The sequence below is a fragment of the Cannabis sativa genome, chromosome X (genome assembly GCF_029168945.1).
Source record: "Cannabis sativa cultivar Pink pepper isolate KNU-18-1 chromosome X, ASM2916894v1, whole genome shotgun sequence".
Lineage (NCBI taxonomy): Eukaryota > Viridiplantae > Streptophyta > Magnoliopsida > Rosales > Cannabaceae > Cannabis > Cannabis sativa.
This window is the reverse complement of record NC_083610.1, coordinates 81,326,689-81,437,675: the sequence shown is the minus strand read 5'-3', so window position 1 is coordinate 81,437,675 and position 110,987 is coordinate 81,326,689. Positions and strand designations below refer to the sequence as shown.

The 110,987-nt window shown below is 35.1% G+C and overlaps 6 protein-coding genes and 1 non-coding gene across 24 annotated transcripts; 4 read left to right on the top strand and 3 right to left on the bottom strand.

Annotated features, from left to right (window-relative positions):
- The first annotated feature begins 3,828 nt into the window (after positions 1-3,828).
- LOC133032634 (glutamyl-tRNA reductase 1, chloroplastic-like) lies at positions 3,829-6,794 on the top strand. The gene is made up of 3 exons (XM_061106697.1): positions 3,829-4,370; positions 4,885-5,126; positions 5,295-6,794. Exons 1-3 carry the CDS (start codon positions 4,100-4,102, stop codon positions 6,423-6,425), a joined length of 1,644 nt encoding a protein of 547 aa, XP_060962680.1. The 5' UTR covers positions 3,829-4,099; the 3' UTR covers positions 6,426-6,794.
- Positions 6,795-12,416: 5,622 nt separating this feature from the next.
- LOC133032633 (chlorophyllide a oxygenase, chloroplastic) lies at positions 12,417-15,598 on the top strand. The gene is made up of 9 exons (XM_061106696.1): positions 12,417-12,850; positions 13,052-13,285; positions 13,373-13,477; positions 13,575-13,853; positions 13,962-14,109; positions 14,214-14,398; positions 14,487-14,599; positions 14,690-14,984; positions 15,067-15,598. Exons 1-9 carry the CDS (start codon positions 12,773-12,775, stop codon positions 15,235-15,237), a joined length of 1,608 nt encoding a protein of 535 aa, XP_060962679.1. The 5' UTR covers positions 12,417-12,772; the 3' UTR covers positions 15,238-15,598.
- A 16,613-nt stretch (positions 15,599-32,211) lies between these two features.
- LOC115700031 (RING-H2 finger protein ATL52) lies at positions 32,212-33,839 on the bottom strand. The gene has a single exon (XM_030627586.2). The coding sequence runs from the start codon at positions 33,631-33,633 to the stop codon at positions 32,464-32,466; it is 1,170 nt and encodes a 389-aa protein (XP_030483446.1). The 5' UTR covers positions 33,634-33,839; the 3' UTR covers positions 32,212-32,463.
- A 6,995-nt stretch (positions 33,840-40,834) lies between these two features.
- LOC115700000 (uncharacterized) lies at positions 40,835-55,827 on the bottom strand. 15 transcript variants are annotated; one of them, XM_061106998.1, is made up of 20 exons: positions 55,352-55,827; positions 54,928-55,190; positions 54,254-54,341; positions 54,104-54,181; positions 53,952-54,011; positions 53,692-53,796; positions 53,252-53,362; positions 52,711-52,752; positions 45,498-45,611; positions 45,293-45,393; positions 44,865-45,001; positions 44,678-44,781; positions 44,502-44,544; positions 44,283-44,374; positions 44,123-44,171; positions 42,574-42,644; positions 42,081-42,200; positions 41,413-41,498; positions 41,288-41,332; positions 40,835-41,097 (listed from the first exon to the last, which is right to left on the bottom strand). In XM_061106998.1, the coding sequence occupies exons 2-20, from the start codon at positions 55,089-55,091 to the stop codon at positions 41,043-41,045; spliced, it is 1,665 nt and encodes a 554-aa protein (XP_060962981.1). In that variant the 5' UTR covers positions 55,092-55,190; positions 55,352-55,827; the 3' UTR covers positions 40,835-41,042. The 15 variants fall into 15 exon arrangements, with proteins under 15 accessions (XP_060962981.1, XP_030483432.1, XP_060962978.1 ...); XM_030627572.2 differs by having other exon boundaries at positions 55,346-55,826; XM_061106995.1 differs by having other exon boundaries at positions 54,928-55,184; positions 55,346-55,816.
- Positions 55,828-58,177: 2,350 nt separating this feature from the next.
- LOC133032882 (small nucleolar RNA R71) lies at positions 58,178-58,284 on the bottom strand. Its single transcript, XR_009685467.1, has one exon. It is a non-coding gene; the product is annotated as a small nucleolar RNA R71 (small nucleolar RNA).
- An 11,636-nt stretch (positions 58,285-69,920) lies between these two features.
- Positions 69,921-95,849, top strand: LOC115699992 (uncharacterized). Of its 3 annotated transcripts, XM_030627537.2 has the most exons (27): positions 69,921-70,363; positions 70,662-70,821; positions 71,306-71,398; positions 71,682-71,784; positions 71,955-72,117; positions 77,641-77,815; positions 78,071-78,199; positions 78,298-78,894; positions 79,010-79,612; positions 80,294-80,362; positions 80,475-80,588; positions 80,718-80,963; positions 81,187-81,234; positions 81,394-81,540; positions 82,079-82,243; positions 82,327-82,389; positions 86,089-86,199; positions 86,296-86,379; positions 86,479-86,526; positions 89,781-89,855; positions 93,326-93,421; positions 93,637-93,717; positions 93,811-93,882; positions 94,535-94,579; positions 94,699-94,782; positions 94,873-94,976; positions 95,196-95,849. In XM_030627537.2, exons 1-27 carry the CDS (start codon positions 70,161-70,163, stop codon positions 95,311-95,313), a joined length of 3,996 nt encoding a protein of 1,331 aa, XP_030483397.1. In that variant the 5' UTR covers positions 69,921-70,160; the 3' UTR covers positions 95,314-95,849. The 3 variants fall into 3 exon arrangements, with proteins under 3 accessions (XP_030483397.1, XP_030483405.1, XP_060962678.1); XM_030627545.2 differs by lacking the exons at positions 78,071-78,199; positions 78,298-78,894; positions 79,010-79,612; ... (16 more) ...; positions 94,873-94,976; positions 95,196-95,849 and adding an exon at positions 77,982-78,014 and having other exon boundaries at positions 69,971-70,363; XM_061106695.1 differs by lacking the exons at positions 77,641-77,815; positions 78,071-78,199; positions 78,298-78,894; ... (17 more) ...; positions 94,873-94,976; positions 95,196-95,849 and adding an exon at positions 73,104-73,470 and having other exon boundaries at positions 69,971-70,363.
- A 2,660-nt stretch (positions 95,850-98,509) lies between these two features.
- Positions 98,510-106,614, top strand: LOC115699982 (O-fucosyltransferase 9). 2 transcript variants are annotated; one of them, XM_030627529.2, is made up of 10 exons: positions 98,510-99,383; positions 99,882-99,954; positions 100,208-100,275; positions 100,647-100,735; positions 100,986-101,183; positions 105,264-105,468; positions 105,529-105,696; positions 105,765-105,932; positions 106,050-106,240; positions 106,340-106,614. In XM_030627529.2, exons 1-10 carry the CDS (start codon positions 99,015-99,017, stop codon positions 106,500-106,502), a joined length of 1,692 nt encoding a protein of 563 aa, XP_030483389.1. In that variant the 5' UTR covers positions 98,510-99,014; the 3' UTR covers positions 106,503-106,614. The 2 variants fall into 2 exon arrangements, with proteins under 2 accessions (XP_030483389.1, XP_030483394.1); XM_030627534.2 differs by lacking the exon at positions 98,510-99,383 and adding an exon at positions 99,605-99,750.
- The last annotated feature ends 4,373 nt before the right edge of the window (positions 106,615-110,987 follow it).

The window sequence follows — 110,987 nt, the reverse complement described above, 5'->3', positions numbered from 1 at the left end:
TATATTTTTAAATAAAATATATTAAGTATATAAAATTATAAATGTATTTTAAAAATATATAAATATAATTGGATGATCATTGGATGATAATTAGATCAGTTTGGTCAGTTATCCATTGTATCAGATGTCCGATCCAACAACCGATCTGATCTCATTAGATTTTCAAAATTTACATCCAATTCGATCCATTTATGATTGGATATCCGATTCTATTGGATCGGTTGGGATTGGATCAGTCGGTTGTAATTGGATTGGATGATTTTTAGCTCACCCCTACATAAAAGTCATAACTAAATCCTAAAAATATATTTTGGACCTCGAACCCGGTTCGACCTAAAATACCCGATTATGACTATACTATGTCGACTTGTCAAAAATCACCTGTAAAAAGACAGAATGAACATACTATATAATAAAATAGTCTATAAACACAATATACCGTAAAATTTTGATTTTAACCCTTCTCGGGTCAAAATTACGAAAATACCCCCGACACACAAATGGGGTCTCAAAATGCAATAAATCACAATAATTCCACATATTAAATCATATAACAATATAATTTCTCATTTATACTTAATTAACTTAGTTAGGGTTGCTAAACTGGTTACTAAATTTTAGGGTATTACATATTTGGAGGATTTTGACCTCCCCGACTGCCCCCGATCTCGACCATGTTACCATGACTTCTTGTGTTTTGTTGGGCATCCATGTTATAGGACTTAGCCTGCAAATCTATAAGTCAGGTATGTCAAACAACGATCATATATGTTTTAAGTACTGCACTTATGAATTTTAAGGCAATGCATTTAAATAAATAACATATGGCTATCATGCTTCCTAGCATGCTTTTTAATCACATAACTTACTAAACAAGTAAAGGTTTACTGAACAGTGAGTCAAGCATATTCCTGACAATGATTGTACATGTCTGTAAGCGCCTGCTGTTCAAATCCACCAGGATGTTTGTGTCACTCTAGCCAGCTGTAGTGGCCAGATTTAGAGTACCTGTCATGGTAACAAGATTGACCACATCTATAGTGTTAATGGAAATTCCAGTCGTGGCTAGAACATGAACATCAAGATCTGCAGACTGTGGGTCTTAAGGAAGGCTCAAAGATGCAGATGGTGCAACCGGAGTTCTTCTCATGTTAACCATGGCGTTTGATCAGGTATTATATCAACTCGCTCTCAATGAAAGCACCAAACTTTTGACCTCAAAAATTGGCCAACCGACAGCAGGGTCATATTAATTCAATGTTTGCCACGTGTTACACAATTAAAATTCAAGAGTAAAGAACACGAGAATTTTTATAGAGGTTCGACCCCCTTAGTTATCGGGTAATGACCTACTCCCTTTTTAGTTGTATTGATACTGAGAGATAATCTTATTCAGATCACTATAGGAGAGATTTGACATATCTCTCTTTAAGGTTACACAGTATGAATCAGTAAGCAAATCTCTAATGAGGGAGGGTGAAGCCTTGGAGGCATCCCACGTACTTGGGAATAAGAGCTTGCAACTTATTGATTCACATATTGGTACATGAAGAAAATAACTACATTCATCCATCTCGCCCTTTACGCAACGAAGTAACTACCTTGTTAATATCATTATAATATGAAGAACACTGCGAAGAGAAGTATATTCATACTTAGCGTTTTTTCCTATAAAGACGGCGAAGAAGGACAACTCATATTTAGCGAGAAACAACCTTCTTAGTCTGCACAACCGTTTAAGGATAAAGACAAAGAGTGGTTGGATAGTTATTAAGTATTATCCCATGTTTATAAAAATAAAACGTAAGTAATGTTCACGTTTCATGAATGGTTGTAAATGAATAGATCCCAATAAAAATAACTGACATCCTATACACCTATAAATAGGGGCATAAATCAGGAAAAAAGAGGACGACAAAGTTGAGAGAAAAAACTACTTTTTACATTTATTGAGAGAATTGTATTCTGTATCTAAAGAAATATTTCTAATAAGGACTCGTGGAGTATGTAGATTTTAACGATAAAACTACATAAAATATCTTGTGTTCATTTATTTTTATTTTAATTTCTGTAGTATATTTATTACGTAAAAGACTTATATATTTATTTAACGAATCTATGTTAACAATATTAAAATAATAGTTTTAAGATAATTTAATAATTAAATTTTACAATAGTTTTTGAAGTATATATGATTGTATTATTATATGTTTAAAGTATACGTGAGACCACACAAGTTTTTACATTATTTTTTGATGGTTTTAATACCTTTACGGTTTATGTGCCTTTTATGGCGTTTGTGCCATTTATTATGGCTTGTTCTTATTTGTTTAGGGTAATTTTATGCTATGGTCAATAGGCAAGAGAAGTGATCCATTTTGTGCTCATTATTTATACTTCAACGACTTTTTACTTATAACAGATAAGTATTTCAAAATTTTTTAAGTCCTTATATTTAAGATGGATTGGTTTATCACCGTTCTTTCACATTGCATTTTTTCTTTATATTGTGTAGTAATTGAGTTTTATTTTTGTTATTTTGTAAGTTGTTTTGTGAAGGACCTACACTTAGGGGTGGCAATTCGTGTTCGCGGGTCGTGTTCGTGTCGTGTCGAGACCCATGTATAATTGGTACATGCTCGACCCGAACACAACCCGTTTAACAATCGTGTCAAAAAAATAAAACCTAAACACGACCCGTTTATAAACGGGTTGAAACGACACGACCCGTGTAACCCGTTTATAAGTATATTTTGTTTAAACATGTTAATTAATAACACGTTTATGAAGTATTCACCACGTTTGTAACCCATTTATGACACGTTAAAGTACTAAAATAACTTTAAGTAGGTCATTAACGGGTCAATTTCGTGTTAGCCGTGTCAACCCGAACACGACCCGTTTATTAAACGGGTTAGACGAGTCAACCCGAACACGACCCGAACCCATTTAAGGCAAACCCAAACCTGCTAATTCTCGTGCGGGTTTCGAGTCGTGTTATCGTGTCTAACCCGTTTTGCCAGCCCTATCTACACTTAAAGAGAATTTACCGATAAATTTAATTTTAAATATAATCTGTTTGATATTAATTTTTAGCAGTTTTAAATTAGAGTGCTAGTATGTTGTTACTAGCCAAAGGGTAATACCTTTGGCTAGTTATACTTAGAAATTTTGTTTGTTTTTTAGTTTTTTGTAATGTTAAACTAGTGATATGGGTTGTGTGTTAATTCTAATTTTATTTTTTAATTTTTATTTTGAAGATTGTTATTCTAATATAACTGTGTTTTTTAGTTTGGTGTTGCGATATTTTTTCAATTTTTTTAGCTCTAGCGACAACTTTTAATAATGGGATGGTGTTTGCTACTTGAAGACGTTATAGTTTTATTGTTTAAATTTTTAGGGGCAGTTTTATCCCATGTGGCTCGCAATTTGAATTCTGCAGCTCATGGTTTGGCAAAACATGTCCTTCGGTCAGACGATAAGTTATCCTGGTTCGAAGAGATTCCACCGATGATTATAGTTTGCTGCTTTATTAATTATGTGTGATTCTATTCACAAAGTAAAAATAAAATAATTAAAATTTACAACTTTTACAAGTTCAATATATATTTTTTTCCATTATTTTGGTTGGTTGTGTTGATTCACAAATTATAAATAGATTTAAGGTTCATTAATGTTATAATACATAATTTGTAAACCCAAAAATAATTTCAATTTATTTTATTTTATTTACTTAAAAAAAATTAAATAATTTGCATGGTAGGTAAATAACCAACAAAACATTTTTTAAAGACAAAAAGAAATCTTTGTTGATTTAGAAATATAATGTGGTGCCAAGAAAAGATGGGAGAGAGAGAGAATGAGAGTGTGGATAAAACGTGCAATGGATTGGCCAATCAGAAGACGCTGAAATCAGCAAAGTCCATCAACTCCATCTCTTCCAAACATCTTTAAGCCCAACACAAACCCATACCCATTGCCTGCCTTTCATTGCCTATTGAAAAAAAAAATCTTATTTTATTTGGATTCTTCACCAACTCCTGAGTTCCCAAATTCTGAAAATTCAGGTTTAGGTTCTCATCTCCGTTTTCAACCAACAATGGCTGTCTCTACAAGTTTCGCCGGTGCAAAGTTGGAGGCTTTACTGTTCAAGTCCTCTTCGGCTAATACGACGACGTCCACCTCCAGGGTTGCTCCCTCTTCTTCTCCACTTTCATCTTTTTGCAAACCAATTCGTGCCAGAAGAGCCCTGATTCAGAGAGGGGTCGTTAGGTGCGATGTCTCTGCTTCTGAGACTTCGGTTCAGACTAATGAGCCGGGTGGTTCTAATATCTCCGCGCTTGAACAGCTCAAGACCTCTGCTGCTGATAGTATGTTTCTCATAATTGTTTTGGGATTGTATTCGATTTGAAAATTCATAGTTAATAAATTAAACTGTGCTTACTGTGTTTGTGCAAATGTTGTTTGAATATTGTTACTTGTTGCTGAGTCTTTTGTCCTTTAAAACATGGGCCTGTGAATGCTTTGTTATTAATATATGATCTCCTCACATTTCAATTCGATGTTTATTGTGATAATTGTCTTAAATTACATAATGTAATGACATATATTTGTAGATAGGAGACAAGCCCTGTTCACTAATATGCAATTTGGGATTTGATTCTATGTTTAGCTGCATATGATTTTCTTTAAACATCCTAATTCTATCATTCATATCCATATCTATTTGACTGAACTATTTGTTATGTAATGATTCTTGCCGAGAGAGCTTTTCTGAAATGTCATGTTAGGGGTTATTGTACAACTTCTGCTCACGAGATTTTATTGTACCCTTTTTTTTTTGTGGTTAACTGTTGGTGTGAAACTACTGTATGTTTTTATCAGGGTATACTAAGGAGAGGAGCAGTATTGTGGTGATTGGACTCAGTGTTCACACTACACCTGTTGAAATCCGAGAAAAGCTTGCAATTCCAGAAGCAGAATGGCCTCGAGCCATAGGGGAGCTTTGTGGGTTAAATCATATAGAAGAAGCTGCTGTTCTTAGTACCTGCAACAGAATGGAGATATATGTGGTAGCTCTATCTCAGCATCGTGGTGTAAAAGAAGTGACAGAGTGGATGTCAAAGGTGCCCTCAAAAGCTATATTTGTTTTTTTTTCTTCATTGCCATTATATGTTTAATGTAGCTGTAGGAATTTATTACTGATAGGCTGGAGAATAAAAGCATTTTATAGTTAAATGACAGGACAATTCTTTGAATTTTATCTAACCAATATTTTCTCTTTATGTTGGTAGACAAGTGGTATCCCTGCTTCGGAGATTTGCAAGCATCGGTTTTTACTGTATAACAAAGATGCAACACAGCATCTCTTTGAAGTATCAGCAGGTCTCGACTCTCTTGTCCTTGGAGAAGGACAAATCCTTGCACAGGTTAAACAAGTTGTCAAAGTTGGGCAAGGAATTGTTGGCTTTGGTAGGAACATTAGTGGACTGTTTAAGCATGCAATCACTGTGGGAAAGCGGGTTAGAACTGAGACCAACATTGCTGCAGGTGCAGTTTCTGTGAGCTCTGCTGCTGTTGAACTTGCCTTAATGAAGCTTCCTGAATCATCTCACACTACTGCTCGTATGTTGGTGATTGGAGCTGGAAAGATGGGAAAGCTTGTGATCAAACACTTGGTTGCAAAAGGTTGTACAAAAATGATGGTTGTGAATAGATCCGAAGAAAGAGTTGCGGCCATCCGTGAGGAGATTAACGGTGTAGAGATCATCTACAAACCCCTTACTGAGATGCTAACTTGTGCTGCTGAAGCAGATGTTGTGTTTACTAGCACGGCATCAGAGACTCCATTATTTTTGAAAGAGCATGTGAAGGATCTTCCTGCTGTTGATCAAGAAACTGGGGGTTATAGGCTCTTCGTTGATATTTCTGTCCCTCGGAATGTTGGTTCATGTGTTGGGGAGGTTGAGACTGCAAGGATTTACAATGTTGATGATCTGAAAGAGGTTGTAGCTGCTAATAAAGAAGATCGTCTCCGCAAAGCAATGGAGGCTCAGGCAATTATTGCTGATGAATCAAAACAATTTGAAGCATGGAGGGACTCACTGGAGACTGTTCCGACCATCAAGAAACTGAGAGCTTATGCTGAAAGAATAAGGGCTGCTGAGCTAGAAAAATGCTTATCAAAGATGGGAGACGACATCTCCAAGAAAACAAGAAAAGCTGTGGATGATCTTAGCCGAGGTATCATGAACAAGCTACTACATGGTCCAATGCAACACTTGAGATGTGATGGTAGTGATAGCCGGACTTTGTCAGAAACTCTTGAGAATATGCATGCACTTAATAGAATGTTCAGTCTCGAGACAGAGATATCTGTGTTGGAGCAAAAGATTCGAGCCAAGGTGGAACAAACCCAGAAGTAAGATATTATCGTGAAAAGCTTTCTTTCACTAGACGTCTTTATTACTTTTTGATTCTGAATAAGGGGTAACATCCCCATATTCATATATTCTAGTGTTTGCATGGTTGTAACTTCCATTGCCACGTTCATATGAAGTGACTGTCCTTGTTAGGATTTTCCACTCCATTTGTTGTAAGACACTTGCCTAACTCTCACTTGGAGTTCCTTTTTATGTCCTATAATCGGCCTTGTAGAATGCATTGTGAGGAATTATGTGATCAGTTTTATCCATGTAAGGAGTTGCTTTTTCTAAATCTCGAGTCAGTATCCCATCTTATGTAAACTCTCAAGTCTTGTAATTAAAACTTACTGATTATTTCATACAGTAAAACTATGTTTGTTCTTTTTTTATATTTAAACAACACCAGAATACTCAAGGATTTAAAGTACGTTTGAACATTGAGGGATAAATATGTGAATACTCTCTTCAAATATCGAGCACTCAAAGAAGATAGTGCAAGTATGTACTGATGGATAAAAAATCACAGAAATTATAGTAGTTTGTCTCGAGATTTGAGCCTACATCTGAAGATTACACTTTGATGCATTTGCTGACGACACGCGCGTGTAGGAGGCGCGTTTCTTGGGAGGAGTTGCAATGATGACATAACAATTGAGGTGACCCCTCTTTTAATGCGTACAAGACACGAGACGTGTAATAATGAATATTAAACGTTTAGACTGTGCATTAAATGCGGTCTTTTCAGCTCCCCATCTGTTGGACGGAAAGATGCTTTTTGGGAGGAATAATCTAGGTCGTTTATTTCAAACTCCAAAGATTGAAATTGGAGTATAAATAGGTTCCAAGAATCCATTTTCCCCTTTTCTATCACCTTCAATTTTTTTAAGCCTTCTTACAATTTTTCGAACCAAAGCCTTTAATTTCCAAAGACTCTTGTTTCACCATCGCCATTAACAGTGAATGCAAGAGGCTTTTGACTGTCTCATCTAGTATTTCCTTAACTTCCATTTATTTTATTTTCCAAAAGCCGAACCCATAAATTTAGACTTGCTCCACCCCCAACTAGACAAGAATTTCGATATTCGGGCCGGCTATGACCACTTGATCGACTGGGTTCAACGCTTTTGGGCAGATTTGCACGACAACCTTCCATTCCCCATCCAAACATCAAGTAAGTTCCCTGACGCTATGTTGACTTTACACTATTTCATATCTAGGATATAAGTGCTAAGTTCAAGCTAGGTCTAGAACATACTGTGTGTTTGAATGATCAGATGTTGCTTGTAGAAACATGTTTCCAGGGTTGGGTTGTGTGCAAATTTCTTGCGCCATGAGTGTCCTTGTCGTGTAGTCTGTTAGGGTATAATCACCAATAACCTATAAGTTTTGCATGCCGGTAGGATTTTGGGATTAGAGTTGAACAGTAATTTATGGATTCTTGAATGTACTCCCGAAAAAGTTTATTCTTTTATGCATGTGAGGAGTTTTTAGGACTCTGCAATGGCCTTTGTTTTTTGGGATCGATTGTATCGATGCCGTTTTTGGTTGTTTCTCTAGAGTTCCTGACCGGTCGTTTTGAGTTACTTGTGAAAAACTTGTTCCTAAAAGCGACGGGTCCGGCAGGACCTCTCCAAATAATTTTTAGGGAGACTTTCTTCAATACCCATTTTGTTATTTGGATAGTGGATATTTAATTGCTTGGTGCTTTTCTTTCTTTCGCCAGTGATGGATTTGAATGAAGAGTCACATCTTGATGCAGTGGAGATCGAAGACAACTCTTCCATCGTCCTCGCCGGAGGAACCATCACTGAGGGAACTTAGGAGGGAGTTCCTGCAGGGGAAATTCAACTGGCTACCATCCCGGAGGTCATTTCGAAGGTTACTCTAGGAGAGTTTTCGGAAACCATTCTGGAGGAGGCCCCATCTAGTACCCTCAAAATCTAAGAGTTTCCTCCTTAAATGATTCCATCTCGGAGATGGATCAGAAAGAGAATTTCTTCCGTTCGTATGGGATGCTTGAGTCGTACGCTATTGGAGCTGGACTACTCAAAATTCTGAGATTGATGTGGCACAGGAGGGCCACCCTAGAGGAATCTGCGTCCGTGAGCATGGGGGAATTCAGTGCCTGGAGCTGGTCCCATATTCAAAGTAGTGTACACCTCCCACTAAGAACTTATTTTGCAGAGTTCACCGCATGCGTTGGGATAGCTCCTTTCCAACTAATACTTCCATCTTACAAGCTTCTGGCTTGATGGTATATTTTTTGCAAAGTGAACAAGTTCGAGGTGCCCTTCCCGAAAGAGATTTTGTATTTCTACGCACTGAAGTCTCACCCGATGAGGACTAATTTGCAAGAAGTTGGGGTTTTATAAGCTTGAGAAGTATCCTGATGCTTACTGTCCCACCAGTTTTACCAAAGGCTCCCATGACCTCAGGGAGTATTGGTTTTTCTCCACCAACTTCTTGGTGAGGAGGTTACCTACTCTCTAACTCAGTTTCCAACTCATAGGTAAATATTTTTTGCACTTAGTGTCTTGATTTATTTTCTCCCTTATCTTCTGGTTTGGTTCAAGTGTTGAGTCAATTTCCATACTCTTTTGTTTCTTTTGATAGATCTTATTCCTCGGAGTGCTGAGACTGAGAAATTGATCAAAAAAGCAGCTCAATATAAGGCTTTCACTGAGGACCAACTGAAAGTCGAAGATCTAGTTACAACACCGTTACTCTGGGAGCACAGACTCATCGCGACTTTCCAAAGCATTGACAATGTTAGCAACATGGGCCATAGTCAAGCTCCTAAGGATATTAAGGAGGAATTGTCTCATGACTTTGCCAAACTTATCACAAAAGCTGCTAAAGAGGATCAACTCCTGAAAGCTAGTTGGATGCTCCGTCACCCAAATCTTTTGATCGAAGCTAGGGAGATCTAGGAGAGGTATGGTGCGACCTACCTAGATAAAGGCGCTTTGGGAGCTAACACTTTCGGAAGAGGTAATAGGCCCTTTGGTGTTCTTTGTACCCCAACCTCCATCATTTCTCTCAGATGAATCAAGGGGGATTCGACAATTACTTTTTGAATTTAAATCTCGCTAAATATCCACTGAGCGAGTTCATAGATAGAGTAGACAAAATTGTTAGGAGTCCTAGTAATCCAGGGTTGCCTCAAGACAACATTATAGTTGATCCTTTTGCAACCATGTCCTTCCATTCTTCAGAGATTATGGCAACTTCGTTGGTTGGGAGGACATGAATCTCTTTACCTGTGGGGAGCTTTATAGTTGCTCACTGAATGGTTGCACCCACATGCACACTCTTTTAGGAATATATCGTTTGAATCTTGCTTATGCCTTTGGTTTTGCTGTTTTGGAGTCGGTTTTCTAATCATGTGCTTGTTGTTTTTATAGATACTCCCAAGATGAAAATGTTAAAGGCTTTGAATGACAAATTGGCTAAATCCTTGGCCAAGGTGGGGGGAACTAAGGGAAAAGGAAAGGGCAAGACTAAGGCTTCCTAGTCCTGTAAGCCGAAGCCTCCCTCTATCTCTTCTTCTTTGGATGTTTGGGAGATCCCTCCTCATGGGAAGGCAACCATTGCAGACCCCACCCGTACTGCTTTCGCGGCGCTCGATAAAACTCTTGTCGCGATGGGAGGGGCTTCCAAAGACTTGGTCGCATTCAGGAATGGCGTGAACTAGGGAAGCCATCCCAAATAACACGCCCTAGTGGATGCTCCAATCGTGGAGGGATCCGCTCGAGAAGAACCAGAGAACACCAATGCTTTACAAGATAGTTTAGATGGGCTCGTATTTCCCAAGAAAGGTATTTTTGGGACCTCAAAGCGCAAGACTCCCCCCCAACCGTCCGGTAGGGATCCCAAAAAGCCTAAGTCCAATCCAATTAGGCAACTTTTTCCCGGTGGGGATGGTGATCTCGAGGGATCCACCACTCCAACGGTGCCCAATTCACCATTATCAACACCAAACTAACAACAACAACAACAAGACTAGCTACAAAAACTTCAACAAGGACAACAATAACGACACTAGCAAGAAGGCAAGCAACACCACCACCACCAACAACAACAATAAGAACAACAATAAAAACACAACCAAGAAGGCCAGCAACGCTAGAAAACGATTTACCATTTTGAAAGTTTGGTTTACCGGTTTTAGTAATTTTGGGAGCCTTAGTTTTTGTATTTCCTCAATATTTAGGGTATTTTTATAATATTTATCGATAGGGAAACTTTTAGTTTTGAGTTTAGATTTCCGAAAAGGTTTTAGCAAGTGATTTACCCGTTTTGCGTGATTGTGACATAAGGCCTCAGTTCAGGTTGACCGACACACTTGAATTAGGAAACGAGGTAAGACTAGCATAAGCTATGTATATGTATATGTGTGTGTAAGTAAATTGAATGTTGTATTATGTAACTTGTATACTACCAACACTAGTACGATTGCAGTACTGAGTGTATTGGTACAATATATGATGTTCAAAGGGTACGACACAGTGTTACCAACACTAGTACGCGACGAGTACGTAGTTCATGTGGTACAACACTTACTGGTACTCGGGGTACAATTTAGCCCTACCAACACTAGTACAGGACGAGTACTTAGTGCATGTGGTACAATGGTCGTACTTCTGTTAAGAACGTTTTTGATGCATCTGAAGCCTTATAAATAGTTGTATGAGCGTCTAGATACAAGTCAGTTTTATGTTATTTGTTTTGTGCTTTTCTTACTAAGTCTGTCAACTCACAGTTATTGTTGCATATGTAGGTAAATAAAAGGTGAAGGCTGAGCACTAGTGAGTCCAGAGCTTGAAGATGGTTGTACATATCAATATGGTTAGACTTGGAGAGTTCGATCTTGAGACGACGTGGACCTTTATTTTGTAGTTGCGAAGCGACATGTTTATAAAATGTATTTTGGAATTTTGCTGTAAACTTTTAAGATGGGATTCCAAATTTTATGTACTATGTTTATAAAGATTTAAAGTTTAATTAAAAGTTTTGATTAACACATTTTTTGAGAAAACTTTTGATTAGGGCGTGCACAGTAATTAGTAAATCACTGTAGCGTGCCTAGCAAAGAGGTCGTTACATCAATGCACTTACTCTTTTCTTCCACCGTAAATTGAAATTTGATTATAGAATCATAATAAATTAATAGAGAAAGTTAATAGAATAAATAAGGAAAAATTAGAATAAATATTTGTAATATGTTGTTTACTAAAATTATTTTCAAATTGAATAACAATAATTTTTTTTTTTACTTTATTAAAAAAATATAATTAAAATGCTTAAATTGACTAATTAGCCTGTACGGTTAAAATATAAACTATGATAATTATTTTATAAGATATATTTTAAAAGATAAAATTGTTATTAAATAGGTAATGTTAAAAAATAAAATAAAAATAAATAAAAGTTATTAGTTTTAATGACATTTCTTAAAAAATTAGTTAGAGAATTATTCACTTCTTTAATTCCTTATTCAATTGAGTTCTTCAATTTCTTATTTGAATAATTTACCGCATAAATATTCCAGTTATAAATAAATATCTAAATTTAATTTTTGACGGTAATAATACTTAAGTTATATTTGTGAAACTTTTATGGGTACTTGACTATTAAGTGTTAATTAAATTGTCACGTGTCAATCCATGATTAATCCACATTATTAAATTTTTATTTTTTAAAAAATATTAATTTAAATATACCAATAAAAGTATAACTTAAATATTATTATTGTTAAAAATTAAATTTAAGTATTTATTTTCAACTAAGAATTAAATTTAATTATTTTTACCATAAATTACTTTTCTAAATTTAATAAATTAAAGTAATTTAATGTTCTCATTATTTATTAGAAAATGTGAAAAGTAGAATAAGATTGGAAGAAAAGCATATGCCCTTTAAAAAGCAAAAATATGAGCTAGAATCCTAGAATGAATGAAACGTGAGTGGATAAACAGATGGAGGAGAGTTGTGATTGGTTGACAATACTGAAATTAGTATAGCACCAATCCCATTAGACTAAATCCACACAATTTTTATTTTTTAAAAAAAAATGAAGAAGAAGAAGAAGATAGAGATATATATCTTGACCATGGGAGTTGGCAGGATATAAGGGGCCTACCAAAGTAGGATGTGGAAGTAAGGCATGCCACGTGGGAAGGAAAGGTGTCCACGGTTTTCCACGTGGCAGGCTATGGGAGGCAAACCGAGATCGCGTCCAACACTAACCTCTTATCAACAACATCCAAAGAAATATAACTCTCTCAATTTCCTATGTTTTTCCACTTTCTTTCTCTTTCCACCGGACTCTGTCAGCTTCTAACGCCATGAACGCCATCGCTACAGCTGCAGCTCTCTCTTTGCCAATATCCCTTTGTAGATCATCTAAGCTTAAATACAGGAAGGTATGTAAAGTTTTCATTTTTCTTTTTGGTACTTTAGATTATCTGCGTCATTGCTATGTTTTGTGATATCAGTTGTCAAATGTAGTTTACACTAAAGAACGCTCAAGTCTAGCCCTTTAGTTGGGTTTTAGTGTGGTTATGATTGATCACTGTGATTATATTTACATGGGGTTACTTGTTGTCAATGTTATGGTATTTCAGGGTGTAAAAGCAAGGTTTAGGGTGTTTGCTGTACTGGAGGAGGAAGCATGGGTGGAGAAGAAGAGTGGTTGGGGTCCTCTTTTCGATGTGGAGGATCCAAGAGCCAAGTTTCCTCAGAGCAAAGGCAAGTTCTTAGATGTAAATCAGGCACTTGAAGTGGCTAGATTTGATATTCAGTACTGTGATTGGCGAGCTCGGCAAGATGTTCTGACAATCATGCTTCTTCATGAGAAGGTTTGGAATGAACAAACTTCATTCATTAATGTTATTCAATTTTGAAGTTGTGTTTTATTGTTATTAAATGTAGTTTAACCTGTGTAGGTCGTGGAAGTTTTGAATCCTTTAGCTCGTGATTACAAGTCTATTGGTACCATGAAGAAGGAGCTAGCTGAATTGCAAGATGAACTATCACAAGCTCATACACAGGTGATGCTCATACACATGTAAATAGTAATTAAGTTTAACTTTTTTCACTAACTTGGAACCATGTTAAAAAGTCTTTCATGTGAACAATTAACAACAGGTACATATATCTGAAGCAAGGGTTGCCACTGCTTTTGATAAACTAGCTTACATGGAAGAGTTGGTGAATGATAAGCTATTACAAGATGGGAAAACAACCACTAAGATACCTGAGCCAACAACCCATTCACCAAGTTCTTACTCAGAGTCTTCAGTTGATGTGAAGAGAAGTCCTAGAAAAAGCTTGAATGTTTCAGGTCCTGTTCAACCTTACCATTCTAACATGAAGAACTTCTGGTACCCAGTTGCCTTTTCCACTGACCTTAAGGATGACACGATGGTATGCTCCCAGAAAGAACACATGTATTTCATTTGGTAGAAGAATGTGAAACACAATATATGGTTGGCTTGCTTCCCTTACAAAATCCTGATTTCCTTTCTATTTCAGATTCCCATTGACTGTTTTGAAGAACCATGGGTAGTCTTTCGCGGAGAAGATGGAAAACTCGGATGTGTCCAGAACACCTGCGCACACAGAGCGTGCCCTCTTCACCTTGGTTCTGTAAATGAGGGTCGTATCCAATGTCCATACCATGGTGAGTAAATATTTGGTGGTACATATAGATAGATGGAAAGTAGTAGTAATAATTCTTATTGGATTCACTAACAATTCTAGCATTTTCTTATCCAAAAAAATCAGGTTGGGAGTACTCAACAGATGGTGAGTGCAAGAAAATGCCATCTACAAGATTACTAAAAGTGAAAATCAAGTCTTTGCCTTGTTTTGAGAAAGAAGGGATGATCTGGGTTTGGCCAGGCAGTGATCCTCCCTCTCCCAATCTCCCTTCCTTAAAACCTCCTCCAGGATTTCAAGTCCATGCAGAGGTATACCTCAAAGACATTTCTGTGCTTTGAGATGCAACAATCTTCTCTAACATATTTCTTTTGTTGTAATGTATTTCCCTCAAAACAGATAGTCATGGAACTTCCGGTTGAACATGGGCTACTTTTAGATAACCTTTTGGATCTTGCTCATGCTCCTTTCACTCACACATCCACCTTTGCAAAAGGATGGACTGTCCCCAGGTTTGTTTTATCTATGCAGTTCATCATGGTAACATGACAAGTTAGATGAATCTAAACTTTCTTCGTTTGCTATTGTTCTAAAATCCTCAGCTTGGTGAAATTCTTGACACCTGCATCTGGCTTGCAAGGATACTGGGATCCGTATCCAATAGATATGGAGTTTAGACCTCCTTGTATGGTACTCTCAACTATTGGAATCTCTAAGCCTGGCAAGCTAGAAGGACAGAATACACAACAATGCGCCACACACCTTCACCAACTTCATGTCTGCTTACCTTCATCAAGAGAGAAGACAAGACTGCTATACCGAATGTCGCTAGATTTTGCACCATTGCTTAAACATGTTCCTTTTATCGACCGTCTATGGAAGCATTTCGCTGAACAGGTAAACATACTCATCCATCATCAATCACATCACAGCTGACACAACAAGGCAAATGTTTACTTTTTGTTGTATAACTTGACAGGTTTTGAATGAGGATCTGAGGCTTGTACTTGGACAACAAGAGAGAATGATCAATGGAGCAAATGTATGGAATTGGCCAGTTTCATATGACAAACTAGGAGTTAGATATAGGGTATGGAGAGATGCAGTGGAAAGAGGAGCCAAGCAGATACCTTTCAGTGAATCCATGTAAAAAATAAAAAAAAAAAAGAAAGTTAAAATGAAACTCTCAACTTACATAGATCAAATAACTTCTTATGTTTTCTCCTGATGACCATTCTGTGCATGAATAACTTTTCAACGTCTCTTCCACCAGAACCTTGCATACATAAGAAGAAGATCGACCGAGACGATGTCATGCAGTTTGGAACTCATCGAATGAATCCCACTTCCCAGTTTAACTCGGCGGAACTGTGAATTAAATCTGAGGCACAAAATCATATTGTCTCAATAATCAAATGTCCTATGTAAGCATTATAGAAACTGTGCACTAATATTTGATCCCGTGTACAGTACCATACAGTACAGTGTTAATTCCAATTGTTTTTTCTCCATTCTTCTTTCACGTTTCCATGTTACAATGAAGAATATTTTCCAGTTTCACAGACGCAGATTGATCACCCCCTTCTTGTAAAATGGAAAAGCTTGATTTACAACATATATGAGTAAAGTAATAGTAAAGGGTGAGAATGCCTCTCTTTTATGTCACTCTCAAAATAATTTGAGCATTGTTATTGGGCACTATTGGTGCCCAATACTTTCTATAAGTAGTGTTTTACGATGATATTCTCATAGAATTATACCGAGGAGGGTGCTAAACAACAGTGGTACCTTTTAGCGTTTCTTAAATAGTTTAGGCTAATGGATTTTGTGAGCGAATTTACACTTATATATGTGTTTATATATTAATATTAAATGTTTTTTTTATACTTCAAAATAGTTTTTTTTTTGCATTTTTATAGAAATCTACATAGAAACCCTTATTGTAATTAGCGATGCAACTTAAATTGTAACAAAAAATCGTATAGAAACCCCTATTGCAACTAGCGCTGCAACCATCTTAAAAATTCAAACCGTAAATTTGGAAAAAAAAAAAAAAGTTAAAAAGACCGTATATGGGATAATTTTCCTAATATTAAAAACAATAAACTTAAATTAATTTTAGAAATTTAACATAATAGTTTTCCATAATATTTTTATTTTAAAAATAACGTGTTGATTTAAATATAAATGTACATTTTTATTCCTTACAAAAAAAATGTATTTTTATTTATTTTTACCTTAATAATATTTATATTTTTGTTTTAATCTTTTCTACATTTATATTTGTTGACAACGAATTTGGCTAAGGCTAGCAATACGAGTCACCAAATGATGACGCCTCAAAAACGACACATAACAAATGATTTTGGGTTGCCGTGTTCGTATTTAAATTTTGAACAAGTTTAATAATCGTGTTGATACGTTTAATAATTATGTCAATACAATATAACACAAATTAATTGCCAAAGGTTTTGTAATTCTTTCTTCTAAAAAAAAAATAAAAAATTCATGTTTATCTTGATAATTGTATTGTCGTGCTATATCGTGTGACCTGCTAATTAAACGTGTCATGTTTGTATTTAAATTTACGACACACATTAACCATTTCGTCTTATAAATGTCTCAACATAAACACGACAATAAGTAGACGTCAATAAGACAATAATAAACAAGAGTTGAACTTAAAAATGTAAATAACACGAAGATTAAAGTGGTTTGACCGTATTACTGGTAATAACCTACTCAATTTGATATTTTTTATTATCTGATGACTTATATCTAAGAACAGATAAATCTCATGAGCTAATTAAGTTTCTCAAATACAAACTTGAGAAGGAGAGGGAATATGATAGCCCTCTATTTGTACATAGTAACATATATAACAAAAAAAAAACATCAATCAATATATAAACAGTTTATACACACTCAAGATCACAGAATTTAATTAATAAATCAGATAATCATGCAAAGTATGTATATGCCCATATACATAAATATACAAATACATACACACCTTAGAGTTTCTATAGTATTTTTTTATAATTATTTGTATAGTATTTTTTTATAATTATTTGTGAAGAGAAGAATAATAAATAAAGAATAAAAGATATGCAGAGAAATTAGGATTTCATTCAATTGTAAGTTAAAAAAAACTGAAAGAATACAACTAATAAGAAAGTCTTGTATAGTCTACTAACATAAAAGACTAAAATAAAAGAAAAGACTAAAATAACCCTAAATAACTATTCAACACCCTCCCTCAAACTCACAATGCAGCTGTAAGAAGCATCGAGAGTTTGCTAAAAGAAAACGAAAACAAGAAATCGTATGCGACTTAGTAAAAAAGTCAGCAAATTGCAGTGAAGAAAGAACAAAAGGCAAAATAATGGTGCCCAACTTCAGATGGTGATGAGTAAAATGACAATTAATCTCAATATGCTCGGTGCGTTCATGAAAAACCGAGTTGTGAGCAATCTGAATTGCACTTTGATTGTCACAATACATAGGCGTAGGAAAAGAGTGAGTAACACCCATATCTGCAAGTAACCATCTCAACTAAACAATCTCTTTAGTAGTAGATGCCATGCCACGATACTCAGCTTCCGTAGAAGATTGAAAAACAACATACTGCTTCTTGCTCTTCCAAGAAATAAGGGAATCTCCCAAAAAGATACAGAAACCAATGATAGATTTTCAGTCTGTAGGATCACGACCATGATCTACATCATAGTAAGCTCGTAACTCCATAGAGGAGGTGGAAGGCAACAGTAGGCTCTGAAAGATGGTACCCCAAAGTTACCGTAGCGTGATCCGAATTTTTGGCAGTGGACACATGGAATTTAAGTTAACATCCAAGGCCCATTAGTTGGTCCCCCAAAGAAGATAAAGTGGGCCAAGCCCATTTGGACAAGTCCTTCCACGAACGTACCCCAGATCCGTAACCATAGAGCCTTTAACCATTGACAACTCAAGCCTAGAAGCAAGTCCAGTACCGTGAGGCCCGAAGGGTGAGACAGCGTGTTTTCAGAAAACTAGTCCAGTTTTTCTTTTTATTCCTGCACGTAATAAGGAAACAATAGCTGCCAGATCTCGATAGAGGACCGCATCATGCTAAATGGAAAAACTTAACCACATATCAAGCAATTAATTTACAGTTAATTGCCCACAATCAAAGTATACGGTGTTAACCAAATCAAATAAAATTCGATCTACCTAGTCAACAAATTCTCTACTTCGTGGGCTGGACTTTACGAAGCAGCCCAAGTGTGTTATTCACTGTAAGCTCCCCAATAGAGAGAAAAGGGAAACTAAATGTAATTCTCAAACTACTATAAGTACCCCTCAAATCCTATGGATTAAGGGTTGAATTCTCTTGCAAAACTTGCTCAGGTAAACTTGAGAACATATACTCATTGTATTCCTAAAGGTTTTTCAAGCCAAAGAACTACTGAATAACACTAACTCGTGGACTAAGGCTATTTAACGCCCCAACCACGTAAAAAAACTGTTTGTCTTTTTTTTACTTTTTCTCTTTTAATTATTTGTTTATTTAGTTCTTATTATTTATAATCAATTTCCGAAAACAATGGTAAATATTTTGGTACTATTATTGAGAGTTGAAGGAAGCAGTGAGACCATTTATAGATTACATTCAAGTAATCATGGCCCTCACCTGCACAAAGTATGGTCTTCGTTTTACTGCAACTAGCACCAAAGCAGGGGACATTAATGATCCACATGAGGCGACTAGTCGTCAGAAGGGCCACCTGGACGAAGATCATAATCGAGACAATCCTATAATCGAAGATGCGAAATCTAGGGAAAGCAGTTCTGATGATGTTGAAGACAACACTCAAGACACACCCAAGGATATGCTTGTAGACGACCCTCAGGACAAAGTCGCTGATAATAATGTTAGAAAGAAGAACCAACTTGGCGAGTCAGAACCTGTGGTCATCATATGGCTAAATAACTTCAACTGGCAGAAAGCGGGTTGACCCGACATGATCAATTCAAGGAGTTGCTGCTCACAAAGATTACAAGAATGGAGGCGGTAATGACTGCCCTGACCAAAAAGGCTCCTAACGTACAAGCTTCTCCAACAACTGATGCCCTTAAAATAGTAGATCCAAAAGATTCTAAAACCTCACGCATTTGCAAAGACAAAGGCAAATGGATAGCCGTCGAAGATCCAAAGAAGACTCATTCCATCAAGCAGCATAAAAAGTTATAACCTTTCTCAACTCTTAATATCAGGCAAAGAGTTTTAAAGGCATCAAAAGTGTCAGATTTTTCTCTTAAGAAATCTACCCAAGTAAAGCGAGAGAAATCATCAACACACACAAAGATATATCGTTTACCATTCAAACTTTCAACTTGGATTGGACCCATAAGATCCATGTGAAGCAATTCCAATACTTTTGAGGTATTGATATCAGACACAGGCTTGTGAGTGATTTTTAATTGCTTCCCAAGTTGACACGGTTCACACTTACCTTCACTTTCCTTACCAAGCTTGGGAAGTCCTCGAACAATACCTGCATTTGACAATTTTTTCAGGTTTTTAAAATTAATATGCCCAAGCTTGGCATGCCACAGATCTGTGTTGTTGTTGATAGCTGAATGACAAGTAAACACAGGGGTTAGAGTGTAACAGTTATCATTGGATCGAAATCCTTGCAAGATACATTCATTGTCATCATTCAGAACATAACAATGATCATTATCAAAAGAAACAGTAAACCCTTGATCACAAATTTGACTGATGCTAAGTAAATTAGCCCTCAATCCTTCAACTAACATCACATTTTTCAGTCTAGGTAACCCTTCAAAATTTAGAGTTCCCATACCAACAACTTTTCCAGATAGGCCATTACCAAAAGTGACTTCTCCACATTGCATAGGTCGAATGTTAGTCAAAAAGTCCTTGTCACCTGTCATATGTCTAGAGCAACCACTGTCAAAATACCACATTTGAGAAGCACCAGTTTTATCAGAAAAACCAGCTAGACAATTCTTTTTCACCCATATTTGTTTCAAACCTTTATGTTTCTTTTGAGATTTTTCCAAATTATCAAAATAATTTGTTTTAAACAGATTTTTCAACGTGAAACATTTAGGTCTGATATGTCCTTTTCTACCACAAAAATGACAAGTGGGAACAAATCTTTTTACCTGAGATCTTACTCTTTTCGATAATCCTGGAGATTTTGCAGCATCAGAAACTGCTCTTGCTGTAACAGGCTGTGAAATTGTTACAGCAGACTTTGTAGCCTCAAAGTGATTCGTTGGAACATTAGATTTTACAAACTTCGTGACTCCAGAACTTTCCATTCCACTTGAACCAAGGCCTGCGAACCCTCTTCGACCTGCATTCTGAGCTTTTTCAAAAATAGAAGATCCAGGGTTAAGCATTTGAACATTTTTCTTGAAATTTTCAAGTTCCTTCTTTAAGAGAGTGATTTTTTCATTTTTATCACAAAAACTTGTCTCATACTCTTTTATTTTCAAATCACACATTTTAATCTGATGAGACAATTTTTTATTCAATTTATTCAACTCTCTATTTTCAGAAGCAACCTGAATCCATTTCTCATACATGACTTTGTATGATTCAGCAAGAGACTCTTCACAGATTTCAAACTCATCTGAATCTGATTCCTCTTGTTCGGTGGTATTATTTAGACATACCAATCTAGCTTTCACCTGTGAATCACACAACACATTAGACATAACAGAGGTTAGGGCAACATTTTCAGAATTATCTTCATCACTTTCGGTTTCATCATCACTCCAAGTGATATTGAAACTTTTCTTATTCTTTTTCAAAGTGTTTGCACACTCAGCTTGAATATGCCCAAAACCTTCACATTCCCTGCACTGAATTCCCTTTTTGTTAGAAACAGATGGTTTAATAAAAGTATTACCTTTTGAACCTTTCGAAATATTCTTTTTATTTCCCATCTTTTTCATATATTTTTGAAAATTCTTAGTTAATAAAGCAATCTCATCATCACATTCACTATCAGAATTTTCATTATCAGCAACTTTCAACGCAATACTTTTACCTTTATCAGCAATGGATTTGGGTTTGTCCTTTTGTTTAATCTGTTGATTTAATTCAAAAGTACGTAAGGAACCCATCAATTCTTCTACCTTCATAGTGCTAAAATCTTTAGCTTCCTCCATTGCCAAAAGTTTAGTATCAAACCTTTCTAGAAGTACTCTAACAATTTTTCTCACAAGAACAGAATCATCAAGCTTTTCTCCAAGAGCAAAATATTCATTAGCAATGTCAGATAATTTTTCATAAAATTCAGTTAAAGTTTCATTATCAGACATTCTAAGCTCATCAAATTTAGTTTGAAGCATGATAAATCTAGATCTTTTCACATCAGAGGTTCCTTCAAACTGAGTTTGAAGGATCTCCCAAGCTTCCTTAGCAGAAACACAAGATGATATAAGTTTAATGTAACCCTCACCTACACCATTAAAGATAGCATGCAAGGCTTTGCTATTGTAGGCAGAAAGTTTATCATCTTCAATAGACCATTCCAGTTCAGATTTTATAGTAGTATTACCTGAAGAATCTGTCTCAACTGGAAGAGACCAACCTGAAAGAGCCATTCTCCAAGCTTTCTCATCTTGAGATTTGATGAAGGCTCTCATTCTAACTTTCCAATAAGGATAGTTAGAGTCATTAAGCAACGGTGGTCTAGAAATAGAACTTCCTTCTGCAAAAAATGACATTTTAACACAAAAACGTTATAGGACCACACTAAGAGTTTAGTGTCCCGCTCTGATACCAATTGAATAACCGTGTTTTTGCAAATGTCAGTTGTATATAAGAAAATATAAAAACTGTAAGCGTTTGCAGCAGCAGAAAGTAATTCTGCTACAAAGAACGAGCGAGAATATAAAATATTTGCAGAAAAATAAATAACTTGACACAAGAGATTTATACGTGGTATCAGTGTTCTCACGAACACTCCTAGTCCACGGGGCCACGCCCAGAGAATGAAATCAATTAATAAAGTATCAAAATTACAAAGACAATTGACTTAAACAAGTTTAGACTCCCTCTAAAGAATTGCCGCAATCCTTTGTAATCCACTTTATGAATCTGACTTCTTGAAACACCTTCAAGCCCGAACTCCCTTCGTCTTTGAAGTGTGAGTGCTTACTTCCTCCCGAAGTAAGGCTTCAACAAGTCTTCTCCCGAAGACCAAGTGCTTACTTCCTCCCGAAGTAAGGCTTTATCAAGTCTTCTCCCGAAGACCAAGTGCTTACTTCCTCCCGAAGTAAGGCTTTATCAAGTCTTCTCTTGAAGACCAATCTCTTGTTCAGTCAAGTAGTTCTTCACAACCTCTAGGATAGAGTAAGAACAGAAATAGAACAACTAGAACCTAGATGAACAACTAGGCTCTCACAAAACAAAGAAAGACTCTCTTCTCTTAAAAGATAAATGCAAAAAATGAATAATGGAAGAGGTAATTCGAATGGTTGCTCTCTAAGCTCTATTTATAGACCATAGAAACCAAAGAGGCAACCACAAGTTCGAATTAGCAGCTATACAAAAACTTTCCAAAAGAAACACGATCTGCTACATCAGATTCGGATGCTGACGCAGCAGATCTGACCAGAGACGGGAAACTTACTAAAATCGGGTCCGATCTTCTATCAATGCTTGATTCCTGCCAAAAACAGATTAGATATTCTGATTGTATCAAGATACAATTGAAATCAATAAGGAAAAGGCAATAATCAAAGTTTCCCTAAAAAAGACAACTTTCCAAAAGAGAATTCCTTCTCTTTTGAGAAGTTTTCAACAAAGGAAAGTTCAGCTGAAAGTGCAACTTTCCAAACAAGGAAAATGGCAACTAAAACACCGAATTTAAAAAGAAGAAATCGAAAATGAATGCATAGCAATCTTACCATAAAATGGAAAAATTATTTTGTCACCTAACTTGCCAAAAAAGGACTTTACAGTTGTTCAAGTTATTAATGAGGAGAGTCATATGCCATCACAATTTGGAATGTTAGTACAAGATTGTCGTATGATGGTATCTCTTCTGAACAATGTGTTAATTTCTTTTGTTAAACGATCTGTAAATAGGGTTGCTTATTGTGTTGCGAGACAGTCTTGTTTTTAGTCAGATTGTATCTTTAGCGAGCTTAATGCTTCTTCTGATTTAATATCTATTGTAATGGATGAACGTTCTCGTAAAATAAAAATCTCCACTTCAAAAAAAAAAAAAATGCTTTGCATATTAATGTTACCTATGGCAAAACTAAAGGATTTTTTAGTAATTTAATTGGTAATAGATAATAGAAAATAACATAATAATTTATAGTAGTTCCTAGTAACTACCTAATCCTAACCTATAATTACAATAAATATTAACACATATTTTAGAAAACATTTTCTATAATAAGCATTTTAAGCTATAAAATGATAAGAAAAGTAAATTTTTTAGTTTGAATTGGTGGAATCTAGTACTTTAGGGGTTAGTATTCTTATTATTCTTATTGAAACTAAGAAATATAAGTCTGTCATCACCAGAATAAATAAAGTATTCTAAAAAAAACTTGCTAGTGAAAAAAGACCTCCTAAAAATAAGAGATAGAGGGCTAAAGAGAGATCAAAAAGGATCATTTGTGTATAACCCAACATAATCTCAAATGTTATCAATTTTGATACGTAGACCAATTGATACATTACAAGCAAAAGTTTCTAAATTCATAGAAATACATAAAACAACATATGTTAGAAAATAATATAAAATAATATAAAGTAAATGAAAAGAAAGAAGAAGAAGATGAAGAGAGAAAGAGAAAGTGAATGAGAATTTCTGAGTTGTTTATTCCAATGGGGTGAACCCCTATTTATACAAATACAAGAGTGAGATATTAAGAAACTAAGAAAAAGGGAAACTAAGGAAAAGAGAAATGTTGATTACAATTCATGGTAATAAATAAAAGATTTGGACATCCACATAATTATTAATATTTATAACACTCCCCCTTGGATGTCCATAATAGCTGTCTTATTAAAAATCTTGCTGAAAACTTGGTCAAAGGAAAAAGAGTATAGTGTAAACTAACTCTCTCCCCCTCATTTAGGCATTTGTGGAGATCTTCTAATCGACGGATTTCGATCTTGTCTGCCATCTTCTCAAATGTTGATGTTGGTAATAACTTTGTGAATAAGTTTGTAAGATTGACACTTGATTGAATATGTTGAACACCAATATGCATTTTCTTGAAGCGTATAAAGAAGAATTTCGTGAAATGTGTTCTAACTCTATCTCCTTCAATGTACCTCCTTTTAGTTGAACGATGCAAGCAATATTATCCATAGAGAATTGCTTGGGTTGATACTTCTTTATTGAGTGCAATCCATATGTTTCCCGAATATGCTATGCCAATGATCTCACTCACACACATTCTCTACTTGCTTCATAAAATGCAAGTATGTTAACATGATTTATAGTTGTCTCGTTAAAAACCTTGCCAGGAAAACCCAGTGGGACAAAATCTGAGTTAGGGAAAAGAGTACAATATATATTTCATATTCATAATTATTTGCAAGTTGCCTCGTTAAAAACCTTGCCAGGAAAACCCATTGGGACAAAACCTGAACTAAGGGAAAAAGAGTGCAACATGAATATGTCTCCCCCTCATGCACATATGATCCATAATTCTTTTGGTGATAATATATCTCATAAGATTATTGTTATCACTTTTAAAATATCACCATATATAATCTTTCATCATATATTTTCTATAACTCTTCCAGAGTATGTATGGACTTCTAAATTATAGATGAGGGGTTCGTGGAACATTAGTCTTTATCCAACTAATTGTATCATTCATGTGTGTACACAACTTTGTTCATACGAAAATTTAACATTTCAAGTAGATATGAACATAACACATTAATGGTACTATAAATTTTCATTTGTGACAATCATGGTACTCCGAGACCATATATTTATTCCATCTTGTTTTATGATCTTAGTTTCCATATCAAATGATCATATATCTATAATTCTTGATACATATGAAGTACTTCAGGACTTCAATACTAATGAACAAACTTTATACATCAATATTTCTCGAAATACAAAAGAAATAAAAGTTTGTTCTTCAATTAATCAAAAACTCTTCAAGAGTCTATCACAACGTATAATTTACGTATTTATATTGCATAGACAACCATAGGTATTTTTCAAATAATAATTTACTTACATGTCTTTATTTCATACAAAGATCTTTGTCATATAGTGCGCGCGACTTTGAATTTATATCACTTAAGACATGTATTAAATTCTTCTAGAATTTTTAGATAAGGCTTATTTCAAATTCTCACTATATTAGGAGCTCCAAATAAATAATCTTTTGTTGCAACATTTATGTGACGCTTATAAATCCTCATAAAATATATTCCAGGCTATAATCAAATCATGATTATATTTTCTCAATATTTAAGCCTTACTTCAATCAATCTCATGTCTATGCAAGCTTTGTACAACAATTCATTATGTACAAATACATATATGCAAATTACTCATTAGAAATATTTATTTGCACACCCTACAGGTCTTACTTCACTTTATGTGAGTAAATTTGCCTGGATTGCGTCATAATATTTTGGCCAAAAATCAAAATGTATGTCGATGATTCTCGACAAATCTAATACCATGATCCTTGCTATCTCATGTTAGTTTATTGCATATGCAAACATTCAATATTTATTGTCGACAAAAATTTCAATAAATGATAATTTCCTCCCATATTGACATAACTTATAGAGATCTCTTTAAATTACATATTTTTCAAATATGTTTATCATTTATAGGTACCTATATAGAATCACTTCAGGGATTCAATTATGATCAAATGTGTTATGTCTAACTTCTCTTGGGAGTCTTTTCGAGTACCGTTTTCATCACGGTTATCATTTTAATACTTTATAACATTAAGGTATCTCCATGAGTACCTCTAGATTTAACAACTTCAGGGCAAATCAAATGAACATTTATTAATAATTTCTACATTGTTCATTTACGCTTCAGGCGTTTTCAACTCATTCTATCTCAACTTTGAATAATATTGATTTGCAGTTGGTATATATCATTTTGAACTATATTGTTCTTATATACTTTGTGCAAGGATCATTTTTCAAAAATTATCATCGATCCCAACTGCTTCTCTCCCCCTGATCGAGAGAATTTTTAAAAATTGTGATATCTAATAATATTAATATACCTGTAGGGATTTCAGTATATCACAATGAATCAATATTTGTTTAAACTCATATATACTATATGACATTGAACTTCAGGTTCAATAACTTCAGTTTCAAGTTCAATACTTATGAACTTAATTCATTTCTAAGAATGAGTCATACGTGTATAATTAGAAATACATAAATTTACACATTTTGTAAATGCATGATCATATAATCTTATCACATCGATAAGAAATTATGCAATAAAAATCTAACAATGGCTCAAGATTGTTAAGAAAATATAATTTAAATATTTTCTATGTGGAAATATATGCACATTCTTCTTTTGAGCCTTATAAATAACAATGAGAAGAATCTTCTCGTTCTTCAACAAAATTTAGTCAAATTCTTTGATAATTTATTGCATATGATTGATCATGTCAAAATAATTCAATTCATGAACTTCAGGTTCACTATAATTTGTATTTCAATGAAACTTTCAAAATGTAATGTAAATTCATTACAACATAATCATTACAAGTTTCATTTTTATATACACGAATAATATAATTATATTATTCTCCAAAACATATACACTCTTCAGGAATCACTATCATCAATTCAATGATGTGTATAATTTAAAAGATACATGACAACTTCATCATGTTATTGTAATGGTCAAATAGATATAACCATAACATATCATTCATTTTTCCTGATATCTTTTTAACAAGTCGTCTAATTTATTAATAGACTATTCATCAGTCTAATTATCATGACTTGATATATTATATATTTAAATGTACAACAAGTACATATAATAAGTTATTTATTATCACTTTCATAACTAGATAAAAGTTACACATCTAGGTACATACAAAGATATTTTACTACTCAAAGTAGCAATTGTATGTAAGACTTCTTCAGGAAGCTTTTCAACTAATCATTTTGTGATTCTTTATCACTTTGATTATATTGGATCACTAACAAATATTAGTAAATTATATATCCACTTTTGGAAATATGCAAACTGAATTATATGGTAACTATATATTTACATATCATGTACCAACAATAGTTTGAAACTATTGATTTCAAGAAATAATAAAATATGTATATATTAATTTGCTTCTGGCATTACCAATATATGTGAAATCTATATTCTTTGAAATAGAATTTCATGCATATTCATTCTCTTTAGGTAATGATATTTAAATATTCTAAATGTACAATAAGTTTGTACAATTCACATTCTATTAAATAATCAAATATACTTTTATCTTGATTATAAGTGTGTCCGTACTACAAGTACGCGACCACTATTATTCAATTCCACACATGATATATAGATTTCATGCACTTTGATTGTGTGTGGTATCTCATCTTTTGGTTGTTTCTACTTTTTTCTGAAAATATTTGAGTAGTAAATAATGTCATTGATTATTTAAAATCATTACATTCACTTCGGGGAATGACGTTGAACAAGTAGAACATTATTATAAATTTCTTAAAAATTTATTACTTGTTCATCCATAAAAATATAAGAAATTATTCAACAATTTCTTTTACGATATTTCAAAGAATATATGAATGCAATTTTTGCATAGTCTCTAAGATGTATGCAAAATTTAATCTTTAATATATGTCAGATTCAATAATTTCTAACATTGCAAGTAATAACAATGTATAATAACATGACTAATACGAGGAATCTTTAGAAGTAATTGACTTCAATTCGTATCATTCTCTGCAGGGAATGATGAACAATAAATACATGCCTCATGTATTTAAATAACATTAGTCATGCTCATTGTTATTCTTATACTTTGATGTTTCAATGCAATTTTCTTAACATTCTTTTTAGGTATTCAAAACCCACTATAAAATTGCATCAATTATAATCATTTTTAATGATTCTTTAGTTGTATTCACATAAATACAACCATTTTTTTTTTGACAAATATAAAACATTTACTTCAGGAAATGTTTGTCAAAATCTATATCGATATTAGATTACTTTTCATTGTCCTCAAAGAATACAAGAACATATATATAAATATGTATTCATCTCTTTCATTATATATCCATCAACTATATAATGAATATTACGTTTGCATAATCTTCAGGATATATGCAAGATTTTATTGAGGACGCATAATCATCAGGATATATGCAATATTTTATCGAGGATGCATAATCTTCGGGATATATACAATTTTTTATCGATGATGCATAATCTTCAGGATATATGCAATATTTTATCGATGATGCATAATCTTCAGGATATATGCAATATTTTATCGACGATGCATAATCTTTAGGATATATGCAATATTTTATCGATGATGCATAATCTTTAGGATATATGCAATATTTTATCGATAATACATAATCTTTTGGATATATGTATAATTTATATAGATTTTCTCTATCATATCATAGGCGCACATATATTGTAAATATTATGAATGATAAGAACATAATATATATATATATGAAATTAATAATAAATATATAAAAACATATACATACATATATAATATATAGATATATAGATAAAAAGAAAAAGGAAACCAAATGATTCTTGAAATTGTTTCAGTCAGATGAGTATATATATAAATATATATTTAGTGTATCGTGACTTTGAAACAATTCAAGAACTTTAACAAAATACTTACATTGGGTCTTAGGCAGAGATTCATGCTTGAAGCTTGAGCAGAGACTCGTGCTGATAACGTGTTATAAAATAATATAAAATAATATAAAGTAAATGAAAAGAAAGAAGAAGAAGATGAAGAGAGAAAGAGAAAGTGAATGAGAATTTCTGAGTTGTTTATTCCAATGGGGTGAACCCCTATTTATACAAATACAAGAGTGAGATATTAAGAAACTAAGAAAAAGGGAAACTAAGGAAAAGAGAAATGTTGATTACAATTCATGGTAATAAATAAAAGATTTGGACATCCACATAATTATTAATAACAACATATAAATTATCATGTTTATATATCCATCATTTAAGTCTCTAAGAATTATTCTTTTAATTACATATCTAATTTATGAACCCATACATAAGCATACATGTATGTTTGTTTGAGTAATAGCAATGCTATTTTCTAATATCATGTTAAGAATTGTTAGAATTTTTAGAAGAATATATCCTTCATTTGATGAGAAATAAAAAAGAAATATTGAAAATTCAAGTGGCTGAAGTTAAAACAGCTACTTTCAAGGTAATAGGGAGAAAAACAGAATAACGGTAGCAGGAGTGTCAAAGTCGAAAAATGTTAGCAAATAGTTTTAAGAATGAACCAAACGTAACAAAAATGGGACATTTGCAAAGATTTTTATAGTGCAATTGTAATTTTTTTAAAAAAAAAAAATAAATAAAAAAATTGAAGTAAAAAGATTTACAGGAGTCTTAGTTGTGAGAAAAAATTTCAATTTATTCATAAATAAATAAATCGTTGGTGGGTAATTGTTAAGCATTATATATCAATAAATATATAAATATATGAGAGCAATTTTAATGAGTATTACCCTTGAATGGATAATATTAGAAAAAATTAAATTTTTATATAATTGTTTTATTTAATTAGAAAAAAAAATCTCATTTTTACATTATATAAGATTGGCTTGTTCTATCGGTTGAAAAAAAAGTTAAGAAAAAAAATTGACAAAAAAAATCAAAAAAATTGAGTTTGACTTAAATATTTTATATGTAAACATATTATATAGTGTAAAAAAAGATATATTTATATATTTATATATTTTTATAATTAAGTAGCTAAATTAAGTATAAAAATTCAAATTTTTTTTATATTATTTGTTATTGGATCAAAATTTAGTTTAATATTTTAAAATCAATATTTATAATTAAATTTATTTAATCACTATCTAATTGAGAAGTGTTATATATATATGGAACACTTCTTAATGGGTATTACTCATTTATGCTTACTAAATAAATTTAACTATAAATATTAATTTTAAAAATATTAAATTATTAGATTTTGATCCAATAACAAATAATAAAACAGAAACTTTAATACTTATGCTTAGTTTAGCTACTTAATTAAAATAATATCAAAAATATCTTTTTTTACACTGTATCAAAAATATATTTAGATACAAAATATTTAAGTCAAACTCAATTTTTTTTAATCTTTTTTTTTTTTTGCTAAAAAACTTTTTTTCTTAATATTTTTTCGAGTTGATGGAACAACCCTAACTTATATAATGTAAAAATGAGAGATTAAACTAATTAGATAAAAAAAAAATTAAGCTTAAATATTTAAATCTATCTATTCATGGATAATATCCGTTAAGATTGTACTCATATAAATATAGGGATATGATTTTGTCCTGTTATTGTACTTTCACGGATTGTAATCCGTGATGTACGGCAGCCGTCAGATGAGGGAGTTATTTGATTTGACGGTTGAGATTGATCTACGGGTAATTAGGATTAAAAAGTAGAAACGTACCCTAACACTCATTTAATGTACCCTGAGACTCATCTAATGTATTACGGAATACATTCCGTGAAAGTACATCACGGGACAAAATCATATTCAAATAAATCATATCCGTGAATAGTAACCCATATATATTGAGGGGTATTGTTAAACGTTGTACAACCTCACTAATCTTTATTCTATGCCAACGTCATTAATAATTTTGATATTATAATAATTGTTATCATTATTACAAGCTGGACTTTTGTAGCCATGGTGTCGAGCAACGCAGAATCTGCACAAAATTCTTCAATGATTACACTCGTTGAGCCATAAAATAATATCTCAAGCTAAACTAAACTAAACCAACTTAATATATTTATTTCAAAAAAAAAAAAAAAAAAAAAAAAAAAACCAACCTAATATATGAAATGATTGATCCTTATTAGCTTAAGAATAGATAATAAAAAAATTATTATATGCATTGGATTCTTGTACGTAGTAAATTAACTAACCTTTTTGAGATTTACACTATATACTCTATACTATAAATTATGAGTGAGTGAGTGAATGTGTATGTGTGTGTGGTTAAATTAAAAGCAGAAAAAAGAATGAGATATCAGTATATAGATAAAATGACATCATATTCCAGCATCCTTGTAATGTACACACAACTTTTTCAAAGCAAAAAGTAGAAAATATTATTTAATACTCAACAAAAGCTTTGTTTTGTGGTGATGAAATGATGATCTTGTTATTTTATATTCAGGAAATGAAAAGTGGGTTTGAACTAAAGTACTGAATTAAAATGCAGAAAATGGGTTGAAAACAACACAAGGAGTTGGGCTGTCATATTCGGTGGTGGTTGAGACTTGAGAGAGAGAGAGAGAGAGAGAGAGAGAGAGAGAGAGAGAGAGAGAGAGAGAGAGAGAGAGAGAGACCCTTAATTGTAATTTTGGCTTCAGTTTTAATTATTCATTGGTTAGTATACAATTAATTGTGTATTGTTTATTCTTTGATTGTTGTATTAGTTAGTCTTTTTCTTTAAGTAATTGATAATTCAGCACCAAATATGGATATCAGGAACCAAAATCTGAATGACCCACCTGACAAAAGCTGAGCTGAGATCTCACGTATGATATGATATTTATATATATATATATAGCTCAAAGTATAAAGTTACAATAACTTAAACTTGAATCAAGGTTGATTGTATAAACTACTATTAACTAAAACTAAAAGCTTTCAAGTCAAGAAAGCCCTTTTTAACTAAGCTGGGTTAATCAAATTTTAAAAGATACATTAATACATTTGAAGCTTAGCTTTAAGAATACTTCATTTATTATTTTTATTATTGTATTATAATATCTTTACTAGGAGTAGAAGCTGGCCTAACTTGTCTGAATTGGCTGGACTAAAATGTAAAGAAGATTCCTCAACAGAACACAATGAATATCATTGAAGCATCATCCATAACGACATCTCCTTTACTCTATACTGTGAAATAATTTAATATGAGCAAGAAGAAGAATACATAGCCAATTAGTCTGAACTCTATATGAAAGGAGAAAGAGGATTTCCCTTTTGGTATTTCTAATATGTTACAGACAATAAACTGAAGAGGGGAGAAAAAAATCTTGCCTTTTTTTTTTTTTTACATTTGGAGAAGAACTTCTAAAAAAAAGTTTCAATTGGGAATGATAGAATCTTTTCCATTGCCATACCTTGTAAACATAAATCTCCCTGTTGAAATAGATCTTCTCATAGCAAGAGGACTCCTTACCATGTTGAGAACTCCACTTCTCTCAATGGGTTTGAAATGTTGTTCTCCTTTTGAGTAATTTGATGAGGTACCAATTCCCCTTGACAACAATTCAAGATCTTTCTCAATCTGAATAATCAAGTCATCATCATCATCATCATCATCATCATCACTAGCTCGCAATATATCAGCAACTGAAAGACGATTATCATTACAAAAATTATGACAATTTAAGGACACTGATCTCCTGAGTGGTTGAATCTGAATCCCTTCATCTCCAAATCCACGATGTGTTGCTTGATCCTGATTAAAGTCCCCAGTTGGGGTCTTTGGTTCTTCTCCTTCCACCTCTTGTACAAAACCCGAATCGGAATCCCGAACAACAATCACAACAGCCTCGTTGCTTCTGCTCTGGTACTCCATAACAGAAGAGACAGTACTCAACTCAAGTTGAGGCATTACACCAGTAACAAAGGGTGCAATATTGGATCGGCAAAGAGGACAACTGGAATGAGATTTCAACCAAGTATCAATACAAGGAACATGGAAAGCATGATTACATTTAGGAAGCAATCTAAGACCCTCGTTTTCTTCGAACTCACTAAGACAAACAGAGCAATCAGAACCTTCAACCAACCCATCCCCTTTCTTGTACTTGTAAACCTTAATTGACTTGATCAAACCCTCTTCCAGTCCAGATGAAGGAGACTGACAAGAAGGGTCAGAAGAAGGAGTGGTCTGGTGAGGATTACTGGTGTTTGCAGTGTCAGTTCCAGCCGAAACGTCGTCGTTTCCACCGCCACGGCAGCGTCGGCAGTACTTTGAGATGATGGTGTAGTAACTCAACAAGATGAAGGCACTAGCCAAGATGCCGATTACAGCTATGATGAGAGGAGAGAAGTCAGTGGAAGAAGAGTCGTGGTCGTGGTCTGAGATATCATATTGGTCGGGAAAGTCGAAAGGAGGTGGCGGTGGGTAGACTATGTAGCACCACTGAGGGCAGTAGACACTGCAGAGGCCTTGGGAGCAATCTCTGTATGTATCGTATGGCGCAAATGGATTTGGGTTGCTGCCACCAACACCAACAGATCCCATCTCCACAAGAAAAGATTATTAGATAGATCTTGTAAAGATTGTAATTTTATTTGCTGGGTATTTGTTGTTGTTGTTGTTCATGATAATATTCTTTCTGAAGAGAGAGAGATGGGAAAGTTGAGGTTGAAGAGGTGGGGCAATGAATGAATGTGTCTTCTACTTATCATCTTTAGTTTTCTTTTCTTTTCTTTTCTTTTCTTTTTGTTATTTATTCTTCTTTTGCTACTTTTTGTTTGTTCATTGGGAATTGTCGTTTAGGGAGGGTGGGATGTGTCTGTTGACTAAAAATAAATTGAAGTAAATTAAATTAGAAAAGGTGTAGAAGTAAAAAAAATTATTTTGGTTAGGTTAATTAGTGGGTGAGAGAGAGTGTATGGTAGAGTAGAGTAGAATAGTGTTGTGCCAAGCTAGTCCTGCCCATATTTATTAGTGTTTAAAAAAAAATGAGTCGTATCATGTTCTGTCACAAAAAAAAAATATGAGTACTGCTAATATTTTTAAAAGGTAAGTCTGTTACGACTTATAGGCTTAGTATTTTTGTGTTGTATTTGAATTTGTGTCGTATTTTACTTGTATGGGCTAGTATTTTTTAAACAAGTCATACTGCTTTATACCATTACTAAAGTATGTGTATATTTTATAACTTTAATTAGATTTATATAATTTTTCAACAATATTTTACAAACAATCATATAAAAAATTATTTGCATCAGTGGAATTTTCATATTTACTTATAAATACTCAAATTTTTATGTCACATTACATACATAAATTAATATATAATATAAGCTTTTCATATTTTAATAGTTTTAATTATAGAATTATAAAATTCTTATATTAAAGTTTTATTATTAATTTAACTTATATATAATTAATAAATTTATATTATTATATAAAGTATAAATTTATCACTTAAGAGCCGTGCGAGATAGAAGTTTCATGCACGGTTTTGAATGAAAGAAAAAAGTGAGGAATCCTCTTTTCAGCTCTGACTCTCCCACTTTAGTTGTTGCTTTTCTTTCTGTTACTTCGAAAGTAGCTGCTTTGTACTTTTCAGGTTTGTTGTGTAATGTGTCTTTTGGATAGTCTATTCGTGCTTATGTATCATATTTTTCGTGTTTCTCATGCCTTATCGATTCGTGCTTAAAAATATATTTTTCGTGTTGTATCATGCTAATTTGTAGTATCATGTTTAAACTCATATTTTTCTGTACCTAATCATGCTCGTGCCTTCTGGACTTATACCAATTTCGTATCGTATCAAAAAATCAAATCCGTATTTACTAGGGCTGTACATCGGTCGGTTTGGGCGGTTTATCCTATATATTTTCTAACTCAATCTAAAGTTCGGGTTGCTAAAATTTAAGTGCGACCCGCCCAATTTTTTTAAAAAAAATCTATAAACTGACCAACGGTTTGGGCGGTTTGGTCGGGTTAACCCGCCCAAACCGGCCAAATTTTTTTTTTTTTTTTAAGTTTTAAAGTCAAAATTAACAAAAATTTTAAAAATAAATTAAAAATATCACATTCCACCAAAGTACAATACCATATATATGACTTTAAAACTAATAATTAAGTATATAAATTTATATTATTATATATTTAATCATTTATGTTATATATAATAAAAACTAAAAAGTTATAAAAAAAGAAAAAATAAAGGTGTAAAATCGGGTTGGTCGGGTTAATTGGGCGGGTTGGACCTATTTTCAACCCGCCCAATTAACAGATTGGGCGGTTTGTAATTTTATCGGGTTATTTCGGTTTGTAATTTTTATCGGTTTTTTCGGTTTGGTTTGGGCGGATTATTCGGTTTAGGCGGTTTACAAATTTTTTTGTACAGTACAGCCCTAGTATTACAACACTAAAGTAGAATACAAAGAAGGGTAAGGAAAGGGAAGGGGTAATTGTGTAAATATGTTAAAGAAAGGATAAAGGATTGGAGGAGCTAAGCTACCATTACCAAAGAGTTGTGAACTAACCAATGAGAGTTTGCCATGTTCACAAAGTGTTACCTAAGTTTAAGCAACAATTGTCACATGCAACAACGGGGGGCTACCCCATTAACAAATAATAACAATAATAAGCCAACCGCCAATGGCGTGGAGCCTTCCACACCACACAAATGCAAAATCCATTGGCTTGGCTTCTTGTACTGTATTAGTAATGAAAACCATAATTGCAGCCTCTCAGTCTCAACTCTTTCAAAACTTATATTTTTACATTTTACTACATTATTAAATTAGAGAAATTTGATGATATATCTCATTGAATTTTCATATGGTGGCAGTGAAAAAGTTTTCATATTGGGGTCTCTTTTTATCTAATAATAAATTGTCACGTTATTAAAGGTTTGTATATCTTGATTAATTTTCATTTTCAAGTAGTGATGCTTTTCAAAACTCTGATCCTTAGACTGGATATTCTTTGGTGCATAACACTAGATCTATAGTACATCATGATGTCAAACCATATAGTATGCCAAAACCCATAAAACAACTAAATAATATAAGAGTAATTTGTGATAAAAATACTATCTAATATAACTCATGGTTACAAATTAATATTTAAATAAAAATTTGGTCAGTAAAAATAATTTCTGTTAGAATTCTAGAACTTTTTAAGTGTTACATCACTATTTTCATTTATTTTTTTATTGGTCCAAATTATTTAATTTTTATTTTTATTTAAAATTAATTTTTTTGAAATAAAATGCTATTATATTGAAGCAAAAAGTTAAAATACAATAGACATTAGAGGCAGAGGCAACCTTTGCTCAATGTCAAAAGCTCATGAATATGTTAACTTAGAGAGTTTTTGAACAACATAATCCATCCCAACCTGCTCAACTATCAATATCTCAATTTTCTGGCAAAATCCTTTCTAATTCTGCATTTTCTTAGATTTTTGATACTGGTACTATTCACCGTGTATGTCACAATCTTGCTCTGTTTCAAAATACTTACTCAGATGCATCCATCTCATATGTCAAACTTCCCAATGGATGTTCTACTAAGATTTCGTGTCTTGGCACCATTGTGCTATCCCCAACTCTTACCCTCAAAGACGTTTTATATGTACTAGAATTTCATCTTAATTTGCTTTATGTTACTTCTTTGCTTGAATCTAGTACTTGCATATTCATTTTCTATTATGTTCATTGTGTTATTCAGGACACTTCGAAAATTCAACTGATTGGGATAGCTAAGAGACATGGAAAACTTTTCCACTTGAAATTGCCTAAACAAAAAATCAGTCCTTTTTTTTTCTTTAGTTTTTGATTCAAGAATTACCAATGATACTATATGGCATTATAGATTGGACCATCCCTCTTGTATCAAACTTCATTCATTGAATAAAATTTTACAATTTCAAAATACTCCTTGTCTTAATTTTCACTGTTCAATTTGTCATTATGCCAAACAAAAAAAAATTACCTTTGTTTCTAATCATAACATTGCTAAAGAATGTTTTGATTTGATTCACATTGACATTTGGGGACCATATAACACTCTTACCATTGGGGACACAAATACTTTATTACTATTGTTGATGATCATTCTAGATACACTTGGGTGCATTTTATTAAAACTAAAGCTGAAGCACAAGTTGTCATTCTAAATTTCATTTAATTAATTAAAACTCAATACCAAAAGACCATCAAAGGTGTTAGGTTAGATAATTCTAAATAATTGCAATTTGTTAATTTATTTAGTTCTCTTAGAATTGTTCACTATCATTCTTGCATTCATAGACCTCAACAAAACTAAGTTGTTGAGAGAAAACATCAACATTTAATGTGGCAAGAGTACTCTTGTTTCAGTCATACATTCTTCTAACCTATTGGAATAAGTGGGTTGCTACTGTTGCATACTTAATCAATAGAACACCTACGCTAAATTTGCAAAATATTATTCCTTTTGAGGTACTAAAATCAAAAGCTCGTGCTTATGATCATTTAAGAGCTTTTGAATGTCATGTATATGCTTCTACTTTATCCATGTCAATAACTAAATTCTCTCCTAGAGCTGCTCCTTGCATCTTTCTAGGATACTCCATTGGCATGAAAACCTACAAATTGTTAGATCTCAACTCTAATAAAAAAAAAAAAAAAATTGCTCTAAAGATGTTCAGTTTCATGAAACCATCCCCTTTCCATAACACTGAAATTTTACCTGGTTCATATCATTATTTTTTCTCCATTTCTGATATTACTTCTATCGATATTACTCATGTTGCTATTACTCCTGTTGATATTACTTCTGTTGATATTCAACAGGATAATAAACCAGTTTCTGACCCTACTTCTCATACCAGACCTGTTAGAATCTCGAATAAGCCATCTTATTTACAAGATTATCATTATTATTGATAACAATTCATCTGAACTTCTTCAGGTTTCTACCAATGTTACTCCTTATCCTATTTCTCAAGTTCTTGATTATAGCAGATTGATACTCCATTTTTGAGTTATTGTTTTGGCCATTTCCAGTCATTTTGAACCAAAATTTTTTAGCCAAGCTAAGGGTATACCAGAATGGGATAATGCTATGGATAATGAAATCGATGCTCTTGAAAAAAATCACACCTAGACAGTGGTTACTTTATCTGATGGATATTATGTTATTGGTTGTAAATGGGTTTATAAGATCAAGTTTAATGCTGATGGTTTTGTGAAAAGGTTTAAGGACAGGCTTGTGGCCAAAGGGTACAATCAGCAAGAGGGAATAGACTACACAGATACTTTTGCTCCTATGATAAATTTGGTTACTGTTAAGCTTGTGTTAGCTCTTGCAACCATAAATGGATGGTATCTTCACCAACTTGATGTCAGTAATACTTTTTTGCATGGAGATTTACATGAAGATGTGTATATGACTCTACCTCAAGGGTATATTTCTAAGGGGGAGATTTCACCTAATGCAATTTGTAAACTCAACAAATCTTTGTATTGCCTAAAGCAAGCCTTAAGACAATGGTTTGAAAAAATTTCTAGTGTCTTGATTGAAGAAGGTTTTCATCACTCAGCCACACATCACTCTGTTTATGAAACATGTTGGGGACAGTTTTATTATTCTTCTCATTTATGTTGATGATATAATACTGGCTAACAACAATTTAAGTGAATTAGAAGCTCTAAAAGTCAAGTTGAATAACAGATTTCAACTTAAAGACCTAGGAAACCTCAAGTATTTTCTAGGATTGGAAGTGGCTAGATCTGCTAAAGGGATTTTCATATCTCAAAAGCCTTATGCATTACAATTGCTTGAAGATCTTGGGCATTTAGGTTGCAAACCAGTCACTACTCCAATGGAAGCTAACCTAAAGTTGGGCCAAGATGAAAAAGATGATAAGTTGGAAGATCCTAAACTATACTGGAGGATAGTTGGTAAGCTTCAATATCTTACCATTACAAGGCCAGATATATCCTTCTTTGTAAAAAAGTTAAGCCAATTTTTGATTGTTCCTAAGTCTAGACATATGAAAGCAACTCAAAGAGTCCTGTAGTGTATCAAACGTTATCCTGGGCAGGGACTGCTTTTTCCTGCAACATCAGAAAGGAAGCTCAAGGCCTATACTGATGTAGGCTGGGCAACTTGTCCAGATACTCGAAGATCAACTACTGGTTTTTATATATTTTTTGGAGACTCATTGTCATTTTTGAAAAGCAAGAAACAACAAACTATTTCTAGGTCATATGTAGAAGCTGAGTATAAGGCAATGGCAAACACGACATGTGACCTTATATGGCTTTTGTTAGTTCTTAAAGAACTAAATATTGAACATAATGGCCCTACCTTACTTCACTGTGACAACAAAGTTGCTCAACGTATAGCATCAAACCCTATTTTTCACAAAATAACTAAACATATCGAGATAGATTGTCATTTAGTTTGAGAGAAAGTTCAACAAGGTGTAATCGAAACCAGCCATGTCTCACAAAAGAGCAGCTAGCAGATGTCTTTACTAAGGCTCTTTTCTTAATCCATTCAATAATTTGAAAGACAAGATGAGATTAATGAGCATTACCTCTCTATCTTGAGGGGGAGTGTTGAGAATAATTAGTTGGTCAGCTGTTAATTGTTAGTTATTGGTTAGTTACAGTTAACTAAATTGTTGTAACTTCCTTTTACTTGTTTTGTGAATTGTTTAAGTGAGCTTGAGCTATATAAAGCTCACTGATTGTATTTTCCTCTTCAGTGATAATAATTCAATATTCTGTTTCATTCTCTCTTCTTTTTCTCTGTTTGTAATATCAAGTTTAAAATTTTTAAGAGCCATTCTGAAAAAAAAAAAAAAAAGAAAGAAAAATTGGGTATTAATGTTGAGTGCAAGGCAAAACTTTTTTTTCCTTCCTTTTTATGCAAAAACTCATCCAATCATGAACACCAAGTACTCTAAAGAGTAAGCCGTATTGAGTAATAATTTACATGATTTGATTTTTATTGTTTTGAGTGGTTATAATAACCAGGGTGAAATTTGAGACCCATTAACTTTTAAGAATGATGATGGGTTTGCTTTCTGCTTTTTTAAACTAGCTAGAACCAACGAACCTAAAACAATGCATGTGGAAAGCATCTAATGTGTGGTCAACATCCATTCCAATACTGCAACCCTACAAGGCTTATTCTTTCTTCTCTTTTATCCCCACAAACAACTCTAAAAACCCCTTCAGGAAGCCATACATGTTAGCACCTTTGCTTCTCTTCTTCACTATAGTAATCCTACTATATCTATCTTAATTTTCCAAAATGCAACAAAACAATCTCTTTCTAGGAATTAATAATTTCGTCAAAATAATGCACGATAGTTTTCCCCCTGAAAAAAAAAATTTCGCCCCATAACAAGCCTTGCTCCATCTCCCATATCATGCATTCTTTTGAGATTCCACTCTGAAATAGGAGGAAAGACTATTCTAATGCAAAATAAGAAAAAATTTATTAATTTTTTTTATCAATCTCTTTTATGCGTATTAAATTTGATTCCATTCCATTTCTATTTCTATTTCCATTCTCATTTTTATTCATGTTTCCAACCAAATGTCATCTACAATACACAAGAAGATTCTGATATATAGATTCTATTGTATCATAAAGTTGCATACAGTCATACTCCAACTTTAAACTTATGATCCCAACCCACAACTTCAATATTGATTGTAGCAAAGTAAAAGCATTCCAAAGTGCCTTCATCAATGTGCTAATACATGAAAATATATTGGGATTTATCATTGCATGCTAATCAGGTATACAACAAGCCTATTTTGTTGCGAATTATGGTCAAAATTATACAATAAAAGTAGTAGACTATAAACACAGCAACACTTATTATAATTAAAAGAAACTAAAGAGATAAATTATTCTTCAATTTATGGTTTTTCTCCTTTCTACTAAGAATGAATATTGGCTTTAAAAATGCTTTGTTGGGGAGCTATGCTCTTCCTTTCTTTTTATCATCATGTGCCTGCCTCAAAAACAGTTGGAAGTCAAAAAGAGAACAAAGAAATGTTTTATTCAAAAGAAAAAGAAAATACAAACTCACTCTTAAGAGGGCCCTCAAAGAAAAGTAGAGAAAATAATAATGTAACTAAAATGTGTATGCTACAAGAATAGCCAAAAATATGATAAAGAAAACAACATCATAAGATGCATACCTTGCTTGGAACATCCTCATGGTTAGCACAAGAGTATCACGCATTCTACAAAAAAAAAAGGCAAAAATAAAACATAGTTTTATAATTTATTTGACTGAAATCTCGAAGATAAAATGAAAGCATACCGAACACTATACGTGCTAAATGGATGAGAAGATCCACTACCGGTCATCAAAACAAATTGTGTTGAAAGTCCACAGGGAACTTTGATCTGCAACAAACACATATGTTACTTCTGCAGAACAAGAAGTAGAGAAAAGTTTTCTATGCAACCATTGATTGTCTCAATTTTCTGTGATTAAGAAGCATATATGAAATCTATCCTTGGCTCCCCGAAAAAGAATAAAAAAATCAAAATCACTGTAAAGATAGTACTTAACAAGACCTAGTGATGACTCGTGAATAAGTTTTCCGAGCACAGAAATCATCTTTAGCAAGTCAGATAGTAGCAGACCATGAAAACATTGCTGGGATCTTATAAAGAAACATAAAACTCTGACAACTTAAAACAAAAGGGAAATGTTTTTTTAGGTAACTGTAAGCACAAAGGAAGAGCCCCGATTCTAATAGGTTCTTGGTTCGACCTTCTGTAGTGAAAGTGTTCCTTGTTTTAAAAGGAGTTAAATGCAAATGTTTCAAACTTTCTCAATACTTCCCAAAAGCTCCCTGGAACTATACTAGACCACAAGAATTAGCTATGCCTATTTGACAAATAAGAAAACTACATTAGAGAGCATCCTATAATACAACACAAAAACTCTAAACTCAATGCACCAAAAGTTAAAGAACATACTGATAGATCCTTGGAGAATTTCTCATTAATCACAACAGCTTCTGAACCATCCATCTCAACTTGGAAGCCAGACCGTCTCAAAAACAACGTTGTCCTCTCCCAGTTCTCAGAAGAATCCACCTACAACAAAAAAACAAGAAAAATGTGCAAACTGAGATAAATTCCTTAAGCTATAAAGTGCAGTATATGATGTTGAAATTAATAGAGAGCAGCATACCCCAGAACAAACCACCCAACATGGAAGAGAACTTTCAAAGATTTTAACAAAATTTAAAAGGTTATTTAAGAAAATAAACAATGTGTTTAACTAATCATGGAAACCACTTTTAATATAATATTCACCCTTGTTGCATTTCACAATGAGGACATATAACTCTCGTGAAACTACAAGCTTTTTAAACTATAGTTGAGAGATCAGAGATCATATTAAACCAAAGATAGAAATTGCAGAAGAATAAAATAATACAACCGTTAGAAGAAAAACCAGGCATACCAGCAAAAGAACACTAAACGAGGCTTCTCCTCTGAACATATGGTTATCAATCTCCATTTGCATATCAGGGTCTACAAAATACCTCGTGAGAGGACATGGCAAACATATAACAATCAGAAGAAGGAAGCAGTTGCAGGGATTGCAAGAAACATAATATAGCACCAATAACCTCGATGTCTTGACGTTCCATGTAAACTATTATTTTAGAAAAATCTAACCATTTATAATGTTCAATAGAAAGCACTTCTTTAACCACTCAACTCTTCATCTTTTTGGTGAAGTAGCCAAAAGTAAACATTTCGCTTTCTAATTCTTGTTAAATTCACAGTTTCAAATTCTAGTTTGATCCAATTTAACCCAATCGTCTGGAAAATAAATGGCAAGAAATTAACTTCTTCACATAATAAATTATAAATTTTTGGAAATAAGTTTGAGTAGCATTTTTTTCTTTCTTTCTTTTTTTTCTTTTTTATGTCATTACTAATTAGACATTGAGTTTCAGATGGTACCTTATCAATGTTTCTTTCAGAATGCATTAAATAATACTGCCAAAAGTCATACAATTGTCCTTGTGAATGGTCAGAAATATAAAACATTTTTCCCTTTTTAGTATTGAAACAGACTTCCCACCTAACACTAAACTATTAGGGCAGAAAATTATAACAATTGCTATGTCAGTATCCAGGAAAGATTTGAATCTCAGATCTTGTAGGAGCGAACCTCATGGCTGACTAATTAATTGAGTAAACCCTTTTTGTATATCATAAACTGACAGAATTCGATTTTGGGAAGATATATGGATTGGAGATTCTTCTCTGATCAGTGCCTTCCCTGACTTAGCAGGGGCTGCCAGTGGCTGGGTAGAGAGCTGGGACTTCAAGTTCAGAAGGAATCTACTGGAGCGTGAGGTTCCAAGTCTTATTTTGTTATTGCAAAAGGTGGAACATGTTAGAGTGTTAAATATTTCCAATGATAGCAGTATTTGGAAGACAGATCGTTCAGGGGTTTTCTCTTGTAAATCAGCCTTTAGCTGGTTTACTTAAAATCTGGGTCTTACTCATTTGTGCTGGATGAGAATCTTATGGAAAAGTTGTGTACCTTCGAACAAAGTTATGGAGAACGGTGATCTTAGCAATAATTTGGGTTGTGTGGTTGGAAAGAAATACTAGAATTTTTGAAGGGGTTACAAACTCAGAAGCGGATGTGTGGGAGAAAGTTAAGTTCTGGACAGCTACCTGGGTATTTAAGACCAGATTTTTTGAGGACTTGTCATTTTTAGATTTATGTAGAGAATGGAAATCACTGTTGTATTAGCAGTATTTTGGCTACCAAGTTTAGTAATTTTTTTGTACTGCAGAGTGTTAACTGTTTTTGGCCTTATTTATTTTTGGTAATTTTGTAACCAAGGTGTTCCTCGGCCACGAGTGAGGATTCTCACTTTATATTGGGGAGGGTCCTGTCTAAGACAAGAGGCCCCCTTCTCTTTTTTCAAAAAAAAAAATAAATAAATAAGAAAAACAATGATCTTCACAATTTCCACAAATCTTACCGCATTTTATTTTGTTCTGATCATTAGCATACCGCCTGACGATATCTCCCTGACAATTATCCACATATTTAGTAGAAGAGCGAAATTCCCACATAGAAGTTTTTCTTGCATATTGAAATTATACTACATTTATAATTAGATACAAAAAAACAAAAAAAACCTGGCCACCCTGATCATCCATAGGAATGCACTCAACAGCAATTATTTTATCAACATCATCAGCTGTGACAATATATTCTGGATTTGTAGCTCCTGAATGAGAAATGATAAGAAATGAAAATTAGTAATGCAAAATCACAACAACAAATTATTATTCATTGAAAGGCTTGGATCCTCATCTACAATGGCAGAATCAAATTATTAGTCATTTTTGGCTAACCTTCAATGTACTGCCTAGTCCCGTCCTGAAGATGGCGAACCCACTGAAGTACAAGCATGAAGCATGTAGGCAACAGAAATTATATAATAATCCAGTGCATTTAAAAAACAGATGTATCTATATTATACTGTCTACAGCATGGATAATTCATTTGCATAATTCACAAAGAATTTAACCTGAAACATGCAAAGAGAAGTCCCTCGTACTGGATATCCGCACCCAAGAAGTTTTTCACCTGGTATGGCATCACCAATAATCTGGAAATGTTCTATGCCAGGGCCTTTAAAATGAAATAAGTAAAAAGATTAGATTTAGACTACACTAGAGATCACACTGATGACCTACAAACAAAATACAAATCACCTTTAGAAACAGAAGAAACATTCTCATCATTTGCTGTGGGAGAAGGAAACGCAGGGCTATTAGACACTTTTTCTTCTCCGACATTAACACCTTCATCGACTGATTCATAAGGATAATGGCCAGGCACTTCCCTGTGGCTGTGAATGTAACATTTCAGCCAAGTTAATGAAAATTAATATTTTAAGACCCTCACAGAGATTTGTTGCTAGTGTAATTATGATAATCATAATGAGACATATAATCCCCTTAGTAGAGAAAAAAAAAAGTTAAATCAGAATGTAGCAAAAACCTCCTGGTAGCACAAAAAATGCTTGAGTGATATGAAGAAAAGAGATTGAGATTTACTATCATTGAGCTCAATATAGAATGTGAACATGGAAGTGCCAATTGTGAACTGTGTGATGATGTTATTGGATAGAACTATGTACCTCATATCTGGAAGATCAGTCATATATATTTGTGAACTCTCATTTAGTCTCGGGTGCTGCCCTTCAACAGACTGATTATTATAGAAAGAACCATGTTGATTCTCAAAGAGACAATAAGAATGATTAATAATTAATACACTATAGTTTGAGCAAGTAAAATCACAATTAACATGGTATATAAGTAGATATGACATGCCAATACTACCATGGGTCTATTGGAAACTGTGTCATTCACTGTCGTAGCGGCGCTGCCACCTTGGCTATGAGATCCACTTTCAGGACGAGGTTCCACCATTGATGTTATTTCACTAATTCTGTCCTGCAAATATGCAATCGTGCTTTTATTGTAGTACTCAGACATCAAGTATAGAGAATCCTGTTATAATCGCAGGGAAAAATGAGAGAGAACATTGCTACATTCACAAAATGTTTGAGCAAGACACTTTTTTCGGCTAATCATGGTTCAACTATGCAATGAAAATTATTAGTTATTCTATATTTCCCTGTAAGTCTCTAATGAACACATTATATGTGTTATCCGCGTTTACGGACGAGGGACACGTGGCATAAAATGAGAAGCACGACCTTTAAACGTCACTAATTAAGTTCCCTTAAATAGGAAAGGTCACGGAGAAGCTACACATGTTCAGGAAAATATTAAGCCCAAGGGCTACACGGAGAATTGCCTTGCTGTGTACTGCCATCCGAGACCCGGCAGCCCGGAGGCCTTACCGTCTCTCCAGAACCCAGAGAAGGCCAAGCTCATCATATGCCCAAGTGACACCTGGAAGGCACTCGAAGAGCCTAACACAAACACTAATCGCACAGAGGAAGTCGGACATCTACCATGAAGAGAGACCCGGATCGCTCCAGCGACGGTTATACCTTTTCTGACACACGATCAAATCTTGTCCCCTGTGTCAAACCATGGTAGTGTGCACACCCCTCTGAATATGCCTTTTTGCTTGACGGTTTGCTTAGGCATCTCCTTTTCAAGGTGAAACCTTTGGGCGACACGTGTCCAGTACCAACGATGGTCCCCATTATCCAACTACCTCTTCTCCACACGAGCAAGAACCTTCTTGGGGGCCTAACAGTCAGTTCTTTACATGTATTTTACCCTAATAGTGGATTTTTTTGCAAAAACTCTAGGCGCATTATGGGCATGTTCATACCCGCAATTTAGCCTATAACTACCCCTGGATCTTCATACAAGGGGGGGAGGAAAATAAATAGCCGAAACTCTGCCAAATTTTCTCTAAGCTTTCTTCTTCTTCAAGAGAAATCAAGAAGGCAAAGTTAGGGTTTTCTTGTAACCACTCCTGTAAAATACCATACCACCCACAATTTAGCCTATAAATACCCCTGGATCTTCATACAAGAGGGGGGAGGAAAATGAATAGCCGAAGCTTTACCAAATTTTCTCTAAGCTTTCTTCTTCTTCAAGAGAAACCAAGAGGCCAGAGTTAGAGTTTTCTTGTAACCACTACTGTAAAATACCATACCAACCTCTTAAGGCCAATACACTGACTTGTGGACTAGGGCTCATCGACACCTGAACCACGTAAAAAAAATTTGTCTTCTTTATTACTGCATTAATTATTTCATAAGCTCTTATTTAATTAGTTTTTAAAAATCTCGGTAAACATTTTGGTGCTTTCATTGAGAGCTAAGGAAAGACCTAAGCCACGGTATTGCTAAAACCATGGTGGCTACATGAAAAACAGTCACAAAGAAGACTCCTCAAGGCAGCCTCGACGTCGTCATGGAAGATGTGAACCCTCTCTCCAGAAACACCCAGCCGAGCAATGTGAGGGAAGGGGATACGTCAAAAGCTGACAACCGAGAGGGTAACTTAGATAAGCATCGTAAACAAGGTGAAGAAAACCATAACGGTTAAGACGACGAGGAGGATGATGACGGACATGTCAAGGACGGGTACTATAATGATGGGTATTATTATGAACAAGACCCAGAAATGGTCCGAGTGTCCAAAGAGTTGCATGAGACCCAGGAGAAATTAGCCCGTCAAGAAAGGTTTTCTCAAAAGATGGAGAGGATGATGGCCCGCCTCCAAGCAAAGCTCAAAGATCTAGAAGAGGATTCTGAAGAGGAACCCTCAGTGGAACTTGTCGATAAATACAACGGGGAAAACCCTGCCAACGATGAAACCTCAGCTCCTGCGAAGAACAAGGCAAAGGCGAAGGCGAAGGTAGGTGACCCTCAAAACCCAATAGCTCCTGTACCTCTTAGGAAAAGTGTGAATCTAGCCAGCAGACCTATGCAAGCACAGAAGACCACTGATACCTCCGGGATTGGACACCCTTCTCCTCTGAAAGGTCCTGTTGCGCAAAAAGAGACTGGTGCGAAAGTACCCAGGTCCAAGGGAAGGAAAAACCACCCCATTGATTCCGTTAACCAGGACGGTGGGACCAGAAGATAGTATTCTGATGATAGTTGGTCCACCGTGGACCTCCGAAGGCGTCTTGATGCTAAGTACGAAAAAGCCAAAGGAGAAAAGCTGAGGCCACGTGGACATGACCTCAGGAACCATTTGAACGACAAGGCTCGCGGACGTCACCTTCCAAATAGTGACACAAAAAGGTTGGAGGAGCAGATTGTTGCCTTAACAAAACTCGTCCAGAAACAGAGTGGGGCCCTTTCAGATTCAGAAGACGAAGATCCGAAACCATGCATCAGGCGGATCGCGGAAGCCTCACTCCCTGAGAATTTCAAGATGCCCCAAATTGAGTTGTACGACGGCCGTACAGATCCAAGGACCCACCTGTCGAAGTATAACAAAATGATACAGGTGGCCAGAGTATGCGATGATGTTAAATATTTGTGCTTCTCACTGACTAACCAAATTCGCGAAGGATTGGTGAAAAAAGTTGGCTCCCAGATCTGGTCATAGTTGGAAAGACTTACAATCTGCTTTCCAAAAGCAATTCATATCTGCCTGGGATTATGACATGGAAGTTGGGACGATCACCATGTGAAAGCCTGAAGAACTTCATTCAGCGAATGATGGAGGCGTCGGTAAAGACAAAGGTGAGCGACGACATGAAACTCGTAGCCTTACAATCGAGACTTACGATTAGCTCCTTGCTATGGGGCGAAATGCAAAGAAAAAAAGACTGAGACTTTGTCCGAGTTTATGTCCAGAGCACAAGGTATCATCAATTTAGAAGAGGCTTATCAGCAAGCTTTTGGAGTCCCTCCGGCTTCAACTCCCTCAGCATCCTCACCAAATTTTGTTCCACAAGTCCCGGTCCCGGAAACTTAATATACTCCCACAGTCTATGGACCTTCTGCGTAAACCAGATGCAGCATCGCTCCCGGACAATCGAACCCACCGGTGGAAGTTCTAGAACAGAAGGTGAGCCATTTCCGGAGCAAGAGGAGCGGGAGGAACCAAAGTCGAAGTGAAACTTCAAAGAAACCCATAAACAAGTTTGAACCAAAGTACATCGAGTACACTAGCTTATTGGATACTCAAGAAAATGTCTACAAAGCGACCTGCAACATGGTCCATTACAGGAAACCCCCGAGAATGCCTCCAGGAGGCAAACACAAATCAGTACATAAGATGCGAGTACCACGGAGATGTAGGGCACACTACCAATGAGTGTGACTACTTAAAAGATGAGATGGAATCTCTGGTTAGGGCCAGACACTTAGGCCAATGGATAAGGATCCCAATTATCTATCCCAGACAAGAGGTTGTTCACAGACAGCTGATCGTTTCGAGACAGCAGGGTACAGTGAATCCTCCACAAGGAGTGAGTCGTCCTTAAGCTCCTGAAACCCAGCTTCCGGTCATGCCTGCTCCGCCAGTTCACGCTGCAGTAGCAGTACTGGCTCCGAGACCGGGGAACCCCTATCCGCCAGGCTTGGCTCCACCACCAATCGACGATCATGTGGCCACCATCTCCGGGGAACCACACATTGCAGATACAAGGAATTCCCAGAAGAAATATTTAAGGGAGTTAGAGAATGAAGGGGAAATATGCGCTTTGGTACAATCACTAGCACAACACCCACAAACCATGAACCTGCCTATCACATTCACGGAGGACGACGCCAAACATGTTCATTTCCCCCACAATGAGAATACCATGCCCTCAACATCAATGAGAATATGACGCCTGTCTGCCAGAAGAGGAGGCTTTTAGACCCGGGAAAGGCAAGAAGCGCTAAATGCGGAGGTTGATAAGTTAACCGCAATAATTTCCTCCGGAAGTCATTATACCCAGTGTGGCTGGCAAACCCTGTTTTGGTCCCTAAGCCAAATGGCACATGAAGAATGTACATAGATTTCACGGACCTTATAAAGCTTGCCCAAAGAATTGTTTTCCACTTCCACGAATAGGCCAGATGGTGGATGCCACATCCGGGTATGAACTGCTGAGCTTTATGAATGCCTACTCCAGCTACAACTAGATCAAAATGCACATCGCGGATTAGGAACACACGAGTTTCCAAACGGACAAGTGAGTGTACTATTACAAGGTAATGCCATTTAGATTGAAGAACACCGGAGTAACTTACCAGCGGTTGGTTAACAAGATGTTCAAGGACCAGCTTGGGAGAAACATGGAAGTGTCGGGGATGATATGCTCGTAAAGTCCAAGACGTGCAAAGTGTAACCGGAAGTATCGCAACCCTTAGTCAATTCATTTCAAAGTCTACGGACAAGTGCATCCCATTTTTCAATTTATTGCGCGAAAACAAGAAATTTGAATGGATCGAAAAATGCAAGGAAGCCTTCCAAAAATTAAAGGAGCATTTGACCAAAGCTCCAATCCTATCGAAACATGTAGAAGGAGAAGAGATGTACCTGTCTGATCACGTCGTAAGTGTTGCATTAGTGCGAGATGAAGGGAAAGTCCAATTGTCGGTGTATTACATAAGCAAAAGATTGTTGGGTGAAAAATCCAGATAGGAAAATTTACATGGTATACTAACTTCTGCCATTTTTTTATAAAAATACTGTCAGGCGGTATTTTTTACTTTTTTACTGTGTTTTTTATAAGTTTCATACTACAGTATACTGTGTTAAGCTTTCATTGGTCTTCTACTTGTGTTTTTTAGTTGTTCTACTGTTGTTTTGAGTTGTTCTGCTTTGTATTTTACTGGTGTTTTATAAAAACACAGTATTTTTGAAAACTTCTCCGTGTGACAGTATTTTTGTAAAAATTAACCCAAATTCCAGTATTTTTGTAAGTTTCCCTCCAGATATCCACCGACAGAGAAGTTGACCTTTTGCTTGTTAATTCCCTTCAAAAAGTTGAGACCTTACTTTCAAGAACATGCCATCAAACCTTTACACCTATTTCCCAGAAAAAACACATACGCACACTTATGGCACGACATTCTCGACCCTAATCAGTTCATCACCATATAACACCCTAACTATTCTATCTAAAGCAATCGCATGCAAGAAAAATTCAGAACACAGCTTGAACAAACGATTTCTATCCTAGCATAGAATCAAAAATATCAACAAGTTCAGAATAACTTACTTACAATACGATTCGAAGAAGAGGGATGGTCGTTGAAATTGATTCAAAATTTCATGCCCAGTTGATGACTCGGTCAAAGCCCGCTTGAACGTCGAACTCTTCGTGTGACTGGAGGTGGATTGCTTAAAATTGAGAGTCGGGGCGCCAGGAAAACAGCAAGCACGAATGTGCAAGAAATAGTTTATAAGAAGATCGAAACTTTCATTCATTCACTAGTGAAGATATGGAGTAACAGATCAAGATATTTCAGTCTGGGTTCTAAGAGAAGGGTTCTGGTTCAAGGAAACAAAGGAAGTTAGAAAATCGAGAAATGATGGAAAAAATGAAGACAAGTGGTTTTGCGTCTATTTATAGCCAAGGGCGGTTTGAGTGATTCAAAATTAGCAGCTCAGATCATCTCTTCAAAAAGCATAGGATGATTCAGTGGCTGGGGAGTTGAAAAGATGGCATTTAACATACTTCGGCTAAAATATAAACATTTAATTTTCATCATTGCATACCTCGGGCCTAATGTGCATTAAAGAGTTGTCACGTCAACAACTCTGCTGTCAGAAAAATTTCCCGTGAAGTATGTGCTCTCTGCAAGCGTGTGTTGCTCACGAACTCATTAAAAACACGACACGAGTGCAATGCCAGTTGCACCCTGCACAAGACTTTTTGACCTTTTAATTGTTGAAGGCCAAACAGGAAGGATGCTTCCATGTTCTCAAAAGTCACCCACGACTCACAAATACACTTCGATGATCCGAAAGAAGGTTGCAAGCTTCCGCGACTCAGAATGTCCCGAAAACTTAGGAGGTAAATGTTATCTGCATTTCCGAGCGAGAGACACGTGGCATAAAATGAGAAGCACGACCTTAAAACGTCACTAATTAAGTCCCCTTAATTAAGAAAGGCCACAGAGAAGCTATACACGTCCGGGAAAATATTAAGCCCAAGGGCTACACGGAGACTTGCCCTGCAGTGTACTGCCCTCCAGGACCCGGAGGCCTTACCGTCTCTCCAAAACCCGGAGAAGGCCAAGCTCGTCATATGCCCCAACGACACCTGGAAGGCACCCGAAGAGCCTAACACAGACACTAATCGCACAGAGGAAGTCAGACGTCTACCATGGAGAGAGACTCAGATCGCTCTAGCGACGATTATATATTTTCTGACACACGATCAGATCTTGTCCCCAGTATCAGACCATAGTAGTGTGCACACCCCACCTCTGAATATACCTTTTTGCCTGATGGTTTGTCTAGGCGTCTCTTTTTCAAGGTAAAACCTTTGAGCGACACGTGGTCAGTACCAACGATGGTCCCCATTATCTAGCTACCTCCTCTCCACATGAGTAAGAACCTTCTTGGGAGCCCAACAGTTAGTCCTTTACATGTATTTTATCTCAATAGTAGGCTTTTTGCAGAAACCCTAGGCGGTTCATGGCATGCCCATACCTGCAATTTAGCCTATAAATACCCTGGATCTTCATACAAGAGGGGGGGAGGAAAATGAATAGCCGAAGCTCTGCCAAATTTCCTCTAAGCTTTCTTCTTCTTCAAGAGAAACTAAGAGGGCAGAGTTAGGGTTTTCTTGTAACTACTATTGTAAAATAACATACCAGCCTCTTAAGACCAATACACTAACTCTTGGACTAGGATTTATTAACGTCTGAACTACGTAAAAATCTGTCTTCTTTATTACTGTATTATTATTTCTTAAGCTCTTATTTAATTAGTTTTCGAAAAATTCGATAAATAATATGTTTTATTGTAATCCATTTGAAATTATACATTAGTAGCGGTGATGAGAGATTTTGAGAAACATTAAACTTTATACATAACAAATTCTACAACAAAAATAATAAAAATCTTCGATAAGAACAATCTAATCACTAGGCTATAAGCTTACATGAGATTTTCTGATTTTCCACTGCAATTGATCGTGAAGGTACTGCAAATTCATGAAAAAAAATACGCCTTACTCAAGGACATGATATTGAGAAATCAATCCAAGTACATGATATAGAGAAATCAGTCCAAACTTCTTCTGCTACTCAATGATTGTTAATTTTTCCTATAGGCGCCTATAAAAAGTAAGTTTAAGAGAGTAACTCTAAAGAATGTTAAGAGTAACTATGTAAATAGCACCAAGATATGTTAGGGAAAAAATGAACACAACAGCAATTTTGTACCTGGAAAGTATGTAAAAGCTTAGTGGCCTTTAACCAGAGATAAAAGTTATTATATATGATAAGAAGCTCATATGCACAACTAAATAAAGATTAGGCTGAACTATGTAATGGTGAACCTTACAATATCGAAAGCAACTGAATCTAAAGTGAACTTGATATTTGAAGAGATTTACAAGATTCTATCAGCAAAAGTGTCTTCTCGCCAAAATTCAGTGGTTTAAATCTTACAAAGCATGCTTTCCAATATTAAATCAATACCTTTAAGTTGTTTGATATAGCAGAGGCATTTATGACACGAGGCCAAATGCCATATTCAGCCAATAACCCAAGCATGGATGACGTGAAGAGATATTTTTCATCGTCAGCAGCCTATTATACATATACACCATTATTAGCAGCAAACATTGGACAATAGTAGTTCAAGAAAAAGTAAAGAACTAAAAGAAGATGAAGAACACTACAAGAGAGAATATTAAAGATTCAAAGTTGTTCAATACATAGTTGACACAGTAAACCATTGTGATACTAACACTTTAGATTCAAAGTTGCTCAATACATAATTGACACAGTAAACCATTGTCACATACATGGAAACATTGAACCCCAAACCACTCACACTCACTCACTCATCCACCGAACCACCAAGCCCTCAAGTAGCAGCATAGGAAAAGCAGCAACCAAGTAGAGTAGTAGCATACCTTCAATTCATGTGTCAATTTTAAATTATCTTCAAGATCACTTTTTCTACGAGCCAGCTCATTTAAGGCTGAAGTTACAGCTTCATTTTGTTTCTCATCCATGGCCTATCAGTGAAATTGCATTTCTCTTCTTTAGAACATTGAAAACCAATATATATGAGAAGTATATCAAAGTTAAAAAACAAGATAACATTAATAAGAGAGAGGCTTAGTGAAAATCAAAAGATCATTAAACACTTCTGAAGAGATGATGAATATACCAAACGCAAGTCCGCAAATTTCCGTTCCAACGCATACTTCTCATTAAGCAACCGCAGTTCCTAGTACGAAGAAAATCATTGCTTTCTCTCGGATGTGAACTTAAATCAGTAAACTGAGTATACCATTACTAGAGTTAGAAGAAAGTTCATACCTTCACAGACGCAACAGCAATTTGTTCACGAAGAAATCGGATCTCCTCTTCCTGTTTACTAACTCGTGAATACATTTCCTAATTACAAAACTTTGTCAGTGTAAAAGAACAATACCGTCCACAGTATGTTTAAACTGAAAGGACACATACCATTGCTTCTCTGCTCTGATTCTGAAGATGACCAAAGTTTCCATCTCCTTTTAAATTCTTTGGTGCAAATTGTGCTTCGGATTTATGCCTACAGAAGAAGAACACGAATGAGCACTTAGGTGGCGTTGGTTGGAGGTAATGAAATAGAATGAAAACAATCTTTCATTCCATTCATTTGTTCAGTTGCATATTAAAGTATTTTCACTATTTTAGTGGAATGACTATTCCATTTTAAAATAGAAGGAAACACCATTCTAATATATAATGAGAAAAAAATAATAATTTTTTTATTATTTTTTTTATACATTTTAAATTTTATTCCATTTCATTCCTATTACGATTCTCATTCCCATTCTTATATTTTCATTCCTCCCAATTCCTCCCAACCAAACGCTACAGAAGACTTAAAGAACACCAAAAATAATTAGTACGTGCATCGAAAACGAGATTTAGTTTTATTTATGCTAGTTTAGGTGCATTTGAACTCATAAATTTCTACACAGCAGTACCCCAGTTCTTTCTCCATTTTGACTGCCTAAAATATATGTCTGTGTGTTGTTATAAACCCCTGGAAAGCTTTCATATCTCTTTTTGTTAAGGCTTCTAAAAATCCAACAACTCAAGCCCAGGTATGAACATAAAAGAAAAAGCTTGTGAAAAAAAAAGAGCATTACCTATCTAAAACATCAGCAGAATGCTTTTGATTCCTATCATTGTTAAGCCACTGCGACACACCCTTATTAGAAGACATATCATTAGAAGTTGATTCTCCTGTTGAAGACAACCTCTGATTGGACAATAACTGATGGTTTCCATCATAACCAACCACGTCTCGCATTTTCAACCCAACACCATCTCCTTTACCATGCTTTAAAAGCCCAATTTTGTAATCAATCCAATAGTTGTTAGAAACCAAATGTCACGATAACACCTGCAACTGTCACCAGAAAAAGGTAAGACAAAAAATGGATTGAAAGAAAGAGAGATAAGAGAACCCAAGTAAGAAAACACAACATAAGATCGAAAAAAACTATTCTTTCAATCTGAAATTCAGATAAACAAAATTGGGCAGTAATAAATAGAGAGTACAACCTTAACCTTGAAGAATTAGGAAGCAAAAGTGTGAAAGTGAAAAGGGTCCAGTGCGTAATGCTTGGTCTGTTTTAATGTTTATGTAGTTGGTTTGGTGGAGGAGGCCTGGTCAGTGATGCGGTCACAGATCCGTCTCTCTCTAAAAAAAAGAAAGAAAGGAAAAACTCAGAGTGCCCAAAACAGAATGAAAGCTAATATGGAATGATATAAGGCAGGGGAAGTCAGTCAATGCCCTTACTAGTTGGTACACTGTGCAATATAAAAATTTGATTTTTTATAGAAATGGAGTAAAATTAAAGGAAATGGATGGGTAACAAGTCAAAGGGTAGATATGATACACATGGAAAATTGTAAAAGCGAAAGAAGAAAGAATTTTGGGAGAGAGAAAAAAATTCAAGGACATGAAAGAAATGAATTAGAGGCGGCTAGGCTACACCAGCTACGTTTGTTTCCTCACACCTGTCATCTTCTGCTGCCGTATCTCATGGACACCAATTTGCCACCGCTCAACTATCTCATACAGCATCTTTCCAATACTTACAAATTTTTACATCATCTAAAAAAAGTATAAAGTGCAGTAATATTTTTTTATTAGTTTTTTTTTATTTTTAATTAGAAAAATAAAAATATTTTTAAAAAATATGTTTAATAAAATTATTTTCACTTTTTAAATTTTTAATTCATTAATTTCAAAAAAAATTATACAATTTTTTTCTTAATTAATATTTTAAACTCTAATCCCAACTTGTATCTTAGAACCTAAATTCTAGCTTTGGCCCCAGTCTTAAACTCAGACCACGATCTGACCCCATGCACGAACCTACACTCGATTTAAATAAAAATCAAAAAATAAAAATAAAAATTATATAACACATTTTTTTCTACTTTTAAAATTAAAAAATAAAAGTAGATATAGAACACATTTTTATTTTAAAAAAAAATTAAAAACACAAATTGACTTTTATTTTTGTAATTAAAAATTGAAAAATAAATGTGTTATCAGATGCCCTCATAATATTTTATTGGGATAAGGCACTATTTTTTTTGTAAAAAATTACGTTTTTAAAGAATTTTTTTTATATTTTTACGGTTTTTCATAAAAACAACATGAAAATGACAAGAAAACTACATAAAATAAACATGAAAATAACATCAAAACAACAAAAAAAAACATACAAATAACAAAAAGTCAACAACAAATTAATAAGAGTACAACATAAAAGACTTTATTTTTCTGTAAATAAAATCAAAAAAATCGTAAAAATATTTAAAATTCCGTGAAACCGTATATGTTGCCCCTGATTTCGCCCAATATACGTGGACCAATCAAACAGGGACACGTGGATCAGATAACTTGTAAATATTTGCTAAGTCTTCGAAAGCCACAAGGAAGCACCCTGGGCATAGGTCCCGGAGGAGGCACCCGGAGTACAAGGTGCTCCCGGAAACTCGCATAGCATAAAGCCTCTCCGCGAAGTGTCAGGCTTCTCCTGAGCAATCAAGTCGCATTTAATGCTGCATGGGAGGAAGCGTGTTGAGACTGCAACACGCAATAAAGTCTGACGGCACAACCTCCAAAACGGCCGCCACAAGAATGATCATTTAAGTCTAGCGACGGCTACTCTGCGAAGAGTCACATCAATCACAAGGCAAAAAGGACATTCCTCATAAAAACCCTACAGCACCTAGGGATTTGACCATGCATTACTCATGGTATATTCATTGGGAATACCCAACTTTATGGATACTTACAGATACGTTTGTAAGAACAATTCTAGGGATTACCCCACCAAAACACTATAAATACCCCCTCAAAGCTCATTTAATGGGGTCGAGAATCTTGGGTTGCATATGAGCAAGAAGAGTAAATACTCACCAAGAACATTCTCTGTATTTATAAGGGTAACATTCCCTCAAGTGTGGAATCTGTATTAAATACATCCATCAATAACAAAGACTCGTGGACTAAGGCTCATTAACGCCCCAACCACGTAAAAATCCTTATCTCGCTTTCTTACAGCTCAATATTATAATCATATTTTAATAGTTGCCGAAAATCTCGGTCAACAGTATATATATCGATTGCGTGCACTTACGTATATATATAATTTTTACAACAAGTTTTTGGTGTCGTTGCTGAGGATTGAAATTAAAAGTTGTGTATTATCAATTATTTTGCAATTTATTTCTGGTTTGAGGTTCTAACGTTGCTTGAGTGGGTTGTATTTTTCTTTCTCAGGTTTACTCTAGTACATGAACGAGTACCAAGAATTCATTAATCTTGATTTATTTCCTATTGATCCTGAAATTGAGCACACATTCAGAGAAAGAAGAAGAGCACAACAAAGAGCATAAGGGGAAATAGAAATGATGGATAACCAAGAAGATGGGCAGCGAGTTCAAAGGGAGTTAGCCCCTAACAATGGTCAGAATGCAGTGATCATGGCAGATGATAGAGATCAAATCATCCAACACCAACAATATGAAGCCCCTCTTTTCAATGAGCTTAATTTGGGCATTGTGAGGCCAAAAATCCAGGCACCACAGTTTGAATTGAAGCTAGTTATGTTCCAGATGCTTCAAACTGTGGGATGGTTTAGTGGCGCACCCACCGAAGATCTTCACCTTCATCTTCGTCTATTTATGGAAGTGAGTGATTCTTTCAAATGGCCTGGAGTTACGAAAGATGCCTTAAGGTTGAAGTTGTTCCCCTGTACTTTAAGAGATCAAGCTCAAGCTTGGTTGAACTCCTTACCTTTTGCATCAGTTACAACTTGGCAAGAATTGGCAGAGTAGTTTTTGATGAAGTATTTTCCTCCCACTAAGAATGCTAAGCTTCGGAAGGAGATAACTTCCTTTCAACAATTTGAAGATGATCCTTTGTATGAGGCATGGGAAAGGTTCAAGGAATTGTTGCGAAAATATCCTCACCATGGCATTCTTCATCACATCCAAATAAAAATATTTTACAACGGTCTCAATGCTCATACTCGAATGGTGGTTAATGCTTCCACAAATGGGGCTTTACTTGCTAAGTCCTATAATGAGACCTATGACATTATTGAGAGAATCGCCAACAATAATTACCATTGGCCTACTACTAGAGCACCTTTAGGGAAGAAAGTTGCCAGTGTTATTGAGGTTGATGTCATTACTGCTTTGGCTGCCCAAGTAGTTTCTACGTCAAATACGCTGAAGACTATGAGCATGGGTCAACATAATGTTTTTGTTGGTTTTATAGTATTAAATCAAGTACGCAGCGGAAGAGTTTCGTATTATTTGATTATCATTGTACTATAGCTCCTAGTATTTCTAAATATGTGTACATTAAAATAAAACAATAAAATTAATAAGTTTAAAGTATACCCAGGGTTGGCCCTGAGTTAATTTGGGCCCTAGGAAAAATAATTTTTTTGGGCCCTTTTTGTAATAATAAATGGCATTTTTTAAAATTATTTAAAAATATGTATATTTATTAAAAGTTTTTTGTTTCATTTGGGCCCTTAACCCGCCTTAGCTTAGGGCTGACCCTGAGTATACCTCTCGAAGCCTAATAGGGTATCCCGAAACTTCTCGTATGTTGTATCCTTTAATCTAGTTGATGATGATTTTGCAATTTTGACTCACATCATTGTCTTCCAAATCGATACACCACACACAAGAAATAATGTGGGCTATTATGATAAAGTGTATAACCTTATTCTTGTTGAGATCTCAACACATGAGCAAGAACAATAGAGAGAAAAATTGATTTCTGTTTCTCTCTATAGATTTTGAAATTAGTAGTGTGAAAAGTATCATTCTGATTTCTTAAATCAGGCTCCTATTTATAAAAATTAAATCATTTTAATTAAATTATTATTTAATTGTTTAAATAAATATTTATAATCGAATTTGGTTACTGATATTTATGAGAGAATCTCTCAATCACTTGACAGAATATTTCAACAACCTTGAAATATCTTTAACCACTTTTCAAATTATATATTTACCTAACTGAATTAATTAAATTATTAATTAACCTAAGAGACAAATATCATAGGGTCAGGACCAATGCTAGGTGCCTACCTTGTCTATTTAGGACAAGGTTGGTGTCTTTTGTCCTGACAACTTTTACCTTACAAATCTTGTCTCGATAAATTTTGTCTTAACAATTTTTATCTTTTTCCCTATTTCACTAATTTGGAAAAATTATTTATTTATTAAAAAAATAAATAATTAATATTTTGTCAATTCAACATAGATTTTCTTTCAAACATCTTTATACAACTCTTTATCCTTACCCTTGATTGTATTTTAAAATAGCAATTCGGGAACCATGGACCTATAATTCTAAGCTCCAATAAACTAAATTATTTATTGAGTCTCATCAACCAAATAATCTATTGTTTATTAGTTCCATGATTACTCCACTATAAATATAGAATTGCACTCTTAGTAATTATAGAATTATATTTACTGAGTTTAACTGTAGTGTTCATTGATATAATCAATTCCAGTGATTAGCCTTCCATGTGTTGGTTCATAATTAGTTTTGGTCAAAATACCTATTTACCTTTCCAATTACTTATTTACCTTTAGTTCCAATAATTTACTAGTGGAAGTATAATTCAAGATTCCATCTGAATTACGCACAACATTTCAGTTCTAGAATTAATACTTAAAGGGAACCAACATTCGATTCGTTAGGAAAGTCAAGATTCCATATTTGTACATCATGTTCCTAGTCATCCATATTATTAGATTTCCAAAACAGAAGTTTTAAGAATCATATTCTCTAAGAAACTTTAACGAGTGAATCAAATAAACTAATAACATGAACAGGAATTCATGATGACTCAAGATTTAGGCCGATCTACTATTGATCATCGTTATGATATGAATTAGATCTTTATGATAAGCGACATGTTAATAAAGACAACTTTATTCATATCGGTCATTATCATATATAATCTCTATTATATACAGTACCTTCACTTTGATGTCTCACTACATCCGTAATTCGAACCAAGATTACTTGCACCGTAGAACGGGTATCAATGAACCGTACTAGCAACCATTGATTAAAGATTCTATAACTTAAATATGTTGCTGACTGTTTTATTCATAGCTAAGTGGTCTTAGTTCTATGTATAATTACAAGCCACAATCTCATATATGAATAATGAATTTTCTGATATTTAATGTAAATTATTCAATAATAAATATTAACAATTTAACATTTAAACATATATCAAATGTTTAACTCTTTATTTAATAATCAAAAATGTCTTTACAAGCTTTTCAAGGCATAAACCCTATCATTTTCCTCATATATGGGTCAGCTCGAGGAGGTTTCGTGTGTTTATTGTAGTGAGAGCCATACCTTTGAAAATTGTCCATTCAATCATGCATCTGTGTGTTACATTGGAAGTCAGAATGGATACAACCAAACCTACATGAAACAACCAAACTTGGCATACAAAAGTTAAGGGGTTGGTCCTAGCAATTCGCCTATGCCTTTTAGACCTAACTTTCCACCTGGTTTTTCTCAACAAGCCTTTCAACAAATACCCTAACAAGGCAGCCAAACCAACTCTCTTGATAGTATGATGCGAGATTTTATGGCCAAGACAGAAATTTTCATGACAAGAACTAAGAATTATATGGCAAAAAATGACATTGCAATCCAAAGTCAAGCAACTTCCATGAGAACTCTGGAGAATCAAGTTGGGCAACTAGCTAATGAGCTTCGAAATAAGTCACAAGGTACTTTGCCTAGTGATACCAAAAACCCAAGAAGAGATATCGAGGAGAATTACAAAGTGGTAACCTTGAGAAATAGTAAAAATTTGGAGTCAAATAAAGCAGAGACAAAGGGCAGCAAAGAGCCCACTTCAATCTAAAAAGTGGAGGAAACGAAAAAAAACCAATAATTGTAACTGTTAAAATTCCTCCAGTAGTTACAGCATCAGATCAGCATTTTGCTGCAGAAAAGCCTTTGCACAAGCCACCTCTACCATTTCCTGAAAGATTCAAAAAGCACTAAGAAGATGGTCAATTCCAAAGATTTCTTGATGTACTAAATCAACTCCACATCAACATATCATTAGTGGAAGCTTTGGAGCAAATGCCAACCTATATAAAGTTTTTGAAGGACATTTTGACAAAGAAAATGAGGCTTGGAGAGTTTGAAACTGCTGCTTTAACGGAGGGTTGTAGCGCTATGTTGCAAAATAAAATTCCACCTAAAATGAAAGATCCATGTAGCTTCACAATTCCAATTTCCATTGGAGGTCGAGATGTTAGAAGAGTTTTTTGTGATTTGGGAGCTAGTATTAATTTAATGCCCATGTCTATTTTCAAGAAGTTGGGAATTGGAGAAGCAAGGACAACCACCGTCACTTTGTAATTAGCAGATCGTTCCATGGCCCATCTGGATGGAAAAATTAAAGATGTTTTGGTACAAGTTGATAAGTTCATTTTTTCGGCTGATTTCATTATCCTTGATTATAAGGCTGATAAAGAAGTTCTCATTATTTTGGGGAGACCATTCCTAGCCACCGAGAGAACCTTGATTGATGTGCAAAAAGAGGAGCTCACTATGAGGGTGAATGATCAAAAAGTGACTTTTAATGTGTTCAATGCCATGAGCTTTTCGGATTAGATTGAGGAATGCTCTCGTTTAAGTGTGATTGATTCTATTGTGGTTGAAAGATTTCACAAGGAAGCTTGGAAAGATGAAAAGTTGATAAGTTCTCTTGAAGAGTGTGAAGCTTTGAGTGAAGATGAAGAAACCAAAGTTATTTGGGTAAAGTCAAAGCAACTTTTCACTAAGTTTAGGAGGCCTTTTGAATCTTTGGAGTTATCAAAGCACAATTTTAAACCTCCTAAGCCGTCCATTCAAGAACCACCCGAGTTGGAGTTGAAGCCATAGACTAGTCATTTGAAGTATGCTTATTTAAGAGATGGAGAGACTTTGCCAATAATTATTTCTACTACGTTGGGTGCTAAAAAAGAACTCTTGTTGATTGATGTTTTGAATAAATACAAAAGAGTCATTGGTTGGACCATGGCCGACATCAAGGGTATAAGTCCTTCAATGTGCATGCATAAGATTCTGCTGGAAGATTGTTGCGACAATTCTGTAGAGCAACAACGATGACTAAACCCCATCATGAAGGAAGTGGTTAAAAATGAGGTAATCAAGTGGCTGGATTTTGGCATTATCTACCCCATTTCGGACAGTTCTTGGGTCAGCCTAGTTTAATATATTCCTAAAAAAATGTGGAGTCACAGTGGTAGCTAATGAAAACAACGAATTGATCCCCATAAGAACAGTGACAGGTTGGCGTATTTGAATGGATTATCGAAAGTTGAAGAAGACCACACAAAAAGACAATTTCCCGCTGCCATTCATTAATCAAATGCTTGATCGTTTGGAGGGAAAGGAATTCTATTATTTCCTTGATGGGTATTCTAGCTATAATCAAATTGCCATTGCTTCGGAAGACCAAGAGAAAACAACATTCACTTGTCCTTATGGCACATTTTCCTTTAGGAGGATGTCATTTGGATTTGTAATGCTCCTGCCACTTTCCAAAGATGTATGATGGATATTTTTTTAGATTTGGCAGAGAACATTCTTGAGATCTTCATAGATGACTTCTCGGTATTTGGGAAGTCTTTTGACACTTATTTAGCTAACTTGGAGCAAGTTTTAGTAAGATGTGAGGAAACAAAGTTGGTTCTCAATTGGGAGAAATGCAATTTTATAGTGCAATAAGGAATTGTTTTGGGTCATAAAGTTTCTAAAAAGGGTATTAAAGGGGATAGAGTGAAAGTTGAGACTATGGAGAAAATGCCACCCCTACTATTGTCAAAGGAATTTGAAGCTTTTTGGGGCATGCAAGTTTTATAGGAGGTTTATTAAAGACTTCTCAATTTTTTCCAAGCCTCTTTGCTCTTTACTTGAGCAGAACAAATCCTTTGAGTTCACCAAGGAGTGCCATGAAGCTTTTGTAACTTTAAAAAAGGCTTTTGTATCTGCCCCTATTATTGTAGCCCCCGATTGGTCACTTCCTTTTGAGTTAATGTGTGATGCCAATGATTTTGTTGTAGGTTTTGTTCTTGGCATTTATTATGCAAGCAAGACATTAGCCGACACCCAATTGAACTACACTACTACAGAGAAGGAGCTACTGGCTGTGGTGTTTACTTTTGACAAGTTCTGATCTTATCTTGTGGGAACAAATGTGAAAGGAAAAGCCCGCAACTTGATTTGTTCTTAGTCACCGAAGAAGGTTTCATACTAGAGCAGGCAATATGAAACTCCTTTAAATGCTTGTTAGGGTCTTCACCAGGCAACCTATGAAAAGTTGGCAGCAAGTGGATGAGGCCCAATTTTAGTTCAAAATTAACATCCAAAGATGGATAATGGATGCACAATGGTTGTTGGTCAAGATCCGGCGTGACCAACTCTTTCAACATCCTATTTTGGTCTTGTGAGAATTAACCGAGTCGTCGGAATCAAACTCAGAATTAGTTTGATAGTGGCTCTTTGACAGGACCAAGAGGCTGAAAAAGTGGGTTGTTAGTGATATTCTTCGATGATCGAGAATTAGACGATGACTCAAAATATTGTTTTACTCTTGATAGTCTCTTTGAGTATCGTCTGCACTAGACATGTACACCTGATTTGCCCAAGTAAAAACAAGTTAGTAAGACAAAAATTAAATATGAATAATAAAATAAAATAATAGTCCCCGACAACGGTGCTAAAAATTTAATGTGTGTCGTATGCCGTATCAAATTTACTATTATTTTGATTCCAATATTTCTAATTATTTTATTATAAATGTAAGTAAGGGTCAATCCCACGAGGATTATGTTTATTCAATTATTCAAAAACTAGTGACAAGAATTAAAAAAAAAAAAAGGTTTTGATTATGAGAATAAAATAACATAAATAAAAACAAAAATAAATTAAATGTGATACTACGATATGAGATAAATAGTTAAAAGTTATTCTCCACCCTCAACAATCATTCTTAACTTTTATTAATGAATGTAATTTAAGTTTTCCAATCAAACTATTAATCCCACAGATAAAGCTGAATGAAATAGTCAAATTATCCCAATCTCTTTATTACATGTAATTAAGACAAAACGCTCAATAATTAACTCTTTTATCTAAACAGTAAATCCACGAATCATGAAATTTATTTAACTTAGATAAAGCTTTAAAATTTGTGGAAATAGATTAATCCAGGCAATAAATTAATGAAGTATAGAATTCATTTAACCTAGGTTTCATTCTTCATCACAATTGAAAATATTAGAAATTGCAATTTATCACAACAACTTAGAATCCTTGACTATTAGGTGAATAATAATCCTAAGATGATAATAGATTAAAGTAAAGCTTAATTTAGCAATCATCTAAACAAGATTAAAACAATAATCATGACATTGAACATAGAAGAATAGAAGCAATTTGATATAATGGAAACTAAAAATTAACATTCATCAATGAAATTAAAAACTCATGTCTCGGGTTTTGAAATAACTCTTAACTAAAAAGAAACTACCTCGGAACTAGATATCATAATCAAAGTCATAATAAATAGTAAGAGTTTAAGGAGAAGAAAAAGAACTAGGATGTAGAACACTCGAAGTCACAATCTTCGTCTTTTCCTTGCTCTCTCATTGAATTTCTCTCTCAATTTCATAGATAAAAGGTACTAAAATTCGTACCCTAGAAGTCTTATTTGTAATACTTGAAAATATATCACTAAAAAAGAGATATCTCCTTTTTTAAAGAAAGATCAAATTCAATTGTATGCCCAGTAAATGCCTCCTCGATGTGACCACAAGATGGCTCGCCGCAACAAGCCATTGTGTGGCCGCGGCGAGCAAGACCTGCCAGGCGCTTTTTATTATTTTATTTTCTTTTTGCTCGCTACGGCGAGCCTTCAACCTTCGTAGCAGCGACACCCCACGAGTTTCGAGTCTTCGTGGACTTTCAAAATTCTAGAAAAATGTCATTTTGGCGCATCATTTTATCCGCTAACATCACCTAGTCTTAAAAACACCACATCCATTAATTTTTACTCATAAAAATCAATTTTCTTCCAAAGCCCGCATAATCCAAAAAACGATGAAAAATACTACAATTACCAAGAAACAACATCCTCTAACCATGGAGAAAACAACAATCTTAGAGCCTAAAAGGCTCTTATCAATGTCATCTTTACTATTTATTTTTCTTAGTTGCACGTGGTGATTGTCAATCATAAATAAGATTTCGCTGACAGTTGACCAGATTCTGAGTCAACATGCATCTTAAAGTACATCTCTTGGATGTTTCTACATTTACCCAACGTTTAGGTTGACGTCATTGTCAACTTAGGCGCTGAGATGTCAACTTGGACGCTCGATATCAACCTGGGCACTGAGTCATGAATTGCCTTCAGTAAAACAACCATAAACTCAATATTGATATGATTAACACGATTCAACTTGCATTTTGAAGCTATTTCAATGTTTTATCAAGTCATGTCTCACACTTCAATCACAATTCTGAAGCTATCCACACCAAATTTTACCCTTAAGGGAGTTATGAATATAAGCTCCGGGTTGCCTACAGCGAGTCCCGTCGGGCTCCAAAAAATGACTACCACCATCAAAAGCTAATTTTCACCGTTGAATCATCATCTACAATCAAAAACATCTAATTTTTATTTTCTTCCTATTTTGTGGGCATTCATCACCTATAAAAAGAAAGCTCTCTCAGCTCATTTTTCATATTCAAAAAAATACTCACAAGGTCAAAGCATCTCTCTCCGAAAACCAGAGATTAAACACTTAGCTTTTTTCTGTAATTACACTCTCGTGAGAAATAAAAAATCAAAGTAGACGTAACTCCATTACCATCGCGATATGGGGAGTGTACTACTATAAATTTTTTGTCTCTCTAAATTATATATTTACATTCATTATTCATCTCGCCAATCTAGCGACCTAGTGTTCGCCACTTTTCAGCGTCAATAAATATGTTGCTGACTGTTTTATTCATGGCTAAGTAATCTTAATTCTCCGCACAATTACAAGTCACAACCTCATAAATGAATAATTTTTTTTATATTCATATATAAATTAATAAGTATTAATTATTAATAATTTAACATTCATGTATATATCAAAATGTTCAACTCTTATTAATAAACAAGAAATATCTTTATAGGCTTTTCAGAGCATAAATCCTAACAATTAATTTAAACGATAAATATTTATTTAAATTTGAATTTGAAAAGTAATTATAGATATTTGTGATGGTTGAGATATTCTCTCAAGGTAGTTGAGAAATTCCCTCAAGTGGTTGAGAGATTCCCTCAATCGATTATAGGAAATATATATCTATAACATAATTTAGTTATATTATTTATTCAAATAATTAAATATAATTTAATAAATATTTTGAATTTAAATAATTCATTCAATACAAATTTTATTGGATTTATTTAATATATACCGTATAAATCAAATTCTAAGAGAGAGAAGAATTTTAACATAACTTTTGGAAAGCCTAAAAATGATTAATCTGATTAAAACTTTTCTCTCGAATATTATAGAATTGTTCTTGCTCATGTGTTGAGAATCTAACAAGAATTTCATATACATTTTATCCTACTAGCCCACACTAGTCATTGTGTGCGGTGGAAGATTTGAAAGATCAAGGTGTGAGTTTGACGTCACCATTCCAAGGATACAACATACGAAAATACTCAAGGATACCCTGATAGGCTTCGAGAGGTAAATTATTTTTTCATCTATTTTACTTTCAAATTTAATGTATGTACATATGGTGATCTTTGGGATATGGTATGATGATAATCAAAAAAATTTATTTTACTGCGTACCTGATTTAGTACCATAAAACTAACAGATCTTCCTTAGAACCTTATCTCCAAAAATTCAATATGATCGCATTGTGAGCCTTTGCAAGAATCTTTTTCTTGTCATTCTCAAACATACAATTAGGAAGAGAATTTTCTCCAAATAGAACCTCATACAATCATTGGTGAAACAACATGGCCTTCATCTTCATTCTCCACAATCCAAATCATTTGAACTATTAAACTTTTCCATATCGTATTTGGCGGCAACCATGATTATGAACCTTGCTCTGATACCAGTTTGTTGTGAACCAATCAATGACTTACGATGCAAGTATACTGGATCAACAAACACGTAATTAAGAACAATACTATCAAAGAATTACAATAACCAAATAGCGAATTAAAGCAGTAAATCAAAGTGAAGATAACACCAAGGTTTAACGAGTTCGAGCCATGTGCAATGCTCTACATCTCAGTTGGAACAACAACAACCATATCTTTATTGATATCTGTTTACAAGGCTACAAGAATCCTCTCATACTGTTATAGAGATTACAAGACGAACTTTCTCTCTCTAGTAAGGACTTTCTCTCTAACCTTACACAATCATGATTTTTTACTCAACCTTTCAATGATCTGATATACATGGATTACAAAGGCGATAACTATATTTAGGTTTGTGTAGTTGCTAAAATTAGCTTCGATTCTATTGTAGCTAATTAATGATGCTTTAAAGTCTCAAAGTCAGCTCCAGTTAGGGCTGTTCGCGGTGCGGGTGGTGCAGGTTCTGACCTTTTTTCAAACTAACATGCACATGCAGTTTTCCAATTTTCTAAACCGCACCCACATCGCGAAACTAAAAAATTGTCAAATCTACACCGTAAAAAATAATACGATGCGGTGCGGTTTCTGCGATTTGGACTATCACCAAATAATTAAACTATCACAAATATAACAAAGCTTGAGCAATACCTATCAAAAATACCATAAGGCTTGAAAATAAATATGATTTTTTTAAGTTTCAACATTACAATAATTAGTGGGCTTTGGACTGGGCCTTCACATATTGGACCTAAATAAATATAAAAATTGATATTTTTATAATATGCGGTGCGGTACGGTTTGAATCGCATATTAACAATTCAAAACCGTACCACACCATGCAGTTTAAGAAAAATTCTAACTGTGATCGCACCGTAAAAAATTTCAAATTACATTTTTTTGCAATGCGGTGCGGTACGGGCAGTTAGAGCAGTTTGATGAACAACCCTTGTTCCAGCAACATATTCCACGTCAGCTTCAGTAACGCGCTTTCAAGAGTCAATTCGGACGAGACTATCTGAATGAATACAGTACTCCAGATGGACGTTGAAGACAACAAGCTATCTGGAAGTACGTCTCCGAGCTCATAATAAGCTATCCGACAAGACTTTCTTTATGGAGGACAAGCTATCTGAAAGGACCATCGAGACTGGCCACAACTTTCCGAACAAAGCTTTCTAGATGGACACCAAATTTCCCCTAACTTCTTTCCAAAATAATAACTACCATCCCGAATGACAAAATTTATAACTATAATCAACAAGAGCCATATAAAATATGCAATGGTACTTTTCTATATATAGAGAAGCAATATTATTCTTTTGAAAATATTTTAATAATATATAAATAGTATTTTATTCTTGTTTTGTTATGTGTTATATATATATATATATTAAAAATATTATTATTTAAATGATATAGAGAAAAAACCATTTAAGGCTAGTTTAAGTGACTATAGTGGGTATGGGAGAGTGTGTGTGTGGGGGGGGGGGGGGGTTAGGATAAAATTTTAGGTTGTGCAATGTAATTTATATATAAACGCTTAAATAAAAAAATAATATGGAGAAAAGAAGTTAATGTAGAATATAATGTAAAATAAATTTAGTAGAGTTTTGATGATATACGTTAAAGAGAAGTGTAAATTATAATCTTTTAGTCAACCTTTATGCTTAAAATTACATGTCGGAATATTTTTTTTTTCACAGTAATATTTGTCACAGTTACAATATCATCCTTGTAAATTTTTGAAAAAATCCAGTACAGAAAATAAAGTTTCTGATATTTCAGTTTATTACGCGTGTTCAAAAAACTTCAAACCTATTTTTGGTACTGTAAACTATTTAAAAGTTTTTAAAAATTTAGAGAGATGATGTTATAACTATAACGAATACTACCTTAAAAAAGTTTTTAAAAAATAGGCTAATTAGGATTTTTGCTTCCTAAACTTTGATATGTACTAAATCATGCCCCCTAAACTTTTAAGGTTGTTAAAAATGAATCATGAACTATTGAGATTGTTGGATTTAAGAACTTTTATCTCATTTCATTCAATTTTACTATTTCAGTGATTGTTTGTGTACTAAACCATGTTCTCCAGACTTTGATATCTACCAAATCATGTCACTCGAACTTTGACATATACTAAATCATGCTCTCTGAACTTTCATCCATGTTAGATTTTTTTACTAAAATTGGACAAAAGTCCTTAAATTTAACAATCTTAATAGTTAATGAGTATTTTTAATGACTTTAAAAGTTTAAGGGGCATGATTTGATACATTTAAAGTTTAATAAGTAAAAATTCCCAAAAAAATATTTTAATGTGTTTTTGGATACAAAAATTGAGTAAAAAAATTGTAATAGGAGGTTGACACGTTAAGAGATAAGAGTAGGGAGAGCTCCTCATATTACTTCTCTTTAATATAAAACCTATAAAACCTACATAGCAGGTCTGTCTGGGTTGGGTTAGTGTTCCATTCTCCTCGCCTTACTTTGAAAATAGAAAGAAAAGGAACCCAGCCCAGGATTCCACGGTTTCATCTGTTCTATGCATCCCTTATCATCTACCTAAACCCTAATTTGACAAGCAGAATTCTCATTCGGAGTCGGACCACATGGCCGGACCTCCCAGAGACCAAGCTCTTTCTCTACTAGCTGCCGCCAACAACCATGGCGATTTGGCAGTCAAGCTTTCTTCTCTTAGACAGGCCAAGGATATTCTTTTGTCCCTCGATCCTTCTTTTGCGGCCGAGCTTTTACCTTATTTGGTTGAGCTTCAGTCCTCCCCTGAGGTTCTTGTCCGAAAATCGCTCCTCAAGTAAGCTCCTAAACCCTAAACACTTATCTATCTGTTTATTATTATTATTAAAGGTGGTGGGGGTGTGTTCAGTAGGGGTTTAGTTTGGAATTTGGGGTAGGGGGCGGCTGGGGAGTTCAATAGTTTACAGTTATCTGTGAAATACATGTATGGGTATTGTTTTGATGCATGTCTACACACACTTGTTTTTATAGCTAAGCTAAATAATTGACAAGTTTATAGGATGTGAGATAGGGTTTTATGCTGCTGGCCGGTAAATGGACCTTAATGAGACTCATTACTTTTTGACGGTTGGCAGGTTGGTGGAAGAAATTGGGTTGAAGGCAATGGAGCATTGCTCTGTGCTGATGCCCGTTTTCTTGACACTTTTAAGAGATGACCACCATGACGCGGCCAAACAATCAATTATTAGTGGCTCGAATTTCTTTTCTAGTGTTTTACAAGAGATGTCATTGCAGGTCTCTCTCTCTTTCTCTCCCATTTTTTGAGAAACATTTCTCTCTTTTAACGTTATGCATAAATTGTGGATGATAATATTAAACTTAAGCAAATTTTTGTTCACTCTCATTTAACTAAATGATGTTAGCGTTTCAAGTTGTTTGCATCGTATTGAGTGATGCAGGAGTAATTTAAGTTAATTTACTTGGAGAAATATAGCCCCACATTATTGTAATTTTTTCTTCTCTATTTTCTAGTGAAGCGCAAATGAATGTGCATTAAAGAAAAATGGACTATTTTTTTTGTACAAACTTGTTTCTAATATAGCTGAAATTTTCCATCTTTTGAGAAATAGGTTTGCTCATTAGTCCACAACTCATCAGAACATAATTCATATATTCATTTTCATTCATGCTTTTTGTGGAATTTTAATGAATTTGTGCCCATGTTCTTTTCTGAAATTTGTTATGACTTGGTTGAATACTTATTGTACGATTATAATAGTTTCAACGGTGTGGTAAAGTGGAGAGGTGGCTTGAAGAACTTTGGTCGTGGATGGCCAAGTTTAAAGATGGCGTATTTGCTATAGCATTGGAGGTAGGTAGACATTATAGGTGCCATTAAATTGAGTTCTGCAAAGTTGTTTGTACTTTATTTATTTATTTTTTGGCAATAAAGAAAAATTTTATTATAGCCTTCCATGTAATAAATTTTCTCATTTCTTCTTTTCTTGTTAATTTGTATTTTTGCGTCTCACATATATTATTTGTATTGTTAAGATCAGATATGGCTTTGTCATTGTAATTTCTTTCATTCTTTCAGTCACTTTAAGAATAGTAACTTTCAACAGCTAAAGTTTTTCTTTGATGTGTTTTTGTAGCCTGGCTGTGTTGCGACAAAGTTGCTAGCACTGAAATTCTTGGAAACATATGTTTTGCTATTTACATCGGACTCAAGTGAAACTGAAGCTCCTGTTGCAGAAGGTACTCAGACCTACTTGAACGTCCTGTGGTTTTACTGAGAAGATGGGAATAGGTTTTAGGCAGTTAGCTTACCTTTTTGTCTAGTTTCCATGCGAACATTTGTCCAAATTTGAGTTTTCATCTCTCAGAATGTGATCGTTTGGATATTAATTTTAAGCTAGTTGTAACAGGAAGTAGGCGGCCTTTTAATATTTCGCAGCTGGTTTGTGGTCACCCGGTTCTTGACTCATACACGCTCATGTCAGAGGCAAATAGGACTCTTGGCATTCTATTGAATTTGCTGCAGTCAGCTAGCAGTTTACCTGGTCCTTTGGCAATCTCCGTTGTGAATTGGTGAGTATTGTACTATTAAGGGTTTTGCTTGTTTTTTATCTTAGCAAATCACTTTCTGACTATGGCGTTGTCCATATCTCGGAATTCCGTGATGATGTGAAATTGGTGAAGATGACATGGGAAATAATTTAAGTAAACTTTTTGGCATGTGGGTATTATTATCAAGCATAGTCTTAGGAAGCTATGTTTTTAGTTTCGTGTTGAACCATCTTTTAGTATTCATATCTTATTGCCATTATTGTGGAAACAAAAGGCATTTAGTCTATTCTTTGTTCTTTCAAGTTCTCTGCATTACTTTAGTACTTTATTATTTAAGCTAGCTAGAATTCCCATCTGTAAAGTATATCTCAATCTCCAAACATGCTTATAAAAGTGTCACAATATATTTCACATTTAGGTTGGATATTATCTCAATTTTCACTTCATACCTTTTATCTTTTGAAGATTTTAGAGGTTTTTGACCGTTTGCCTATATTTTTTAGTTTATTTTAATACAATTGTTTGGGTTTTTATGTCTTAATGTTCATGTATGGTATGATGGCTATAGCATCCATTATCTATAGGGACGACTTTCATATATTTTATCATCTCTTTAATCAACTTTGGTGTTTTGGATGTTTCTCTCTTTTCTACTCATTTAGATGTTAGAATATGGTATTATGTTTGCTGACACACAACTAAAGTTGCATCCAGAATGTACATTGTTACTGATAACCCTCCAGTGGAATGTGACTTGAAACTTTGTATTCCTGAAATCTATTGCAAGGTTATATATTTTCCCTAATTTAAATGTGATGGTAGCATGTCTCATTACTGTTACTGATATATCTTCAGAATAAAGAAGGCATTAAAAAATTCAAAGGTACAAACAGGAAACTGGATTTTTTCCTCTGTTTTTAACCATCTTGAAATTTATGAGGGGATCACAGAAGCTTGGGCACAGGTTGTAGAAACAAGTTCAACTGCTTGTTGTGATATTATTGCAGTATGCTGATGAGCTCTCTTAATTGGAGTTAATGGATACTGCTGCATTGGCGGTTCAGATAATGAGATTCAGGGATATGCTATGTAAACTGCACGTTGTTTGGGTACTTTGGAGCCCCTTGCTGATGACAACGTTGCATAAATGATGGATAATATGGTGGTCTTGTGTGCTGAGGAAAATATGATAGTCAAGCCATGCAGTTTATGTTTGTAAACTGTTAGATAGACCATTTACTTTTTACCATTTTCTAAGTTCTGTTCTGTATGTGCATACAGCTAATAATGTCGAAGTTATTCGAAAGTGTATTGATTATTATAACAGTTGACATACATTTGACACACTTAATAATTAAATTTTTTTTTTACCTAGATATGCCGAGTAGCATTTTGCTTCACTGCTCTCATTTTGTTTTATTTATGACTCTTTTGTGCATTATACTGAATTCACTCTTTTTAATTTTTTATCATTTCTTATTATCATTTAATTATCAGTTTGTGTGATCAATATTATGCATCTTTGTGACTATTCACCATTGCTGGCTTTGAAACCCAATCTCTGTTGTTGATGATGGTACAAACCTCTTTTTCAAATTAGATTATAAATCTACTATCAGACTGTTGTAATTTGTCCGCCATATCTATGATCTGTTATCTGCAGAATTAAAATGGTCAAGGAACATCATCTTTTAAAATCCATTTAATGCTAATCTGCAAATTCATTTTCCTTAGGATATGCATTCAAACAATTTTGATAAATATTATTGCCAAAGTAATTGGTTATTTGATTTGTGTATTATCACTGCTTATCAGCCACAATCCACTAATTCCTGCAATATTCATTGGTGGCATAACTGTTGGTACTTAATATGAATTTTCTGCTACATTGGAAAATATAATTTGTTGAAGTTATTTTATTAAATTTTGATTGTATTTTCATATTATTTGCGGATACAATTTAGAATCATGGTAATGGTCATTGCCATTTTCCAGTACCACAATCATGTTATCTGTAGTCAAATTGATAACTTTAAAGATTGAATATTTTACTATATTTTGTATGATCTTTACTTCACAGTAATTATTAGTTTTCCTTAGCAATTTGGTATTGATTGAGTTTGCAATCTGTTTTGTTTAGAGCCTATATTGCTGAAGCAGTTAAATACAAGTTTAAAGGCTGGTATATATATAATCTTTAATAAAAAAGTGGTTAAGAGGCAAAAGAACAGAGATGCTGTAGAACCTGTCTTAGGAAGTGTGTCCTGTATTGTAACATCAAACAGTATCAACAATTTTTATTTGATCCTTGTGAATATTCTTAATATATTTGGTGATCATCTGCTGCTACGTGAATGCTTCTCCTGTTGTAATTATGAGCATGCCTTCTGTTTATTGCTTTAGTTCGTATCAATTATATTCTTGGCAAGGTGATCTGAAACTGTTCGTATCAACAATTATATGCATAGATTGTGGCAAGATTGTGGAACTGTTTGGTTTGCTGGCATTTGCAGGGATCTGAAACCTCTTAACAGCTATGTATTAGGATATTTAATGAAACCTAATAACTAATGAAGGACTATGAGAAGATACATAGTTGATTTTCCTTAGTACGAAGCTATTGAAAATTTAGAGGATGTGATTCATATCAAAGTTCACTTTTTTTTTTCGGATGCTATGTTTTAATGAGAAATGCATTTGAAATGGGTGTGAGTATGTCAATTGTCTAGTTTATACTAGTTGTATGCATCTACTTGAAGTCATTACCCTACCAACAAACAATCAATTTTTAATTTCTATAAGCGGCTCATGTGTGTGTGTATATATATATATATATATATATATATATATATATTTGTTTTTGTTCAAATATGGTTTAATTGTTGTTACAAGCTTGTTCTCACTATCAGAATAGTCAAAAGATGTCATGTTTGGTAGGCTTTTGAATTGGTATTTGCTTGTGGAGTATAGTGACCCATGATTTTTTAATGCTAGATGAGCTAAGACTATAGATCTATCATGGAATAGCTGTTGGTAGCAGGTTAAGCTTCAAGTGATTTATAAGTGAAATGTATTGATGATATTCATCTATTTAGTTTGAAGATCCTTTTAGCTAGATCTCAATTATGTTGAACTTGGATTATTTGAGAGAATGTTGAAGCTGTAAAATACGTTTTTTACTGTACGACTTTAATTCTACAGGTCACGTGCAGGGAACTTTCCTAAAACACAGCAAAGTAAACTCTGTTTGCGTGGAAATTTATTTCCTTAAAAGAATTAAAATTCATTAGACTTTTCCTAACACCTTGAAGGAGGTATATCATTGAGAATGAATGAAAACTGCTAGTTTTCAGACAGGATTGGGGTTGGTAAGCTTCAGTACTGCTGGCATTCTTGTGTAACTTGCTAGTTAAATGTTAATTTGAGCAAGTTTTGCTGTGTGGGTGTCTGTGCTAACAACATTCTCGTAGAGAGATCAAGTGCTTGAGTTAATCATGATATGAAGTCCACCCTAAGAGAGGCTTAGGAATATTTTTTACCAATTACATAAGTTTGTCGTTTCCTTGTCATGACTATTGAATTATTATTATTATTATTATTATTATTATTATTTATTTTGCAAACCGTTTTTATAATGGTGTTTTGGGCAACTTCAAGATGTTGATTGAGATGATGTATGAAAGGCTTATTCTAAGATTATGTTTTGGAGTTTAGTGGAGCAATTCTTGTTCAACATTTACTAAATTTGCTGGAGAAAAAGCCTTTTTTTGTGTATGAAGCAGCAGGTTCATGGAGATCATATTATCATTTTAGTAAATAGAGACTAATAATTTAGTAGTAGTCTGTTCTATTTTCAAGGTTTGAGAGGAGTATTTTGGTGTGCAATGATTAGAAGTGTGGTGGAATTGGAATGGAATTACTTTTAAACTAAGTTTAGGTGGTGTTATGTTATACAGAAGTAGTTGCGAGCTGAGTTTGTTCTCTATTTTTATTTCATTGAATTTTATGCTTTATCAATTTATGGAAAAATGAAAAATCCTTTAGTTTTGTCACCCCTAAATCTGTTTAGTCACTCATCAACGTTCACGATATAGATCTGTCAAAGTTTCATGTATTGCATTGCTCAATCGTGTGTTCTTTCTTTTCTTTTCTTTTCTTTTGTTTTTGTTTTTGTTTTTGTTTTGTTTTTCTGCATTTTGCTTGTTGTTTTTCTGCATTTTGTTTTACTCTCTCTTACTCTGTTTAAATTGGTTTTCCTCCCCAAAAGTGGGGGTTTTAATCTATATCAGAGGGTGGTCAGTCTAAGACAACAGCCTCTCCTCTTTTTTTTTTTTAAAAAAAAATTGTGTTCTACCCTAGTCAGTTGTCTGGTTTAGAACAGTTATGTTCTTCAATGTTTTGGCAGTCTTAAAATTCCGCTGGTTGTACTTTTCAACCATGAATGTTTCATAATATTCTTGCCAGATTCCTGCTGATTGTGCTCCTGGAAGGTTTGGTCAATTTGATTTATTATTTCTTTGACTTCTGGAGTTCTCTTTTCCAAATCGTACTTACTTGTATGCATTTACTATCCTTGTAATATTACTCTGTCAAGATTTTCTATAGTTTTATACCGAGTATAAATCACAGATGTCTAGTAGTGGCCTTAACCATGTTGACAGAGGATGTAACTTTTGTTGTGCATGCACACTATTATTTCCCCAATGAATGTGTTTTGTTTACATTGATAGATTGAACTCGTCATCTTGTTTGCTTTTTGTAAGATATAATTAGATGTCTTAAGATGATACTGCGGGAGTTCTATGTAATAAATAAAATAACTAATGATCTCTTATTATGAGCATATAAGCTTAAAGGAATAAAGCCCTGTGTGGGCTAAGTTAGTAATTTAACTTAATTACACAGGTCGACAAAGTTAAATTGTTTTGGGGATGCATACTTGAGCAAAAATTGTCAATGTTGCCTAACTTTTTGACTGTAAAGTTTTCTGAAACAAGTAGGATAAGATATATTGAAATTCGGCAATTAGAATTTAGTTAAGGCTCCTTTTGAAGATCTAGTTTTCTCATCTGTTCATTTGTTTTAAGAATATTTAATATTCTGTTTTTGAGAAAATGTAGTGTCTGAAATGTGGTTGCTGTTTGTAGAGTATGTATTTGATATATTATTTTACTATAACTGTGCTTGATGAAACAATGCTGTAAAGCCATATGAGGGTTCCTGATATTTTTTCATATCATGTATATTAAGTTTCAACTTTTGGCTGTTTTGTGAGTTATATTAATTGGTGTCTATGATGTCGCATGTTTGTCTGAATAATCTCTTTATTTATAGGAAGATCTGCGTTAAAGTTGATTTCCATCTTTCCAAAGTAAAAATTAGTTATCTTTTGTTTGTTGTATTGGTTTCTGCCTTTTTATCTTTGGATTCTTGCTTCTTAATCGTGTTCTGCTTAAAATGTTGATTTCATTTTATTTTGTACTACAAATCTTGCTGTTTTAACTATTTACTAGTAATCTCATACTGCATTTATTTTTTTGATAGTCTTGCAGCTATAGCAAGAAAGAGGCCTCTTCACTACAGTACAGTTCTCACTGCGCTGCTTGATTTTAATCCGAACTTTGAGTTGATGAAAGGATGTCATGCTTCCAGTATCCTGTATTCCATAAGAACCGCGCTGTTGGGATTTCTTAGGTCTACTACCCCAGCTATTATGGAGGTAAAGATGTTTTTCTTGTACAATGCTTATTAATATGAGTGTTATGAATATTATAGTTAATGATAGGACCTGTCACTGTTGCCAATCCTTTATTATTATAATTGTAGCATGAGTACACTTTTTTGCATTTTTGTCATCTCTTTTCAATATGAAATTTTGATTTTAGGTTGCTGAACTGTTGTGAACGTTAATAAAGTGAAAACTAAGTGTACAAGTTGTGGATCACTTTTTCGATTTTCCTCTCTTTTGTATCAGTCAAGAGATAGCTTAGTTCGTGCTCTACGAACCATGAATGCTGGAGATGCAGCAGATCAAGCTATCCGGCAAGTTGACAAAATGGTTAAAAATGCTGAACGTGCTTTACGTGATGCTCGGCTGGGGAAGGTAATTGTTGGTAGCAGCATCCTTAAGCTGTTCTTCTCTCACTCCTTTTAGTATGCTCTAATCAAATGGTTTTCGCCTCTCTTGTCTTTCTATCTCAGGATGATCAATTGTCAAGCCCGCTACTTGTTTCAGGGGATCTGCTAAAAAAGAGATCTGTGCCTTTGGACAATGAAGACTCAGCTAATAACCATGAGTTACCTTCTAAGAAAATGCGTCATGATTTAGAGACCTATTTGAGTGTGCCGGTTCAAAGTACTGATTTTTGGCAGGATGGCAGTTCTGTTAATGGTCTGTCCCATGATATTCCCTTGTTGGATGGTGAATTAACTCCTGTAGAAAAGATGATTGCAATGATTGGTGCTTTGCTTGCTGAAGGAGAAAGAGGCGCTGAATCACTTGAAATCCTTATTTCAAAAATTCATCCTGATTTGTTGGCTGATATTGTCATAACTAACATGAGGCACTTGCCTATGACACCCCCTCCCTTAACAGTGGTTGGGAATTTCCCTGTACCTCGCCAGATAAGTTCTTTAAATAATCCAGGACAAGCTAGTTCTGGATCTCCTCGAGCAAATTCTGTGCAATCCCCAACTCTCCCTGTGCAGATGCCTTTCTCTTCTGCTACTAGTTCTTTGATTTCTGACTTGCCTATGGCGAATAATTTTCCTACCGATTCAAAACGAGATCCACGGAGGGTAGACTTTACTCCTTTTTTTTTTTTTCACTCTCTTATATGTTTATTTTACTTTTTCCTTTATACATTTTGAATTTTTAGTGATTTTGAAATAACTTCTTGTGCTATGTTTTTAGGATCCCCGTCGGCTAGATCCACGTCGCATAGCTACCACTGGACTTGCATTAATTCCTACTGTAGAGGAGGCTTCTTCCTTGCAATCTGAATGTGATGGTTCTTTTTCTTTGAATAAGCCTATTTCACATTCTTTTGGGACAAGAGTTGAGAGTTATTCAGAGCCTGTTGTCTCCATGGAGGAGGAAATGGAAGGTCCATTGATTTCTGTGGTGGGTCAATCAGTTCTCAAGGAGCTTCTTGAAGAATCAGAGGAAATTGCCCCTGCAAAACAGGTCAAGTCTTCAGATCCCACAGATTCTGCTGTTTACACTAGTGATGACTTTGTTCCAGAAGGGTTTCCAGATGTTGCAGTGAAAGATGAAGTTGATACGTCATATTTTCCAGAATTTGATCAGCATTCACCAGACCTTTCAAATGCATCTTCATCTGAAGATACCTGTGAAGATCTACCTCAGCTTCCAGTATATATGGAGCTAAGCGAAGAACAACAACAAAGTGTTAGAAAATTTGCAGTTAAACGGATTATTCACTCTTACAAGCATTTATGTGTGACAGATTGTAGTCAGATGCGCCTAGCATTACTTGCTAGGTTGGTTGCACAGGTAATTATTATGTAATTTTTTAGTTTCATTTAAGTCTTTTTTTCTTTCTTATTTTTAGTCTGTCAAGCAAATTAATTTGAACACAAAAGGAACAGTTCTAAATTATTGCTCTATGTGGGTCTCTCCATGTGAGATTGAGTAGCTAAGTGACAATAATAAAACATCTGGATTTATATGCTTTCAAAATTATCTTCATTTTATGGGACATAATGCATGCGTTTTTTGCGAATGTGGCACACTTCAATATATTTTGTTTTTCATGTTTTATTTAAGGTGAAAAAGAAACAGATGTTAAGTGTTAAAGGTACATTGTCTGCTAGAGAAATTAAGTTGCTATTCCACATGTATTGCCATGCATATATGTCAAAGCAATAACTGTTGCATTGTTCCTTTTACGAAGTTTTGATCCAAACAGTGTTAGGTCCAGGATGCTAGTGATTCATTCATATATGTCAAAAAAAAAAAAAAAAAAAAGAAAAGGAAGAAAAGGAAAAAAAAAAGAGAACTTTTATTATCTATTTTCCATGCATATATGTCAAAGCAATAACTGTTGCTTATTATCTATTTGTCTTGATGATTTTACGTAGTATATTGATTTGTGATGATGCCTCGCATTCTCCATCTCTCTATGATGTTTTTGGAAAGTGCACATGTGATGTTTGTTTAATTTGCTTCTCACAGATGGATGCAGATGATGATGTTGTTGTGATGGTGCAAAAACATATTGTCGTGGACTACCAAGAGCAGAAGGTATATGTTTCTTGGTTATTCAGAAGTATATTGTTCATGTTTTTGTCAGTTTGTTCTATACCCCATTCTGTATTTGTTGTTTTTCATTTTAATGCTTGAGAATTGGTTTCAGGGACATGAGCTTGTATTACACATCTTGTATCATCTCTATTCACTCACAACCCTAGATTCAGTTGGAAACACCTCTTATCCTGCTGCCGTGTATGAAAAATTTCTCTTGGCAGTGGTGGGAACTTTTATCTCTTTCGACTTCATAATTACTTATGTCTCTCAGATTTACCATATATTTATGAAAATATACACATTTTCAAATTCATGTAGGAGAGTTACCTCTTTGTTCTTTCTATTAATGCAGGCCACATCTTTGCTCGATTCATTTCCAGCTTCAGACAAATCTTTTAGCAAACTACTCGGTGAAGTTCCAGTTTTGCCTGATTCTGCATTGAAACTACTAGGTGATCTCTGCTACGCTGATGTTACTGACCAACATGGAAAAGATATTCGTGATGTGGAACGTGTTACGCAGGGCCTTGGTGCCGTCTGGAGTTTGATTTTGGGACGCCCCCTGTATAGGCAAGCTTGCTTAGATATTGCTTTAAAGGTACCATGGACTGAGCATGTTATCTCTGTTGACAAGAGCTTTACTACCTGCAGGCGTCTTTTATCTTTTCTTGATATCTATCCGATCTGTATGCCTGTGACTTTGTTATTCTTGTTCAATATTCACGTTTTGAGTCATCCCACATCAATGTTCAAACTATTGTTTGTTTTTCTCAATTTTGTATTATTCTATTCGTTAACTTTAAGATGTTTTCTTTCTGTAGTGTGCTGTTCATTTACAAGATGAAATTCGTGCAAAAGCTATTCGCCTGGTATGGAAATTGATTATGACGTCTTGCTAACTGTGGTTGCTTTTTCAAGCAGTTTGGCTGGGTTTTTCTTTCATAAATAAAAGTTTATTTCGATCTTGTTTTCACTCTTAAAGAATCTCAGCTCTTGTTATTTAATAGTTTTTCTGGTTTTTGGGATAGGTGGCCAACAAACTCTATCAGTTGAGTTATGTAGTGGAAAATATTGAGCAGTTTGCAACTAGCCTGTTGCACTCAGCAGTGGATAACCATGCTTCAGATTTAGAGCATCTGCAATCTGGGTCCACTGTACATAGAGCTACAGGGATGGTACTGTTTTCAGTTTATTTTTTCATAAGAGTCTTACCTTTTATGTGGCAATTAGAATTCAAAATAGGAAAGAAGATTTTGATATCTCTTGCGACGGTATGCATTTTAAGTCTAGTGCATTTCACCCAAGAAAGAAAAATGTGATTGTCACATATGTTTGCTGCATGTGCATGGACCATTGGGTTTAATCTTGCATCATGCTGTTTCTATATTATGATCTGTTATTGTTATGAAATCTATGGTTGTTCAGTCTAGTGCATTTCACCACAAAAAAAATGTGATTGTCGTATATGCGTGCTGCATGCATGGGCCATTGGGTTTATCTTGCACCAGCTGTTTTTGTATTATGATATTTTATTGCTATGAAATTTGCACATCGGTTTGGCATTGAAGGCACAATATCATCGAGTCACTTTCTGGAAATTCAAACACCATATTTTAGCTTCCCATATTTTGCTCCGGTCAAACTTCTACTTGGTAATAAACTGCACTGCATGTAATATTTTATTTGTTTCTTAATCGATTTTCGGGGTTCTAGGTTGGAAGCCAAGATACATCAGTTAGTGATTCTCAAATTTCAGATTCTGGAAATTCTGAGATTGATTCCACAAGGGAGGGTCAGCGTGTAGCACATAGCACAACAACAATTTCTATTCTGGATGCTCAGCGACTCGTTTCTCTCTTCTTTGCTTTATGCTCTAAGGTTTGAGTATATTTTCTTTTTGACCATCTGTGTTCTCTCTTTCTGTTTTGCATAACAGTAACATGGCTTCCCTCTACATGCAGAAACCAAATCTTCTTCAACTTGTTTTTAACATTTATGAACGAGCGCCAAAAATTGTAAAGCAGGTATCTCTCTCATGATAGGTGTTTTACCACTGTAATAAAAGTACGTATGGGCATCCATGACATTAGACATTTAGAACCACTCAGTACAAAAAATTGACATTATCATGCTATTTCCTCATTCTGCCAAACAAATTGATGTTGTGATACTATTTCCCATATTTTTTACACGACCTTTGTATTGTCTGAAAAATGGGAACACTTAATCCGAGAAACTATAATGTTGCAATGGAGCCTTTGCAATCTGGCTTTTTGAGCAACATATTTTACATTGTTTTCTCTCCTATATTTTTTTTTTTTTTTGAGTGTTTTGTGAGTTTTTGCATGGGTCAATGTTTTCCATGGTCACCATGAACTTGGGCCGTTGGGCTATGACCTGGTTATAGTTCGAAAAAAGCCCATAATCTTACTGGTTATGGGCGCTTAAGCCAAGAGGGATGTCTAGAGTGATAGAAACTTGTGCTAACTTATTCTATTTCTAAGGAGGACGATGACTTTGATGACTTGGAAACTCTACAGAGATTCTCTTCTCTAAAATCACAAACACAAAACTAAATGAATCTCGCTAAATGCTAAGGCCACTATTTGTAGTCTATGGCTAATAATAACCCGCCGTCCATTGGATACAAGGAAATTTACAAGGCAATATATTTATTAAAATGATAGATAGCCAAGTCTTAAAAGTAAGGCCTGATCTCCACAAGATATGTGAAGACTGGAGAACAATTAAAAAATATTTTCACAAAAACTTTGAATGGGGTGCAGGTTGATTATGTTTGTAACAAGCTAGGTATGATTAACATTTATGCTTCAGCTTGAGGGGGAGTGTTAGAATATATATATTTTACATAGTTTCCAATTTCCTCCTGGTTTCCTATTTAGTCTCCCTAGTCTTGTATATACATACTTAGCTATTTTATTGAATAAAATATAATTCCATTCACTATTTTCTACCGTGCACAATTGGATTCGTTGGAGTACTACAAGGTTTTGCTCCTAATTTTTTTGTGTCAGTTAGCAAATTAAGTACATACATCCTTTGAAATAGAAAAATGTCTTATTTACTTCGAGTGACTTCAACTCCCAAGACATACTTGAGCACCCCTAAATCATTTGTGTGTAATTGAGTATAAATAAAAGATTTAAGGGATGAGATTTCTCTAGTATTAAATGATACTAACAGTTGATATTTTATAGAACACAAAATGGTATCATTTTGTTAGTTGTGTATGTGGATGACATCGTTAATAAAGAAAGAACACCCAAACACTAAGTGAGAAATACTAAACCACAAACGGAAAAGAACTATGGAAATAAACGACAAGAGATGGTTGAACAAGGAGCAGAAGTGAACTGTTGCCGTATTCACGGTCCCTCGTGCCTACATGTACCGACGCGTGGGGAAGGATACCACGACTAGGGGCGGCGCAAGCCTCGCGCGCGATGTTTCTGGTGGCCAGACTCATGGGTTTTGACGATTGATGGCTGGGCAGTCCTCGTGTGGACGGTGAGAACTAAAACACACTTCAAATAGGGTTTCCGAAAAAGAACCTAAAATAAAGAAAGAACCAAACTTCAAACACAAACCCTAATTTTGGAATCAACCTAAATTTCGAATTCTCAACCGTAATCAAATTGCACGATACCATGTTGAAAATGGTCAATCAATTGCATATATTATTCAATAAAATAACATGTATTTATATACAAAACTAGCAGAGAAATAGGAAACTAAGTAATTACAGTTAGTTCCTAATTTCTTAGCTAATCCATAACTAATAGACAACTAATATATCCTAGCAGCTTCTACTCCCTCACTAGAAATTTTATGGCTGAGGTATGCAATTGTTTGTCCATACTCCAACATTTTTTTATTGGAGTGTAGTTGATGTTGTAGGACATTATAAAGATGCTCTTTTTGGGCTAATTCATGTATAATATGAACTGGAATATCAGGAACAAAGATAAGAATAAATTTTCTTAAATAAGGGTCAAAATGTTGTTTATTATGGGCTGAAAAGTGGCAGGGGCGTTGGTGAGTGTCGTAATGTGTCCTAAAAGCACTATCTTGTGACATCTGACCTTAACTCGAATATGGTATCAATGATGTGTGTAGGAAATTTATCCAGAAAGGTTACTTTAATGCTCAGTTGTCCACGCAAAATCACCCGGAGACATTTATTTTATACCCAAAAAAAACGTGGTTAGAGTATTGACTCTGGCTGACTTTTGTGATGCCTTTTGTGATGCCTCCTTGCAGCATTTGTTGGACCAAGCTCAATTTCATTTTTTGGAGTGGTTACACGTGTCCCGTGAGCATTATTGTGTGCTTTCACTCCTAGGGAGTAGGCCTTCGGGTAGTAAAATGTAGTTAAAAGCTTGCAACACTCTCTTAAAAGTTCTGGTTCTGTGGCGGGTGAGTTATAAACAGAGTTCGAAAGGGTCAAATCTTTGATGATTTCATCGTACATGATTGAAATGCGACAAATTTTGGATAGGTATTCTACATCTAAACTGAATTCTTTTAGGTTAAAAAATACATGTTTAGTTGCTCGAGAATAGTTATGAGATTTTCTAGAAGAAATAGGGGTTCTGCTTCTAGTGACAACATGCTATATTGGGGGGTGTTATGTGGGACTGCACCCCATATATGTTATCAAATCACTATGTTCTAAGAAGAAATATTTGAATATCAATCTCATCGATTTCATAAGTATGATATCATCACTATTCTTTTAGGACCATAAATAAATCTAAGGACTAGATTCCTATAATTCTAGAGTATTCTTTTTTTAAGATAGATAGGGTCAAATTTCTGTTACGACATCAATAAATGGCTTTAGCGTTCAACGCGAGTGGAAGCATATGGTTGCCCGATTGGTTAAATGCTATTAATGAAATAGTAATTTACTATTCTTAACAATAGGTCCGAGAGATTTTTTTGTTCATCATGCTATTGCTCTAAGCTTACGTACAATTACATTGATCTTAGTAAAAAAAAGCTTTAGGACCATATTTACTGGGTTTAGTTCAATCAAAAACAATTGATCCCTCTTTCTTGATGGTCTTCATCACATTCTTGAGACTACGGATTGCTCTAGGGAGACATCCCCATGAAGAGTAACATTCTGCCCACCTAGCTAGGATGTCATCATTAGAAGTCTCGAAATTTACTTGCCATTCCCAAATTTACCAGCCATTGAATCCCAAGAATCACATCTGAACTCGCCAAGTTCAATGGTAAAAATATCTCCACGATGGTTAATCCTTGAAAGCTTGAGTATTTGTCCATTCCATGTGCCTTTAATCTCGTCTTCAGGACCATGAAATAGATTTCTTTATTAGGAAATCCTAATGCTTACTTTTACTAATTTCCTATTATTAAAAAGAAAAAGTGAAAAAAATAATGGGAAGGACCCTAGATAAATGGGTCTTTTCTCTTTTCAAAAAAAAAGGAAAAAGTGAAAAGAAAAGAATAACTGTAATATTTTAACAATACATAAGCAATCAGTAAATAGTAATAATTAGATTGTAGTTCTTAGCTGATTATGTTTTTTCACTTTAGCTGTTTGGTTTTTGTGGAAATGGATTTTCATCACCCAATATGATTATGTGCAATTAAATTTGTGTGATTTCAAGTCATTATGTAATTTTTTATCATATCTTTTAGATTTTGTGTTACGGTTCTGACTTGCATTTCAGGCCTTTCATCGCCATATCCCAATTCTCATAAGGGCACTAGGTTCATCTAATCCTGAATTGCTCTCCATAATATCTGATCCACCCCAAGGGAGTGAGAATCTTTTGATGCTAGTAAGTTTACTTGTAGCTCAGTGCTGTTGTCGATATTGTTTCTGCAATGCGTTTTTTCTTTAATCTGGAAACTTTTGTGCTTTTGTTTGGTTTCAGGTACTGCAAATTTTGACCCAGGAGACGACACCGGCTCCTGATCTGATAGCTACTGTCAAACATTTATATGAAACTAAATTAAAGGTTTTTCTAAATATGATGCTGTTTTCACCCTTAATGGTAATTTTTTTTTTCATTTTTTTTTGGTGTCTTACATCATAAAGCGGGTTAATGTTGCTGCAGGATGTAACAATTCTTATCCCAATGTTATCTTCACTTTCTAAAAATGAGGTATGTGCTATTCTTAATTATTATCTTTCAGGAAAATCTTTGTTTTCTCTTTAGCAATGGAATAAGTGGTTTCTCCTCTTTAAACTGTTTCTAGTGATAATATTAGGCCTAGTTAGTTAGAAGGTTATAATAGAACCTAATAGTGCTAGGGACTTTTAAGGTTCGTATGGTATGTTGGTATTACATTGTATTGCATTATATATTATGTTATGTATTTGCTTGTATTACAAAGCTGTATAAATATATGATAAATCAATATCAAACAAAATACTATATAAAAATTTGATATATAATGCTAGGTACCTTTCATTCGTACATTGGCACATGTTTCTTCGTCAATGACCTTGAACGGTAATAGGAAAAGTTTTTCGGTCAATCCCATATGAGAATTTTGTTTGCAGTGATTAGAGAAGCCAACATTTCATAGCTCAAGCCTTGGTGGATGGATTCCATAGGTTAAGGGATATTTTCCTTTCTAGCAATTTGGAATGAAGAAAAAATTGACGTTGTGATGACTAAGTTTGAAGGTGACACCTTACTGGGGTACCAGGTAGATCACAAACTATGACCCATGCTACTTTGGTGGTAGTTAAGGTGCATTCAAGAAGGGTCACTACCTAAGCTATTTAGTCCTCTATGGTATGATGTATATGTTAAAGGTTATTGCCTAAAATTTATTGAGCTTTCGACACCATTGGACAATATTTCGAGTGAATAAACTTTTAGCTTCAACTAGGAAATGAAAACATTAAGAGGACATCCATCCCTTGGGAAAACTTTGGCCACTCTATGCTATGATGTTGATTGTTAAAAATGAGGGGTTTGGGATATTAGTAGCGCTTAACATGTGAACACCTCAGATGAAACAGTGTAAGTTATATGTGGAAGGAGGCAGGACACATTTTGGACAGCGGCTACCTTGGTTGTGTTTTGGGCAATGTAGTTGGAAAGAAACAATAGAGTTTTCGAAGAGGAAGAGGAATCAACGGTAGGACTCCGGGAGAAATTTTAGTTCTGGTTCGCAACTTGGGTGTACCTAGCTAAGGGGTTTGAGGGATTACCTTTTGTGGATCTCAGCAAAGAGTGGTCAACTTTTATGTGTTCAAATCATTATGAGGGTCTTAGATTTTATCGTTTTAGGGCCTCACTTTGACGTTTTTGCTTTTGTGTTAATAGTATTCGTCCGCCATAAGTGAGGCTCCCTAATAAATTTTCGAGGTTAGTCTACGACATTTGACCTCTATCTCTTTAGAACAAAATCATGTCCATCACTTGTGTCAATAGAAATTCAAATTCTTTTACAAGAAATCAAGGCAAATCATGAGGTGTTTTTAAAATTCCATTACGCCTTCCTCCTAGTCGAGACCACGAGCACTCCCTCTCATTAAAGATGGATACCATTCCAATAAATGTGAGGCCATATTGATATTGTTATTGGAATTTAATCCTTTTGCCCTCTAACTTTCTTGGATGTAATTGCTAAGACATTAGTAGGTTAAGAATGAACAGATATATAGATGATGTGTTGAAGAATGAGGGAGGCCTTAACGGTTAGGGGCCAGTCTAAGACAATGGCCTCTGTCTCTTTTTTCAAAAAAAGAATGAGGGAGGCCTAATAGTTGATATTCTTGCTCTTTAAACAAAAATTCTTAGCTCACGGTTGGCATTCGCGCTTCCTAGAGAAGGAGGTGATGTTATTCTTGAAATTAAACAAGAAAATAAAGTGAAGCACAACGACAACTTGGACACAGTACTACTAGTGCAAATGAATCATGAGGCTCTTGTTTCTTGGAGGATGAAACTATTCTTCTGGGAGTCCTTTTTCGTTAAGATTAAATAGTTGTTCTTTAAAAGAAACCAAAGCTTGGTTTTTGTCACAGCTACTGCAACTCAGAGGTGAAACCCCACCTGAAGAGGAGTTGTCATTGCTCCATTGTAAACAACCAAGAACACTTCCACCCCAAAAAAACCATTAGATTGCGAGGAAAAAGAATTTCATCGGGCTTGCAAAGGTCATAGGTGGATAGTGCGACTCGATGGTGAACCATTATTGATGTTCATGGAGACAGGATAGAAAGAAATGGGGCATCAGTGGTACGGGGATGTTCATTGAGCTAGGTATTTGCAATCTTTACCAATATCTTTTGGTTCATCGATGGGGGAAAGGCATGGTGGATGCTGGGATGTCGGTCTTGGCGTCTCGGGTGATAAAGGCTATTGGAACTCTAGCTACGATGACAATTGTCTTTATGGGAGGCAACATTCAAAAAGGAAGTAGAGGCTTAGTTACTCCAAGAGATTGTTGCACCACAACAGCTGATACGATTTCATAGTTGGGTGATCTTAGACGATGATGGGAATTTAACAAATGGGATGAGTACACCTGGAGTAGTCTGCTCTGAAGATATAGTATTTTACTAAATTTAGCACACTATTAATGATCATTTATTATTACACCATTACTATTCAATATTATTTTTATTCAATACATACGGGAAAGGGATTAGTCTAAGATAAGTGGCCTCTTTATCTTTTTCAAAAAAAATTCATTATTATTTTGATATATAATTTATTATTTAGCATTAAGTAGAGATTTTTTATTTATATATTTTGTATTTTCTTTTTAAGTCAAAGCTAATTAAAAAACTATATTTTTTATTTGTTATTTTTTTTTCTCTATATATATTTACATCTATTTGCATTGGAGTACAATTGCAAACAGTGTGCCAAATATAGAATTTGTATCTTCCATTGGTGATGATCTAAGAGAGATTAGTCAAAGGGTTGTTAGTAGAACTGAACCTATAAATACTAAATAGCTAGCTAGATCACTGTTTAGGTATCTGATTATTTGTTTATATTGGAAGAGTAGAACTCTTTTTGTGAGATCTCCGAGTGTCTCAAAAACTTGGGTTAGTGTAATTGTCTTTGATGTCAATGAAAATTATTCTCTAGATTTCATATTTTTTTTGCACTTCTGTTTCATTTAAAATAGTGCTGCAAATATCAATCTGCAACATTACAAACTACGTGCTGTCTCAGGACTTGACTAGCAAGTTGGTGGATTGTTTTACTAATGCCAACTTACATAGGAAAAAAAACAATATTTTCAGATGATTCCATGTTGGTGTTGTGTTTTATTGATACTTTTGATTTGTGTGTACTTTCTTTTCCATAATGAAGATTGACTGCAGATTTTTATCATTTTACATTCCCCAACTGTGGTTTGGCCCTAATTTACTTTGAAATAACAGGTTTTACCTATATTCCCTCGGCTTGTTGCTCTTCCTTTAGAGAAATTCCAAATGGCTCTTGCACATATACTACAGGTATTTATTTCTTATTTGCTATCAGATTGGACATCATGGATGTATTATAATAAAATAAGCCCTTGATAATAAAATAATTATTTACAGTCACTTCGTTAAGTATGATAGAACGGCTTAAGACTTTCCCGCTATGATATGTAGCTAGCTATATTAGCAGTATCAGACTACACATTTTTATTATTCTTAACCAGGTAGCCTTTATGTAATCAGGCAATAGAATCTGGTATGAAAAAAGCTTAAACATTTACCAGACCATACACTTATTTTGTGTGGGAGATATTGCACTCGATTGTTCAGGCAATAGAATCTGGTATGAGAAAAGCTTAAACATTTCCCGCTATGAAATGTAGCTGTATTAGAAGTATCAGACCATACACTTTTTTGTGTGTGAGGGAGGAGGGAGATCTGCTCATAAATTAACAGAAAGGCAATATCTTGTCAGCTAGAGTACTTTTATTAGTTCCCAACTTTGTCGTGATCTGTAGTATAAGGATTTGCAATCGAGCATTCTTCTTTCTTTTTGAAGATCAAGAACAAATTTTTGTCGAGAGACCACAATTCCTTTCTTTGAGCGAGCAATTTCCAATAGCCATTTTTGCTATAGAAGAAGATTGTTGTATGAGTAAAAGTATTAACTCTCTGGTATTGAGAATACCCAAAATTTTTCACAAGCTTAGTAAAACAATCAAACTGCTCTATTCTTCCCTTGAATGTCAATTTTGGGAACATATGGTTGGTTTTCAAAAAAAAAAAGGTGACATCCATGGTGTAGTCGAATTTCTTTTATTTTTTTGAGAAAAAGAAAGAAGCCTCTGTCTTAGACTGACCATCCCCCATTATGTATAGATATCCTCACGTATGGCGGAGGAAAACCGTAGTAACAATAGCTATTATAGTTCGAACAGGAAAAACTGTAAGTTCAAATCAAAACTTCGCCTTAGGAACTATAAAAGCAACTCCTAAAGTGATTAAGACATGTCTATAGTAGTATTGTCCAATCTCTACAAAGATCTAAAAAAGAAAACTCCTCAAATTGTTTAGTCTTGTAAACCCATGTAGCTGACCAAAATTTGACTTTTTCCCATAAAACCTCGATTGATAGAACCTTCAAAGGTCCTAGAATTTCTTTCCAACCACACAACCCATAATGTTGCTAACACTGCAGTCCTCTATAGTTTTGTTCTTCTTTTGCTGCCAACTAATTTGCTCACCAATAAATATGGGATATTATTATGCAATACCCAACAATTCTCGAATTCCTTCATTAGATTAGTCCATAATCTGTAGGCAAAGTTACATTCCAATAACAGGTGCTTCACATCTTCCTCATTCTTTTTGCAAAAAATACACCAACCCGGGGAACTGGATAAGTAAGGACGTCTTTTTTGCAATTTATCGTGAACATTCACTTTGCCTAGCGCCAATAACCAGCTGAACACTTTGACTTTAGAAGGTACACTGCTTTTCCAAAGAATTTAGTACAAAATCGGCCTTTACTACTCAGATCTGATGTGAACTAGAAAAAAGTTGATTTACATGAGAAAATCCCTCCAGGATCCGACCTCCACACTCTATTATCGTTCACTACTTTAAGCACTTTAACATGTTCCAGTTGCTGAATCAATTCTATGAGGTTGCAAATTTCCCTCTTCATTAGATTTCTCCTGAACATAAAGTTCCAGCTCACAACACTGACACCCACCCACCCCTTGATCAGCTACAACATCTTTTATGCTCTCGTTCTTTGCCTTGGAGATCACAGCTAAGTCAAGGAATGCAGTCCTCAAAGGAATTCCTCCAATCCAAGTGTCTTCCCAAAATCGGATGCTTTTCTCATCATCCACTCTAAACATTACCAATTTCGGGAACTCATTGTATAGGTCTGAAATATCTCTCCGTGGCCCTTTTGGTGACATACGTGATCCTCATCTTGAATCCCAATTTTTTTTTGCTTTTCCATAGCGACTCATAATTACTTTGTGCCATAGTGACTTGGATTCCAATGGGAGTCTCCTAAGCCATTTCATAAGTAATCATTTATTTCTCATGTCCAATCTTCCAGTGCCAAAACCACCCTCCTCACGAGATCTACAAACGTCCTCCCAAGCAACTAAGTGATTACCCCTAGCTAAATCACCACCTTCCCATAGGAAGTCTCATCAATTTTTTCAAGGCTATGATGACTATAGTTGGAGCTTTAAAAAGGGAGAGATAGTAAGTAGGAAGGGAGGATAGGACAATGAGAGTTACCCTACTTCCCTTTGATAAGAATGCACTTTTCCAGCCATCTAGTCTCTCTACATACTTGTCTAAGACCGTTTCCCAAAACTTTCACTCCCTGGGCGATTCCCCCAAGGGCATTCCAAGGTACTTCAGTGGCCAACTTCCAACTTCACATCAAATTTCAAAAGCATACTGTGACACCACTCCCTCATTCATTGAAGAAAAATGGGCCAAGATAGTGTGGAAAGGTAGCGCACCCTCTAAGGTGAAAGTGTTCAGCTGGATGTTAGTACTTGACAAGGTCAATGTCCATGAGGTATTACAAAGAAAAAGACCATATCAGCTACTATCTCTGGGTTGGTGTGTTTGCTGTAGAAAGCAGGCTGAAACGTCTTCTCATTTGTTTTTGGAGGGATCCTTTAGCAATAATCTATGGGATAGACTGCTGGGCAAATTTGAGATTCAGTGTTGTATGCCTCAGACATGCAACCAACTAATCATGTGCAAGCTAAAAGGTGGGAGAAGAATCAAAAGACTATGGACAGCAGCCATTCTGGCAGTCTTTTGGGGTGTTTGGATGGTACGAAATGAGAGAATATTTGAAGGAGATGATAATGGGGTTGAAGTGGTTTGGGAAAAGATCAAATTCTGGGTGGCCACTTGGGTATTTAAGACAAAAGGCTTTGAGGGATAGTATTTCAAGACTTAACTAGAGAATATTCTACACTAAAATATAGGCAATTTTAAATAACTCATGTTTGTATATGATCTAATATTTTTGTGCCTTGTGTTATATTGTAACCACGGTTTTCCTCGGCCGTAAGTGAGGCTCCTGAATAAATTTTGGGACTTGGGAGGAGGCCAGTTTTAGACAAGTGACTTCTGTCTCTTTTTCAGAAAAAAAAATAGAAATTATTTAAGTTAGCAATCAGCAACTACAATATTGAATCCACAATCTAAGTAAATGAAGAAGAAACAGAATAGGCAATATACATATATTATGAATAGATGATTACCCGAATCATTTAAGTCAGGGATTGCAGCGATCATTTAGAGGAGAAGTATCAACAAATAACTTTATTTTTGGAAGTGTGCTTCTTCTCCTTACCTGGTTTACCTTCTTGTTGTGGGCTTGCATCTTTTGGGGAAAAGAGTTTTTTTTTTTTTTGGGTTAGTGTGCATTAATTAATAAAACAGAAACATAGAAGTGAATGACAAGGATTTGCTGAATTTTAATTTTATTGCAGGGTTCAGCTCATACTGGTCCAGCTTTAACACCTGCCGAGGTTTTGGTTGCCATTCACAACATTGCTCCTGAGAAAGATAGTCTCGCACTTAAAAAGGTAAAGTTTGCTATCATACTGAACAATGTTGTGATTTATGAATACATGATATTGGTAATGGTCAAACTTCATCTCTCTCTCTCTCTCTCTCTCTCTCTCTCTCTCTCTCTCTCTCTCTCTCTCTCCTTTGTCCTCTTGCTTCTTCTATCTTTCTCTTTTCCCTTGTTAATTCTCATTCCTACGCTGTCATAACTCTTTTTTCTTCCTATTTTCAGATAACAGATGCTTGCTCAGCTTGTTTTGAGCAGCGGACAGTATTTACACAGCAAGTCTTGGCAAGGGCCTTGAGCCAGATGGTATGTGTCTATGGTCTCTAATATATTTTTGTACAAGTGCCCTGTTGTAATATTTTTTGGCTGCAAAGTGCTTAGTTATTATTTTATTTTCAGGTTGAGCAGACTCCACTACCTCTTCTCTTTATGAGAACAGTAATTCAGTCAATTGATGCTTTTCCTTCACTGGTATCTTTTTTCCCCTGCCAAATATAAATCTCATCTCCCATTAATTTCAAGAGTTGATATACTTGTTACTGGAATCCTGGATTGTTTTTTTGATGTCTTCTGCCTGATGGTGTCGCCACATAGTTTAGTGAATATAGTTCTTTCTACATATGTTTTATCTTTCTTTATAGCATATAATGATTAAAAACTCTTCGTTCGATACGTATGTTAGGGTATGAGATTCACTTAAATACAAGCTGGTTGTACAATGAGTGATAGGCATTATACCAAATATGAAATCTAGATACTAATCTTTATTGATATTAAAGTCAGAACTATAGTCCAAGTTTTTGAGACACTTAGCGATTTCCCAAAGAGTTTAACTCTTCCAAAATATACAATTAATCAGATCCCCTCAAATGAGGCTACTGAGATTTAATTATACTCAACCCTCTGACCTCTTCTATTTGCTTCCCTAGGCTACATGCAACTAACAACAAAACTTCTTACAGTTCAGCTCCCTAATAGCCAAACAAAATACTTGCATAATGACAGCTAGGCATCACTAAAGTAACAAAGTCTTATTACTTATTTCTATAGTATGTGGCCTAACAATGAAATGGTAAACATGAGTAAATGATCTACAATGATACTCATTTGTGATTTATCCCAGGTTGATTTCGTTATGGAGATACTATCCAAACTTGTGAGCAGACAGGTACAAATTTCAAATTAAATTTCTCCTGTCATAACTTGTTTATTATCATGATTCCGAGGCAGTTATGTGAGCTATTATCAATGTCAACAAACTTATCATGGTCAGTCTTTCATCTTCAGGTCTGGAAATTGCCAAAACTTTGGGTTGGCTTCTTGAAATGTGTATATCAGACACAGCCACATTCTTTTCATGTCTTATTGCAGGTATGAGTTGTTAGTTATATGATGATCCCCTGTTTGCTTTGATGGATCAGTTTAAACATTTTTTTTCAACAACGTGCTTGCTTCTTTCAGTTACCGCCACCACAACTTGAAAGTGCTTTAAACAAGCATGCAAACCTCAGAAGTCCCCTTGCTGCTTTCGCTAGTCAGCCGAACTTGATAAGTTCACTGCCTAGGTACACTTTTATTTACTTAATTATTCTTCTTAAGGCTCTTAACTAGTGGACATATGCAGTTAATTATTTATTTGCTGAAATTGCAAAAATTTGGACTCCTGGTAATTGATTCAGTAATTCATTTAAAGACACAGTGAACCTTTTTTGCTCACAACTTATTGCTGGGAGCTTGGGATCATTTTCAACACACTTGATAAATTTATGCAATTTTTTTGGCAGATCAACACTTGCAGTTCTGGGTCTTGCAAATGAAAGGCAAATGCAACAACCTCACCGTTCATCATCCTTTAACTCTTCAGATGCAAGTTCATCAGTTCGTGGAGCAACACCATCATGACCGCTCATAACCTTTGCAATTCTGGAATTTGATCTCTATTGTATATAGTTGAAACGACGACGACAACGACAGTGACATGTGATTGAATACTCGAAATATGGTGATTGATTAGTTAGCTATTCCTTCCAATTTCTAGCACATAAGGAGGCCTTCTTATGAATCATCGATCGTCCTAAAAGGATTTGTTTCACTCTCATAATACTCCTGACCAGCAGCAGCTGTTATCAGAGTGTATCATAGTGCTCTGTCTTTGTATTTGTAATCTAGTCTCTCAAATTTTGATTTACTAGTTTCCTTTTGGAGAGCTAAGTTGATGAAGCCATCAATTACATTTGGTATTATTGTAATAAATTCTCCACGTTCCTGTTGTTGATGGCTTTGGTTTTTATTGTCATCCAAAGCTGCTGCCTTTGGCAAAACATAGTTTCTTAAAAGGGATCCAATGCAAGTGAGTGGACAAAGTTTAGATAAACATAGTTTTTTTTTAGCAATAATTAGATTTTTATTTGTAGAAATAAATAGAATTTTTTTTTTTTTGACGTAGTGATTAGAATCACCTATGAATTTACGATGCAGATATTCACAAACCGCACAGGAACCTCCTCGAACTAGGATAACTTATCGTCTAATTGAATGGCATGCTTGTCAAACCATGAAACTGGTAAAATAAGCGAGCAACATGAGACAAACTGTCCTCGAAAATTTAGACAATAAAACTATAATGTGCTCAAACAGCACACCAAAATGGCTAGAGCTTCAACTTGTAACATCGAAAACTACACGCTAACTCGTAAACATATCAAACGACTCCACCAAAAATCTACAAAATAAAAGATAAAGAAAAGTGAATTACCTCTAGGGGTGAAAATCGGTCGGTTATGGTCAGTTTTACAATTTTATAACCGACCGGTCGGTTACGGTTTTTATTTTACGAAAATTCTAACCGACCATACGGTTTTTGGCGGTTTGGCGGTTTTATGCGGTTTTGGGCAGTTTTGACAGTTTTTTGGTTAAACTATTTTTTTATTTCAAAAACTGAAACCGACCGCCATGTCAAAAAAATTGAAACCGAAACTGACCGCCAAATTCGGTGATGACGTGGAACCGAAAATTCAGTTACGGTCTGGTCGGTTTGATGGTCGGTTTCGATTTTTCGGTTTTTATGAACACTCCTAATTACCCCTAATAATGATATTAAAAACTAATAAAAATCTTAATAGTAAAAAGAAGACAATTCTCAAATAAATTATATTTAACAACTTATCAGCAAAGTCTCTGTAACAGGAGGGCCCCCACAAAATCGACCTACAAGATAACAATAAAACTCTATTATCACACAATTTAATAAAAAATATGTAATGTGAATAAAGATTGTAAACTCAATTCATATAATAATATCAAGACTTGAAACACTTATCTGTCAAAACTCAAAAGTTGTTTGCGGAAGCCATGAATATTGAATAGGATTATGGTCTTTTAGTATATCACTTTAAAATATATAGGTGTTTAATACTCTAAAATTTCTTAAACCACAAAATACCCCCATTCAAACACACATTCTAACTCTCCCGCTTTCTCTCGGCTATCCCTCCCTCCCTCCCTCTCCCTCTCTCTAACTCTCACCAAATCCACCTAAAAAAACCCACGACCACTACACCATCGTTGTTCGGCTGCCCATTTGGATGAAACCCACTCCTCTCTACCCCTGACGAAACACAGGAGGCCATCGCGAAACCCACTCCACTTTTGTTGTTTGTGGTTGATTATAAGGAAATTGTTTGGATTAGATTACATTTTAGTGTTTTGGTTGATTTTCATTGTTTTTTGTTTAAGTTTTAGTTTTTCGCTAATTATCGACATTTATCAACTTTGTGAGCGACGTCTTTCGACTTCGTCTAAAATAGTGCAAGATATGGTAGTTATTTGGGTTTTAGCAATATTTATCGACTTATTTTCAACCTTTGTCGACATTATTTGGCTAGGCTAGGAAGCTGTTATAATTAGCGACACTGGTCGACGTAATTCACGACATCTCGCGATATTAGCTAAGTTATTGAAAGTTAAGACACTTAGCGACATGAAGCGATATGTTGTCGACATAGTTTGCAACTTTGATGTCTTTTGATTGCATCCCAAGGCCTTGCTGTAGTTAGCGACATGTGGCGACATGTTTGTCGACATGTCGCGGCATATTAATTGGGGATTATTTCTAACAGAAAATGTGTATGATTTAGCGATTACTATCAATTTGTGGTGATTTGGTTCGCGATATTTGGCGATTTATTTTGCAATTTTTTACAACACTGTTTTATGTGTTTTAATAGTTTATCTTTTTTTTTTTTGTGCAGATGGTTCCTGAACTTAAGTTTCTGATTTTCGAGCATTTCATTGTTGTCTTTCCTAATGTCGTAAATTTCATCACAACATGTCGCTACTTATCGTTAAAAGTCATCCTTAACATCCAGTGCACTCTAATGTCGCTAGATATCAATAACGACATCGCAAAAAATCGCTGAAATTCAAAGAAAACCAGAAAATGCACAAACTGAGGAGTTCGAGTTTCAAGAACAAAACAACCAAAATAAAAGAATGATATATGTAGATTTATTCATATCAACTTAAATGCAACTAAATACAACAATAATTACTAAATAAATTACATGCCCATTTCTTTTTTTAAGAATTATATTGGTAAGGAAGTTTGGATTGCTCCTACACACTTGGTTGTCAAGCTAAGTTGGTGGACTGTAACAAACAATGTGTATATGTGTATGTGACTTTGTAGAGAGAGAGAGACGAGAAGGAGAGAGGAAAGAGAGGGTAAGATTTAGTTTTATTATTTGAGGGATATATTTGGTACTAAAAAAAAGAGTAGCATATTCTGTTTGATATTTAATAGGGTGGTATATAATTAAGCATTTATATTGAGCACCGGTGGTGCCTAGCACTTTTTAAACGTGTCGCCTTGCGATTAGCTAGTGATACTTCTTAAAAGTTATTACATTAAATTATATGAGATTCGATACTTAATTAGACCAATAGCGACATTGACATGTAAGATAGTACCAGTGCCATTTAACATTTTTCTATATAATTTAGACCATGCACATGCAACACATTTTAAGCATGAATTGTCAAATTTCTCTCCTTTTTAACCACTAACCGGGCTTGAATTGGTAATAATAATAGTTGCGGGTATAATTTCTAAATAACAAAAAAAAAAAAAAATGATTGCGTGATTCAAACACGCCAAATTGATTACAGGTCATGACTTTGCGGTGACTTTGCAGAGGCGCCCCAATCTCTCTACTGTGTTTTTCTTTTGAAAGCCATAGCAAAACCCAGCATCAATCCTCCTCTCACTCACTCACTCACTCACTCACTCCCGCATTATTATCACCCCTGTTTGTTTCCCGTGAAGAATCAGCCCAGAAAGGTAGAATCATTCTTCTGTTGCTTTCTCGGGGGGAATTTCTCCTTCCAAATCGACGAATTTTGCTTTGAAATGTAACTTCATTGATAGATATTACAACTCAGTCCAAGTTACAATTTGATCTCCTGCTGAAACTCCAATTAGAATTCAACCAGAGAAGTGTTCGTTACTGTATTATATTTTATATGGTTCTTCTCTGGCTCAGATCTCGAGCTTATTTCATCTCACAGATTTTTTCCTGCGAAACCTTAACTTTCTTCTAACCCCAATGCACGGCTACAGCCGCCTTGGTACCGCAAGGTCCAGCAACTCACCGCCTTCTTCGCCTCGGTTTCGCCATGGACGGAGTAAGAGTAGCAGCGGAAGAGGATCGAAGCAGAGTATTGTACAGAAGGTCATCTTTATATTTATATCTGCAGTGTTTAGGAGAAGAGGCGTGCTATTGTTGGCGCCGCTACTTTACATTTCGGGAATGTTGTTGTATATGGGCTCCGTGAGCTTCGATGTCGTTAGCTTGAAAAATGGTGTCGTTGTAGTTCACAAGCGTCCTCCACCGGGTTCCGTGTACAGGAGCCCTCAGGTCTTTCAGAAGCTTTGGCCTTTTATGAATTATGAAAGCAATGGAACCGAAAATGCGGTATTTTTTCTGGCTTTATTTTGGGTGAAAAGTTTGATTTCTGATTTATATTTGCAAGTGGTTGTGTGCTTTAGTGCTTGAATTTAATTCAAATGTTCCTCATCTAGATTGGCATCTTTGCTATAATGGTCATTGATTGTGATTTTATTGCAGTGAATTTTATGATTTTGTCTTCCAGTCTAATATAGCTCATTTTTAAACTCTTCTAGGAATAAATGATATATTACTTCCAGTTGTCTCATTACGTTTGAAGGATCAGAGAGTTACCATTTTTCCACTTAATTAATTAAATTCTCACCTATTACACGGCCTTTCATAATTGGCATGCTTCTGATTTGTAGATGAAGTTTTCATCAGCTTCTGAATGGTTAGCATTTTGAGAGGATTTGCAAAATTGTGTTCATATTCATTTTAAGTATTCTTTGACTACGATGAAATTATACAGCAAATAAAAAGCCAATTTGATAAACTTATAAGTTGTGAACGAACAACATGCAGTTGCTATCGGTGTGGAATTCTAAAGTGCATCAAGTTTGGAAGCCTTGTGTTGACAAGGATATCTCAAAAGCAGGTTTGAGATTTGTATATGAGAATCATACTATCTTGTATTGCGTATGTCTTTTTCGTAGTAATATGCCCTTGCCTTTTCTCTTTTTCAGTGAGAGTTCAACTTTCTTTCGTTTATCTTTTTTCTTAATTTAGGGACATGACAATGAATGCAACTTATCTTGTCATAATTATAATCCTTTGAGGAAATAAGACAATTGTTGCATTTCCGTTGTTAAATACACTTAGTTTACTTCTTGCATTTCTTGGTTATTCAGAATTGCCAAGGTCGAATGGGTATTTCATAATTGAAGCAAATGGTGGATTAAACCAGCAACGTCTGTCGGTATGTTCTGAACAATTATAGATCCATATTGCAGTTTGAATGCATCTACTCCCAGCATCTCCGCTAAAACATTACAATTTTGTTTTGAGAAAAGAAGATAGCAAGGCCATTTGATCTCTAAATGAAGCCAAAAGACAAAAAAGTATTGGAAAAAAAAAAGAATCTAATCTAACCTAACTTAATTAAGATAACTAAACCAAGACTTGTTTTTCAAGAAATTTGACAGTATATGATGGACAATGATTACGGATATTTGTTTGAAGTTTTAAATATATACAAGTAATTATGTTAATGTTACCAATTCTCTTATAGTTTCTTTTTCCTTTCTCTACTTCCAATGTTTTGTGATTATTTCACTATTTCACATGCAGATTTGTGATGCTGTTGCTGTGGCTGGATTAGTGAATGCAACTCTTGTAATTCCAATTTTTCATTTGAATAGTGTTTGGCGAGACTCGAGGTGATTATTGCATAAATATGACACCAGATTACCGCATCTTAGCTTTTGAAGCATGATATTGTTCACCATGTAATATAGAGGTTTTGTGTGTTAGTTGTGCTCATGTTTCCCATATTTTATCTTTAAACATAATAACGAATCAATAAAATAATACTTACATATTCAATTTTTAATGCAGAATATGTAATTTGTTCTGCAATTTTTTTTAAAAATAAAATTACGAGCATTAATTTTTATTGTTAACTTGCAGCAACTTTAAGGATATATTTGATGAAGAATTTTTCATCAATACTCTCCGAAATCAAGTGAATGTCGTCAGAGAGCTCCCAGACGATGTACTTCAGCGTTTCGACAATAATATAAGCAAAATTGTGAATCTTAGAGTGAAAGCTTGGTCAAGTCCAACTTACTATCTTCATAAGGTCCTTCCAAAGTTGGTGGAATTGGGGTATGCCTATTCACCTTTAAATTTAGATTTGGCTTGAACCTTGGTGGGCCCTTCCTTTTAGGAGATCATGGGCATTGACAAGGTCATGATTTACGATAAACTTTGGTGTTTAATTTCTTTAGTTATTGAAACCATGTCCATGGTGGTTTTTGCAAGGGTTTTGATATCTTTAAGAAATTTATCCTTTCTAGAGTGGAAAAGATTATTTGCATTGGTCCAATCTATTGGTTTTCAAAAATGGCTTTAGTTTTGTCAAGGTCGGTATTAATAATTGTGGTGTTTTAATCACCTCGAAGAACAATCAAGAACAGAACTAACAATTAGTACAATAATATGAACTAACTAATCAAGAGAATAAAAAAACATAAATGCAAAACAAAAATCAAATCACACCAATTTAATTAACGAGGTTCGATCAATCGCTTGGCAGTGGCAACTGTCTACTCTCCGGATGGAACAACCTTTGGCTTTAATCTTTATTGATTCACACTTGGTGTTACAATGGTGATAATCACTAACAGCTATGAACTCACAAGAGGATCGAGTTCTGTAGTTTTATTTCTGTACAGAGAGAATTTAGAAGAGGGGGAAGAAGAAGTTCAAAAAAGGTTATCTCCGAATGTAGAAGAGGTTTGTATTTAAAGGCAATGTCCAAGAGTGTTGGAGAGACAGTATTGTCTCCAACTAACTTAATTGCCGAGATTGAAGCTTTAAGAAATTTACTAGTTGTAACTGAATACTAGCTAGACTTAACTTTAATAAACATCACAAATCCACCTTAGTTGAAGTTAGTGAAACCAGTAATGAATAGTCTGTTCCAAGAGCCCCTAAGGGCATTAGCTGCTGGTGTCAATACTTAGCAGCTTTAGGCAATGCCTAAGCTTGCTAATAGGAATCTCTTTAGTGAACATGTCAGATGGATTATCCTTAGTGTTTACTTTGCTTACTTGCACTTCATTTTGCCAATGATGTCTCGAATGAAATGCATATTGATGTTAATGTATTTTGACCTCTCATGAAACATGGGATTTTTCATCAAATTTAGGACACTTTGATTATCACAGTACACTGTGATACTTTCTAAGTTGAAGCCAAGTTTCTTAGTTAAGCCTTTCACCCATATGGCTTCTTTAATTGCTTTAGTGGCTGCTATATACTCTGCTTCAGTGGAAGACAGAGCTACTACTTTTTGCAGGCTTGATTTCCAACTTATGCATCCACCTTGAGCTGTGAAAACATAACATGTAAGTGATCTCCTAGTGTCTACATAGTCACTGTCCACATACCTGCAACTTCACCTTTTGGATTGCTGCTCTTGTTGAATTTGATTTTTGTCATGAATTCGTCAAATCTGATGTTCTATTGTCTAGGTGCCTGCTTCAGGTCATAGAGGGACTTCTGCAATAGACAAATTTCATTTGGATCACCACTTTCAAAACCTTCAGATTGCCTCATATAGATTTTCTCTTCAAGGTTACAATTCTCACATCCATTTGCTGGATTTCATACACTTTGCAGGCTCTTATAGAGGCTTGTTTGAACACTGATGAAAAAATGTCATTGTAATCTACTCCCTCTCTTTGAGTAAACCTTTTGGCAACTAGACTTGCCTTGAATCTTTTATCCTCAATCCCTGGAATACATTCCTTCACTTTCGTTATCCACTTGCAATCTACAAGCTTCTGTCTACGTAGTCTCTTGACTATGATCCAAGTTTTGTTCTTGATCAATGATGACATTTCCTCCAGAAATGTTAGAAGCCACTTTGTATTATCTTTGCTGTTTATGGTCTCCATATAGGATGTAGGCTCTACAATGTCAGTCTCATCTGCAACATACAATGCAAACCCTGTGAAGTCTACAAGTTCAACAAATTCCAGTCTGTCTGGTGGGTGTATATCTCTCCTTTCTCTATCTCTAGCAAATTGGTAAGTCTCAAGTCCACCTTGAGATGTAGAAGCCTCAGTAGATGTAGATTCATCTAACCTCTCTTTTGATGCAGCTGTATCATTGGTAAGTTGAACCTGAGTTCTTTTGTTGTTGTCTGTACCTTGTAGTCTATTTGCTTCTGCTGCTTTAAGGGCATTTCCTTCTCATTGAAGATGATATCCTTGCTGATGATGCATCTTTTGAAACCTAGTTCAAGACCCTAGAGTTTGTAACCTTTTACCCCATCAGGGTAGCCAAGAGATAGGCATTCAATTGCCCTTAGTATGTATGTTATGTTGTTAAAACTTTAACAAGATTGTTTTTTTGTATTGTTAAAATTTTATTAGATTGATTTTTAAATTTTCATTATAATGTTTGATAATGATGATAGTGTAAACCGCTCAAATCACACCGCAGTGCAGTGTGGTTTTTGCGATTTTAAGATATTGCGGTGCGATTGTGGTTTGAGAAATTATAAAAACCGCATATGTGGTTTGGTTTGAAAAAAATGTTACAACCCGCACCACCTGCACCGCGAACACCCATAGCAGTCAGACCAGCCTCACTCTTGTTGCCTTTGTCATTCTTGTCTTTGCTCTTGTCTCTATTATTTTTGTTCGTCAAAGTATAACATTCATCTTTGAGATGACCTTCCTTGCAGTAATTGCAGAACTTTCCAGTCTTGAATTTAGATTTTGAATGACTAGAACCATTGTTCTTGTTGCTGTGATTTCTTTATTGATTTCCACTTGAACGGTTGCCCTTATGTCCTTTGTTTTTTCGCAGACCTAACTTGAGCCATTAGATCACCATTTGGTCCATTCTTATCATCAGACTTCTTCTGAGTCTCCTTGGAATTTAGTGCAGCTTTGATCTCGGACATTGTCAAAGTCTCCTTTCCATACAACATGGTGTCAACAAAATGTTCATAAGACCTTGATAGTGAACTCAATAGGACAATTCCTTGATCCTCTTCTTCAATCTTGACACCAATGTTGTCGAGTTCGAGAATGATTTTGTTAAACTCGTCAAGATGTTTCCTGAGTTCACCAGATTCATCCATTCTTAAGGTGTACAACCTTTTCTTCATTTACAACTTGTTGGCCAAAGTCTTTTTCAAATAGATTGAGGACAGTTTGTTTCACAACCCAATTACAGTGGTCTCACATGAATCCTCTCGGAGAACTTCATCTCCAAGACTCAAGAGGATGGTGTTGTGAGCCTTCTTTTGAATTTCTTTAATCTTCTTCTTATCCTCCTTGATATCTTCAAGAGCTTTTGATTCAATGGCTTCTGATATGCCTTGGTGCACCAGCAGAGCACACATTTTGAGCCTCCTTAGACTGAAGTCATTCTCCCCAGTAAATTTGTCAATTTCGAACTTCGTTGAATTCATCTTGATCGAGTCTTGATCACCAATCACCAAATCTTGATCCTTGCATCCCGATGCTCTGATACCACTTATGGTGTTTTAATCACTTTGAAAAACAATGACATGACAATTAGTGCAATAACATGAACTAACTATCAAGAGAATAAAAAAGACATAAGTGCAAAGCAGAAATTCAATCATACCAATTTAACGAGGTTCGATCAGTTGCTTGGCAGTGACAACTGTTTACTCCCCAGATGGAACAACCTTTGACTTTAATCTTTATTGATTCACATTTGGTGTTACAATGGTGATAATTTATGAACCCACAAGAGGATCGAGTTTTATAACTTTATTTTGTACAGAGAGAATTTAGAAGAGGACGAAGAAAAAGTTCAAAAAAGGTTATCTTTGACCGTAGAAGAGGTTGGTATTTAAAGATAATGTCCAAAAGTGTTGAGAGACAGTATTGTCTCCAACTAACTTAACTGCCAAAATTGAAGTTTTAAGAAATTTACTGGTTGTAATTGAATACTAGATAGATTTGACTAACTTAACTACGTATGTACAACATTATTAGTGCCTGTCCATTTTGCTTGTTATATGTGCACTACGTGTTTTTACCTTTAACTCTCCCTAAAGTGATTTAGTTCTCTGTTGTACTCAAATAAGGATGACCGATTCAAATATACATGCTTTTTTTTCCCCTCTTTCTCATCTTGATGTAGACTTGTATTTGTACGGTGACAGATATATATAGTTTTCCATCCATGGTGCAGGGCTGTGCGGATTGCACCATTCTCCAACAGATTGGCTCATGCAGTTCCTTCAAGTGTACAAGGGCTTAGATGCTTAGCCAATTTTGAAGCACTAAGATTCTCAGAACCTATAAAGAGGCTGGCAGAGAAAATGGTGGATCGAATGTTTAAGAAAAGCTACCAAAGTGATGGAAAATATGTATCTGTACATCTTCGGTTTGAAGAGGTATAAATGAACTTAATTTGTAGATAGCTACAAATAGAACCTAATTTTCTCTTTTTCTAGGATATGGTTGCTTTTTCATGCTGTGAATATGATGGTGGAGAGGAAGAGAAACACGAAATGGATATTGCTCGAGAAAGAAGTTGGAGAGGAAAATTTAGGAGAAGGGGCAGAGTAATAAGGCCTGGTGCAAACCGAGTGGATGGAAAATGTCCTTTAACTCCTTTGGAGGTATAGACACTCCCAACTGAATATGTTGCAACATTCAATGATTCATGTAACCATCCTTTTGTCTGCAGGTGGGAATGATGCTCAGGGGCATGGGTTTCGATAAAACTACTTCGGTTTATGTTGCAGCTGGAAACATTTATAAAACAGATAAGTATATGGCCCCACTAAAGCAAATGTTTCCACGTTTAGAAACGAAAGATACACTTGCTTCTGCAGAAGAGCTTGCTCCTTTTAAGGTAATATGTCCTGCATGATATGTTTCACATTTCTAGTGTCTTCAAAATCTTATTCTGTTTTCAAGTCAAGAGTTTGGTTGTTCATATCCCTTAATGGGATTTTAAAACGTGTCATAGGGCCACTCATCTAGGTTGGCTGCTCTTGATTACACGGTTTGCCTATACAGTGAAGTGTTTGTCACCACTCAGGGTGGCAATTTTCCACACTTCTTGACTGGCCACCGGCGCTATTTGTTTGGGGGACATGCTAAAACAATCAAACCCGACAAGAGAAAATTAGCTCTGTTGTTTGATAATCCAAATATCAGGTGAAAATGGCCGTTTAAACACACTTGTCTTGCGAATATAAATCCAATTATCACAGGTAAATTAACTTAACCACTTCATATGTGAATTTACTTGTGTAGATGGGAAGACTTCAAACGACAAATGCGGGACATGCTTCGCCACAGTGATCAAAAAGGTACAGAAACAAGAAAACCCAGTGGCTCTTTATATACATTTCCTATGCCAGATTGCATGTGTAAACAAGCCGAAGCCAAGAATGAAAACGTTCATTTATTATTATAGTAATTTATTTTATTATTATTATTATTATTATTATTTCTAGTTTTAGGATGTCTCGATTAATTATTTTTTGTACACGTGTAATCTATAAATATATATATACATCCTTTTTGTACACGTGTAATCGGTATTATTATTTAGCCTCGTATCATAAAATATATTAAGGCTACTAGAATTTTCTCAAAATTGTAAAAAAATAAATTGGGCTTTGCTTATAAACATAAACAAGACTTTAATTATTTTTTCTTAATTAAAATTGACAATAACATAAATTCATAATAATTATTTAGGGATAGGTTTTAAGAAAAGTTAATATTTATTAAAATTACTCAAAATTGTTTAGCTCTGTTTATAAATTATTTAGAACTAAAATAATTTTCCATAAAATTAATCTCTTTTTTACTTATTGTAATTTAATGTAATAGTAAAATTATAATTTTCGAACTATGAATACAGACCTAATTATGTAAGTATTTCCAAACTAAATTCTTAAATCAGAAAAATAAATCTGAAAAATAATTATCAGTATTTATTCAAAAATCACTAAATTTTAAAACCATCTAGCTTATTAAAAGGTCCTGTTAATTTTTCTTAAAGTCAAACATTATAACGACTGCAAAATAGACGTTTCCATTTTTCAAAGCCGGTGTAAAACACAATAATAAACATTTCAATAATTTTTAACAGATCAATCCAAAATAAATTACAACCAAAAGTGCTCTATCAAATACAATCCCTGATACATAATTTACACGTCAAAATATGAATTCCTAACCCATATTTTAATTTACAGTAATATACACATCAAATCGAGTTAAGAATTTATACCTATTGTCCGCGTTTTCGAGCATGTGACACATGGCGTATGAAGGAAGGGATTAACCTCATAATCTCGCTAATCAATATCCTCTATTACAATTCTATCACGGAATCGAGAACAAGTCAAGACTAATAGATAAGCGAAAATTCACCCTACCTTGTCCTAGCTTACAGGACACGGAAGACATAATGTCTCTCCCGGATCCAACAGCTGATACTCGGATGGATACTTGAAGGGTCTATTACGGATGTCGACCGCCTAAGAGTGTCCCGGACATCTACCTTTGGTGCAATTCGGATCCCCAGTGACAGTTATACTTTTTCTGACAGAGGATCAAATCTTGTCCCCTGTGTCCAGGCATGGTAGTGCGCGCGCTTCCTCCATCTTTTTGCCAGACGAATATTCCAGGCCTCTACTTTTGAAGGTGGAACCTTTGGATGACACGTGCCCTCTGCTTTTAAAGGTTAAACCTTTGACCGACATGTGTCCACTGAGTACAAATGGTCCCCAATTGTCTAGTTCCAGCACCACGGACACAATTATTTCTAAGGGATCCAGTAGTCAGCTCTCATTTGCATGTAATTTACCCCATTAGTGGGCTTTGAGCAGAAACCTTAAGCGGGTCATGGGCATGTCCATACTTACCACATAGCCTATTGTTGACCGAGGTTTTCGGCAACTAGTAAAATATGAATGTAATGATGAGCTGTAAGAAAGCGAGATGAAGACTTTTTACGTGGTTGGGGCGTTAATGAGCCTTAGTCCACGAGCCACTGATATTTATGGATATCTTTAATACAGATTCTACACTTGGGAGAATGTTTCTCTCTTTAATACAAAGAATGTTCTTGGTGAGTTTTTTCTCTTCTTGCTCTTGAGCAGCCAAGATTCTCCGACCCCATTAAATGAGCTTTGAGGGGGTATTTATAGTGTTTTGGTGGGGTAATCCCTAGAATTGTTCTTACACATGTGGCTGTAAGCATCCATAAAGTTGGGCATTTCCGATGAATATACCATGGGTGATGCATGGTCAAATCCCTAGGTGCTGTAGGGTTTTTATGGAGAATGTCCTTTTTGTCTTATGATTGACGTGACTCTTCGCAGAGTAGCCGTCGCTAGACTTAAATGATCATTACTGTAGCGCTGCTGTTTGGGGGTTGTGCCGTCAGACTTTATTGCGTGTTACAGTCCCAACACGCTTCCTCCCATGCAGCATTAAATGCGACTTGATTTCTCGGGAGAGACCTGACACATCCCGGAGTGCCTTCAAGCTATGCTCGCTTCCGGGAGTACCTTGTACTCCGGGTACATCTTCCGGGACCCATGCGAATAATGCTTCCTGGTGTCATACAAAGACTTAGCAGTTCTTCTCAGGTAATTTGATCCACGTGTCCCCTCTTGACTGGTCCACGTATATTGGGCGAATTTAGGAGCAACATTTACCCCCCAAGCCTTGTTTACTTAGTAAAAATAAACCAAGGCTTGTTCAAGTGTCTCCAGTTGACTCCTCATTTCCCCAGCTCGAGCCTCGAGCGCGTGGGGGCACATTAAATGATGTTATTTAATGCGATAATACGCTTGTTCGCAGGAATGTTTCCAGCCGCCCCCTCGGTCTTATGATACGTCTTGGGGGCGCGTGAAGGTGTGTCTAATAATGGCATTAAATGCAGTGATTCACTTTTGCAGAGGTCGATTCGTTTCACGCCCCATGATTGATGCGGCGCATTGATGGTGTCAGGCGGATACTTAAACGTTTGCACCGCCTTAATGGTAGATTGATCTAGCCCGTTGATCTTTTGGGAATTCGAATCGTGCGTTTCCCCTGCCGTACGATTGGTAGGTGAAGACGCCTGTTCCTCATGCACTTTTGCCTATAAAAGCCAACACCTTTCCTTCATTTCGGTTACTTTCCATTCCTTACCATTTTTGCTTGAATTTCTCAGAGAGAAAATTCCTCGAAGTAGCACAAACTGCCCTAACACTTAAACACTTCCTGTGATTTCCCAGTGTTTGGTTCTGCCAGTGCTTCTCAACTCTCGCTCAATCATACCCAGTACCCCCCAGTGCAACAATCAACTGTAAGTTTTTTGCATCTTTAGATAATAACATGCTTACATTTATTTTGTTTGTTTTCTGGGTTCGCACTTAGAGATTTCTGGAGTGTGAGTGTTTGAGTTCTTCGAGTTCTGCTTTACGTTTTACTGTATTAGCTGTAGAGTCGCCATTGTCATGCTTCTGTCGTAGGCGTACAGTTTTGTTTGAAGAAGGCCATGTATCCTTCGTTTAGCAATCGCTTAGGGCACAGGAAAACTTTTCTCTTTTCTTTTCCTTTTGCAAAACCACTTTTACTGCGATTTTACCGCACCCGACACTTGTTCAGGGATCCTCTTTTGAGTTTCCCAGGTGACACGTGTCCGGAGGGGGCCTCTTTCCAGCGGTTAGGGGACCCCCACTCCCTTTTTTTTCTGGTTTAGGGTTTGGTACGGGGCCTAACTGCTGGGTTTTCTTTTCTTTTTGTTTTTCTCAGAGCATAACATGTCTGCTTCTGGCTCGAAGTCTTCAAAGAAGAAAGGGAAGAATATTGCCACCCTGGAGGAGGTCTCTCTGGGACCTGTTGCCCAGGAAGGGTACAAGTCCCGCGCTACTGGTTGGGAAGCGGCCGAGCTTCGATCGACCCTGACCTGCCCTCACCAGCTGGAGAACATCATTAATGTGGCTGGAATCAAACCCTCTACTTCAGGGACCTTCCACCGGCCTCCCCGTGACTCGGAGACGCCCAACCTCAACTATGATGGCTTTGGGGCTTGGAGTCAGACCCATCTGATGGCCGGTGTAATGCTCCCGCTCCAGGATTATTTTGTTAATTTTCTTGTATTTGTCGGCCTTGCGCCATACCAACTTATTCCTCAAGCTTACCGCCTGCTCTCAGGCTTATTTATTTTTTACTCCGCGCGCGGCTGGGGGTCTCCCAGCCCGGCGGAGATTTTGTATTTTTATGAACTTGTATCCGTCCCCAAGAAAGGGGACAAACTTAAGGACGGTTTTTATGGGTTCCGGATCCACCCTGCTAACGAAGGGGTGGTTCCGTATAATAGGCAGACTCATGTTAAGGAGTACCGCCACCGATTTTTCTTCTCCTCCGGTTTTAGGGCCGTGGACCATCCGGAGCTTCTCACGGAGTGGGTGCGGATCCCACCTTACCAGCGGACGCTCACCACTCAGGCTTTCCTTCGAAGGGCCCAAGCCTTCGCCTCCTACGACCATGCCGATCTTGACGTCGGGGGCCTGGTCACCACGGAGAATTGCAGAAAGGCTAAACTTATCCTTTCTCACCAATCCGTGGATGACTCCAACCTCTCCAAGGTTATCTGCCCTAACGTGAGGGCGTCGGTTGCGGAGAAGGCCTTCCGGGATGAGCTCATTGCTACGGCAGAGAAGAAGTACCAAGATTATCTCTACCGGAAGGCCCAGGAGAAGGCGTATTCTAGTGCCCAGCCGCCTGCGGGAGAGGGCTTCGCGTGGGGAGCCCGGTGGTGCGGAGGAGCCAAGCTATTGGCGGGAAGTCCGAGGCAAAATTTTTTGACAAGATTCTTCAAGAAGAGATTGGAGGTCCTTCCGCCGGGGGACCCCTTCTCCTTGAAGGTTCTTCCGAGAACCAGACTTCCCGG

Bases quoted from the DNA above. Each gene is read 5' to 3' on its own strand.
- LOC133032634 (XM_061106697.1), top strand. From the start codon at position 4,100: ATGGCTGTCTCTACAAGTTTCGCCGGTGCAAAGTTGGAGGCTTTACTG. The intron at 4,371-4,884 runs GTATGTTTCTCA...TGTTTTTATCAG, and splicing joins CAAGACCTCTGCTGCTGATA to GGTATACTAAGGAGAGGAGC. The intron at 5,127-5,294 runs GTGCCCTCAAAA...TTATGTTGGTAG, and splicing joins TGACAGAGTGGATGTCAAAG to ACAAGTGGTATCCCTGCTTC.
- LOC133032633 (XM_061106696.1), top strand. From the start codon at position 12,773: ATGAACGCCATCGCTACAGCTGCAGCTCTCTCTTTGCCAATATCCCTT. The intron at 13,854-13,961 runs GTATGCTCCCAG...TTTCTATTTCAG, and splicing joins ACCTTAAGGATGACACGATG to ATTCCCATTGACTGTTTTGA. The intron at 14,399-14,486 runs GTATACCTCAAA...CCCTCAAAACAG, and splicing joins GATTTCAAGTCCATGCAGAG to ATAGTCATGGAACTTCCGGT.
- LOC115700031 (XM_030627586.2), bottom strand. From the start codon at position 33,633: ATGGGATCTGTTGGTGTTGGTGGCAGCAACCCAAATCCATTTGCGCCA.
- LOC115700000 (XM_030627554.2), bottom strand. From the start codon at position 55,091: ATGCGAGACGTGGTTGGTTATGATGGAAACCATCAGTTATTGTCCAAT. The intron at 54,182-54,253 runs GTATGTGTCCTT...TTTTGTAATTAG, and splicing joins ATCAGAGCAGAGAAGCAATG to GAAATGTATTCACGAGTTAG. The intron at 44,782-44,864 runs GTGATTTGTATT...TTCATTTTAAAG, and splicing joins TGTTTCTTCTGTTTCTAAAG to GCCCTGGCATAGAACATTTC.
- LOC115699992 (XM_030627537.2), top strand. From the start codon at position 70,161: ATGGCCGGACCTCCCAGAGACCAAGCTCTTTCTCTACTAGCTGCCGCC. The intron at 82,244-82,326 runs GTTTGAGTATAT...CTCTACATGCAG, and splicing joins TCTTTGCTTTATGCTCTAAG to AAACCAAATCTTCTTCAACT. The intron at 94,580-94,698 runs GTACAAATTTCA...TTTCATCTTCAG, and splicing joins CCAAACTTGTGAGCAGACAG to GTCTGGAAATTGCCAAAACT.
- LOC115699982 (XM_030627529.2), top strand. From the start codon at position 99,015: ATGCACGGCTACAGCCGCCTTGGTACCGCAAGGTCCAGCAACTCACCG. The intron at 99,955-100,207 runs GTTTGAGATTTG...TTGGTTATTCAG, and splicing joins CAAGGATATCTCAAAAGCAG to AATTGCCAAGGTCGAATGGG. The intron at 105,933-106,049 runs GTAATATGTCCT...AACGTGTCATAG, and splicing joins AAGAGCTTGCTCCTTTTAAG to GGCCACTCATCTAGGTTGGC.